The sequence below is a fragment of the Sminthopsis crassicaudata genome, chromosome 1, assembly GCF_048593235.1.
Source record: "Sminthopsis crassicaudata isolate SCR6 chromosome 1, ASM4859323v1, whole genome shotgun sequence".
NCBI lineage: Eukaryota > Metazoa > Chordata > Mammalia > Dasyuromorphia > Dasyuridae > Sminthopsis > Sminthopsis crassicaudata.
Window position 1 is genome coordinate 40,744,990 of NC_133617.1, and position 144,179 is coordinate 40,889,168.

The 144,179-nt window shown below is 38.9% G+C and overlaps 1 protein-coding gene and 1 long non-coding RNA gene across 2 annotated transcripts; one reads left to right on the forward strand and one right to left on the reverse strand.

The window, feature by feature from the left end:
* The first annotated feature begins 15,584 nt into the window (after positions 1-15,584).
* Positions 15,585-19,375, forward strand: FZD10 (frizzled class receptor 10). The gene has a single exon (XM_074299489.1). The coding sequence runs from the start codon at positions 16,412-16,414 to the stop codon at positions 18,155-18,157; it is 1,746 nt and encodes a 581-aa protein (XP_074155590.1). The 5' UTR covers positions 15,585-16,411; the 3' UTR covers positions 18,158-19,375.
* Positions 19,376-21,909: 2,534 nt separating this feature from the next.
* On the reverse strand, positions 21,910-118,585 carry LOC141560786 (uncharacterized). Its single transcript, XR_012487814.1, has 3 exons — positions 118,396-118,585; positions 26,727-26,866; positions 21,910-22,259 (listed from the first exon to the last, which is right to left on the reverse strand). It is a non-coding gene; the product is annotated as an uncharacterized LOC141560786 (long non-coding RNA).
* Between the last annotated feature and the right edge of the window lie 25,594 nt (positions 118,586-144,179).

Sequence of the window (144,179 nt, forward strand, 5' to 3'; positions counted from 1 at the left end):
CAATGCAGTCCTAGCCCTGACAGAACTTACAATCTGATAATGATTGAGGAAGAATATTGCATGGACATAGGAAATGGGGTAGAGATAAAGAGAAAATGTGGATAATAGTTCCAAAGGAATGATGATGAAATGTTCCTCTCTTCTTGATAGAGAAGTAAAAGACTCAGAATGATGAATGATGATTACATGTATATATTTATATACATATATATAATATATAGGAACATGTATAATTATATATTATATTCTTTTAGACTTGGTTGATGTGGAAATTTCTTTTGCTCGTCTATACATGTTTATAAGAAGATTTTTCTTTTTTATTTTCCTTTGGGGAAGGTGGGAGGGAAATAAAGTAGATTTTTGCTGATTGATTGAAAAATATATATAATTTATTTTTTAAAAGATGGATAATAAGATCATAGGACCCTTGATTCAGATCTAAAAGAATTTTCAGAGGCTGTCTAGTCCAACCCCCTTATTCAAAAGTCTAGAGAGATGAGATGATTTTTTCAATGTCACACCATTAGTAAAACTGCAGTTAGGAAGGAAGGCAGTGTTATAGAAAATCTGAAGTGAGATATAACACTTTAACTGGAAAGAGAAAGGAGAAGAACTAGGAAAGGCTTAATGAAAAAGGAAGGGCCTGGATCTGGGTCTGGAAGAGAAACATTTCAACCGGTAGAAGTAGGAGGCAGTACATTTCAGACCTAATAAGTGGAAGGTAGATTGTGTGAATGCACCCAGATGGGAGATAATATGGTTGTAGATGAGCTAGAAGGAAAATATAGATAGACCGAAGGTTGTTGTTTGTCCTTCATTCTGGAAGAGGACGATGACATCAGAAAAGTGATTTCATGACTTGCAAGTGAATTGGATTTAAGTGACGTAGGGCTGGGCAAAGTCACCAGATTCACTTTCTCCTCTGGAACCATCTGGGTCCAGTGGCCCAATATAAATCAGGACTACTGGAGATGGCCTTAAAGGCAATGGAAAATCTTGGTCTTTTTAAGCAAACAAAGGATAAATAAAAGGAAATGACATGACAGAGGACTGGAAATATAGGAGACAGCCACACAGCACAGAGGCTTAAATGCCACGCTAAGAAGTTTATATTTAATCCTAAAGGTAATAGGAAACCATAACAGGTTTGGGCAGAGGCTTAATGTGGTCAAGTTGTGCTTAAGGAAAATCATTCTGGGAGCTGTTAAAGAATAGATTGGAGGCCAATTAAAAGGTGTTAAGGGTGGTATTCAGAGAAAGGAATATATTTAAGAAATGATGTAAAGGTTAAATCAACATAACTCCAAAGCTGAATGAATACGTGAAAAAGAGAAAAAAAGTCAAGGAAGACTGAGGCATCATAGCATAAGGCAGAGATTCTCAGGGCCCAAAGGTTCTTTCAGGAGATCCATGGAATCATAACCATTTTCATAAAAATAAAGACATGCTAAGTTCTAATATAGGAAATAATAATATGTATAACCCATAAAAATAAAAGCTCTCATGGGGTCCTCAATAATTTGGGGAAATATACAGTTAAGAGAAAATTAGATGGCACAATGGATGGAGCACTGGCCTTGGAGTCAAGATGACCTAAGTTCAAATCTAGCCTCAGATACTTACAAGAAGGAAGAGGAAAAAAGAAGAAAGAAAAAAAAAGATAAATCATAAGTCAAGTTTAAAAAAGAAAAGGAATGACTGCTATCCCAAAACATAGATGACTCATTCTGTGTGTTCCCAACAGAAATGGAGAACATTTGGAAGGCATCAGTAATCAGTGGGGGAGGTAATGAATTGATGAATTCTGTTTATGGAGTTTGAGATATTGGTAGAGTATTCAGATGGAAATGTGAGAAGGTAGAAATGTGAGATATGCAAATTTAGAGGCATCTCCCTCCTAAATATTCATATAGACTGTACTCATCTGTCTGAGTTCCTATTGCTCTGATTATCCATAATTGGACATGCTGTACCTTGACCCCAACATAGTGATGTAATTTTGGTTCTCTTTGAGCATAAAAAACAACAAACTTTTTTATTTAATAGTATTTTGTTTTTTCTAATTACATGTAAAGAAAAATTTTGATATTTGTTTTTGAAAGATTTGGAGTTTCTAATTTTTCTTCCTTCCTTCCCTCTCTTTCCCTCTACAAGATAGCACACAATGTGATATAGATTATCCATGTGCAATCATATAAAACTTATTTTCAAATATGTTCCATCACATTGTGAAAGAAGAAGCAGGACAAAAGAAAAAACACAGCAAAAAAGTGAAAATTATATGCTTCAATCTTCATTCAGACTTCATAGTTTTTTCTCTGGATACATTTAACATTTGCCATCATGAGACTTTTAGAACTGTCTTGGATCATTTTATTGCTGAAAAGAGCTAAATATATCATAATTGATCATCACTTAGTATTTCTGTTACTCTGTACAATATTATCCTGATTCTGCTTACTTCACTTAGACCCATTCACGTCTTTTCAGGTTTTTCTGAGATCTGTCTGCTCATCATTTCTTATAATGCAATAGTATCCCATTTATATTCATATATCACAACCTGTTGCCATTCTCCAATTAATAGACAGTTCCTCAATTTCCAATTCTTTGCTACCACAAAAAGACCTGCTAGAAATATTTTTGTACATATGGGTCCTGTTCCCTTTTTTATGACCTCTTTGGGATACAGAACTAATAATTGTATTGCTAGATCAAAGGGTATGCACAGTTTTATAGTCCTTTGGGCATAGTTCCAAGTTGCTCTCCAAAATGCCAACCAACCAACTTGCAGAAATATAAGCAAGATGTTTTAGGAAGTACAAAAATTCTTTAGTCAATAAGACAATCTGTGAGCCAGTAATTATGAGGGAAATAAGAGTTGAGGAATTTGGTTAGAAAACTTCCTGATAAGAAATTGTGGGTGCTTTATTCAAGTGATATCCATCTGGGAGAAAAGTAGGAGTTAATGTGAGAGGTACTGTGAAAAAGCCATCAGGTAGACTTGATTGAGTGGAAGGAGAAGAGTACCAAAGATAAGATTACCAGTAGCAGTGACTGAGAGACTGCAAAATGTCATTGTTAGAAATAGGGGAATTTGAAATAGAAATTTGAAGCAGTGATTTATGGGAGTTAGGGAATGGGAAATGAGTTTTAGAATGAAAAGTTTGAGGCATTTAATCCTAAAATCATAGATTTAAAAGCATAAGGAACCTTAGAGGATTCTGAATCTAAACCCATCATTTTACAAATGAGGAAACTAAAGTCCAGGAGATTGACCATGGCCAAGGTCATACTGGTTATATGTCTGAGGGAGGATTTGAACTCAGGTCTGGGGTTCAAATCCAGTACTCTTCTCCTATACCACAATGACTATTTTGTGCTCCCTGATCCCAATCCTTTATCTCTCAAAATCTTCCTAGGTTCTCAGCCATTCTCTCTTCCATTGTTTCAGTCTCAGAGTGTAAGGGGCAGGGCATTGTTCCTTACTGCTCCATCACCTCTTTGGGGACCTCAATCCATCAATGTAAGCATTTCTTCTAGCTTTGATTTTGTGTCCTTGTTCCCATACCCTACTCCTGGAGTCTGCCCTACTCATTATTTTCTTTCTTTTATCTTCATTCTTTCCTTTTCTACTGTGTTCTCCCATGGGCTTCCCTCCATCCTTAAAAAAAACAAAAACAAAAATCCTCCCATTGACTGATATATTTCATTTCCTTCCTCCAGATCTTTATGTAGTTCTGTTTTCCATATCTGGAACACACTTCCTTTTCCCTTCTCCTTGCAAAATCCCTAGCTTCCTTCAAAGCACAACCTGGGTGCTCCTGTCCAAGGAATTTCTTTTCTCATTGCCTAATTGTTAGTATGCTCTCCTTCCTGAATTCCTTTTAATTTACCCTGTATATATTTTGTCAGACAAATATGGTGATAAAATGACTAGCAAGCTAGCCCCAGAATCAGAAAGACCAGGATTCAAGTCTAGCCTCTGTATTAGCCTTGTAACTTTAGGTAAACCATGGAACCATTTCATCACTCCAGGGAATACTGTAAGAACCTAAGTTTCCAGGTGAATACCTGGAATTCTTCCAGATAGAGGGAATTCTTCAATGGAATCTCTCTCTCTTTCTCTCTCTCTCTCTCTCTCTCTCTCTCTCTCTCTCTCTTTACATATATATATATATATATATATATATATATATATATGTGTGTGTGTGTGTGTGTGTGTGTGTGTGTGTATGTATATACATATTTATACATATATATATTTATACACACACATACATATATATATGTATGTATGTATGTATGGAGAGAGAGAAAGATCTGCCACTGGACCTGGAGTCAGGAAGATGGAAATTCAAATGTGACCTCAGACATTTTGCTTGTTGTGTGTGACTTAGGGCAAGTTGTTTCATCTCTGTCTGCTCTAGTTTCCTCAATTGTAAAATGGGGATAATAATAGCCCTCACTTCCCAGAATTATTGTGAGGATCAAACGAGATACTTGCAAAGCTCTTAGTCTAGTGTCTAGGACATAATAAGCACTATGTAAATGTAGATATCAGCTAAAACCAACACTTGTGAAGTTAATTTTTGAACCCATGTACAAAATTTTACATTTATCTTTATTATTTCTTTATCTCTAGAAAGTCAACATAATCCAGTGGATAGAGAGTAGATCTTTGAGTCAGGAATATGTAGATTAAAATGCATCACAAAAACCTCCCAGACATACTAAATGTGTGACATTAGACAAGCAACTCAATATACTTATAAATTATAGAACCCACCTGCACTTGGGGAGGTCAAGTTTCCTCACAGAGAATTCCTTAACCAATGAAGTCACAGGATCAGTTTAAAAAACCAGAAAGTTCTTATTAGATTTAGCTCTATATTATTTCTGGCCTGCCAGTGAATTCTGACTCTGATGTCCAATATATTAGCTCCCATCCCAGCTAATACATATCATATCTATATATCATTAATGCCTTTTTTCCCCATCCTAAGTACTTCATTATTGGCCTTACCTCCCTTGTAACAAAAATAATAATAATAATAATTAAGCAAGATCAGTGATGCAGAGATTCTATCTGACAAATACACACTCATTGGGCTTCCCCCCAAAAAAAATGTATATTTGATCGATTATTCTCTGGGATTCAGAGTTAGCCTGCCCTTTAGTATTGTTTTTGTTTATATTATGTCATCATCATGTATATTGTTTTCACCTATGAAGCTTTGTGTCATTTGCACATTTGATGAACTCACTATGTAAGTCTTTATTTAAGTCATCAATAAAAATCAATGACTCATCTGATGAGGTTACGAGTCACCAGAAGTATCAGACTAAGTGACCCTACTGACACTCTGTTGTACATGAGTCTCAGCTTGTCTGTGGGCTGAGTAGGTGGTGATTTTGACAGGTATTAACATTTCCAGTTTCAGAAACACCCACTTAAGCACCCTGCCCACCAAACTGACATGTGCATATTACCCCTGGTCCATTCCCAAAGACAATGGAGCCAGTGTTATCTATGAGAGACCACACTGCCTCCACTTGCCTGCTAAGTGACAGCCCTACATATGTCCTGGTGGAAGCTTTCAAGAACCATCTAGCTTTAATTGATTGTTTAAAAGCTTCATCATCATAAAAATGAGATTCCTACATATAAGACAGATTTAGAGGAGCCAAGACCTTAGAAGTGAACAGAAACTAACTGGGTAACACAATATGAGTGTAATAAGACATCCTTTTCAATTTTTCTTTTTATAAATGCACATTTTTTTTAAATTCAGAAAAATTCTGCTCTCCATGGTACTTAGATATTCATATCATAATATGAAGTCCCTATGTTAACAGTGAAGGCTTAGAGCTTCTGATGATAGAGTGGAAGGATATGGAGAAAGAGGTGTTCTATTTCTTTCAGCTTTGATAGTGTGATGCAGGAAGAGGATGCTAGATTTAGAATCAGAAGTCCTTAGCTTGAGAGCTTTGCAAAAATAAGTGAAGGCAGGCTGCCATGGGCCATAGTTGGCAAAGTCCTGATCTAGAGGAATTTAGGTCCATCTATATAATTCTTCTATGACCAATTAGCCCCACTTTCTTTCTACTCCCACCATAAAGAGTAAACAATGAATGACCTTTCACTCTCTGCCTGAGCCAAGAATTCTAAAAAGTATCCAAATCAGGACAGCTCCCAGCAGGTGATGAAATATGCAGCCAGCCAGATAGGGGATGCCTATTTGGTCATCTGTTTGGGAGTTGTAGAATTCTGCTTGGAGCAGTCCTGGGACTTTCAAATAGCGCATACCAACTAGTTATTTGTTGAATTGAAATGAACTACCAAAAAATGGTAAGAAATTCTGCATTCTGCAACTTTATTATTATTCTGAACCACTTATCAGACATTGTTTGAGCACAAATATTTGGCCTTCAGAATGAAATTCTTTGCTTTTCTACAGTCATTGAGGGTAAAGAATGTCACTCTCAAGACCAAATATTTTAACTCAAGCAATGTCTGATAATAAATTATAAAGATGGCCTAGTGAAAAGAGTAGTGAAGTAGGAGTCAGACAAGGGTGTGTGTTGGTAAATATTTAACAACCAGCTCTTTGAGAAAAAAGAAAAGGGGTGAGGGGAGGGAAGAAATGTAGATGACGCTTTTAAACTTAATGTATATTATTACCATTTTCTTCATCACTTTTTTATGTCTAGATATTTGACAAAATAATAATAATAATAATAATAATAATAATAAACAAGCCCCAATTTGTAGTCTGCCAAATTTTGTGACGTAAAACCTCACAGTGAAATTTTAACAATGGGCTCTCCCAAGCAGGTTTGAACTGGTTTTGGTACACATGAGAAGACTCTGATTCTACTTCCACATCAGTAACTGACTCTCAGAATGACCTTGGGCATATTTTTAGACTTTGAGAGTCAGAGATCAAGAAAGAAATTTCATTCCTTTGATTTCAACTATATATGTAATAATTTTTTCAACTAATACAGATGTTCCAGGAAGAATTCACTAAAGAGAAAAAAGGTTCACAGAGTCAAAAAGAGAAGCAGCTGACAATGATGAAGAGAGTTAAATTGGACTAAAGGGTCTCTAAGGTCCAATCTGCCACTAAAATTATGGTGATTTCTCCTAATGCTCTCTTCCAAAACAGGAAGCTCTGTTGTAGCCAAAAATGCAAAATGCCTTTGCCAGAGAGAGAGGACTGCTGTTATCCCTAATGGAAAGAACAACATTTATACCAGTCCTATAGCCTATTTCACCACACTAGAGGAAGATCAGAGGAGTAGCCCTTATTCATTTCCCATCCATTTAAGAACCTTGTAGTGGACTAACACATCCTCTTTAAATAAGGAGCCCAGCAACAGAAAATTATCTAAATGAGATGTTCAATTAGTGAAATAAAATATGAGGCTGAAACCTGAACTCTTCATGAAAGACACCAGAAGCCTGTAACTGAGTTACAGACAATTTATCCCTTGGGGTATGGGGGCACATCCCATCTCCCCATCCCAACTACTTTTTAAGAAAAATCTCTTGTAGGATTCAATCGAGACATCATGTGTTTTCCTTACTTCAGCAACAGAAGCTATATAGGGGCAAAGAAGGACTAGTGAAAATAGGGAAGCTAATGAGACAAATAGAAATGGGGGTGAAGAGGGAACTCCTTTAGACCCAAACCTTAATTTTACAAAAGAGGAAGTCATATTTAAACCAATCATCATCATAGTTGTTTGTTGTCTAGTTGTGCCCAACGTTTCATGAGCTCATTTTGGGTTTTCTTGGCAAAGACACTAGAATGGTTTGTCATTTCTTTCTCCAGTTCATTTTATAGATGAGGAAACTGAGCTTAATAGGGCTAAATGACTTGCTCAGGGTCATACAACTAGTCTAAGACTGGATTCGAACTCAGGAAGAAAAGTCTTTTTGAAGGCATTCTATGATGTCTCCTAGATGCCGTCATTATTCCTATCCAGGCTACACTCCAGACCTGCTCCAGCCACTGCCCTGTTTTTGTTTCCTTTTTATGTGTCTTATCCCATTACAATGTAGCCTTCTTGAGGTCAAGGACTTTCTTTCTTTCTACTTATATTTGTATTCCCAGAACTTAGCACAATACATGGCACATCGCTATCAGCTAATAAATGCCAGTTAATGGCAGAGAGAGTGATGTAGTAGATATAGAGTGATACAGTGATTTTTGAGCCAGGAAGATCTGAGTTTGAATTCTATCCCCAGAGGTACTATAAGATCTTAGACAAGTTATTTCTTCCATCCATCAATCAATAATTTATTAAACACCAACTATGTAGCAGATACTATGTTAAGTGCTGGAGATACAAAAACAGTACCTGTCCTCAAGGAGATTGCAACTTAATGGGGGAGACAATATGCAAACAAATACAAACAAAGCAAGCTACATACAGAATAAATAGGAAATGATAATAGGAAATAAATATGAAATAATGTGATGGAAAGTCCTGGAAGTAAGGGCTGGGGAAGGTTTCCTTTAGAAAGTGGAATTCTAATTGGGATTTAAAGAAAGCCAAAAGTCCATGGTTGGAGTGGAGGAGGAAGAGAATTTAGGCCTGGGACACCAGAGAGACCTCGAAGAGCACAGAGATGGAGCTTTTTGTTCTTTAAACAGCCAGATTGGATAACTCTCAGTTTCCCCATCAGCAAAATGGAATGAGCATTAGTACTTCCTTGAGTGAAGAAAGATTGCTGTGTAAACCTTAAATCATCACAGAAAAGTCAACAATCATTATTCACGTTTGAAAAGCTCTTTTGGTCTTTCCTCCTCTGGACCTCATAAAATCACTAATTTCCTTTAAAATAAAAAAAAAATTAAAAAAAGCTCTGGTGCCCCTTCCCACAATTAGTTCTTTCTTGATTCTTCCCAACTACCCCTCCCCTTTTAATGACTATTCCCTTCATTTTACTTAGTATATGGTTGGCTTTTATTTCCATATGAACAAGTTATATTCCTCCCCCCCACACACCTTCATATATCTATATCTATAGATATAGATATAGATATAGATATAGATATAGATATAGATATAGATATAGATATAGATATAGATATAGATATAGATATAGATATAGATATAGATATAGATATAAAGTCTGTGGATTCCCCGATGTTGGTTTTACATAGCGGTTGCTTAGTAAATGTTTGTTAAATTTAATTGAATCTTCTTGCTGCAGAACAAATTTCAGCCAGAAATCACACAAGGAACCTTAGCGATCACATGATCCTATCTTTAAGGCTTGAAAGAGACTTCAGAGTTTAGCTAGGCCAACTTCTCGCTCATTTTTCAAATCGGGAAACCGAGGCCCGTAAAAGGTAAAATGATTAGTCTATGGCCACTCAGCATCCAAAGGAGAATTCGAATCCGAATCACCAGATTCCTCGTCAATTCTTAATCCAACATCAAGCTGACTTAAAGGAGGGGGATCTTAGAGGACAGACTCCTTTTCCAGAGATCTTGCTTCATAATCCTATAGGGGAGCCCAACTGGAATTTGAATCCAGACCTTTTGATTGCTAATCCAGCGCAATGTTTATTACAAACGGATATAGGGCCCGCGGGAGGGGCGAGGGAGGGCGGAAGGGTCGGTTCCCCCCAGTCCCTCACTGAAGCTGAGGTTTCCCGAAGTCCCTTGAGTCTCTGTCACCTGCGGAGGCGATCGGAGAGATAACAAGGGCGGGAGCCCAGCATCCCATATGGTGTCTTCTCTTCCTCTCAGGAATGAAAGAGTTGAGGGAGGGGGGACTCTTGGTGGGGGGGAGGGGAGGAAGAGAGGAAAAGAGAAAGAAAACAGATGGGAAGGTGAGTAATTAAATCAATATATACAAACATTCCTCCCTCCCACCCCCCCAACCTCACCTCCCACCCCCCAAAAAGCGTCGAGAGGAAGAAAGGAAGCCGGTGGAAGATTGGAGTTTGAACTCATCTTCTGTGTGATTCCAAATCAGATAAACGCCAGCTAGGTCTTTGTCCCGGAGACGTTGTTTGAAATGGAAATGCTAACAATGGTGGGGCTTTTGTTTCATTATCTAGAATGTCTTTGACTGTTTCAAAACGAGGCTCCCCAACCAGCCCCAGCCCCAGCTCCAGCCGGCGGCGGAGGCTTTATGTATATTTTATTGGGACTAGTTCTGTCGCCGCGCTAAGATTCATTTGCGTGTGTGTGTGTGCTTGGGACGGGCATGTGCTAAGGGCTGCCTATATTTTACACAGATAATGTCCTTGTAATTTGAAAGTACTTACGTATAAGGCTGGCATTGTCCCGCTTTTATCATGCTTTTGTGGAAAGAAAAAGCAATACTGTATCTTTAAATTGGGAGGCGCTGAATCATGAATCTCGGGCAGTGAAAAGGCTAATGTGCTGTGGAAAGGAAGGAGTTTAATCTAATTTAGTTGGAGGGTGTCTGTCTGTGGTGTTGTTTTTTGGGAGTGTGGGAATAGTGGAGAGGAGCTGCCCCCTTGAATGGCTCCCCCTGCGCCAGAAGCAGTGGGGAGTCCCTCAGACGCCACTGATCCAAAGCCAGGCCTTGAAAGGGGGATTAAAGAAATGTTCTGATTTGCAATTCACACTAATGCACCCTGTGGAACCTTTGGTCATATTTCAAACCCCACTGTTAGGGAAAGAGCCGGAAAAAGCCGCTGAGATGGGGCTGAAGCAGCGGCGCTGGCTCGGCAGCTCGCTGGCCACTTCCATTTTTCAGAAGAGGGCTGAGGAGGCCGACAAGGTGTTCACACACACACACACACACACACACACACACACACACACACACACGCAGAGTTTTGACGTGATACCCATTTCAGGAAGGGTCAAGATTAGAAGCGCTTCTGGATCAGGAGGAAATGATAGAGGGAAGGGACTTCGTTGTCCGGGACCCTACTCGGGAGTGGGAGGAACGGGAGATTTCCCCACCACCACCACCACTCCGCATCCCTGGAAGGACACCCAGGGAGCCACAGTGAGTGTGAAAATCAACAGTTAGAAAAGAAATCACTTTTCCATGCAGAGTAAGGGAGTTTAAAGAACTCCCCTTTGCAGTACCCCTCCCCCCAATTCCGATCCTGCTCCTCAACTCCAACATGCTGGGAAGAAACGAAGAAGAGACTCTGGATTGCAAAGCAAAGAACTCAATCAGGCGGCACCGGTGCTTTGTAACTGGGATACGGTGCTGGAAAGCCCCAAGAGGCCGGCACGCCGGGCCAGAGGGAGGATGCAATCCCTTCTCCCAGCTGGTTTTCCGCTAGTGTTGCACCAGCCCAGGGCTTTCTCTCCGCCTCTGCTTCCGAGGGCCTAGTGAGAGGGAGCATCACGGCGCCCCCTCCGCTGAGCCAGCGACTGGGTCAAGCCAGACCGAAAGAGAGGGATGAAATCGAGAAGCTTAAAGTGTGTGTCACTGCATTTTATCTCCTAGGAGAACCTTTGCTTTAATCCCATCGCACAAAGGCAGGCCTGGCTAGGCCAGTAATTGCCCAAGACTGTAACCGAAACGGGGGCAGAGCTACAACGCGGACTGAGAGTATTAACCACATCTGGGTTATTTCCTACCACTCTCTGGCGGGATACAGCTCTTTCTGGCTGAGGACTGCTCCTCTTTCTCCCGAAACATTCCCTCTTCCTAATCTTTCACTTTCTCCCGAGAACACTGGCCAGCCTGAAAGGCAGATGGATGTGTTAATGGGAAGGGGAGGGGGAGGGAAAGAGGGGGAAGGGAAGCACTGGAACCGAGAGAGGGAGGTAGCAAACTCGCGTTTTTTTCCTGGAGCTGGCACATTATTGGAAATCATGTTCCATTATAAAGTTTCCTCTTTAAAAAAAAAAAAAATACTAAAAACGACAACCTGTGCTCAACATTTTGGAGGCTTAATCAGATTTCTATTAATTTAAACATATAGCTATTCCCACGACAAGCCCTAGTGCTTTCTTTCCCCCCTTTCATCTGTGGTTAAATATGTAAATAAAATGTCTAAAGTCATTCTTCAAAGAAGACAAAAGAAAAAAGAGCTGAGGGAAAAGACAGCCATAAAATTCCTCCCAATTCTCCATAACATTTGCCAGAGGGGGGCCGGGCTGGCCTGGGCCAAGCAGCAGGGGTGCCCGGCGGCTCCATACAATCCCCCATCTCCAATCCCACACACAGGAAAAAAATAAAATCCAATATCTTTTCAGCTGGAGCCATCAAAAGGCCCTTTTCATTGGTAGGTATCTTCCAGTTGCTGATTTCTCAGAGGCCTCTCTGCTGGCTGACTGGTTGTCTATAAGACCCATTTGCTGGATCCTAGCTCTTCTGGGTTGAACAGGAAACAGGCAGGCAAGAAAGTCCTTATGCATCTCGTTTTCTACAAATTCTAATTGGAAGTGCTTATCTAAATTCAAATTGAATGTTAAAAAGTCAGAGGTATGTTTCTAAATTGTTCCTACATAGCTCTGAGCAAGAAGGATGTTCGGTTTTATATGTGTGTGTAGGTATATGTGTGTGTGTATATATGTGTATATACACATACTTTTTTTTTTTTCTTTAAGAGAAGGTAAGGTGAAGAAGAAGAAATAAAATTTTGTCTTGAATGGTCTTACATGGAAAGAAAAAGTCAGAAAGCAAGCATATCCACTACCTTGTACATTTTTGCATCAGGGTTTAGCAAAAATACACATTTCTTGGTTCTTGAAAAATGTGCCCATCTATGAAAAATGATAGAGATCAGGTGATTTGCAGTTTTGCATTATTGTCACAGAAGTAGTTTGGCATAAACTATGCCAAACCTGTGAAACAAAGCCCTGAATTTAAATAATTAACTAAATAACTCGCACAGAGTCTCAAAGCACCTATGTGTCAGAAATGAGATTTGAACCCAAGTCTTCTTAAGAAAATTTGCTCTCTAACTACAGATTTCTATTAAACATATAGCTATTCTCAGGAGATGTAAGATGCTTAGAATTGATACTACAAGTTTAGGTTGGTGTCTTGTCTGAATTATTTCCTTATCTCCCACTTCACTATCTGGTATAAGTGAATGCAGCCTGCCCAGCAAATCCATACCAATTATTATTTCCCAAAGACACTGAAATGCCCATTCTGTAATCAGCTTCCTAGAGAAGCAAATCAATAAGCCATTCAGAGAGGATTGATCCAGGATCTGAGTTTGAATACTGGTTGGTTCTGTTTGCCACTGGCTGCTTAACTTTAGGCAAATCACCTCCATCTCTGGACCTTAGTTATTTTCATCTACCCAAAGGGGTTATAATGATTTGCTCCTTGGGCTATAAGTATCAAAGAAGATAATAAGTGAAAATTTCTAGGTAGATAGATAGATATAGATATATACCTAGGTAGAGCAGATAAATATAAACATAAACATATATATTACATAATATTTTCATAAATAATTACTATCTGGGTGTGAACATGAAGTAAATGAGAGATGTTTATATAAAAGGGGCAGATGAGTTAACATCAAACCAGGAATCCTTGTGTGGATGTCCTATATGGAACACCAAAAAGAGAGTGCAAAGTCATTTTCCTCATTTGTTTTTTTTTTTTTTTTTAAAGGGGGGGTTTGATAACTTTTACAGTTCCTTACAACATGAAAGTTCTGTGATTTTGAAGTCAGCCAGTGGTCTTGGAGTTGGCCAATGTGAGTCTTTCTGACCAAAAACAAAAATAATAATAATAATTTAATTAAAAAAATAAAAACTTTGGGAGGTGCTCTGACAGCTCTTTCTTAGATACCCTACTCCTGAAACTTCCCGGAAAAAACTGGGAATGTACCTCTTCCCAATCAGTTCCTTCTCTCTAAATCTTCTAGAATGAGAAGTATAGAAGGTGATGAACCATGTTTTCACTGAGCAAAGTATTTTCTTTGCATATATATAGCGTGAGCATTCCTTAAGGGTTGCAGAAGGCCTGAATTACTACCTTCTTCCTATAGTCACTTTACTTCTTTAACAGCAGGCAGGAGAAAGCCCCAAGGGTCATGGAGGGGTGGGGGCCGCTAGGGGAGAGTGACTACTGGGATATTAACTTTGCCTTTGTGGGATTTTTGTAGCTTTCGGAGAGAATTCCGACCCTTTCCCTTGTTAGGAGGGATCCTAAAACGTGAGAGACCTTGGCCACTTCTCTAAGATGCCCCGAGGGCTTTATCTGGCCTGTTGACTTTAGCCCCTAGGAGTTCAGAAATTGTCTAGTTGAGGCTAGCTTTCTCCCTGGAGTGAGTGGGGGGGGGGGGGGAGAATGGGAAGGGGAGTGCAGAGAAAGGAGGCGGGGGGGGGGGGGGGAGCTGTCCTGCGATTGTCTATGGCCACCGAACAAAAGTGGCAGTGACCCAGGATAGGACGAGAGCCAGGTGTGAATGGGGCAGGGAAACTCGATCCTTGCCTTTGAACAAAATGAACTTAATTCGGGTCAATGTATGGCCACCGAGCTCACTTAGGGAGTTGGTGGTCCGCAGGCCTCCTTCCAGCCGCATCTTGCAGCAACAGAAACCGAGAAAGAAGCGGTATGGAAGCATTCCTCCTAGGGAAACACTATAAACAATGATGATTTAGACTTAAAAGAGTAAGCCTAGCAAAAATTCATTTCTGAGATAAGAGCGGACCAGTGGGTGTGGTCCGGTGGTCACCACTCCCCATTCCAGTCCCGTTTTCCTCAGTTTGTTTGTTTGTTTTTAAGAACAATTTCCCTTTATAACCCTGCCATTTCCTCACCACCACTCCCCAACCCCTCTTTGGAGAAGGAGGTGTCGTCTCTGAAATTTCGCCTGTTCGGGCCCCCAAATCCCAATACTTTGAACCCCACCCCCATCCTTTTAGTTCTACTCTTTGAAATATCAAAGGAAACCCATCCCCCCAGGCCCGAGCCCGGGACTGGTAAGGACCCAGCCTGGAGAGGAACTCACAGGGGTTTATGGCCGGGGCTATAAAAAGCAAATCCCACGTCCCCTTGAAAGCGCCCTCCGCCCCCCAACCCACCATAAAAGCGAAGGAGGGGGGAGGGCCGTGGAAGAGAGATGCAACACCTTCTAACTCCACTCCACTCCCCCTTCGGAGCCCTGACCCTTGGGGGCAGTGTCGGCCATCCCAGGGGGGTCCGGGGAAGTGGGGGGGGAAGGGGACAGAGAAAGGGAGAGGGATGGGGGATGGGCGTTCAGAGGCAGTTCTCGGGACTGAGGCAGAGACACTGAGACAGAAGGAGGGAGGGCTAAAGAGCCCGAGACAGATGGACAGAGGCACATGCAGGAGATGCGCGGAGAGGCCGGGCCATTCAAAGAGCGGCCCGAGACTCCGGGCCAGACAGAGCGCCGCGGCCCGCCGGCCTGCGCCCAGCAGGGGGCTCGGCATCCCCGCGGCGCGGAGCCGAGAGGCTGGGAGCGGCGAGGAGCCCGGCGGCCCGCGGGAGTCCCGGGCGGCTCAGCGCCCTAATCCCCGTAGCAGCGCAGGCTTTCTCATGCAAAGCAGCGGCGGGGGCGGGGCGGGGCGGGCGGCCGGGGGGCGGGCTCTGCCACCACTTGGCCCTTTCCCCCCCCCTTTCCCTGTTTGAGCTTCTCCTTATTCCGGGACGCAACCCCCTAAACAGCTGCTCCCAGCCCTGGCCAGAGGAGGAGGCGGAGAAGCAGCCGCAGTAGCAGCCCGAGCCGCAGCGGAGCGCGGACGGAGGAGGCGAGCGCGGGGCGCAGGCGGCGCACAGCCGGACCACGAAGGACAGCGAGGTCACCCGCGCCTGGGGCGGCTCTCCGGTCCTCAGCCCCGGACCGGCTAGGGACGCTACTAGGCCGCCACCCTCGCCTCACCTGGGCGCGCGCGCAGCCCGGAGACCCGGAGGGAGCGATTGCCAGACGGCGGGCCGGGAAAGTTTGCTGCTGCGCCTGTAAGTTGGGAGCGGCGCCGCCGGATCCAGCCCGGCTTTTCCCTCCGCACCGCATTGTTTGCAAACTTTGTTTTCGCCTGCCGGTTGGCCTGCGGGTTCCCCCTTCCCTTTCCACTCTCCCCCCTCCCCCCTCCCTCTCCGGCCAACTCGGAGGACCCTCCGGGCGGACACAGCGGAGGCAGCTCGGGGCTCAGCTCCGCGCTCGGGGCTCGGCGCGGCGGGCGCGGCGCGCGGGCGAACAGCTCGCTTGCCCTGGCCCGGGCGGGCATGGGCTGCGGCCGGGGCTGGGGCAGGAGCCGAGGGGTGCAGCGGGCATCTGCTGCAGCCCGGCTCCGGGAGTTCGGGCTCTGATGCGGCGCGGCAGGCGGAGTGTCTGAGCCGGCCCGGACGGGGCTCCGCGCACCGCAGTGCCGACTTCTTGGACCGGCGGGTGCCGCCGCCGCCGCCGCCGCTTCGGCCGCTGTTACCCTCCCTGCCCCCCGCCCGGGACCCGACGCCGCCATGAGCCTCCTGGGTTCCCGCCTCTGGGTTGTGCTGCAGGTGGTGGGGGCGTGCACGGCCATCAGCTCCATGGACATCGACCGGCCGGGAGAGGGCAAGTGCCAGCCCATCGAGATCCCCATGTGCAAAGACATCGGCTACAACATGACCCGCATGCCCAACCTCATGGGCCACGAGAACCAGCGGGAGGCGGCCATCCAGCTCCACGAGTTCGCCCCGCTGGTGGAGTACGGCTGCCACGGCCACCTCCGCTTCTTCCTGTGCTCCCTCTATGCGCCCATGTGCACCGAGCAAGTCTCCACCCCCATCCCCGCCTGCCGGGTCATGTGCGAGCAGGCCCGGCTCAAGTGCTCCCCCATTATGGAGCAGTTCAACTTCAAGTGGCCCGACTCGTTGGACTGCAGCAAGCTACCCAATAAGAACGATCCCAATTATCTGTGCATGGAGGCCCCCAACAACGGCTCCGACGAGCCGGCCCGGGGCTCCAGCATGTTCCCGCCGCTCTTTCGGCCCCAGCGGCCCCCCAGCCCCCCGGAGCAGCAGCACCCAAAGGACGGCCTGGGCCGCTCGGGCTGCAGCAATCCCGGCAAGTTTCACCACGTGGAGAAGAGCTCGTCCTGCGCGCCCCTCTGCACGCCCGGAGTGGACGTGTACTGGAGCCGGGCGGACAAGCAGTTCGCCGTGGTGTGGCTGGCCATCTGGGCGGTGCTCTGCTTTTTCTCCAGCGCCTTCACGGTGCTCACCTTCTTCATCGACCCTCCCCGCTTCAGGTACCCCGAGCGCCCCATCATCTTCCTCTCCATGTGCTACTGCGTCTACTCCGTGGGCTACCTCATCCGCCTCTTCGCCGGGGCGGAGAGCATCGCCTGCGACAGGGACAGCGGCCAGCTCTACGTCATCCAGGAAGGGCTGGAGAGTACCGGCTGCACCATCGTCTTCTTGGTCCTCTACTACTTTGGCATGGCTAGCTCCCTGTGGTGGGTCATCCTCACTCTTACCTGGTTCCTGGCCGCGGGGAAGAAGTGGGGCCACGAGGCCATCGAGGCGAACAGCAGCTACTTCCACCTCGCGGCCTGGGCTATCCCTGCGGTCAAGACCATCATGATCCTGGTGATGAGGAGGGTGGCCGGGGACGAGCTGACGGGCGTGTGCTACGTGGGCAGCATGGACGTGAACGCCCTCACCGGCTTTGTCCTGGTCCCCTTGGCCTGTTACCTCATCATCGGCACCTCCTTCATCCTCTCGGGCTTCGTGGCCCTCTTCCACATCCGGAGGGTGATGAAGACGGGGGGCGAGAACACGGACAAACTGGAGAAACTCATGGTCCGCATCGGGGTCTTCTCCGTGCTGTACACGGTCCCGGCCACCTGCGTGATCGCCTGCTATTTCTACGAGCGCCTCAACATGGATTACTGGAAGGTGCTGGCCGCCCAGCACAAATGCAGGGTCAACAATCAGACTAAAGCCCCGGACTGCTTGATGAGCAGCTCCATCCCTGCCGTGGAGATCTTCATGGTCAAAATGTTCATGCTGCTGGTGGTGGGGATCACCAGCGGCGTGTGGATCTGGACTTCCAAGACGCTGCAGTCTTGGCAAAACGTGTGCAGCCGGAGCCTGAAGAAAAGGAGCCGGAGGAAACCCACCACCGTCATCACAGCCGGTGGAATCTACAAAAAAGCCCAGCACCCCCAGAAAGGTCATCACGGGAAGTACGAAGCAGCCACACAATCGCCCACCTGCGTGTGAAGTGTGCGTGTGGGGAGGGGTCGGGACTGCGGGGACTCAGCAGCTACACAAGGCTGTTTCCCACTGAAAGACTTGTACAGGACTCCAAGGAAAGGGCAAGGGAACTGAGCCCCGGTGCTTTTCTCAGACAGTATGGGGGGAGGGGAGGGGAGGATTTTTTTAAGTTGAAAAAAAAAAATTACTACCCTGAAATTCAGGATCTTCCCAGACGCTTCGAGTTAAATGTACTTAAGAGTTTAACACGAAACAAATATTGTCAGTTAAATGGCCTCTTCGGTTAATTTGAAGGAGCTTGTGGGGAGGAATATATATGTTATATATGCATATTATATAGGTGTATCCATATATGCATGTGTATATAAATATATTGTATACATATAATATATATGGATAATACACATCTGGATCAAATCTGAGTGTTTTCCCTATAGGAAAGGAAGAGGAAACTTCTGTGGATAGCAAAGAAGTCCCTCCCTCTGCTTCCCCAGCTCCCCAAATTGCTTTTCTCCGAAAGCCAAAAGTCACTCTTCCCGAAGCCCTCCTTCAGGTCATGGCCCTCACCACGTGAGAAAGCAACTTCTGTAGTCACCTAAGCAAAGAAATCTCCTTTTAACAACACATCACAGACAAGGTGGGGGAGGGGGGAAGAGCATTAAAACTAAAAATGATAAGAGTCCACAGCCTCCGCAAAACTTTGTAGCTAAAACCGAAACTTCCTGCGCCTCCCCAAACCCCAAAACAAAACGGCCAACTTCTGGGCAGCCTACACACGCAAACTATGTGCAATACATTTTTTTTTTCTCCCACCATGAAATAAGAAAAAAGAAACAAGTATTTTGCTGTACATAAAGACCACAAAAGAAACCTCTTAACAAAAGAACTGAGAGGTCTGGCCCTCCGAAACCTTTTAGCGTTACATTTTGTGGCTTTTTAATGGAAATCAAGCCAATGTTATACAAGTTTGGACTGATTTGTGGAAAAAAAGAGAGAGGAGAGAGAGGGATCATTCAAAGGTACCAAGGGCTTATTGACTCTTTCCATTGTTAAACAAATTCTTGCCATGAATAGATACAGGAGCACTTGTGGTGCAAAGGGGAAAATTTTGTATATTGCGATGCTCTTCCCAGTGCTGGAAAAGCCCAGTTTCTTAGTTGTATATAATTGTAACATATGATTATTTTTCATGCTCCACTATTTTATTAAAAAAATTAAATAAAACATGTTCTTTAGTTTGCTGATACTCCCTTGTGATGGCCACTTTCCCTTTCCCAAGCCGGAGTGTGGAGGGGCTGAAAGGCAACTTTGTTCTTGGCCATTGACTCTGCAGGCACAAGGGAGACTGCTCCCCTGTTTGTAGACATGGGCTGATCGCCCTTTCCAGCTACGACAGATGTGGATTACAAGGGTGGTGGAATAATGGGACTTACAGGTTACAGAAGAATGACACGGAGAGTTAGGGGATTGTTCCTGGGGAATCTTGGCAACTGAACATGAGAGGTCTGTTGTAGGGACAATTCGTGCAGAGGGAGCCTTGTTTACTGAGTACACACTGGGGCAGTAATCTTTGTTTAGCATCCTTTCTCTTCTCTTCAGAGATGGAGGAATGGGGGAGATGGGAATTCTAGGACAGTTTCTTATAATATACTTCCCTGGTATCTTTTGGAGCCCCTCTACATCAGCTGGGCTAATGGGATAGAAGGGTCAGTGGTTGTCTGGACAAAGGATACAGCTATACACTTGGGGGAGGGGGGAACTTTTGGCCAGACCAGACCATTGGCTCATCCAAGAGAGAACCAGGAGAGAGATGGAGGGAGAGGTCTTATTCTTGGCTGCTCAGAAGCAATGAAGCAGCCATCCAAGCTCGCAAATCCAGATGCCTTTGGTTGACAGAGTCAAAGGCACCATTCAATTTTCTTCTTTTTTTTTTCTTTTTTCCATCAATTAGGAGTACTTAGATATGAAACCAGAGATTTCTTCAGGCTGGATACCTCAGAAAAATCAGCCTCTGATTGCCCTTGAGAACTTGCTAGGCGATCAAACATTTGCTTCCCAGCAAGTGTGAAAGCTTAGGCATGGGCCAAAGGGGACTTGGAGAATGAAACCAGTCTGATACAACAGGAATCCACTTATTCTTGGATAACCTGTTTGTTCAGTAAACAGGAGCTTTTGTTTTGTAAGCATTTGTAAGCATCTTGTCTGAAGTCTGCTCAAAACAGACTTTCCTGGCTCAAAGAGGCAGTGGTTTGGGCTCCATTTCTGCTTGTGGAAAGTTAGTGGTTAATTAAATGATTGGCTAAGAAGGTTGAAAATGAATTAAGGAGTAAATGTAACTATGGGGTAGGGGAGGAGAAGTTTTGGGTGTATTTTTAGAATTAAAGCCTGAACATCTACTTTTCTTTAAAAAGTGGGTTTCCTAAGCAACCAATTTTTGGAGTCTAGAATTATAGGATTGTAAATGAGACCAATAGGAAGGCAATGGGGAGAGGCAGAAAGAGCATTTGAGTAGCTCTGAAGTCCAAGGACCTGGGTTCAAATCCTATCTCTGGTACTTTGTGACATTAGGAAAGTTGATTTGACCTCACAAGGCTTGATTTTTTTGAGATCTTGGTAAAAGGCCCCAAGATTACCCAGCTCTTTAGTATCTGTGTTAGGATTTGAATCTGGGACTTCTGACCTTAAGACCATTATAACAAGAATGTGAATAAATAAAAAATGAGCTCTATTTTTTAGATGAATGTGTAGTTGTAGGGATCACAGCATTTTCTCAGGGAACTTCCAAACGGAATCTTTCCAAGATTCTAAATTGGTGAAGAGTTGCTCATCTTCATTGGCAGAGGGAGTTTGTATTCATAGGAATCTCTCCACATCAATAAAATAATAGGTCCAATTAAATTAGGCAATTGAAATTATTTTAAGAGATTAAAAATATATGGGCAGATATAGCTAATAATGACTGACCTTTCTATACCACTCTCTATATGCCAGGCATTTATAAATATTATCTCAATTAATCCTTCCCTACAAACTTAGGGGATAGGATAGTGGCTGTTACAATCTCCATTTTACAGATGAGGAAACTTCAGTTAAGTGACTTGCCTAGGGTCCTACAGCTATTAAGTATCTGGGATGAATTTAAACTCAAGTTTAAGGCTCCAACCATTGTGTCACCTAGCTGTTTAGTCTCATGTAGCTGATCATGTATGAGCTAGTCACAAATTTAATGCAATCTGCTAAAGGAACATGCAAGTTATTTAAAATTCACCATAAATAACACCTTGTTTTACAGTTTGCATAGTTGTTTCCCATATTTGCTAAATATCCTTCGGTTTCTGGGTACCAATGCTCCCTAGGAATCCTCATCTTTTCAGCATCTGTTCCTCCATCAGTAGGTCAGTACGATTCAGATTCACTTGAATTTTCTAAAAGTCCTCTTTGGAGAATATTCAATCAACAGCATTTGCCTGGAGAACCAAGAGCTAGGTAACCAGCAGCCAAAGATCATCATCCAGTTTACTCTTGGTATAAATAAAAGAAATGAAGGGAAAAATTTTTATTAAGTGCTTACTGTATGCAAAGGGGATCTAAATAGGAAGGCAAAGCAGATCTCTAGTTCAAGAATTCATATTTACATTTTAATAAAGAGAGACAGCTACTCTTGGGAGGAAAGATCCCTTGACTCTCAGGGCCCAGGGGCAAAGCAGAGTTGATAAGCTATCTTTTAATGGCATTTTCATGAATAAAAAGCACATACATTTCTGATAGTGAATCTTTTTACTATGTCAAAGATTTTGATGTTGAGAAGTTTTGTTTGTTTGTTTGTTTTGTTTTTCCTGGGTGGTCAATAGTGACCGAGTTTCAGAGACAGCTTCCCCAAAGATATTGATCCTCTAGGTAAGCGCTGGCTGGTTTGTCTGTTGAAGAGGGCCAATGGCATCCTGAGAGTGATGTCTTGAGAGCAAATTAAATGTGATCGAGACAGAGCTGTGCAAAGTCTCCACCTCATTCTCTCTTCCAGAGTCTTCAGAGGACAAAAGTCCATGCGGTGAGTTGGAAGCAGGCAGGGCACCTGGGACAGTATTGTGCCAAAGCCTCTTGGGCTTACCTGTCAACAACCAAGAAAATCATTTCACTCCCTCACTCTTACTTCCTTAGTCATAAGAAAGGGATTAGACTAGTCAACCTTTGAGATATCACCTTTAAAATCGATGATTTCATGGAAATTACCTCAGTGTACCCAAAGTTTGAGGTAGGATTTCCCAAGGAATAGCTAATCACCTTGTTGCCTGACCAGAACTGTTTCTAACCCTCATGGATTAGAACAGGGAAAGTAGGAAGAATCTGGGGTTTTGGGTTTTAGTGACAGACCTGGTTCTGTCTGACACAATGACCATGTGTCCCTGTCACCTTGGGCAAATAACTTCCTTTGGGGGACCAACAAAATCACTAAGCTCTACCTTATGATCAAAAAGAACTCTGATCTTTGAAGTTAAAAGAACTGGGTCTGAGTTAGCAATTCAATCTTTTGGAATCCCATTTTCCCAGTCTTTAAAATGGGAATAACATTTCCACTCTCTAATCTCTCAGAACTGTGAGTAAAGATCTTAAAGATCTATATGGGTATGTATATGTATGTATGTGTATATGTATATTCACATATACCTTTATGCACATATATTTCTTTATATGTCTATATAGACATAGGTTTATATACCTTTGTATATCCATATCTTTATATATGTATGTTTATACCTTTTTATGCATATACTTGTGTGTATGTATATACTTATATATCTTTATGTGTGTACATAATATATGTAATTATATATCTTGTAAATATACACAATATGTGTGTATGTATATACACACATACATATTGTGTATATATACAAATATATAATATATATACATACATGTGTGTACAAATAATTATATTTAATATATGTATACATATGTATATAAAGACAGTTAGATGGCTCAGTGGATAGAAGGCTGGGCCGGGAGTCAGGAAGACCTGAGTTTAAATATTCACTACCAGTGTAAACCTGGGTTACTTAACCTATGTTTTCCTCAATATGCTAGAGAAGGAAATTACAAACCATTCCAGTATCTTTGCCTAAAAAATCCATGCAGGGTCACTGAGAATCAGGTACCACTGAATTACAATAAACACACACACAAAAAATATATATATATACATATATATGTATATATATATGTATATGTATATATATATATATACATACATCTTTATGTGTATATATTTAATTACCTATATATCTTTGTATATGTGAATGTATAACACACATATATTCCTATGAATGTTATTATTTTTACTATTAATAGTACCATTTCTAAGATCAATGACAGGACTTAGGAGAAAAGAGAAAAAAAGTAACCCTTTAATTCTATGGAAGAGGAAAGGTGGATTGTAAAAAGGCTCACTCAGTCCCTCCTTTCATCTATATTAGTGGCAAAACTTATGCTATTTCTTTAATTTAACCCCTTGTCTGCTCTAGCAGACTAATCCCAATAATTGCTGTTTTTAAAATTATTGTGGTAACCTGTGGTTTCTCCTTCAAGGCAGAGGGGGAAATAAGTAGAGGAGAAGGTATTTGGAGAGAAATTTTCATTTTCATTTTTTTTTTTAACGAGAAGGGATCAGCAAGAAATCCACAAAGGGGGTATAGAAAAGGAATGAGTAATAAATTCAAGGAGTCCCTAAAGTCTCAGTGGATTAAAATTTAAAATTGCATCAAGATTTTGGGGACACTTTTAAGTTTACGTGATATATTCTATTTAGAGATCTGTAATATCCAATGATTTGAGCATTTGAGGAGAGGCAAAAGTCTTAAGCTTTTTAAGTTTTAACTTAGGCATTCCTACCCATGATTTGGAGAGTATCTTTATTCCTTCTCACTCTTCTCTTCACCTGCCTCCTGAAGAAAATTGTATTCATTTGGTAATAAGTGAAGGGCCCTCATAAGTAGTTGAGAAAGGAGAGGATTTTTTCCCTCCACTGTGGCACTTTTTGAAGTGTCTTAATGTTCAATAAAATAATCCACTAATTCTAAAAGATATGAGAAGAAGGAAAAATAAATTCACATTTCTTTTTGTGAGAAAAAAATTTTTTTTCATTCTTAATGGCATACACAATAACATGACATTACTCCATTCACAGGACAGCTGATATTGAATTTAGAAAAACTCATCTTAAGAGTTGTCATATTTAGTATGAAATATCCATGGAAAAAGCCAAGAAATAATGATTTTTAAAAATCAGACCTGTGATTGCTGTGGTTTAGGAAACACTTCTACCTAAGTCTGTGAGCAATTTTTCTTAGAAAATTATTGTTACATCATGTCTGACTCTTTGTGAGTCCATTTGGGGATCACAGAGATTCTGTAGTGGTTTGCTGTTTCCTTCCAAAGCTCATTTTACAGAGGCGGAAACTGAGGCAAACAGGGTTAAGTGACTTGTCCATGGTCACACATCTGGGACGTGATTTGAACTCATGAACTGACATTTCCTGACTCCAGACTTATGGCATTATCCACTGAGCCACCTACCTGCCTGAGACATTAAGGGTCACATAGCTAGTAGGTCTAGCCATAAAGCCAAGGATTTTCTTTGTGATTTAGCTCCTTCCTTCTATTATGATAAAAGTTTTAGGGAGGATTATTGAACCAATTGAACGGGTTTTATGATAAGATCATAGATTTAATTCTGGAAGAGACACCTGAGACCATTTAATCCAAAACTTTCATTTTATAGATGGAGAAAATTAAGGTCCAGAGTGATGAAGTTGGCTTAGGCTCCACAGATAACAGCTCTGGGATTCAAAGCCAGGTTGCAGGATCATAGGTTGAGATGTGGAATGGAGGCTTAGGGTTCCCTATTCCATTCCTCCTGGTGACACTGGTCTTCTTGCTGTTAGTTTCTACCATGATGCTTCATTTTCCCACTCTGTCTTTTTTTTTTTTAAACTGGCTCTCCCCTAGGCTTGGAATACTCCTCTTCCTGACCTTCACCACTTCCTTCAAGACTCAGCTGAAATCCCTACTTCTGCAGCAGACCAGTTGCTAGGGCCTTCCCCATTTTCACTTTTTGTCTTCTTTGAGAACGTAGGAACAACAACAGATATTTTGTACGTCCACAGTTGCTGTGCACTGTTACCTCCATTAGAATGTGGGCTCATTGAGATCATTAGACCATGTTTTTGTCTTTCTTTCCTGGGCACTTATGGGATCTGACATAGAAACGGTGATTAATAAAGGCTAGTTGAATGATTGACACTGAGAGGTTAACTACCTTACCCAAGGTCACACATGTATCGACAAAGGCTCTTTCTACTCCTGCTTAAATTAAAGGGTAGCCTATAGGCAGGTGAGGGAGCTATTGAGGAAAATGGCCTTAGTAGAGATATGTAAGGAACAAGTCTCTATTGCAGCTGTTGAGGTGATCTGTCACAATTTGGAAGTGAAACACCCAAACCATCGGAAAGAAGCATCTGTTAAGGTGAATACCACGTCCAGAGCCCAGTGGGATGGTTTCCATCAGGACTGTTATTGGAAACCACTATCTATTTTACAGCCGTCATTCTGGGGGGCTTCCTGTCCCTAGCCCAGCAATATCAGCTTTGAAATCCACCCGCCCATCCTATCTGAATGTTTGAGATCTCCAGCTTTGAAGGAGATGGATCCATAATGAGGGGATGGGATGTACTCAGGTGGTCTTTGATGACAGGTGGTCTCTTCCAACAGGTGGCCTCAAAGGGGAAATTTGGTAGCATTTCCCTGAACAGTTGCACTTAAAAAAAAAAAAATCTGAAAACTTCTCCTGGCAAGGCTTAACTATTTTAGGCAGAACTACAAAGTTATTAACACTGACGGATGACAAAATTGCATCTGCACTAAGAGGTGGGTGATGGTGATTAGGAGGTCTCCCGGCTGGCTTTGATCAGAAGTGACAAGCTCCTCAGGTTTGGGGCTCTCCACCTCTTCTCTCCTTTCCTCCCACCCTTCCCCGGGGGGCACATCAGCACCTGTTTATAACTTTCAGCCTCTTTTACCTCCTCCTGCCTCTAGGCACTTAGCTTCTCTCCCAGAACACACAACTGGAACTGACTAGTTATAAGCCACCTGATTATTCATTTTCAAAATACTTTTCTTCTTGGAAGATCTCTGAAACAGGGATCCTTTCAGCACTGGTTTGTATCAATGCATTGGATTTAGGAAAACTTTTTTTTTTCCCCTCAATTAACTCAGGATTTAGAGTGAAGGGCAAAATTAAGCACATTCAAAAAATATCAGAGAATTTGAAGAAATAGCAGGCAACTAGATAGTACAGTGGATTGAACACAGGACCTGGATTCAGGAAGATTATTGTTCATGAATTCAAATCTGGCTTCAAATCTGGGCAAGTCCCTTAACCTCTATTTGCCTCATCTGTAAAATAGACTCACTCTGGAGAAGGAAATGACAAACTACTGTAATGTCTTTGCCAAAATACCACAGATAGGTCCATCAGGTTGGATATGATTGAATAACAATATATAAGTCAGTAGTTTACCCATATGATCTCATTTGTCCTTCATAACATAGATAGTTGAGCAGAATTGAATCTGGGAATCACAGAACATGAGCTCCATTCCTGATTCTGCCATTTGCTGTGTGAGAGAATCACTTCTTTCCTCTGGTTCTTAATTTCTTCTGTAAAATAAGAAATGGGATCTGATGCTTTTTAAGGTCTTTTACAACTCCAGAGAAGGAGCCTTCATTACACCTGGGAAAATAGCATATGAAATATATTCAAGATAAATACACAGTAATTTTTAAGGGATGGAATGTTAACAGCTGGGAGGAGGGGAGATTTAGGAAAAGTTTCATGTAGGAATGACTTTTTAGAAATGTTCCAAAGGAAGCTCTGTTTTCAAAGAGTCTCAGGTAAGGGCATACATTCCAGGTGCAGAGGACAGTCTTTGCAAAAGCCCAAGGGTGGGAGATAGAATCTATGCTATAAAGGTAGTTTGAGCAGAACTCCAAAATATATAATATTTATAATATTATATATTATACTTTATTATATATTATATTATTGTGTATACATACAATAATATATTAATATATCTTATGATATTTAATAGATTATTTAATAATAGAGTTGGATTATATTACCTGTATTGGATTTGCAGGTTCAAAATTTTATAATAAAATCCATATTCTTCATAGATTTTTACTTTGACTGTCTTAATCTCCTTTCTGAAGTGGTACATCACAAAAAATTAAATGGGTTATATTCTAAAGGAAATGAATGGTTCTTTAGATTGTGAGCTTATTGAAGGAACTAATTTTTTTTTCTCTTTATTTTTCCACAACTTAGTAAAGTGCCTAGCACATGGTAGGTCATTATTAAATCTTTATCGATATATACATATATAAAACACTGAACATGAATCTTCCTGCCTCCCAATCTGGAGAGGGAGACCAATTTTCTAAATGCTATGCTAGGCTGTACATATCTCGAGGGGACATCTTGTGGGTTTTAAAGACATTCTTCATCAAAGGGGAGTGTATGTAACTCATATCTTCTTTCAGATTACAAAGTCTGAATCCTTGGGAAAACTACCTCCCAAAAAAGTAAATGGGAGAAAGAAGTTTACTTCACTTATATAATAACTCAACCTGAGACTAAGTAGGTTCCTTTGATTAGCTGATATGGACAAAAGCAGAGATTGGCAGCCTAAGACAAAACCATCAGTAGCTCAAAAAAAAAAAATGTTTGGGCCAGGTGGGGCCAAGCACAAGAGGAGGGGTCACTTTTAGTTTGGCCTCCAGTGTCCACCCTCTGGCTATTAAACCAATGAGCTGAGCAATACCCTGCTGAGAAAGACTTCGAGGACCTCTAGGAATGTCTCACTGGAGCAGCCTGTCCCATCCGGTCTCCTCCCTTCCAAGCCTCTGGGGAAGCTGCTGGAGATCTTGTCTCTCTCCTTTCTCAAAGGTCATGACTTGAATCGGTTGAGGAATGACTTTAACAGAGGCTGAGACCTAAGAGCAACCTTTCATCTCCGAGGATTCTCAAAGTCAGTAGCTACCACTGATCATGAAACCTTGGAGCTAGAGCTAAAAGGGGCTTGTGGGTAGCATTTGGCCTAATGTTTCTCCTTTTGATAGATGAGGAAACTGAGGCCCAGGGATGGGAAGTTAAGTAATAAGGATGAGAGCAAGATTCAAACTCAGGGCCTCTGACTCCAATGCTATGGTTCTCTTCCACGTGCATTGAGAACTGGCAAGGAGATCCTGGAGAGAAATAAAAGGGTCTTTTCCCTTTAGGGAGGCAAAAATAAAAGCAAAATATAAAACATACCCAAGTTATCACATTCTCCATATTCCAGCCAATCTGGCCACTCGCTGTTCCCCAAAAATGACATTTCATCTCCATCTTCTGCTGCTCAGCCCCAATTTCTTCATTTATAAAAAGGATTCTCTCTTCACTTCTTGAGAGCCCTAATTCCCTTAAAATTTCAGTTCATATATCACCTTCTGTGTAAGATTCTCACACCATCCTAAAGTAGCAAGTTCCTTCTTCATCCCAGGTTTACATATTATTTTCTTTGTATTGAATTATCTGTGGATAGGTTATCCAACCCAGCCCCACTCCCAAGTGGAATATAAGTTCTTGAGGGCAAGGATAATTTTGTCTTTGTCTTTGTCTTTGTAGAATTTTGCACAGTGAGCAACACATAGTAGGTACTTAATGAAAGTTTACTGAGTTTCTTTCAAGAGAAGTGTGTTTTAACAAAACAAGAACAAAAACAAAAACTAATGACTTGGGACAGCTAAATGGCACCAACCCAGAAATCAAGAGGACCTGAATTCAAATGTGACCTCAGACATTTAACTTAGCTATATGACCCTGGACAAGTCACAGAATTTTAACTGACTTCTTAAAAATTAACAAACAAAAAACCAATGGCTTGCAACTGTTCTCTTAGAATTTGTATCTGGTGCCACAGCCTGGGTGAAATGGTGGAATGAAGAGACATTCTATGAAATGACTCAATAACCACTAAGGGTTCTAGTTTTAAATCTCTGATATAATGACCTTAAGAAAGCCCAAAATAGCTTGGTCAGGGAGATAGGCTTTACTTCTGAATTTATGGGATAAAAGGGGGTTGAGGGACCAGTGCTGGTTCATTCTAGACTAGCAACAATTTTCATAAGACCCTTAGCTAGAGGAAGGGAACAAGAGACATGACCCCATTCCAGCCCAAATTGACCAAAAGACAGCAGTGGAAGCTGTCAAAGGGTCTGTGTTCTACTTCTTAGTTGTGTGATCTTGGGCAAGTCAAGGTTTGTCTCTTCTTGGGCTAGGTTCAACTTACTCATCCTGTGAAATGAAAGACTCAGAGGGATTACTGCCTGTATAACCCTGAGGAATTTACTTAACTTATTCAAACCTAGGTTTTCTCATCAATACAATGAGGGGGGTGGATTTAATGGCTTCACTGGTCTTTTCCAGCTCTAACTAAGGCTGTGATTCTAGAATGTTATTTAGACTTGAATTTGTATTAAATATAAAAGGTTGTGTTTGACATTCAAAGCCCTTCATAACCTGGACCCTTTTCTACCTTTCTAGTCTTCTTATACATTCTTCTTCAACATATACTCTTCCACCAAGGGACACTGGGCTCCTGGCTAGTTTGCAAACAAGATCATTTCTCAACTCAGTGTCTATTCCCCACACCTGGAACACACTCCCTTTTCCATTCTGACTACCGACTTTCCTGTCTTCCTTTTTATACTAACAGGGCAGATAGGTGGTACAGTGAATAGAGTGCCAGGCCTGGAGTCAAGAAGACTCATCTTCCTGAGTTCAGATAGCTGGATGACCCTGTTCAAGTCACTTAATCCTGATTGCCTCAGTTTCCTCATCTATAAAGTGAGCTAAAAAATAAAGAAATGCAAAGCACTACAGCATCTTTGCCAAGAAAACCCCAAATATGGTCACAAAGAGACAGATATGACTGAAAACAACAAAAAAATCCCAACTGCAACAGGATACCTTCCCCAGGCAGTCATAGTTCCAGTGGGAAGGCATTGGAATTAATGATTTCTTCTCCATCCTGTAGATAGCTTGCTTTGTATACATTTGTATGTTATCTCCTCCTTTAGATTGTAAGCTCTCCCAGGGCAGGAACTGTCTTTTATGTCTATTTGCAAGCCCATATCTAGCATAGTGCTTGGCTAGCTGTAAGTGCTTAATAAATGCTTTGTTGATGGATTAAATTCTGAATTTGGAATTGGAACACCTGAATTTAGATTCCAGGTCTTTTACTTACTATAGATATAAACCCTTGGGGCTCAATTTTCCCCTTTGTAAAATGAGGGGGGAGTAGAGAGAATAATGAATTTAAAGTTAGAAGATCTAAAGGCAAATCCATCATTTGTCACTTGTCACCTCTGTTAGAGAAGCTCTCAGAGCCTCAGTTTCTCACCTCTAAACTGAAAATGTTTGAATTGCTGAAGTGTTAAAGTCTACCCCAGCGCTGCAACTAGTTTTCTACGATTCTTCCAGCTCTGAAACCCAGGTCACTGACTACTTCTCAAGGCTTTGCCATTTAACATTTGTCCATGCTTAGGTCAGGCCACTAACTGGTGGGCTGCTAACTGGCGTAGACTGTTTCCAGACATTTGAAAGCATACCCTTGATGTCAATAAGTTGGTGAAAGGCCTAGAGTCCGATATGATAATGGGCTTCTGCCCCACATTCCCAGGTTCTCTTTCAGCACTGAAGATTAAAAGAGAAGTTGTCATTTGTTCCTTCTGTCAGAATTATGGCTTTGCCAGTTATCTTTTCAGAAGACCTGACTCTTATCCTGAGGGGCCTGTTCCTCATTATAAGCTGAACTGGGCCAACTCCACCTGGGGAGTCAGCCCAAGAGGATGTGTGTTGACAAGTTCAGAGAGCTCGAACCCTACAGATTTGTCCTCCAGGTCTGAGAAGAGAAACTTCTGGGGGTCTGACTTTGTTTTTATTCTGGAAAAACCTGGTTTCCTGTTTCTTGGGGGATTGGGGGTGTTTGTGAAGGGAAGGGTTGGGGGGGAGGTTTAAAAGACCTCATAAAAAAGGCTCAAAGGGTACTAAACATCAAATGACTCTTACAGAACAAGACTGGATGAGTTAAGTGTAAAGGAATCAGAAACAGACGGATTAAATTTCCTTTAAGATACACATAGGTTATAAATTAAGGGAGAAGAGTCAAGTCAAAACATGCTTTGGGATTTTGCCAAAACCGAGAAACATTTGAAAAATAAGTTCTGAGATGGCAGATGTGCCCTTGTCCTGGCTACTGTCCTTCCCTACAGCCCCACGCCCCCATAACTATGTCCTAAGATCCCCACATTGTGGTTCTGGCCAGGGCCCTCTTTAACTAAGGCAGCCCAAAGGCCTGCTCTCTATTCAAATAATCAATTTGATTTTATTCCGTCAATGGACCCTCATGCATGCAATCACTAAACATCTTCTATTTATTTCTGAGTTCCATTTGGGACAGACACCCAATGTCTCCAATCGGAAAGGAAGGACGGGAGCTTTTATGAGTCTTGGTGTGTTTCTCATTTAAATTCAAAGGACAGGAAAGGAAACACAAATCTCACTGAATTCAGTGCATTATCAGGGGATAGCTGCCTGGCCTTTTCTCCACCTGCTTTGGGGATTTCTAATTCCAGCGCCTGCTGACATGCCTTGGAGTCCAGCAGGCAATATCATTTAGCACATGCACAGATAAGCAAAGCAACCCCCACTTAGAAGAAGTGGGACTTTTAAAGGATGAAAAAATGCAATGAATTTTTACTCAGTGATTGTTACTGAGGAAATTCCTTTGCCTTCCACCCCTATGGAGATTTTCCTCTCCTCTAATTACTGGTAAGAAACATACCCTGGTTTCCCCACAAAGTTGTCCCTAAGTAAAGTTGAACAAAATATAGCAATGAAAAGTTTCTCCCCCTATTCCCATCTCCTCCGTGCTAATGAGATTCAGTAATTTGGTGGAAATGGCAAAGAATCCTCGAATAGAAACCCCAGGCTTTTAATTCACTGTGTGACCTTAGAAAGGGACTTCACTCTAATCGATCAATAAACATTTCTCAAGCTCTTTACAATGGGCCGGACATTGAATTAGGTACTGGAGATACAAGAACAAAAATGAAGCAATCTCTACCCCCAAGGAGCTGTCTACTGGAAGAGACAACATGTATGTGTAAGTATGAGTGTGTGTAGGTATATGTACATATGTGTATAGATGTGTGCACATAAACAAAAAAGATATGAGGGGAAGAGATCACTAGCAGCTACAGGTATCAGGAGAAACTTAGTTTCCAGTTAAGACAGAGGAAATCAGACATTCTAAGGGTTAGTAATGAAGTGGGTTAAACGAGACAACCTCTGATTTATATTCCAGCTCTTTGATCTTGGTTTTATAGCTGGAAGGGACATTCAAATCTAAGCCCCTCTTTTTTATACAGGCAACTATGTGGCCAACCCTAGAGACTGCTGAACTCGAAGTCAAAGAGATCTGAATTCAAATTTTGCCTTAAATTCTCACTAGCTTTGAGATTTTGGACAAGTCAGTTACTTTCTCAGCTTTGATTTCTTCATATATAAAATAAAAATATCTAATATTTTTATGAAGCAGCTAGATGGCTCAATGGATAAAGTATTAAGCCTAGAACTAAGAATACCTGAGCTCTCGGACATTCACTAGCTGTGTGATCCTGGGCAAGTCAATCAGCCCATTTGCTGTAATCTACTTGAGAAGGTCCTGGCAAATCACTCCAGTATCTTCTCCAAGAAAACCCCATGTAGGTCACAAAGATGGGAGTTGACTGAACAAGAATATCAAAGTATTTTTTCAAATATCTTATTTGAGCTTCACAACAACCTTTGGATGTGGGGCAATATTATCCCCATTTTACAATAGAGGAAACTAAGGGAAGTGCCTTGCTCAACATCACACAGCTAGTAAATATCCAGTATTTATCCACTGTACCACCTGTCTTATAACATAGAGGTAATAAGAGCACTTAGCCATAGAGTTATTGTAGGAATCAAACAAGGCATTGTATGTAAAATGGTTTAAAATTTTTAAAGCAATATATCAGTGCCAGCTGTCATTATTATTGTTGTTGCTATTATTTTTGTTATCATTCAGGCACTGGGTCCCAGAGAAATAAAGTGCCTTTTTCAATCTCAGATAGCTAGAAAGTACCTGAAATCAAGTGTGAACTAGGAACCTCTTGATTTTAAATCACATGAATCTATGCTAAGTTGCCCACTTCTCAGTAGAATCCTCAGAGGCTCTCTAATCCAATATCCTCATTTCATAAATGGGGAAACTAAGATTCAGGAATATTGAGTTATCTGTGACACAATAACAAAAGGGAACTCACAGTTTACTTTCTCATGTTTTATTTAGATCATTTCTTCCGAGCTTCCTAAAAGAATGGTAAACTCTTAGCAAGCATATTTATTGATAAAGCCAGAGTAACCCTGGGTCATTATTATAACTATTTTTTTTCTATCTTAAAAAAAATAGAGTATAAGAATGTTTCTCCAAACAACTCCACCTACTGATTATCCCACACTCCCTACCTGGCCTCAGAACAGACAGGAAAGTCTGGTCACAAGGGCATGAAAAACAGCAAAAACCTGTCATTCTAATCCACCTTGATCTTGAGAAGTGTATTAATTGGACTTTGGCTAAGCTACCAAGTTCCTAAATACGTCACCCTCCTCCTCATTTAAAGTGATGCTGATGAGAAAGGTGGGAGTCTTGGTGACAGATTCCTAACCACTTGGGGAGTTTGCTGTATACATTTAAATTAATTCAATAGACATTTATTAAGCACCTAGAACATGTAAGGTGTTGTGCTAGCCACTGTGTATACAAGGACAAAAATGACATGATTCCTGCCCTCAGAGAGCCTTCATTCTGTAGGAGTGGGGCTGGAAAAGAGAGCCAATTTGTGCAGAAAGTGGATACAAAGGTAGTCCAGGACAAGGAGTCACTGAGGATAGGAAGACAAAAATTATATCCTTTCTTCCTGCCCTTAGGAAATTCTCATTCTCCTTTTCATAAGGGGAAAGAAGGAAGGAAGAAGAGACAATATGTAAACACAGAAGATAATCCAAAATTATGCCAGGCCATATATATATATATATATATATATATATATATATATATATATATATATATATATATATATATATATTCTCTCTCTCTCTCTCTCTCTCTCTCTCTCTCTCTCTCTCTCTCTTTCTCTCTCTCTTTCTGTCTCTCTCTGTGTCTCTTTTTCTCTCTCTGTGTCTCTCTGTCTCTTTCTCTCTCTGATTCTTTCTCTCTGTCTCTTTCTCTCTATCTCTTTCTGTCTTTCTCTTTTCTCTCTCACCCTCTATATCTATCATCTATCTATCTATCTATCTATCTATCTATCTATCTATCTATCTACCTATCTATCTACACACACACACACACATATATATTCTAGGATATAATTTAAAACTGGTCAAATCAGGAAAAGTTCCTGCAAGAGGAATCAACTAAAGTGAACCTTGAAGGAAACTAAGGAATGGAGGATTCATTCATTCAATAACTAGCATTTCCTTGGTGTCCAATACAAGGCACAACCCAGTTATGGGGACCACAAGAACAGAGACTGTAAAAAAAATGGTAGCATTTAAAATCCACTTACAAAATATTACACAATATTATAAAACATTATATATATATATATATAATATTATACAATCAGGAGCTTGTAAAGACTTCTTATTGTTTAACCTGCTCACATTTTATAGATGAGGATTGAAATTCAGAAAGGTACTGTAGTGTCAAATGTGAAAGGGGAAAAAGAAAGGGGAAAAAGAAAGGGGAAAAAGGAACATTTGGAAAAGAAGAAGAAAGTAATCCAGATTCAAATCCTGGCTATCCCTTATTATTTGTAAAATAAGGTACATAGGACCTTGGTTTCCTCATCCATTAGATAACAAACTTGGATTAAATGAATTTTATAGTCCCTTCCAATTCTAAATTATTCTCCTATAAGAGAAAATGATCATATAGGTCACATAGATTTTTTAAAAAATCAGAGGCTAGCATAGAAACTCACTTTCTCGGTTTATAAAGGCCACACCCCATCCATTTTGCCATGTTGCCTCCTTGCCTACTGCAATTGTTCTGGGTGGTTAGGGTAAGCAGCGCACAATCTAAACACTGAAATCCAGCCAGACTAAGCTGCTTGAGAATTCAGACCCAGGACTTCACTTTTTATATAATAATCTCTAGTTAAATATTTGTTGATTTGCTTATCCAGCAGCAAGAACAAAGACCTAGCGACAAATATTAGAAAAGTGACCAGCAGGTGGACAAATAAGAATTTGTTTCTAGTAACAAATGAACAGCTTGTTGAGGATGGAAAGGTTGACCTTGGGGTCAGGAAGCCCTGAATTCAAATTATACCTCTGATTGATATGTATTTGGAATGTGGGCAAAGTTAAAAAAGAACACATTTTTAGAGATGAAAGGGGATAGCTTTTGGGATTTTCTAATCCAACTTCCTCGTTTGACAGATGAAGTAAAACTGAAGCCTGGGGAACTTATGTGATTTGCCCATAGACAACCAATAATTATAGTATAGTTGATTTAGAGTTGGAAGGTGATCTCTGGATGAATCTAGTTCAGTTCTCTCATTTCACAGATGAGCAAACTGAGACCCAGAATGGAAAGTGACTGAGGATGATAGATTTAGACATGGAAAGGGCCTTTGAGTCCATCAAATTAAACCTTTTGGTTTTTCAGCAGGAAAAACAGGCCCTTAGGAAATAAATGATTTGTCCAAGGTCATATAGGTTATAAATAAGAGAGGCAGTATTTGAACCCATATCTTTGACTCTAAAGTTATCATGCTTTCTGTACTACGCTAAATTGTGTTGACTCAAATTAGTGGAGTGAATTCCCACATCAGGAGTTCCCCATATTGATGAAATCATAGGTAAAAGACAAAAATAATTTTAAAATATCAAACCAATAAATAATAAAAAATTCTAGGGTTCATGCAGATCTATTCTCTATTAGTCTACAAAGCCATACCGTAGGAAAGTGCCAACATGAACATCAAGAACAAAAGGGGGCCAGGTCCTTGGGAGAATGAGATTGAGCATTCCATATTCTCCCATCTGGAGATCCTTCCCTGTTGTTACCAAAACACCCATTCCCCAGGAAATCAAACAGAGATCCTGGAGTTTGTCATTGTGGAGCTCTTCTGGAGGAAGTAAATAGGTCCGACTGAGCCCAGGGAACTCCTTGGAGAGAAATCATAGGGAAAACAAAGCAATAGAAAGAGCCATTGCTATGAAATCTGAAGCTCCAGGTTCAAATCTTGAATGTGCTATTTACTTTTAAATTTATTATTTACAGGGGATGTGGACTAGAGTCAGGAAGGTCTAAGTTCAAACCTGGCTTTAGACACATACTAACTGGGTGATCCTGAACAAGTCACTTCATTTCTGTTTGTTTCAGTTTTACTCAACCATAAAATGGGGTTAATAATAGCACCTATTCCCAAGGATTGTTGTGAAACTCAAATGAGATTATTTGTTAAAAAAATACTTGGTCCAGTACCTGATACATAGTAGGTGACTTATGAATGTTTATTCCATCTCTATTCACCTACCTGATGTGACTTCAGTTTTCATATCACCTGTCTGAGATTCAGGTTCCCAAGTTACCTAGAAACTAAGAGTTGGACTAAGTGAGCTCACTAAAAAAGTGAGCTTTTTTCTGGCTCTGATTTTTGTGATACTTCGTGGACCTGAATTTATCTCCCAAAGAACAGTGTAAAGGAAAAGAAATATTCATTCAGAGCACTGAAGTCATACATGTCCCCTCACTTAACATCATTTATTTTTTATTTTTTTTGTTTTGGAAAAATTATGATCTTTAAACTGAATTTATCCCCCTCCTTTTGCCCTTCATTGCAGGGAATAGAGAAGGGAATCCTGTTTAAATGACCTACATTCCTTCTTTTTTTTTTCCTGTCAGGAATCTGTGCTGGCTGTGAGAAGTGCTGAGAAAAGAGGTGCCAACAAGGTCTCTCTTTGCTGGGTCATGAACAACTTTTTGTCATTCTTAAATCATTTCCTTGCCACTAAAGTCAAAGTCATGTTAACCATGTCAGTACCCATTGCTATGGTTTATTAATGCAATGACATGCCCTGATTACAAACTTTTCTCATTGAATCCTTAATTTGCTTTCCTTTGGGTAAATGTTTTAAACAAGTTGGATAATTGTTTTGTTGGATTGTGGGGAATATTGAAAATAAAATAGAAAGAAAAGAGAAGAATGAAAAGGAGAGAAGGAAGAGATCTAGGGAGAGAGAAAAAGAAGAAAGAACAGATAATTTTAAAAACACAGTTCTATATGAATGATTCCCACATCTGTATATCCAGCCCTCAACTTTCTCCTAAGGCTGCTAGGTGATACAGCAGATAGAGTGCTGAGTCTGAAGTTAGAAGACCATGTTCAAATCTGACCTCAGACACTTACTAATTATATGAGCCTCAACAAGTCACTTAACTCTGTTTGCCTCAATTCTTCACCTGTAAAATGAGCCAGAAAAGGAAATGGAAAACCATTTTATTGGCTAACAAAACTCCAGATAGAGTCACAAAGTCAGACATGCTGAAAACTCTCCTAAATTGCAATCCTACATCACCATCTGTGTACTGGACATCTCTACCTGGAAAGCCTATCTTAAATTCATTATTTCTAAAAGATAACTCATTATATTTATTTTTTCCAAGTCTTATCTTTATTAGGTTTTCTCCAGAACAAAGGCTTACAAATCTTTTATTCCTTTACATAAGACTGATAGAAATAATTTGAAAAACATAAATTTACAAAAGATATGCAAGTCTAAAAAGGGCTACCCATTCAGACTTAAGTCAACTCTAAATAAAAATAATTAAAATAAAACTTAATTGTTTGAAAAATAGATCTAAAAGTACCTTTTTTTCTTGTTCATAGAAATTCATGCCATACAAATTCATGAAGAGAAACCATTATAAATTTATCCAGATGTAACTCATAATATTTCTCCCAAAAGAATCATTCCTTCTCCAAACTTCCTTATTTATTTTCCCCCATGTTTAATTTGACTTATAGCACTATCCTCTCCAGTAGGATACTGGTAAATGTTTTCAAATAGCTCTCAAAAAGAAAAATTTAACCAGGGCACACCTTTAAGCTTATCAACATTTCCTCCACACTTTTACAAACTCCAGGCCATCAACAAAATAATGAATCAAGCCTGAATTTGTAGTTAATCAATTGTCACAATAATATATTCAAGTATAAATGCCTATGCTGAAATTTATCAATCAATCAATGGCTTAGAACAAGCTCTAACACACTCTTGTTCCTTTCTACCCCAAATGTTGGGTCTAACCAGTTTCTGAGTTTTGCTAAACCCGCTTCTGTATATGTATAACCTATATTGTATTTAACTTGTACTTTAACATATTTAACATGGATTGGTCAACCTGCCATCTGGGGGAGGGGGTGGGGGGAAGGAGGGGAAAATTTTGGAACAAAAGGTTTTGCAATTGTCAATGTTGAAAAATTACCCATGAATATATCTTGTAAATAAAAAGCTATAATAAAAAAAGAAAAAAAATAAACAATTTTTCTTTTAACAATAAAGGTGAAATAAATCCTAAAAAAAAGAAGCTAAGGTTGAAACAGCTTTTTAACTTTGTCTCCCCATTTATATTTCTCCTTAAGAGAGCAGAAAGTATTTGGTATTCAGATTGAGAGAACCTGATTTTGCATTCTGCTTCTGCTATTTGTTAGCTATGTGTCACTTACCTAATCTGGGCTTCTGTTTCCTTATTTGTAAAATGAGAAGGTCAGCCTGGATTCTAAAGTTCCTTTCCACTCTAGATGTTATTCTTCTGTGACCCTACTCCCATTTCTTCTCTACTTGGCTGCCAAACTGATAGTATTGAAACACAAATCCGACCGTCTAAATCCACTCTCCTATGTAAGTTTTCTCAGTGGCTTCCAGTTTCTTCTAGGATGGGACACATTAGAATAGGGAACTCTCAGTGATGAAAACTCATTTGACCAACAAAGTTTGGTATCTGCTTTAGGCTTAAATAGTTGCTTGAGTTAAATGAGTAGTCCAAGGTCACACAATCAATATGTGACATAAGCAACATTTGAACTCAGATCTGTTAGGTTCACTATACCATCCTATTTCTTAGCTCTGGGATAAAATGGAAGATCTTGAGGCTGGTATTTTAGCTCTTGTCTACTTTTCCAATCTTCATGTTATTCTTATTTCCTCACTCAACTTGATATGTCCTTTTTCCCCCCATATACAATGTTCCAGGTTTCCATTGCTGAAACTCCCCGCCATACTTGAAATATTTTCTGTCCTTATCTTTTTCTGGAAAAGTTCCTAGTTGCCTTCAAAATACAGCTAAGATGCCATCTCCTACCTTTCCTGGACCCTCCAGCTATTAGCAATCTCTCTAACTGCCTGATTTTGTTACTTACTTGGATACAAATCATATACTTCTAACAGAATAGAAGCTCCTTGAGAACAGGGACTACTTTGTTTCTGTTTTTGTATCCTAGGGTCCAGTACAGTTCCAGACACACAGTTAAGTATTAATAAATATTCGTTGAATTCAACTGGGCTTGAATTTATATTTTTGTTGGGTTAAATACAACTTGTTTTATATTCCACTCCTGTCCTATATTCTATTGCTCTTTCACTTGGTTTTTAGCATCACTTCTAAGCTGTTGACATGATTTTGAGATTTGCAAGGGAAAGAATGAAGGCAGCAAGAAAAGACAACATGTGTCAGCTTATTCAAAACATCCCTTTGACCACAATCTCCCCTGGAACCTCAGTAGAGAAGTCCCAGTACTCAAGAAATCCAGGCATAATAGCACTGCCCTTTCTAAAAGCTACTGGAGGCTGGATGATGAAATTGATTTTCCAGTGATAATCTCAGGGAGAAACACACCAATAGGGGCTCAAAATGAATACATTGAGGAATCATCCCTTGACTCTTCAGGGCTACCCAGAATTATACAGGTCATATGGCAAAAATCAATTGTCAAAATTTCAGTGTATTTACAACTAAGAAATTGGGAAGTGATACAAATCAGGGCTTGATATATTATTTTGCTGATTATCTAGACTTTAAAAAGGGATGGAGAAACTGCTAATAATGCAGATTAAATGAAGAGTGTGCCCTTTGCACTCTCCTGTAAGCATCCCCAGTGCCATTAGATTATAAGCTCTTTGAGGGCAGGGATTGTCTTTTGCCTCCTAGTCTCATTTTCGAGTTTCATCCCCCTTTGGTGTTTTTTTTTTTTTTTTTTTTTTTTGAGGCTAGGGTTAAGTGACTTGCCCAGGGTCACACAGCTAGGAAGTGTTAAGTGTCTGAGATCATATTTGAACTCACATACTCCTGAATTCAAGGCTGGTGCTCTATCCACTGCGCCACCTAGCTGCCCCCTGGTGTTTTCTTTACAGAAGAAAACACCAGCTCATTTTACAAGTGAGGAAACTAAGAGCAATTTATATACACACACACACATATATATATATATATATATATGTATATAAATTGCTCTTAGTTTCTATATATATGGGAAGGGGGGAGAAAGAGAAAGAGAGAGAGAGAGAGAGAGAGAGAGAGAGAGAGAGAGAGAGAGAGAGAGAGAGAGAGAGAGAAAGAAGAAGAAGAAGAAGAAGAAGAAGAAGAAGAAGAAGAAGAAGAAGAAGAAGAAGAAGAAGAAGAAGAAGAAGAAAAGAGAAAGAGAAGAGAAGAGAAGAGAAGAGAAGAGAAGAGAAGAGAAAAGAAGAGAAGAGAAGAGAAGAGAAGAGAAGAGAAGAGAAGAGAAGAGAAGAGAAGAGAAAGAGAAGGAAGAAGGGAAGGAGGGAGAGAGGGAGGGAGTGAGAGAGAGTGTCAATAATAGCTTGCCCAGGATCACATAGTTTGTAAGTGTCTGAGACTGAATTTGAATTCAAAAAGATAAGTCTTCCAGACTTCAGGTTGGGTGCTCCATTCAATGCACCACCTAGCTGCCCCAACATGATGCAAAGTAATTAACTTAATAAATATTTATTGATTGATTAAGAATCAAATATTAAACATTTAGCAGCCTACCACTGGAGCTACCCCTAAAATTCTGAAGGGGAAATATTCAAGCTCCAGGCTTCCAATCTATTAAGGGAAATGGAAATTAAAATAAATATGTCAGAGCTTACACAGGCTATCTTTGTTACTGTGTGAAGAAGGGAGTTAGTGATATTAATCTGTTACTTCAATGGAAGAAAAAAAAATAAAGTTGGTTTGGTATTGCCCCTTGTTTAAGAGGACTAAAAATGACAAATGACATCATTTTAGGACCAAGGTGGAGTGTGTCCCACTGTGGCTGACCAGAACATGAGTTTGGAAGGCTCTATCACAGATCAGGCACAAATAATCCATAACATTTGGAGAGGAAATGTCTCTAAATTTACACATCTTATGTTTCTTTTGTGCTATTGAAATTCTGTTTTGCTCATAGAACACCGCACCATCTTTGATGCAGAAATGCATGCTAGATGGTCCTGTGCAAGTGTTCCCCATATCAGAAAAAAAGAAAATAAGATAAGATCCTATCCTGGAATATTGTTATAGATATATGTTATATCTATTCTTTGAAATTGTCAAAAGACAGCGACTATTGAGCATGGAGACTATTTCTGCTTTGTTTTTATAACCCCAGTGGCAAGCACAGTAGTGCCTGGAACAGTGGGTACTGAAGAATTCTTGTTGATTGATTAAAGAGTAAATCTTTATTTTAAAATAGTCACTTTAGCAGTTGGAGAAGAGGTTTATTTTTTTTTGTTGTATTGTTGAACAGACTGAAGTCCCTATTAAGTTGGTAAGCTTCCCCTCTGGGGCTTACAGGCAGTGGCCAAAAAAGTGGGAAGGGTCTGTGCCAAAACATGCAAAGCCCTGTGAGAGCAGGTGCAGCCCTGATTGTCCTGGGCACCGAGCCATTGTTAGCTTAATTCACCTCTGGTCTTTACATGTCATCCCTTTCAAGCCAATATTGTGTTTCTCAGTTTTTCTTTCTTAAGAGTATAAAGTCAATCCATCAATAACTCAGTTTTGGAAGCAAAACTAAGTGTTATTTGTTGATTTCTCTGGTTCTTTGCCACTTGTTTCTCAGATGAACCAATGGGTTATTACTGGGTTTAGTCAGATGATAGTTGCCAAAAGTGCTTTGAACTCATCAAGGGGAGAGGAAGGACAAAGGTGTGACAGTAAGCCCAGGCTAGGGGCACATTCTGAGGCTGCCAAATATGCTCAGACTCTGGCTGCAAAAACCAAGTCAAATCTCTTGTCTGTTCTTTCTTGCAAATTCCTCTATTGTGAGAAGAAAAACAATCCGCTGGGATTGTTATTGGGAGAGTGTGCCATAGAGGCAGCTCAGGAGAGTGCAGAATGGGAATATAGGGTCCTCTTCAAACTCTGTTTCAGATTTAATGTGGGTCTGGGATAAGGCCCCAGAATCCATTTGCTCTAGGTTCCTGGGAATCCCATTGCCCCTCCCACAAAAGAATAATAATAGCATCCCAGATTTCTATTAATCTTTAAAGTTTACAAAGTCTTTTTCATCCAAGTGACAAGGTAGTTTGTATGAGAATCCCCATTTTACTGATGGAGAAACAGGCACAGAGAGATGAATGCATATTGCCCATAAAGCTTGATGAAATGAATCAGATGGTTGTAGGGGCATCTAGATGGCACAGTGGATAGAGTGCCAGGTCTAGAGTAGGAAGACTCATCTTCCTGTGTTTAAATCCTGCCTCAGAGGATACTTCCTAGTGGGGTGATCCTGGCCAAGTCAATCAATCCTTTTTGCCTCAGTTTTCTAATCTATAAAATTATGTGGAGAAGAAAATGGCAAATCACCCCATCTGCCAAGCAAACCTCACATGGGTCATTTCAGTTGTGTGCAACTGAAAAAAAGACTAAACAATAACAACCATAAAAGTTGTTTGTCCTTCATTCTCCAAGACGACACCGATATTGGGGAAATGATATCATGACATGCAAATGAATTGGATTTAAGTGCGGGATGGCTGTACAAGGTCACCTGCCTCACTTTCCCTCCAGAGCCCCCTGGGGCCAGTGGCCAGATATAGATCAAGATGACTGGAGATGGTCCTGGATGAAATGGGAGACTTTGGTGTTTTTAAGCTAACATCTTCAACAGGTCTCAGTTTGACTAAGACTGTACCCATTCAGTGATTATGGAGAGGTTGCAATTGAAGCAAAGAATCTTCTCTTTCACCAAGTCCAAAAAACCCTAAATAAATAAATAAATCTGGGAGGGAAATACCCTCAAGATTTCTGGCCAAAGCAGAAATGACAGCTATCTATCATTCAGTCTGAGTCAATCAGGACCCAAACAATGACCAAATAGGGCCTGGTCTTGGACATATTGGTGGCCAATGAGAATCAGATTGGTTTTGGTTTAAGGCTTGCTCCTGAAGAAAGAAAGCTAGCCAGATAACTGCCCAAAGATATCTTGGGAGGGTTCAGAGATGCAAAAGAGAAAAAAATGCTTTTAAGAGCATCTTGTAGAGAATATACGATGATCAATTCTGATGGACTTGGTTCTCTTCAACAATGAGGTGATTCAAACCAGTTCCACTTGTTCAGTGATAAAGAGAGGCCTGTGGAAACTGAGTGTGGACCACAATATAGCATTTTCATGCTTTCTGTTGATATTTGCTTGCATTTTATTTTCCTTCTCAGGTTTTTTTTTCTTTCTAGAATCGATTTTTCTTGTGCAGCAAGATAACTGTATAAATATGTATACATATATGGGATTAACATAGATTTTAACATATTTAACATGTATTGGACTGCCTGCCATATAGGAGAGGGGGGAGGAGAAAGAGGGAAAAATTTGGAACAGAAAGTTTTGCAAGGGTCAATGTTGAAAAATTACCATGCATATATTTTGTAAATAAAAAGCCATATGTATAAAAAGGTACAAATACACATACATAAAGATATATGGATATACAAAGGTATATAAACTTATGTCTATTTAGACATGTAAAGATATGTATGCATATAAAGTTATATGTGAATATATGTTTACACAGCAGCATTAAGGCTAGTAGGTCTAAGGCCAATAGGATGGCACAAAATCTTATGGTGAGCCAATAGGAGCAAGGCAGGGAGGGAGGGAGGGCATCAAGCTATTATATAAGGATGGATAAAGAGACCCACATTTGAAACAGATCAATTCAAAGCTTCTGAGCTGATCCTTGGTAAGTGGCCTTTACTCTTTCATCTTAAAAAGATAACCTACTTATTATAAGGAATTTATAAAGCACTTTGCAAACTTCAAAGTACCATATAAATTATTGGCATTATTATTGGTGTAGGGAATTCCCCAAAGAGGAAATTCTCTCTCTCTCAAAACAGTTCAACCCCTTCTCTGCAATTTATCATCTTAGAGAGTTCCCTTGGGGGCACTGAGAGGTTTAATAATCTGCCCAGGTTTAATAATCTGACACCCAGAATGTGTCAGACAGAGGCAGAACTTTAATGGAGGTTATTCTGGCTTCAAGGAAGGCTCTCTGTCCACTATGCTATCCAGCCTTTATAGAAGTGAAGCAGAGAAATCACAGGACCATCAGGTAGTCCAGCTTTTACTGATGAGGAAACTGAGGTTCAGAAAGAAGTTGACCAAGGTCAGCATCAACATATAACACTGCCTTCCATAAAGAAGGTAATAGAAAAATTGGTGGACTGGGAATGTATCAGTCTCAGGTCCCTGACATATTCTTCAGTGGAAGTACTCTCCCTCTTTGGGCTGTTCTGTATATATACACATATATACACACATCATTTATACATAGACATATATAACATTTAGGTGGAGCAGCAAATGAGTGTAGGTCTGGAGTCAGATAGCTCTATCAGTGCTTGGCACATAATAGGTGATCAAGAAATATGCTGATAGAGCAGCAGCCCTGAAGTCAGGAGGACCTGAGTTCAAATCTGGTCTCAGACACGTAACACTTTCTGGCTGTGTGACCCTGGGCAAGTCACTTAATCCCAATTGCCTCAGCAAAAAGAAAAAAAAAATATATCTGTTATCCTCCCTCTCTCCTTCAGCAAATATATGTTATATGGGTTTCTATTATAATCCAAATCTTTTCATACTTTTTAGCACACTCTCATTATTTTCATGAGCAGTAGCATGAAAAGAAATTGGGAAAGGCTTTTTGCATAAGATAGGACTTCAGACAAAACTTGAAGGAAACTAGGAGATGGCAGTGAGGAAGGAGATCTCCAGGAATAGGAGGCAGCCAGTGAAAATGTTGTGAATTGGAAGATGGGGTGTCTTGTTGGAAGAACAGTGAGAAGATTGGAGTACATGGAGCAGGAGGTATAAGGAAATGGATATGAGGGAGCAGACTAGAAAGGGCTTTGAGAGCCAAATTGAGGAGTTTCTATTAGATACTAGAGATAACTGATTGAATGGGGGTAGGGAGAGGTAGGTGGAGGATGAATTAGAGTGAGCGAGATTTGGGGTAGGAGAACAACCACCAGATTCCTGTAATAGACCAGGTGTGGGATGACATGAGCCTTACCACATTGGCAGCAGGGTCAGATGAGAGAACTGGGCTTCTATAAAATAAGCTACAAAAGGAAAAAAGGGCAGGAATTGACAAGTGATTGGCTATGTTGTGGGGGAGAATGCTACAGAGAAGGAAGAATGGAGGCTGACTTGATTGTGAGCCTGAGTGTCCAAGAAGATAATGGCATCATCTACAATAATAGGGAAGTTGAGGAGAGGGGAGGGATTGGGAAGGAGATACAATCAGCTCAGTTTTGCAAATATTGAGTTTAAGATGTCTACATCTTAAGACATGAGATGTCCAATAGATATTTGGACATGTGGGACTGGAGGTCAGGGAAGAGATTAGGGTTGGAAAATATTTACAATTCTATTCCTTCCCAACTCCCTTTATTTCTCCTTATTGGTCTTTCCACGGGAACAAAAGATGTTCTCTATTGAAGACTGATATCATTATTAGACAGGCTAGTTTTGAAAGTATTCTGAAAGTTGTAAAGGATGTACTCAACCAAATCACTGCAAAGGACTTTGAACCGCAGAGACACTGATTGGTGGAGGAAATAACAATCATTAATCAGAGGATGGGCCCTTACTCCAGACAATTATTAAATGAAGGAATCATTATCCAACATGTAGTATTTATAGCAGCAAAACTTTAGAGCTGGGGGAAAGTATTTAGTCTCATACATTTATTTTTCCTAATGAAAAAACTGAAGTTTCTAGTGATAAAGTTTCTCTGACAGTCACATAGCCAGTAAATGAGTTCGTATTTAACCTCAACTCCTTGAGATTCCAGGTCTGGTACTCTTTTTTGTTTTTTTTCCCCCAAAGGATGTTTGACTTTGGGGCCTTTTTGCTTCCCAGATCTCTTCCAGGAGAAAGAAAAAAAGGAGAAATTTGAAAAAAGACCTCACAGTTTACCTAGTGCTTCTATCTCATTCTTGCAGAGAGAAAAGCAGAAACCCAGAGAACAAGGGATTTATCTTAACAATAGAATTGGGTCTAGATCTCAGTCCTGAACTTTCCAGCCCCTGATTCTTTCTGTGTTGGTACAGAGATCAGCTCTACCTCAGGACTAGAGTTGAAATTGGATGTTTAGGGCCAAGGCTCTATTCAAGGAAAGTCCCATGGGATTTGGAATCAGAGTGCTACCCAACATCCCTAGCTAAGGGAGCACTATTGCTCATGGGTTAAATTAATAGCTAGTGTTTATATAGTACCTAAGCTGTGCAAAGAAATTTACATACACTATTTGATTCTCACACCAGCCCTGTGATGATGCTGATAATAATAATAGCTAAATTTTACATGGCATTTCAAGTTTTACAAAGAGCTTTACAGATATCTCATTTGATCTTCACAACAATCCGTGGAGATAGATGCTATTATTATCCCCATTTTATAGAAGAGGAAACTGAGTGTCAGAGAGATTAAATCACTTGCTAAGGGTCATACAACTAGTATTAGTAGAATTTAAACTCATAATTCTCAACTTCAAATCCAGCATTTCATTATTACATTCACTAACTCCTTGTTTATTTTATTTTATTTTTAATAGTATTTTATTTTTTTCAATTACATGTAATTAATTTTTTTTGGCAAGGTAATGGAGGTTAAGTGACACGTGTAATAAATGTTAAGTATCTAAGTCTAGATTTGAACACCTGTGCAACCTAGCTGTATTCTTCCTCTCTTTTTTCATAAAGACAATTTTAAACATTCATTTAAAAATTTTTTGAGTCCCCAATTTTTCCTTCCCTTCTTTCTCTCCCCCTCCCTAAAATGGTAAGCAATTTGCTATATGTACAATTGGGTAAAACATTTCCATATTAGTCATGTTGTCTAACACCTTATTTAAAGTAAAAAGGGACAAATGTGGAAATATGTATAGGAGAATTACACATGTTTAACATATATTGGATTCCTAATCTCTGCCTGTCTCAGTTTCTTAAATAATAACAGCTCCTAACTCAGAGGGTTGTTAAAAGGATCAAGTGAGGTGATAATTGTAAAATGTTTAGCACAATGACTGGCACATAGTAGGTATTACATAAAAATGCTTATTCCCGTCTCTCCCATAAGTATCAGTTGTGATTTGTATAAGATCACATAAGTTAACAGCAAGATAGGATCCAGATCTGGAAGGGATCTCAGAGAACTTCATTTTACCGAGGCAGAGAAGTTAGTGACATATGGAAGGTAGGAGTATAGCTCACAAGATCTCATTGTTAAATTTTTAGGGTGATCATTTACACCTTGAAAATGTGCAAACACTACAAATCAGAGCTTGATTTATGGTTTTGTTGATTGTCTAGAATTAAGAAAGCAATGGTGAAATTGTTAGTAATGAAGATTAAATTTATAAGAACATTATTTTTTTTTCTGGAAAGCTGATTGTTAAATGTTTACTTCTATCCCAATCTCGGCCAGGAAGATAGTAAATGCCACAGCCTCCATTTGAATGATCAAAGTATTATACCATTCTTCTAGAACACAGGTCTCCCATCTCTAATCCAAGCTCTCTGTGGACTAGGTCCTTGTTATGGAAGTCAATATAGTACAGAGGACATGGGTTCAAATTCTGTCTCTGCCACATCTCTTTGGGGCTCATCGTCTTCTACTATAAAATGGCCTTGGATTGTGGGAAACTTCTAAGATCCCTCGATATTCTGATCCTATGAATCCCATTCCTTTTGAAAAGCCCAGTCTGGAAGTAGCAGGGACTCTGTAGGGTGCTCTTGGTTCCCCTCTCCCCTCTCCCCTCTGAGGCCTCAGCCTGCAAAGAGCTTAAACAAACTCAGAGCTGAGTGGGCTTTCAATTACACCAAGTTCAGTGGAGCAAAGATAGGTAACCAGAGGTCAGGGAGACGGCTTAACAAAAACACCAGCTTCCATCCATCCGAGTGTAACAATTAGCATGAGAAATAGAAAAGGCTCCCCTGTTTAAGGAGTATTTTCTCAGGATGGACTCATGAGCTGTGTGATAGTTGTGTTATAAGAAGCAGCAGGGAGACCAGAGCCCCTCTTCCACCTCCCACTCATCACTTACCCTCCTTGGAGAGGGAGGATAGCATCGACAAGATAGGAGCATTGCTTGAGACTCGAGGAGATTCTTCCAAGAATATTCCCTCTTAGCCCCAGGGATGGCCCCAGTGTTCAAGGTCTCCACTCAAGCCTGGGGCACTCAACTCTGTCAGAGAACATGGCCAAAATCCAGAACCCAGGAGACCTCAAGCAATGTGGAGAGAAGCCAAAGGCAAAATTCCACCATAGCCAGACTATTGAAATTCGTACTCATGCCTGAGTTCCCCCATTTTGCAGATGAGTAAACTGAGACCAGAAGGGCATATTAAGTTGCCCAAAGCCATATAAGTAGATAATAAGATACAGATAGAGTTAGGATTTGAATCCAAGTCAGTATCTTCTACTAGTTGTATAAGACACCACTCTACCCCAGACCAACCTGTCCCAGTAGACAAGCTCACTGGATCACGGTGAGCCAGCCTTTCAAGAATGCGCTCTCCCAGCTTGGGGCGGGGGCGGTTACGGGGCCAGGGTGCGGAGGATGCAATCCTCCATGCCAGCTTGGATCTAAACAGAGCAGAACATTCATCTGAGTACTTTGACCTCAGTGCATTCTTTCTTAGCCCAGGAGGCTGAACACCAGAAATCTGATTCCATCTCTCTGCCAGACAAACAATCGTTTCCACTTGGCAGGCTCTCACAACTAGGGCCACGCAAGCCCCATCAGCTGTTCCAGCTCCTATAGAGCCTTGCTCCTGGTCTTTGTCAGTTCTGTCGTTGCCCATGTCGGGCCTGCCCAGCAGTACAGAACAGACCAATGTTCCAATGTCCCAATACTTGCTCCTATGTTTATAGCCAAGGTGGCCCGCCAAGTCCTTATCACCTACATTGGCTCTCTTGCCAGAGTGCCCAAGACAAGTCAAAAAGCATTTTTAAAGCATCTACTATGCGCTAGACATTACATTAAGGCAAAACAGTCTATGCTTTCAAGAGCTCATAATCCCAAAACATTTCTCATAAAACATTTAATTTTTACCTTAATTTTCTCAATTATATGCAAACAAAAATTTTTAACATTCATTAAAACAATCTTTTTGAGTTCTCTATTCTTTACATCCCTCCCTTTCTCCTCCTCACCTTGAGAAGGCAAGCAATTTGATATAGATTATACATGTGCAATCATGCAAAACATTTCCACATTGTTGTTATTGTTCAATTGTTTTCAACAATATCTGATTTTTCCTGACCCTATTTGGGGTTTTCTTGGCAAAGAAACTGGAGTGATTTGCCATTTCCTTGTCTAGCTCATTTTATAAGTGAGGAAATTGAGGCAAGCAGAGTTAAATGACTTGACCAGGGTCACACAGCTAGTCCTATCTGAGTCTGGATTGGAACTCAAGAAGATGAACCTTCCTGACTCAAGGGCACCTTAGCCACCTAGCTGCCCAAATTTCCATGTTAACCTTGTTGCAAAAGAAAATGCAAGCAAAAAAAAAATCCAAAGAATAATAAAATTTTTAAAAATGCTTTGATTTGTATTCAGACTCTTTAAGGTAAACAGCATTTTATTTTATCATGAGTCCTTTGGAATTGTCTTATATCACTAGATTGCTGAAAATAACTAATTCATTCACATGTAATCATTGTACAATATTGTTGTTGCTATGTCCAACATTTCCCAGGTTCTGCTCATTTCACTTTGCATCAGTTCATCTAAGTCTTTCCAGGTTTTTTCTGAAACCATTTCACATATCATTTAAATATACATATTCATTCATTCACTCATTTGTTTATTTATTTATTTTTTTGCTAAGGCAATTGGGGTTAAGTGACTTGCCCAAGATCCACAGCTAGGAAGTGGTGTCTGAGATCAGATTTGAATTCAGGTCACCAGGGCTGGTGCTCTATCCACTGCACCATCTAGCTGCTTCCATTTTTTATTTTTTATTATACTTTTTTTAATTTTTCCAAATACATGCAATGATAGTTTCCAACATTCACTTTTGCAAACCTTACAAATTTTTCTCCCTCTCCCCCACAATCAATAAGCAATCTATAGTGGATCCATTATAGATTAAACATACTGCATATCATTTTTAATATTCGAATAGTATTCCATCACAATCATATACCACAGCTTGTTCAGGTCTTTCTGATGGGCATCCCCTCAATTTTCCATTCTTTACCACCCTAAGAAGACTCACATTCTTTTTAAAAAATCAAGACAAGCATATTTAAAATGCCTACTATGTGCCAAGCACTGTGTTGGGGATAAAAAGAAAGGAAAAAAAAAAAAGAAGAAGATTCTTGCCCTCAAGGAGTTTACTTTCTAAATAGAGTTAGAGCTGGAATCACTGGTAGGGACTATCTGATCCCAAACCTCCAATTTTCTTTCCTATAGATGAGAAAATGAGACTAAAAAGCTAAGTGACCTTCCAAGATCATAAAGGTAACAAGTGGCAGAATTCATCTGAAAGCTGGATCTCTGATTCCAAGTCCAAAATTATCATTTAATCAAGTAAGAAATATTTACTAAGTACACACTATGTGTCAGACTTTATACTAAGCATTAGTGACACAAAGAAAAACAAAAACAGTCCTTGCCTGAGGGAACTTACATTTTTAACAGTAGAATTTTATTTCATTTTCAGATCTGCATTCTCTTCCTCTTGCTTCACCATTAAGAAAGCCTAGGAAAAGAAAACCTGTAACAAAAACAAAGTACTTTCATTTTCCATGTCCAAAAATGAGAAAACGTGCCTCAGTCTCCACTCTGAGTCTTCCATCTCTTCACTAGGAAGTGTATAGCATGCTTCATTATTAGATCTTGGAAACCGGGGCTGATTCTTGTTTTAATTAAGTCCCTAAGTCTCCTCAAGTTGCTTGGCTTTAGGTTATTGTTGTCATTTTAAAAATCGGTTCTCTGTTCACTTCAGTTTGCATCAGTTCATATAAGTCTCCCCAGGTTTCTCTGAAATTGTTCTTCTCTTCATTATTACATTGTGAAAAGTTTCCATCACATTCATACACTATATGATTATTCTTCTTTCATTCTCCATTTGATGGGTCCCCTTCAGCTTCCAATTATTTGACACCACAAGAAAAACTATTATACATCCTTTTGTACATCAGGGATGCAGAAATCTTTTCCAGGATTCCACCTTCATATCTTTTTCTATACTGCCAAATGATGCAAGATAATTGGACATTTGATTAAAATGAGGATAGTTATTTCTTCTCTGGGCATTTTGTGTCCACTTCATAGTAGGGCCAATGAGTTCATGAAGAACTGCAAAATCTGAATATCCCTGCACCCAGAAATGTCCCAGAAAGGGACCTCACAGGTTAATCTAGTCATAGACTGAAAAAATCATCAAGCCACAGCTGAAAGAAACCTTGCTAACCTTCTGAGTCTAACTTCTTCATTTTACAGATGAAGGAACTGAGGTCCACACACTTTGGGTAATTTGCCAAAAGTCTCACAGGTAAAATCAAGGGAAGGAAGAGATTTGGAGAAGGTAAGGAAGTTGTCCAAGATCATACAGATAGTAAGCATCTGAGGAAGGTCTGAAATTCCAGGCTTTCTGATGTAGCAGAGTCAAATTTGAACTCAGGTCCTCCTCAGTCCAATGCTTTATATTACAAAAGAAGAAACCAAGGCACAAAGCAGCAAAGTAATTCGCTCTAAGATACACAGGCAGAATATGACAGAGCTAGGGAATGAAATCCAAATCTTCCTTCTCTGAATTCAGTGTTCAGGACTATAGAATAATAATTATCATTATTATTATAATAACTATAGCCAACATTTATAGAAGCTTTAAGATTTGGAAAGTATTTAAAATCTCATTTGATCATCACAATGCTTTAAAATTTGAAAAGTATTTAAAATGTCATTTGATCCTCACAATGCTTTAAGATTTAGAAAGTATTTAAAATGTCATTTGATCCTCACAATGCTTTAAGATTTGGAAAGTATTTAAAATGTCATTTGATCCTCACAATAACCTTACGAGGTAGCTGCTATTATCAACCCCATTTTACAGATAGACTGAAGTAGAGAGACGATGTGAGTGGCTCAGGCTGGCTTTGAAGTTATTTTTCCCGATTCCAGGTCACTACACATTTAGCTGCCTACATAATTCATAAAGAAAAATATTAGCCCTTTATTTATTTTTTTAATTCATTCAACTCTCTGATATGAATTCAGAAGCCCATTTCTTCCTGCCTCATTAAAAAAAAAAAAAAAAAAAAAAAAAAAAGGAAATAAATCAAGCCAGAGGCTGAACTGCAGAGCCCTCTCACTGAAGCTCGGTTGGCTGATCTGTCCTTGGTAGTTAGTTTTATTGACAAAAAAGGAAAAGGTTTTCTAAACTCTCATCATAGTGCATTCATGAAGCCTTTAACACTTGTAGGGATGTTTCTAGGGACACTGTGAGGATTTGAAAGAGTGCAGGGCTAGGACCAGAGAGACCTTCCACTGGTTTGCTCTGTAACCCCCTGGAAGAGTAATTCTACTCTCCTATGACATCAGTTTTCTCTTGGCAAAATAAGACAGATGAGATTGGAGCTGAGGAAACTGAGTCTCAGATTTCATAACTTGTCCAAGATCACACAGCATGAAATCAGAATTTGAACCCAGGACTCAGATTAAAATTTTCTTTTAACTATAGTATGGCTGTCTCTATACTCTGATCTATCATGCACAACTTTTCCTAATAAATATGATTGTGTTACCCTGCTTAATGAACTGTAATGGCTTTCTCCTATCTCAAGGACCAAGTAGAAATTCCCTTTGATATTTAATGATCTTCCAACTGTGCCCCTTCCTGTATTTCCAGTCTTCCTACCCTTTCTTCCCCTCCTTGTCTTAAGCATTCTAGAATAGAGATCTATTTACTGTCACCCATAACATTTCATTTTCCGTCTCCCTGATGATAGTAAACATTTATAGAGTGTTTATTATGTGCTAGGTACTGCATTAAGTACTTTGCAATTATCTCATTTGATCCTCACAATCCTGGCAGGTAGTTGGTATATGTCTGAAGTTAGATTTGAACTCAGGTCTTCCTGACTCCAGAACGACACTCTATTCCCTGAATTACTTTTGCACTGACTATCCCCTATATCTGAAATGCATTCCTTCCTCACTTCCATATCTTGGAAACTCTGGTTTCCTTCAAGACATACTTCAAAACTTACATTCTTCATGAAACTTTTCCTGATCCCTCATGAGTTAATGCCTTCTCTCCCCAAACTACTTTACATTCATTTTTGTAAGTAATATATAATACATGTAATATACATAATAATTTATGCTGAAAAAAGTACCTTTGGAAATGTAATAAAACAGATGTTTTTTCTTTAAAAATAAATATATAAATAAATGGCTTAGATATCGTGGATAGAGCACCATTCTTCAAATTAGGAGGACCTGAGTTCAAATTCAATCTCAAATACTTACTACCTATGTGACCTTGGATAAGTCAATTAGCCCCACTGCCTTTTTCCCCCCCAAAAAAGTAAACCACCAACAGCAACAAATAACATATTAAGCCTGGGGCAACATAATGTTTCCCATCTGTTTCCCTCTTCTGTTGATTAAGGGAGTTCATATTAAATGACAATTGTTCAGGACTCCAGTTTGAAAAGTTCCCAATATTCAGACAAGAGTTTGGCTCTCTGTCTTATTATATTTATATTTATTATTAAGTCACCCTTGGTCTCTTTGTGGTTGAGGTAAAATTTAGGTTACCAAAACTGAGTAAAGACATGAGTAGAATATTTATAGCTGTCTAGGAATAGACAACAGCCTGGAAATTGGAGAAAAAGCAGATGTCTTCTTGAAACTTGCTTCAGTCCTTGAGAAGGTGGATACAGTTTGTGGCTTAAGCCTGAATTTTCTGTTCCTTGATGCCCATAGAACCAATGACCGTCCTTGATCTCTCTCTTCTCTGCCACAGTTCAATCGGATTTTTTCTTTCTCCTTTTGCTACTTCCCTCAATGCTTCCAATTTTTTCTAGCTCAGCACTGGAAATCCCCAATCCTTCCCCTTAGGCCTATAATAACCTAGACCTATAATAAGACCCTATAATCCCTAGTTCCAAACTGGAGCCATATTTTATTGTCCACCCTCAGGTCATGACCTAGTTTTCGCAACCTATCTGGAAATATTTCCTGCTTAATGTCACTGATTCATCACATCAGCTTTCAAAGATCTAAACTAATCCAAGACTTTTTCTTCACTTAGTATAAAGCCTATCATGGATACATCAATAGAGAAGACTTCCCATTTTGTTAAGGTATCAGTGAGGCTTACTTACTTTAAGTGGGGAGGGATACTTGATCAATCCACTCAATAATCCTTTATGTGTACATAAACATATATGCATATGTAGAATATAAGCTCTTTGGGGATATTTCATCACCACAATGAAAGAATAACTGATTTCCAAGTGATAATGTTGATGATATTAGCTAGCATTTACATAGCACTTTAAGAACTTAAAAGAACTTTACAAATATTGTCTCATTCTATCTTCATGACAACAATTCATGGTGCTATCTAGATGCCTCTAATTATGTGCCTTCCGTGACAAAAAGTCACTTATCTTACTCTTCCAATTTCAGCAAGGTTATAAGCTGTGTTCCCCGTAAGCCTTTTAAATTCCTAGTCATAACTCATTTTTGTAATTAATATTGGAAGAGCCTGAGAAAATTGAATCAGAGGTGAATGGCAATAATGTTTTCCTCTTTCTCTTTTATATTTCCCTATGTTAAATGGAGTCAAACAAGAGAGATGGGAATAAGAAAAAAAAAAAAAAAAGGCAGAGAGAAAAATAGCTTTCTGATATATGGGGGTTTTTTTTATCTTTTAGAGTTAGAAAAAGAAAAAGTACATTTTGGTGTTCTGATTGATTCACATTTTGATTGATTATTTGAAATAACTTCTGTTAAGTTTCCAAGAGATGCCTCATACTTGTATAACTTTCCTTCTGGGATTATTTACATCAATTCCGACTAGTGTTAAGAGTTTGGGTCCCCAGAAGGCAGCTGCCAACTCTTCAGTCAGAATTCTAGGGTTAACTCTGAAGTGTTGAAATTTTCATATATTTCAAGTGCCATTCATATAGATTATCAGTCAGACTTGATTAGCTTTTTAGAAAAGGTATTTGCTAAGAAGGTATATAGTAAGCATGGTTTTTGTTTGTTTTTAGAAATCACATTTTTTATAGAAACGAACACACACACACACACACACACACACACACACACACACACACACACACAAAGCCTACACTCTTCCCACACAAGGTCACTCAGGAGAACTCAGAGAATTCATATGGCCAAAAGATAAGCTCACAGCTGCAGATTCCTGGGAAATACTTTTCTCTGTGGCACCCTCATGAAATTACCCCCAGGTCCAGCTCCATGTAGGGTTCTGAGGTTGGTGCTTTGGAGAATCCCAAAGTTGCCTTTCCTCACTGGGTCTAGCTGGTCCTCAATGTCTCAGCTCTCAAAGCAGAAACTGTGCCCAGAAATTGTTGCTTTGGGACGTTGCTATTGAAGCCCACCCATAGCAAGTAGAGCCTCAATGTTGACTTTTCTGGATCTCTGGAACTTACACAATTGCCTGTAGGGTAGAAAAAGAATCTCTCTGTCTGTCTCTTTCCTCTCTCTGTCTCTTTCCCTGTCTGTCTGTATGCCTCTCTCTCTCCTTCTTATCTCTGTCTTTCCTTCCTCTCTCTGTTTCTCTGTCTTTGCCTCATTTTTTTTTATCTGTATGTGTCTTTTCTCTCTGTTTCTGTTTGTCTCTGTGTATCTGTCCATTTTCTTTCTGTCTGTCTATCTATCTCTCTGTATGTGTGTGTGTCCCTTCCTCTTCTCTCTCTGTCTCTGTCTCTGTCTCTGTCTCTGTCTCTGTCTCTGTCTCTCTCTCTCTGTCTCTCTGTCTCTCTCTCTCTCTCTCTCTCTCTCTCTCTCTCTCTCTCTCTCTCTCTCTCTGTCTCTCTCTCTCTCTCTCTCTCTCTCTCTCTCTCTCTCTCTCTCTCTCTCTCGTTCTTTCTCTGTCTCTCCTTCTCTCTCCGTTTCTTTCTGTCTCTGTCTCTCCCTCCCACTTTTCCCCACTTCTCTGTGTCTCTCTACCTCTGTTCTGTCTGTTTTTCTGTTTCTCTCTGTCTGTCTCTATCTATCTGCCTGTGTGTGTAATGTTTGTGTGTGTTTCTCTCTGTGTCTCTCTCTGTCTCTGTGCATGTCTCTGTCTCTGTCTGTCTGTCTCTCTCTTTCCCTTTCCATCTGTCCTGTCTGTCCCAACAATTCACTTTTTGGGGTCTTAGTTTGAGCTGTTTCCACTGTTAGATTGCTGCTGGAAAGTATGATTTGGACTTGGCACACTGTGTTATACATAGATTCACAGGTGTGTCTGGTCCTTTGATCCAATCCCAAGATATTTCCCCACATGGCATCATTTCCTCCAATCCATTGATTTTAAAAATACTTCTCTCAAATTAATTAAAACCTTGTTAGCACCTTTGATTGATTAATTAATTCAAATGAGAAAGTCTGGGCTTTCTTTGTTTACTGGTAGTAGGAATTTCTCAACTGGAGTCAGGGTTCCCATTTCTAATCCTTGCACTAGAAACAGAACTCCTCCCCACCCACCCTACCCCCACCACAAGAATGAAGTATCTGATCTGGAGCAAGGGAAATTAGTTCCCTGGGGCCCTGAGCCACAAGGAATGGCAGGAGAAATGACAGGTTCTTTACTCTGTATCATTTCCCTGTTTCCCACATGAACTCAAGCTCAGAATAGAACTTTGCTTGGAGGTTCCTTTTGTTTCTCAGCTTCCTAGCTCACCCCACAGAGCTTTCCCTGAATCTAGTTTCTGTCTGATTTATATTGAAGACAACCACTGATTTATTGGACAAACTTCCTGAAGGCAAGAGACAAGATGCTCTTTGATAAATTATGGCCATTTGCTTCTTGAAAGTTCAAGTTACGTAGTTTCCTTCCCTAACTATACTTTTTCATCCAGCCAGCATCTATGGCCACTTATAGCACAAGCTTTTGAAGGCTTTGGATCATTTTACCTGATCACATACTCCTTGACTCTGCTTACTGCTCCTCGGTGTAACTTTAAACTTGTCCACTCTGGTAAATTGCTCTGTTTTATGCAGTAACAAAAATTTTTTTACAATAAATTATGACCAAGTAACAACATCAGAAGGAGAGAGGCACAGACCCCAACACAGGAAAGAGAATATTAATAAATTGGCTGGTGAGAAGAACAGACCTTGAGCAGTCACAGGTTGGAACAGTATAGTTCCCAGGAACCAAAGTTATGTGTATACATATGTGCATGCATAATATAAAAACACATGTATCTATGAGTATATACATATGTATGTGGGGAAAGAGAGAGAGAGGAAAGAGAAAGAGAGAGAGAGGGAGAGAGGAGAGAGAAAGAGAGAGAAAGAGAGAGAGAGAGAGAAAGAGAGAGACAGAGACAGAGACAGAGACAGAGAGACAGAGAGACAGAGAGACAGAGAGAGAGAGAGAGAGAGACAGAGAGAGAGAGAGAGAGAGAGAGAGAGAGAGAGAGAGAGAGAGAGAGAGAGAGAGAGAGAGAGAGAGAGAGAGAGAGGAGAGAGAGAGAGAGGAAAGAGAGAGAGAGAGGAAAGAGAGAAGAGAGAGAGAGGAAGAGAAGAGAGAGAGAGACAGAGAGAGAGAGACAGAGAGAGAGACAGAGAGAGAGACAGAGAGAGAGAGAGAGAGAGAGAGAGAGAGAGAGAGAGAGAGAGAGAGAGAGAGAGAGAGAGAGAGAGAAGAGAGACAGAGAAGGGGGGAGAGAGAGACAGAGAAGGAAGGAGGGAGAGAGAGAATCTATATATCTTGGAAACAAAATCCTTTTCAGAATTTGAATGAAAGATTTTCCCCCATTGGGTCACTGACCTTTTTTTGACCTAGGTGCATTGATTTTGTCTGCCTAAAAGCTTCTCAAGCTCATGTAATCAAAGTTATCTTTTTTTATTTTTTATAATTGTCATTATCCTTTGTTTGGTTAAAAATATATCATCTTCCCATAGCCATACAAAATATATGATCTACTTCTTGATATCTTTAAGATTAAGACCATATATTCATTTTTACTGTATTGTATAGTATAATTGCTTTTTGGTTTTCCCAGTGGTTTTTTTTTTATAAAATAGAAAGTTCTTTACTAAATAACTTATGCTTTCTAGCATATTATTGAGTTTCATTGTCTCAAATTTTCAATTCTCCCATTGAGCTACATGTTTTCTTTTAATATACCATTACCAGATGGCCATCTTCCTACTGCTTTATGATACAATTTGAAATCTGAAAGTGCTATTTTTCCTTTGTTTTTACATCTTTTCTTGATTTTCATTGATATGCTAAATCTTTTTTTAAATGATTTTTTATTAAGATGTGTAAATTACCCTTTTGATTATTTTATTGGGATAACTTTAAATGTGCGCATGAACTTGAGTGACATTGCAATATTTGTTATATTGGCACAGCCTAGCCATGAACACTGAACATTTCTCCAGCTATTTAAGTTGTTGTTTATTTTAATTGAATGTATGCAAGGATTTGGGGTACCTTAGTAGATTGATCTTTGCATCTTTTGTTTTTCTTCTCAGGTTATTTTTACCTTCTAAATCCAATTCTCCTGTGCAACAAGAGAACTGTTTGACTCTGCACACATATATTGTATCTAGGATATACTATAACATAATTAACATGTATAAGATTGCCTGACATCTAGGGGAGGGGGTAGAGGGGAAAAGTCAGAACAGAAGTGAGTGCAAGGGATAATGTTGTAAAAAATTATCCAGGCATATGTTCTGCCAATAAAAAGTTATAATTAAAAAAAAAGAAAAGAGAAAAAAAGAAAAAAATAATAAATGACAGCATGATATTTAAAATAAAATAAAAATAGGACACTAAACCATAATAAGGATTCATGCAGGCAGCACATTGATTTAAATTAAAAATGTTATTTTATATAAGTTGCATTGTATTTTTATCTTATTAAATATTTCCTAATTATTTAAAAAAAGCTAGTATTTACATTTTGTATTTTGGAATGGCATTTCCCTATGATTGTCATTTACATTTTTTATTATTATATATGCTGCTTTTTTATTTTATTTATTTTGTATCCTGCAACTTTGATGAAGGTATTAATTGTCTCAGTTAATTACTTTGCTGATTCCCTAAGATTTTCAAAAGAAACTATCATATCATCAGTAAATAGGGTTAGTTTTATCTACTCTTTACTATCTTTATTCCTTTAATTTCTTGAAGATTGTATTTCAATATAATTGCTTTCCTTTGTAATTCTGTTTCTTTGATTTTATGCACTTAAAAACATTATTCTTGAGATAGGTTTCACCTATGCTCAAAAGGTCCAGAACACACACACACACACACACACACACACACACACACACACACAATTTCTCCTGATCTAGACACAGAATAACAAAAGGAATCTCAGAAGTTCAACCATTTTGTTATCTTATTTCTTAATTTCATAGTATTTATTTTTCAACATAAAACCATTGCATTTTAAAAATACTGAGAGGTTACTTCTATAACTTGTGTATGTGATATTTCCCAGCTTCTCCAAGTCCTTACAGTCAAGAAATTCTTTCAAAAGTCTGAGCCAATTCTTTCTTCTGAAAATGAAGCCTTCATCCTATGTTAACTAGAAAAAGAAAATAACTTCTCCCCACCAAGCATACATTAAATTGAAATGTCCTACTAGGTCTTCCACCACTATCTCATCCTATTCTTTTTCAGGGAATGTGCAAAAGACCCTAATCCAACGGATATAAGCTTGAGAAGGGCTATAGAAATGGAAGCCATCACTATCCCCCATTCACTGTTTCTTGCTTCCATAATAAATAGCATCAACAAACACCATGAAAATTGGTGAGTGTGCTAGTAATACTTTGGATAAAATATTATTTTTAGTAACTGTTGAAAGTTTATTTTTAATGCATGTTATAAATGGAAGTTTGAGAAGTAAACAGCGAAACATGAAAATAGTCAATATTGGCATGCAGTTAGGAAAGACAGGCATACTACTAGTACATTGTTGATGGAGCTATGAATTTATTCAAGCAATTTAAAATTATGCTTTTAAAATGACTACAATGGGGGCAGCTGGGTGGCACAGTGAATAGAGCACCAGCTCTCAAGAGTCAGGAGGACCTGAGTTCAAATCTGACTTCAGACACTTAACACTTCCTGGCTGTGGGACCCTGGGGAAGTCACTTAATCCCAATTGCCTTAGCAAAAAAAAAAATACTACAATGTCTATTTTCTTTGATCCAGAGATAACTATATGAGGCATTTAGTCATTTATAGTAAAGACATAAAAGTCTCATATACATCAAAATATTTATAGAAAAAAACTGGAAATAAATTATATAGATACCCATTGATTGAGGAATGGCTAACCAGATGATGGCATGAAAATATAAGGATTATAAGTCTGCATCTTACTGAATGATGAATGTGAAGAGTTCAGAGAGGGATGGGAAAAATATTTGGGTCAAAAAAAAAGTAAAGTGAGCAGAACCAAGAAAAAATTCACATAGTAATTATAACAATGTAAATAGAATCAACAAAAAAAGGAAACTTAATGCAGAATAATTATAATGACCAAGATCTAGACCTTAGAGAATGGTTAAGAAAATGTATCTTTTCCTTCATTATAGGGGTAGGGGACTATGGCTGTGTAATATATATATATATATATATATATATATATATATATATATGAAATCAGACATGACTGCTACACTCTTTAGTTTTGTTGAATTGATTTTCTTTCTTTTTCTTTTTAAATCCCTGCATAGATGAGAAAGGGAGGATATATTTGGAAATAAATGTAGGGCCCAAAAAAAAGTCACCAATTAAAATTAGATTGGTATTTTTGGTTTTTTGTTTGTTTTCATAGTTGTTTTTTGTTTTGTTTTGTTTTGTTTGCAAAACACACTAATACAATATCTAAATTTCAAGATTAAAATATGGGAAGTAGAGAGTCAAGGCTAAGGATAGAGTATAAGGTGGATTGATGGATAGAGTACTAGACCAAGAATCAAGAAGATCTAAGTTCAAATCCAACCTCAGACATTTAGTAACTATAAGTAAATAAGGCCCTAGATAAGTCACTTAACTACTGACTAAATGTTCTCATCCATAAAATGGGTGCAATAATAGTATCTATCTCCCAAGGTTGCTATGAGGATCAAGTAAGATATTATTTATAAAGTATCTTTTTAAAAAAAAACTAAAGAAATATTATTTATAAAGTGTTTTAAAGCAAACTTTAAAGCACTCTAGGAATGCTAACTTATTATTTGCTGGAACTATCTAATCAAAAGTTATTTAAAATGAAAAATAAAGAAGAAAATTGAATGTAAAAATGTAAATAAATCTACCAAGCTATAGACCACAGAAAATAGCTACAATGTAGAAAGAGTAATAGCAATAGAGATGCCAGGATTTGACTCACTGGAGACAATCCCAAGAGCAGCTAGTTGGTATTATGGATGGAGTACCAGGTCTGGCATCAGGAGGACCCAAGTCTGAATCCAGCTCAGGCAGTTACTACCCTGGGCAAGTTACTTCATCCTGTTTGCTTCAGTTTTCTCACTTGCAAAATGAGCTAAAGAAGAAAATGGCAAGCTACTCCAGTTTGTTTGCCAAGAAAATTCCAAATGAGGTCATGAAGAGTTGAGCACAATTAAACAAAAGCAAAGATAAACCTTAAAAAAGGGCAAATAATCAAACCTGTGGACTCAGATAATTGCACAAATGCACAAAATATGAACCACAAACATTGAGATTCTAGTGCTAAATCAAATGCAATTTCATAAAACATTGAGACTTTATGGGATGAGATCCAGACTGGAGAAAGATGGGTTAAATGACATTCATTATTTTTCCTCAGAAGGTTATTGGCAATTTATTTAACTTCTGTAAGCTTCAGTGTTCTCATCTGTAAAATGGAAATAATAATATCCACCTCACAGTATCGTTGTGAGAATCAAAGACGACAATATTTGTAAAACAATTCATAAACTTTAAAGTAATATGTAAATGTTGTGATTATCATCAACAACAATAATTAAAAGAAGTAGTTTAGATAAAAGGAAGATTGGTTAGAGGTGGAATTACATTGTATATTTAAGAAAATGTACTCCTGTGAGAGAATCCAGGAGCCAAATCTGGAAAGTTTGGCAGAGAACTTTTGAGTGAAAAGAAACAGAAACATAAACAGAAGTTATATTGCTATTGGAATATGTAACAGACCACCTGGATAGGAAAAGGAAATAGATGAGAAGTGTGGGAAACAGATAACAAGCAGAGCAGAGGAAAATGATACAGGGAACTTAATTTCTGGATATCTCTGGGCCAAAAGCAGAGCAGCTAATGATTTTTTGACTTGCCTTAATGACCATTTTATCTTAATAATAATAATTATAGTTTAGAAAGAACTTAAAGTTTGCAAAGCTCTTTACATATATTAACCGATTTGATTCTCATGACTATTATGATCCCCATTTTAAAGAGGGGGAAACTGAGATAATCAGATGTTAAGTGACTTGCTTAAGATCCCATATAGCTCGAAAGAGTCTTAGGCAGAATTGAACTTAGGTCTTCCTGATTCCACATCCAGCACTCTATTCACTGACTCCCACCTGCAAAGAAGGACTGGTTGCTGATCTGGAAATGATAGAAATATGGCAAGGTTAGAACAGGAGTTTGGGTAGGAGAGGAGTGCTCATTTCATTTTAGAAATGATCATAAGTTCAGAGCTGAGAGAGACTTTAGAAGCCATCTAGACTAAACATAGAGATATGATAAAGTAAAGGAAATTTAAGAATAACCTGATCTGTGCCCTAACTTTGGGGAGAAAGATTTCAGAGGATACAACAAACTGAAATTTATAGGAGAAGTCAATTAAAAAGGAATGGGGAACTTACAATAATGATATTCTGAAGACACAAAAGGGAATTCCAATGAAGAAGAAAAGGGTAACTAAGCAAATAGACCAATATGGAATTCATTAGTCACTTAGATCCTTTCTTTCTTTCTTTCTTTCCTTCTCTCTCTTTTTCTTCTTTCTTTTTCTTTCTTTCTTTCTTTCTTTCTTTCTTTCTTTCTTTCTTTCTTTCTTTCTTTCTTTCTTTCTTTCTTCCTTCCTTCCTTCCTTCCTTCCTTCCTTCCTTCCTTCCTTCCTTTCTTTTTCTTTCTTTCTTTCTTTCTTTCTTTCTTTCTTTCTTTCTTTCTTTCTTTCTTTCTTTCTTTCTTTCTTTCTTTCTTTCTTTCTTTCTTTCTTTCTTTCTCTCTTTCTTTCTCTCTTTCTTTCTCTCTTTCTTTCTCTCTTTCTCCCTCTTCCTTCCTTCCTGTTGTTATCTTTTTTCTGCCTATCTATCTGCATCTATACCTATCCATTTTTGAAACTGGCTCTCCCTGACTCACCTACAATGGAAATAAAGCGGTTATCATTTAATTAGCACTTATTAACCTCATGTCAAGTTTGAGCAGCACAAAATCTTTGATCCTTTCTACTTCTGACCTCAACTGTTTCAACCCTCTTTAGACAGGCTGGTGACCCCCTGTTCCCAAGGGTGTGCCATATTGCACTAGACTTAGTGCCAGCTCCTGACCAAGTTTAAGCTACTGCAACTCAAGCAGCCCACCAGCCTGAGCTTCCCCTGTAGCAGAGATTATAGGCTTGTGGCACTATACCCATCCAATTTTTATAGACATTTATTGCGAGATAGAGCAAGGACAAAATATAAGGAAAGATGAACCCAGAAGGATGACATATCTCCAATTTATCTTGTGTGTAGCTTATTTGTATATAGCTATTTTGTATGTTGGCTCCTCTGTTAGAGTTTTGAGAGAAGGAATTGTCTTCTACTTTTGAGAGAAGGAATTAGCTTTTTGAGAGAAGGAATTGTCTTCTACTTTTCCCCACTGCTTATCATAGTGCTAGGTTGCTTAAGGAAAACTCCCTGTCTCCCTTACTCTAGATTCTGTCATCCTTATCTACCTGTCAATAGCTTTATGCTTCCTCCAGGCCAATCCAGCTTACCTCCCTCCACCCATTACATGGGAGGCTGCCTTCTATCGTTATCCTACTGCCTCTCCCCATCCCCACCCCATAGGGAATGCTTAGAGTCTCCCTCTCCCTATTCCATGGAGTGTGCTCCGAATCACCAGGTTTAATTTCAGAACCCTGGTGACAACATGGGGAGGGGGCTGTTTCTGACCCTGTGTTACTCATTGCTGGGAAGATCTTGCTTTTCATTAGGAGGTGGTAAACTCCAAGTGGTCCCTTGGTTGTGTCCTACTCTGTGACAATAAGAGAAGGGTAGGCTATGCAGCATCCATTAAAGGAAGAAACTGCTTCCATTTCAGTCATTTGTCTGTGATTCTTCTGTGAAACAGGGAATTCTATTTTTAATTTGACTTTCACCTTTGGCAGAGTGGAAGGATGGGAAATGCTACCATCTCATATGACCTACATTAGGTGATCCTACCGATTTTTCCCTAGTTGGAAATCAAACATGGTTTCAAGGTATATATATCCAGGCTGGAAGGTGGCCTTGTGAGTTCAAAAAAATCTTAAGTTTTTGGGTCCAATGAGCAGAGTAATTGGTTCTATCAATGACAGGCGGGATTGGAAGGAGGCAAATTTTGATATCATCAACAAGATCATTGACCCAAGCTTGTAGAAGACATGAATTAGTAGTCTTCTGGAGAGTATCACTATTATAAAGTGACTAATGAACCACCCTGAAAACTTTTTTATATTCTGATAAGGTTTAATTATCAGCCATTTAGCAGACTGTAATTGAGATCATAAATTGTTACTCAATTTTAAGTTTGTCTTTTTTAAATGGGTGCTGGTAAATGTCCTATATTTAGTATTTTTCTTATATTTAGGAATAAATCACCTGTTCCATATTTGATTCCTATTATATATAGAATACCTTTTTCTATTCCCCATTTTGGGGAAGTGCTAGTCATAAGCCAAAATATAAAACAGATTTGTTGATAAGGTGGAGGCTAATGAACCAAAGGCTTATCTGATCTTTCTGATTTCTAGCCCAACCCTTCAGATGCTGCCCTATATTTATTTTGTGTGTATATACTTTACATTGACCTATGTCTATATGGCTTCCTTCCAATAGAATATAAGTGTATTAAGTGTAGGGACAATTTCATTTTTGTCTCTATAGCCCCAGTTCACGCTGTATGAACTAACAAGCAAAAAAAGAGCATTTATTTAGCATTCTGAGGGGGACCTCACTTTAAATGGAACAGGCTATGTAAATGGGAGAAGTCCCCTGCATGGCTGGTATAAAAGACTGGAAATATGACTGATGGCTAAGGCAGGGATCCTTAGGGTGAACTGGCAGGTCAGATAGCCATACCTGGAGGACTGGAGGAAGTGGTGGTGGTAGGACAGATGGTAAGATCTGAAAGACCTTAGAACACATCAACTGAGCAGATAGCAAGGCACATTGTCCACCATCTAATTGAGAAGGATCATGTTTGGTGACTCAAAGAAAGAGTCACATCTCTCTTCAGGGGAGGGAAAGGGAGTCATAGGAGCAATGGAGGAAAGGGCACTTAATGAATACTTATTGAATAGTTGAAAACACTAATGAGACCTTGGAAGGTCTGTAGTGGTGCATGATCCTATGGGATTTAACATTTTTGACAATGACTTAGAAAAAAAAAGCATAGAAAATATATTTATCCAATTTGTGGATGATTTAGATCTGGAAAGAATACCTAACATATTAAAAGGGATGGGGCGGAGGGCCAAAGGAAGGAGAAAAGCATTTATTAAGTGGCTGCTGTATACCAGGTACTGTATTAAGTGCTTTAGAATTCTCATTTAATCCTCACAGCCACCTTGAAAGGTTTTTTGTTTTTTTGTTTTTTTACAGTTAAGGAAACTGATGCAGACAGAAAACAAATCCAAGATCTGATAAAATATTAATAGACTGGAGAATTTGTCCAAAATTAAGATATTTAATACTAAAGTCTGCCAAATTCAAAATATAAAATAGTTCAAAAGCAGAATGAGGGAGCCACATCATTATAAAGCTGATTTTTAAAAAATTCTGAGGATTTCAATGGACAGCAAGGTCAACAGATGTTTACATGTGATTAAATAACATGAGGAAAATTGAGTGACATTAACAGAATCCCCAAAGTGAAAAGATTTCTCTTTACTATCAAATGCTTACACAACATTTATCAGACAAATAATTCCAAGAGTTTGTATAACATACTCTTGTGTAATTAGAAGATATCAGTGAGATGCCTTTAAGGAATGATGGATGTTCATATACCCACATGGCATAATGGTGAAGTTTGTGGACCCCTTCAAAGAATAAGTCTTTTAGATGCATAAAAATATATTTTTAAAAATTATAGCTTTTTATTTACCAGATATATGCATGAGTAATTGTACAGCACTGACAATTGCCAAACCTTTTGTTCCAATTTTTCTCCTCCTTCCCCCACCCAGATGGCAGGTTGACCAATACATGTTAAATGTTAAAGTATAAATTAAATACAATATGTGTATACATGTCCAAACAGTTATTTTGCTGTACAAAAAGAATCGGACTTTGAAATAGTGTACAATTAGCCCGTGAAGGAAATCCAAAATGCAGGCAGATAAAAATAGAGGGATTGGGAATTCTATGTAGTGGTTCATGGTCATCTCCCAGAGTTCTTTCGCTGGGTGTAGCTGGTTCAGTTCATTACTGCTCTATTGGAACTGATTTGGTTCATCTCATTGTTGAAGAGGGCCACCTCCATCAGAATTGATCATCATATAGTATTGTTGTTGAAGTATATAATGATCTCCTGGTTCTGCTCATTTCACTCAGCATCAGTTCCTATAAGTCTCTCCAGACCTTTCTGAAATCATCCTGTTGGTCATTTCTTACAGAACAATAATATTCCATCACATTCATATACCACAATTTATTCAGACATTCTCCAATTGATGGGCATCTACTCAGTTTCCAGTTTCTGGCCACTATGAAAAGGGCTGCCACAAACATTCTTGCACATACAGGTCCCTTTCCCTTCTTTAAGATCTCTTTGGGATATAAGCCCAGTAGTGACACTGCTGGTATTCACAGTTTGAAAAAATTTAAACCAAGTTCATGGGTGCCAGGCAATTTTGCATCTATTGGTGGTGAGAAAATTACAACAGGACTGCTGTGGTTCAAACATGACTTCCAATTCTAAGGTAGCAGTGATGAGGCTGATGAAATCATATCCTGTTTGTGTGTATTTTGCAATTCCCATTTCCTTCAACTTCACAGATCAAGGTGGCCAATGACATGTGCTGCCCAGAAAACATTCTTTCCTTTTCTCAAATTCCCACCATTGGCTTTCCCAAGGATAGTCAACTTTCTTCTTCTATTCTTGAAGGATAATGTCTAGCAAATTCATCTCTTACTTAAGCCAATTAAAAAAAGATTGCCATATAAGGCAAAGAATAATAACAGTAACTAACATTTATATAGCAATTTAAGGTGGTTCATAAATTGAATGCTGGGTCTGGAGTCAGTTTGCCTCAGTTTTTCCATCTATAAAAAGAGCAAACCACTCCAACATCCTTGCCAAAACAAACAAAGGAACAAAAAACCTGCAAATGGGGTCATAGAGAGTTGGACATAACTGAACAACAAACCTTAAGGTATGGAAAATACATTATGAATATTTTTTTCATTTCATCTTCACAATATACCTAGGAGATTTTATTATCACTATTTTATTTTACAGATGGAGAAACTGAGGTAGGCAGTGGTGAAGTGAGTTCTCCAGGATCATAGCTAATAAGTGCTGAAGGCTAAATTTCAATTCAAGTCTTGCTAACTTCACCTAACTACCTGAAAGAATTGGAAGACAAAACTTGTTTGCATTCTCTCCAGGGGATTCCCTTGCTGTCGATTTTGCACAAGACTCAAATTCCCAGGTAACTACAGCCATGTTACTGGCTTCTGTTGAGTGGGAGTCATTTCTCACTGCACATTTCGAACCCCTTTGCCTCAGGGTGTGAGAAGAGCAGGTGACTGGTAATTTCTCCCAATCATCTCTCCTTCTATGCTGAGCAATCAGTTTGGAGAGCCATGAATATCATTAGCTTACTCATCAGCCTAAAGGATCTTCCCTTGGCTCTGGGATGCTCCAAAAGAAATGATGCATGAGCAAAACTGAACTAGAATTAGTCTTACATCACTGAGGCCATCTAAAGATCAAAGAGTTCAGGGAGGACACTGGGTGGACTAGAGAAAAAGTGATTGAGAAACATCTTCTGTTGCAAGCTGACATGGGAGTTTCAGGAATGTCTTAAAATCAATCAGTCAAAAGTCATTTTATTAAGTGACTCTTAAGTGCTCATCAAAGAAAAAGTTAAAACAAATATTAAAATGGCCTCACTTTCAAAGAGTTTATATTCTGCTGATAGGAACAATATAGATACACAGGGATAGGGTCATTCATCACATTGGCATAGGGATCTCCCAGGTGAGACAACTCCATCTACCAAAGCAGGTTAACATTTACCCTGCAGCTTCAAATTCTAAAGGGCTGCCTAGACCACGGAGAGTTTAAGTGACTTTCCCAGAGAAACCATTCCAGTGTAGAGGTGAGATTTGAACTTAAGTCTTTGTGGTCTCATCTACTCAGCCATTTTACCTTTCATCCTGCAAAACATATACAGGATAAATCCAAGTTTATTTCAGGTGGTTGGCTCAGGGGTGGTGGGGCTTATGGGGCAGCTGAAAAAGAGAGGAAGAAGACACCAGGAGACAATCTGGAAGGCAACCTGCAGGATGGGGCACTTGGGCTGAGCTTTGTAAGAAGCTAAGGATTCTAAGAGATGTGGGTGAGCCTGTGCAGATGCAGAGATGGGAGAGACAGTCGTGAAGATGGTTAGGGAATAAGTAGAGTTTTATTTAGCAGCCTCCCCTCTTACTTCTTTTTTATTCTTTCTGAGTTAAAACACTTGCACAGAGCAAGAGCTTTACAAATTACTTGGGTTATTCTAATGGAAAAAGAATAGGGTTTTCATCCTTCTACAAACTATAAGGGGAAACCATTATCTCCAGGATGCCATAGTAAATGCAATGCCTCATTTGCCAGCTTCTTAATGATACATATGATAAAGAGACGTAGTATGTCCAGAACGGGAAGCCCTAGTGTCTTTTTACTGGTTCACATTTAAATTAGGCTCCAGAAAAATGCAGATACTGGCCATGTTGGGCTCTGGGTAAGTGAGCTGGTTGAAACCCACAAGGACATCAAAAATCTGGATTCAGAGCATGGGAGCACTGGAGTGATGCTTTCTTTAGTCATGCTCAGAGCTGGCTGGAACATCTATCCCAACTGCTCCAGCAGGTTGGGGAGGGTCCTTCCAGCTTCTTCTCTAAGTTAAGCTTCCATTGGAGCGATGAGTCACCTATGTGGTTCCCTAAGTTTGCGAGAAATCTGTCCCCAGACTCAGTAGGTAGAAAGTTTGTCATCCCATACAGAACGGCCACGATATTCTCCATCTTTGGAGGAACCTGTGTTTTGCCCAAGCTGGAAGCATTTAAATGAGCTTATTCTTGCCTTTCTTGCCAAGCCACTGAATTCTGTCTCTCCTGGGTTGCTGTCCACACTGTCCTTGCCACCCTCAACTTGGTCCTGTTAGGTTGTTAGCTCTAGGTGCTGACATGAGGAACATCTGACAGAGCAGCTAGGTCAGCAGATATGCTAGTGGGCAAGGGAGGGGAGGAGGAAGGAAAACTAAGGGTTTCATCTTGCTTCTGCAGATTACCAGTCTAAACAACCTTGAAATAGAGAGCAGATCAGAGGCACTGTACAAATATCAATGGGAGTGTTGAGGTACAATGAGTCAAGAAGACCCTTCCCCTGACAATTATTAGCCATGTGACTTTGGACAAGTCCATCCATCTCTTTGAGCCTCAATCACCTCCCCTATAAAATAAAGGAGCGGGGGAAGATCCCTCCCATCTCTTTTAGGTCTAAAAAGCTATTATCAAATGATTTTAAAAGCTTCTCCCTCACTCAATCCAAACTTCAGCAGCTTTTCCCCATCTTCATCCCTTTTTTCAGCCATTCTGTTTCCAATTGTTTTAGTGTGAAAAGGATTAGGATTTCAGAACCTCAGTGTACACTGTGCAAAGTACCCGGAACAATGTAGCTTGGGAGCGACGCCAGAGGAGCGGATGAATACGTGAATCTGCTAAATTATGTCATGTCAGCACTATACAAAAATGCTTCATGGAGAATGAAGGGGCTTTAAGGAACTCAGTCAGGTGGTTCTGCCTTTTTTTTTCATTGCAGCCTAAGAAGATTTGGGGGGAGGAGTCACTTTGGAAAGGTGGGGAAGCCTTCGCCCTAAGGTTGCCTCAGTAAGAGGCTCCTGCTGTGAAACTTGAAAGCCCAATAGACATGTCTGAATTTATAATACACTCTTGAAGTATTCATTCATAATCCTGGAAGGCTTTTCAAAGCCACAAAGAGGATGTATTACTTTTGACTGGCTAAGGGGGAGAAAGTATTCCTTTCATTGTGATAAACAAACAGCCCATTGGGGTGCAATGAATGGGAGCTTAGAGCTCTCTGAACTCTTGGGGGGGCTAGGGGAATCCCCCCAGCCAAAACTTGTCATTTCATCTGCTACATTCTCATCCTGTACCCCAGTTCTCTCTAAAGGCAGCTCTGGTAACTGCTGGGACAGTCAGATCTACAAAGGATGCCAGACTCGAGTGAACTCTACCAGAAAGAAAGAGAAGATGTCTGGTACAGTAATAGTTCTTTCAATGCATGTACTTCATGGGCTCTATGAATAATGCCATGGGCCAATGACCTTTGGCTAGAGCCAGTTGGGGACTGGGAGATCTGTGGGTGTCTATGTCCTCCATGCCATGAAATATTGCTCTATGCTCTATGCAAAGCAAGTTAAAATTGAACCATATGTACTTCACTACCCATTTGCCACCTGTGGGTGCCTACGTTCATACCACAATCCATCGTTCTGCACAAAGCAAATTAAAATGGAACCATACCTACCTCTCTGCCCATTTGCTCATTCAATTGAAGTGATTTTTGCAATCATTTGGGGGCAAACAGGCTGACCAAAACTATACTTAGAAATATATTCATTAAATTGGCATTTATGAATGTGTGATTACTGTGTGCCAAGAAGCGTGAGATGACTGGCATTAAAAAGACCTGGGTACAAATCCTGTGTCTGACCATATTTTCTGTGTGACTCTGGGCAAGTCATTTAACTTCTCAGTGATCTCAGTCAGATCTCTAAGACCATTAATTGCAGAGCAGATGCTAATTGATATTGAAAGAGAATTTCCTTATTGTATCAATGAAATCACAGGTTTGCTTCCACAAATTATACACTAGAGACATAAAGACAAAAATGAAATGCTTCTTGCCCTCAATGAGTTTCTATTCTTTTGGGGAGGGATAAGAAGGGAAACAACACTTAGATAAAGTAATGTAAATTATACACTATGCAAAGTATTCTGGGAATGAGGAAGAAATTAGCAATTTTGAGAAGTCAGGATTGGCTTCTTGGAGGAAAAGAGTGCTAAGAGATGGAGATGAAAAAGAATGGCCCATAGACCACCAAAAAGTCAAGCAAAGAAGAGCTAAAAGGAGGTAAAATTGTTAAATCTCATTATTGCTACCTTGCAATTCTCACCAATGTTAAGATATGATCCAGATTAAAAAGTAAATTCTCCCGAGTTGATCAATCACCAGGTGATTGGGGAAAGGAAGGAACTCACCATTTGCCATGGATGACATCATAATACATTGGAAAATAAATGGATTTGGAGGGAGAATATTTGAGCTTAAATCACACCTGTCATGATTATTCCCTATGTGACTTTGAGCAAGTAGCATAATTTTTTGTGCCTCAGTTTCTTTACCTTTAAAATGAAGAGGTTGACCTAAAAGGGTTCTAAAAATTTTCTACTTATTACCCCTTTTCATCCAAGAAATTTTTATGTGACCCTGGACGTATAGGAATATAAGATATACAAATCAAACATTTACTGATATTAAATCATAAATTTGCAAAATCCTCTACACATTCCATGATCTCATATGGGGTCATGACCCACAATTTAAGAAGTTTGGACTAGATGGCTTTTGAAGTCTATTCTGGTAGAGAATTTCTAGCCTTGGGATGGGTCCAAGAAATGAAAAGATATGAGCATTGTATTAGCCTTTCATTCATTTGAGCCAGGTGCTATTGTTCATTTAATTTTTTTCCAATTTGGAAAGGAGTAAAGACAGAAGGGAAAATACTGTGAAAATACGATATAATTAAGATAGTAGGCAGAATTTAAATCCAAACTCATATTTACCCCCTGCTAGCTGTATGTTCCTGGACAAGTCATTTAATCCTATTTACCTGATTCCTCATCTGTAAAATGAGTTGGAGAAGTAATAGCAAACCACTCCAGTATTCTTGCCAAGAACATCCCCAAGTAGCATCACAAGGAGTTGTATATGACAGAAATGACTCAACAGCAACATGTATAAGATTGTGTGTTTGTGTGTCTGTTTTAGCCAGATCTGTGATTACTTGATGAGATAATTCCTGGTTAAGAACTTATTCTACCAATACAGATAATATATTCTCTACAAGTTATATAGAGAGATTGAATGAACCTCTAGGGATAACCTCCCCACCTTACAATCCTGCCCCTGGGTTAAGGGGTAGAAAGCAAAGCTCCCCCGGCAACCTCCAGGAGCTCCAAGGACATAATGAGTCTTTGACCAGACTTTTTGGGGTTGAAGAACTTTCTGATTGTTTCCAGTGCCCCAGAACAGAAATGACTTGGTTTTTTAGAATGATGTGGAAACTCCTAAATGATATCTTGATTTTCTCCCGGCCTCATGACACTGGGAAGTAGGGAAAGGGCTACATTTGTTAATACAAGAAATTACTTCCTCTCAGCCTTCCTGGAAGCTGCTTCCTTTAGAGAGAATATGAAATTCTTGATGATATCTTTTAGATTGCTCATTTCACAAAAGGTACAATTGTCAATATTTTCATTCCAATTGCATTCACCATCACAGCTCTTAAATTGGAGTCTGTGAACTTTGGATTTAAAAAGATGATAGCTATATTACAATATACAACTAGGTGATAGATGGATAAAGAGCCAGACCTAGAGTCAGGAATACTCACCTTCCTGAATTCAAATCTTGCCTCAGATGCTTTCTACTTCTGTGACCTGGACAGATCATTTTACTCTGTTTTCCTCAGTTTTCTCATCTGTAAAAATGACTTAGGGAAGGAAACAACAAACCAGTCTGGTATCTTTTCCAAGAAAACCCCAAATGGGGATCACAGAGTTGGCACGACTGAAACAACTGCACAACAAATTAGAATATAACTGATTTTCTTGGTTGTTCCGTGCATTTCATTTTGTGCATTTAAAAATATGATTCTGAAGAATCCATAGACTGCTTCCAAAGGGATTCATCACACACACACACACACACACATACACACACACACACACACACACACACACACACACGTTAATAGGCCCTAATTCTAGAGGCAGCTGTGTAGCTTGATGGATATAGAGTGTAAGGTTTCAAATCAGGAAGACCTGAGTTTAAACCCTGTTTCAGATGCTTATTAGTTAGATGACTCAAAATAAGTCATTGTAACTATAAGCTTCAGTTTTCTTATCTGTGAAATGAGGATGTTAATAGCACCTGTCTATCTCACAGGATTATTGTGAGGATCAAAAAAAATTTAAATAAATAAATACACATACACACACTCTAATATATATATATGTATATATATATACATATATTTAAACAATGTACATATCTATATATACCCACATGTTTATAGACACACATGTATATATATACATATATACATGTACATAGATATATATACATACACTTATATGTACACACATATATATATGTATGTACACATATATATGTATCTATATATACCTACCTGCACAAATACACACACATAAACAGGGTAACTAGGTGGCTCAGTGGTTAGAGAGCTAAGTCTCAGTGTCAGGAAGACCTGAGTTCAAATTTGACTTCAAATAGTTACTTAATCCTGATTGCCTCAGTTTCCTCTTCAGTAAAATGAGCTGCAGAAGAAAATGATAAACTTCTTCAATATCTTTGCCAAGAAAACCCCAATGGGGTCACAAATAATTGGTCAAGACTGAACAACTATATATATATATATATATATATATACATATACACATATACATATAAATATACACACACACATATATAGATACTCTTTGCTAAGCTGAAGGAACATTTTAAATTTATTATGATGATTATGCTTATATCTCCAATGCCCTTTAAGTTATCCATAATTTTGGTATTTTGTTGATCTTGGAATTCTATATATTGAGAGATTTTTTTTTTTAAATTTCCTGAAGCTAGGGTTAAGTGACTTGCCCAGGGTCATACAGCTAGGACGTGTCTGATTTGAGCTTGGGTCCTCCTGAATTCAGGGCTGGTGCTCTATCCACTGCGCCCCCTAGCTGCCCCCTGGAATTCTATATATTGAAATTAAATCGTAGCACCTGGAAAATATTGGGGTCAAGAAGACAAGTTTCTGTGTCAGAGAACAACTTAGAATCAAAGAAAGTGTTGGCACATTTCCAAATACGATCCCATCCACTGTTTTCCTCTTGCTTCATTCTGGGCTCAACTCAAGCGCCTGTCCAAGGTATGAGTAATGACTAATTATCTCAGTGACCTGCCCACCAAATTTCATACTATAATCTCAATAATTTGCATCCTTCATGCAGCAATGATCTTAACATGAACATGGGAAACACCTTGTTGAGGGAGCTTCTTAAAAAGTGGTGTTTCTGTTCTGCTGAGTCAGATGCTTTAAAAATTAGAGAGAGAATCCCCAAACTACAAACAGTGGGACCTTGTACTCTCTGTACTTTTTAGGCAGTTGTAGATATTGGTAAAGATGTAGAAAGATCTTTCAGAAAGATGGTAGGATAAAGACTCCTAGCCTAATTGAGACCTTCAACTCTATCTCAAAAAATAATTATGTAAAAATATGGCCAAGTTAAAAAAAAGAGAGAGAGCAAAAATTCAGCAAAAATTCCAAAAGTTATCATAGGCTCATAGATTTAGAATTGTAAGGGAGTTCAAAGGCAATCCAGTCCTCTTATTCCTCATTTTATAAATGCAACCCAAGTGTTGAAGCATGTTATAGTGAATAGTAATGGAATTGGAGTCAAGAAGACCTGATTCAAATCCTGTCTTAGGACCTTAGTAATAATGTAACCTTAGGTAACTTTCTTCACCTTACTCTGTCTGAGATTCCTCATATATACACACTGAGGAGGCAAGTGCTACTATTATTTCCATTTTATAAATGAAGATACTAAGGCAAATAAAGATTGTGAGGTTTTTGTTGTTGTTGTTGTTGTTAATTCTATGCCTGATTAATTATCCACCCCATCACCTATATAATTAATGATTGTGTTTCCTCCTTAAGCAGCCCAGAGTTTATCTCAGTAAGTGGCTTCCTGATTTCTACTCCTATCCTAGATACTGAGCCAAGCATCCCAAAGATACTTTGCTTGGAATGATGGGTGTGGAAACTACTGAATGGAAAGTTTGGAAATTGCTCCAACTGATCTGCGCAATTACTAAATTCTTTCATCTAACCCTCAAATTAACAATAGCTAGGATTTATTTAGCTATTGTTATTAACAAAAAGATTATTGACTTAATTAGTTAATTTTATTTTTAAAAAATAATATGACCAAGTTATTTAAATTATAAAATGAGAGGTGAGAATTTAAAATGAATAGAGGAAATAAAATTATCAGAAAATTATATCCATATGTTAAAAAACTGAAATCCATTTTTTTAAAAATACAAAATACACAAACAAAAGGAATAAGGAATACAGAATCTAAACAACTCAGACTCAGAAAAAGACATTAATAAACTGGGAAATATTTAGGGGACAGCAATTAGAATGGTGAAGGGACTCAAGTCTATGCCATATGAGGATTGGATGAAAGAATTGAGGATATTTAAACTGGAGAAGATTCACGCAGGGCAGGATAATAGACTTCAAGCTGACACAAAAGCTATCTTGTGGGGGGGGGGAAGATTAGATTGTCTTTGTTTGGCCCCAGAAGAACAATGGATGGCTTTGTAGAGAAGAGAATTTAGGCTCAATACCAGGAAAACTTAACAATTAGTTCTCTCCATATTGATGTAAATTTAAGTAAATTACCCTCCCAGTTCCTTAGTCTCCTACTTTCTATGACTCATTTCTTTACCCTGCCTCAACTACATTGGAAATGTTCTTGATCTTGCCGTACCCACACGTTCCACTTCCATGCTCAAGAACTCTGAAATTTCTTTACCTAATCACACTCTCCTATCATTCCATCTTGTCCTTTGCTTTACTCCTTCTCAATCTCTTCATCTTCACCATGACTAAAATGTATCTCAGTACTTTTCCACACTATCATTCCTATCTGCATATTTTCTCTCCGTTTCAACACCTTAGTCAATCAATTTAACTCTGTACTATCATCTATTCTTCAATCCCTACCTCCCTCATCTTCTCATGTGATTCCTTTGACAAATTTGACAAATTTGACGCTTTGACAAATCCCAACCCTAGATGTCTTTCACCATTCACGTGAGAAGAAAATGAACAGGCAAAAATCTTGTCATGAGACTCAACTAATTGATATCATCTCAAGGGTAACTACAGATGCTCTTGGGAAGACAATATGGTGCAGTATAAAGAATGCTAGATCCGTTCAAGATTGCTTGGACCTGGTCTCAAATCCTGGCTATGCTATTTGTCTGTGACTGTGAACAAATCAATCAATCAATATTTATTAAGCACCTACTGTGTGCCAGAATTTGTGCAAATGATACAAAGAAAAGCAATGCTCTCAAAATTCACAAGCTGATGGAAGAAACAACAATGTACAAATCTACAGGATAAATTGAATATAATCAAAAGAGAAAAGATATTATTAAGTCTTATTATTAAGAGATGTGTGGTATTAAAAATATTAAGAGAAATGTGGACAAAGCTTCTTGTAGAAGATGGGATTTTAGTTGGGACTTGAAGGAAGCTAAAAAGCAGAAATAAAGATGGAAAGCAACCTAGGCACTGGAGATAGCTTTTAAATTTCTAGTGTTGGGAAATGGAGCATCATGTTCAAGCAACAGCAGCGAGGTCATTGTTGCTAAATCACAGAATACCAGGAGAGTCGGAGAATGAAGTTTAAGAAGAATTGAAAGGAGGAAGAGATTTAGTTGTGAAGGACTTGAAAAAGCCAAAGAAATTTTATATTTGATTATAGGGAGACACTGGAACTTATTAAATAGAGAGGACATGGTACTGCACTTTAGAAAGATCACTTTGAAAGTTGAGCAGAGGATGGGAGTGGGGAGAGACGAGGCAGAGAGACTGAACAGAAAGATTTAAAAATTAACCAGGGATGAGGTGACATGTGTCTGCATCAGGCTGGTGGTAGTGTCAGAAGAAAGGAGAGATGTTATGAAAGTAGAATGACAGCTGATTGGATATTGGGAGAAGAGAGCTGAGAGGAATCAAAGAGATTAAGAAATTGAAGATGATACCTTGATTATGAGCCTGGGTGATTGTTTTATAATGGTGGTACTTTTAAAAGTAATAGGGAAGTTAGGAAGAGGGGACTGACTGCTTAGGGGAGAAAAATAATGGGTTCGGTTTGGGATCTGTTGAGTTTAAGTAATCTATGCAAGTTGAGGTGTTCAATAGTTCTTGGTGTGAGACTGCAGTAGAGAGATTTGGGTTGGATAAATAGATCAGAGAATCAGCATAAAGAAATTGAAACCATAGGAGCTAATAAGATCATCAAAAGAAATAGTATAAAGGAGAAGAAAAGAGGAGATAGGATGGAGCCTTGGGGGATACAGAAGATTAGCAGACAACCTGGACGAAGATCCAGTAGAAAAACTGAAAAAGAGCAGCCAGACAAGAGTCACTTAACCACTGTTTTCAGTTCTCTCATCGTAAAATGAGGGAGTTGGATTTGACAGCCTCTGAGCTCTCTTCCAGCTCTAAATCTATGCTTTCTGTGCTTCTATGAAATTATAAGGAACACGGGGTAGCACAGAGCATCAGACCTAGAGTCGGAACATGATGAGTCCAAATCTGACCTCAGACCCTCAATAGCTATGTAACTCTGGACAAGTCACTTAATCCTATTTGTCTTGATTTCTTCATCTGTTAAATGATCTGGAGGGGAAAAAAAGGTAAAACACTACAGTATTTCTGCCAAGAAAACCCCAAATGGGGTCATAAAGAGTCGGACACAACTGAAAAATGATTGAACAGCAACACTAAAGAGTTTGTAACATAGAAACAAAGTAAAGGATTTGTATTTTATTCTAGAGGCAATGGGAAATTACCAGAATTGATTGAGCAGAAGACTCAAGGATCAGATCTGTCTTTAAGGAAAATCATTTTGGCATGGATATTGTTAGATGGACTGGAGTGAGGTTGGACTTGAAACTTCCTCATGATGTTTTGCCCTCTAGAAAAAAAAATTCTTTCTTGATTGTCAGGATGTTTAGGACTTTGGAAGCTTCTTTCTGTAGCAACTATTTTCAATGACTTACTTTTATCCACTTCCTATTTCTAAGAATCAATAGATTGTTTATAGGGATAGGATTATAATTGCATACTTCCTTCTTTCTTTAATTTAAATACAAAATAGAAAAAAGATAAAAACAGAAAAAGAAAAAGAAACCATAATGCTTTCTTCTATCATGATGTTAGTGTTTACCTAGACTACTGTCTAGCTCATAAGATACGGCTATTAAGTTGGTAAATAACACTTTCCTATGGGGATAAGATATAGGAAATTTCTTATTTTGTGATGTTTTCATGATCGCACAGTGATTAATATGTACAGTACCTTCAAACTTTCTTCAAGTCCAACTGCAAACATTTACAAGCTGTGTGATGCTGGACAAGTCACTTACCCATTGTTTGCCTCACTTTCCTCATATGTAAAATAAGGATAATAATAGTACCTACCTTCCAGAATTTTTGTAAGAATCAAGTAAGATAATAATTGTAAAATTCTTAGCACAGTGCCTGGTACATAGTGTTATAGAAATGTTAGTTAGTATTATTATTTATTATTATTATTATTAAAAGAATATACCTAATAGTCATGAGGCTACAAATATTTGACCTCTTTCATTTCTTAGTCCTAAACAATATTTTCCAAAACATTTTTCACTGTTTCTGATCAAGATAGACTGATCATAGACCTATAGCTAGAAGGGGTCTATGAGGTCATTTAGTCTAACCTCCCTATTTTATAGATATAGGAACTGAGATCCAGGAAGGAGAAAGTATCTTGCCTAAAGTCATACAGATAATATGAGTCAGAGGTGGGATTAGAATCCAGGACATCTGGTTCCAGAGCCTGCATCCCTATCCTCTCTATCACCCTTTTGGGATACTTATTTTAGTATGAGGATAAGGTGAAGACTCAAAACACACAATACACAATAATTCTACTAAAAAGGTACAAAAATACTGTATGAGGGATGAAGATTTTATCAATAAAATGTGCCTATGTGTGTGCAGATATGGGCATTTGTGAGGTGGAAGAGGGGACAGAATCAATCAATCGGTAGATTGATAAATAAAAATCATTTATTTAGTGCCCACAATTTGCCACTTCTGAGGATACAAAAATAGACAAAAGACAAACCTTCCCCTCAAAGAGCTTACAGTCTAGTGTACAAATATCAAGTACATAAATGTATACAAACAAGCTATATAAAGATTATATAGGAAATAATTAACAAAGGGAAGATAATGGAATTAGGAGAAGTTTGGAAAGACTTCCTGTGAAAGAAAGAATTTTCTTTGGGACTTAAAGGAAGCCAGGGAGATCAGTAGGCAGAGATCTGATAAGGCTTGTTGGAAGAGACAGAATTTAAGTTGGACTTTAAAATTCAATTGGAATTCAATAGGTAAAGGGAGAAGAGCAGATATCCTATGTTTTAGGAATTATATGGGAAAGCCTAGCATTGGAGATAGAGCTAAGACAAGGAATATATGTTAGCATCCATCTTCCAACAGAATAACCTGAAGCAGAAAGTAGCAATTTTACTAGGATGACGATAAAAAAATAGGAAATATAGAGCATGTACACAAAACTGAATTATCCCCAGTATTTAAGGAAGCAACTCAATGCAATTTTTAGTAGGTGTATTTCATTTATATATTTGTGAGGCAATTGGAGTTAAATGACTTGCTCAATAAAAATTAGATGTCTGAGACCAGATTTGCACTCAGATTCTCTTGACTTAGGGACCAGTTCTCTCTCTCTCTCTCTCTCTCTCTCTCTCTCTCTCTCTCTCTCTCTCTCTCTCTCTCTGTCTCTTTTTGTCTCTCTCTCTGTCTCTCTCTTTCTCTGTCTCTCTGTCTCTGTCTCTCTCTCTTTCTCTGTCTCTCTGTCTCTCTCTCTTTCTCTCTCTCTGTCTCTCTCTCTTTCTCTGTCTCTCTCTGTCTCTCTCTCTCTTTCTCTCTCTCTGTCTCTGTCTCTCTCTCTTTCTCTGTCTCTCTCTCTTTCTCTGTCTCTCTGTCTTTCTCTGTCTCTCTCTCTCTTCCTCTCTCTCTTCCTCTCTCTATTTCTCTCTCTCTTTCTCTCTCTCTTTCTCTCTCTCTTTCTCTCTCTCTGTCTCTCTCTCTCTTTCTCTCTCTCTCTGTCTCTCTGTCTCTCTCAGTCTCTCTGTCTCTCTCAGTCTCTCTCTCTCTCTCTCTCTCTCTCTCTCTCTCTCTCTCTCTCTCTCTCTCTCTCTCTCTCTCTCTCTCTCTCTCTCTCTCTCTCTCTCTTTCCCCTAAGGCAATTGGGGTTAAGTGACTTGCCCAGGGTCACACAGCTAGGAAGTGCTAAGTGTCTGAGGTCAAATTTGAATTCAAATCCTTCTGACTTCAGGGCTGATGTTCTATCCACTGGGCCACCTAGCTACCTCTGGGACCAGATCTCTATCCATTGCACCATTTAACTGCCCTTAAGAGGTATTTTTTAAAAGAGCTTTCTAAAATTTCTGTGACAAGACTCTAATGTTCCTTCCAACAATAGAAAGGTAGAACTATAAAGACCTGTGTCATGGATGTGGTTTTTGGTGGATTTTGGTATTAACTCAGCTCCTTCCTGTGCAAAGATACATAGATGATAACAAAAATGTGCATTTGCGCAAAAGCCATAACTTCTACATGAACATGTGTGATAATAAGGATCAATGAGAGCTGTGGAACCAAGATAGACAAAGTGTATGATGGGACAGGCTCAAGATATGGAAGGAAAGAATCTGTACGTCCACAGTTGGAAAGGACTATTATCAGCAGACATCACATTCCATAAAACTCCTGAGAACCAATGTGGTGTAAGTCCTAGCACTGGTGATTTGGCCTGGTTGCTCATTTTTATATACTCAGGGAGGGTTATTATTCAATGAATCATGAACCCCTCAGATGAGATAATATTAAATTACTACAATTTATACAGGAAATCTGGAAAAGATTTAAAAGAATCCTCTAGTATAAATCATAGGATTTTAGAGCTCCAGCTCATTTTACAAATGAGGAAACTGAGACAAACAGGGTTAAATGACTTAGTCAGGGTCACAGCTAGTAAATTTCTAAGGCCAGATTTGACTTCATGATAATCAGTCTTTTTGATTCCTATTCCAGTATTCCATCCATTGCTCTACCTAATTGCTCTAGATTATACATGTGCAGTCATGCAAAACGTATTTCCATATTAGTCATTTTGTGAAAGAAAAGGCAGACAAAAATCATTAAAAAACTAAAAATCATACACTTTGATCTACATTCAGACTCCATTAGTTCTTTCTCTTACTGTAAAAAACATTTTTTATCATTAAGTCCTTCAGAATTGTCTTGTATCTTTGCATAGCGGAGAAAAGCTGAATTATTCACAGCTGATCATCATATTATATTGTTATGTGCATAATATTCCTCTGGTTCTACTCACTTCACTTTGCATCAGTTCATTGTAAGTCTTTCTAAGTTTTTCTTATAGCATAATAGAACTTAATCACAACCATCTAACACCAACTTGCTCGACTATTCCTTAATTGATTAATTCCTCAGTTATTCTCAATTTCCAATTCTTTGCTACCATAAAAGAGCTTATAAATATATTTTGTAAATATAATTTTCTTATATCTATATCTATATATGAGGGAGAGAAAAAAAGAGAGGGGAGAGAGAGAGGCAAAGAGAGACAGAGAAAGGGAGAGAGAGAGAAACAGACAGACAGACAGACATATTTTTGGAATACAGACCCAGTAAAGACATTGCTGGATCAAAGGCTATTTTTTTTGTAGCTCTTTGGTCATTGTTCCAAACTGCTCTCCAGAATGGATGGATTAATTCATAACTCCACTCACCATTAAATCATATCTCTCTTAAGGTAGCCCAAACTTTTTTTTGGTCTGCCACACCACAGTGCACAATATATCCCTCCCCAATCTTCATTTAGAAAAAAATAGTTAATATTTCTATAGCACTTGCTACATGCTAGACATTGTGCTAAACACTTTACAATTATTATCTCACTTGATCCTCACAACCATCCTGGAAGATAGGACTTATTGTTATCTGTAACGTGCTCTCCTGGCAGTTACAATTACTAGTCTGTCCTAGACCCACCAGAGTACCTTTGACCACTGTCCTTTGCAGTGTGAGCTCTACCTGGCTCGCCTCCTCTGAGGCCTTCTAAGGTCTCTGGCCACAATCTCTTGAATCCATAGCTTAATAACCGGTAGCGCACTCAAGAACAGCCACGTGTAATCTTAAAAGCCTTTATTATACCTACTCACATAATGCCCTAACTGATGCCCTGACTTGTTGGTTCCCGAGTGAACACCTGGTCAGAAGACCCATGTGTTCACTACCAAAATCCTTACCTCTTTCGGCTACCCATCTTGGCTTGGCCACCCAGGCTAGGAGCCAGGGTGAACAGCACGAGGTTAAAGAGGGCGGTTGCTGCCTGCAGTGGGCTTACATAGGGCCTGTGAGGTCACACACACAGCCAATCAGCGAGAGAGTCACCCATTACGAAACTATCTCAATATGGCCAGGATCCCGCCCAAGGGCAGTCCTAATATCCACAGAAATTACTTCTGGGCCTCAATCTCCCGATGCACTGTGTCCGCCCATTTAAAGGGCCCTTACAATTCCCTTTCTCTTGTTTTGCGGGAACCGCACATCTCACCAAGCTAAACTTTTAGCACCAGCTATAGTTCACTTGATCCATGAGATGACAGAGTGTTATGCCCAAGAAGGTACAAAGCAGCAGATCAGTAAACAGAAGTATGACAATGAGAACCAGGCTCAACAGTGGCCCAAGTGTTCAACCCATTCATCAAAGTCATACTCGAGATAATAAGCCAAAGAGGTTGGATGCCAATGAGGTAGGATGTCAACACTGAGGTGGGAAGTCAACAAGGTAAAACATCACAATTCTAGTTAACAAATATCAGTAGGTAGGTTGTCACAATTCTAGTTACATTTATCACAGTTCTAGACCAATTCTAGTTTCTTACAATTTTCTGTTGCACTTTTCACACTCCTAGAACAATTCTAGCTTATCACAATTCTCAATTGCACTTGTCACAATCCTAGAACAATTCTAGTTTATCACAATTCTCTATTGCACTTTTCACAATTCTAGAACAATTCTAGTTTATCACAATTCTCTATTGCACTTTTCACAATTCTAGAACAATTCTAGTTTCACAGGTGCACATAAGCAGTCATGTCCAGTAACATTGTCTCAATAACAACGGCAGGTGGGTGCGTTGGTTTTTCACCCACTAATTTAAAAGCATAGTCCTTCAATAGAAAGCATAGGGCAAAGCCTCTTCCCAGGCCACCATATGGCAAGTGGCCACGGGAGAAGCAAGCAGGCCCATTGTCCATTTATAGTCTTTATATTGCATATCACCCGAAATAGTCCATTTCAGCTGCAACACTGGAACCGTGTCTGCTGTCTCTGGTCACGGTCAGGAGGGGCATCGCTGCCATCAGCGTCTGAAGGGCTGCGGACATCTGGCTGGTCTCTCTGGACTGTTGTCTGGTCCTTCTCTTGGATCCCCAGGTTACAAATGTCTCTGGTGGGGATGAACTCTGCTGCTGGATCTGCACCTAGGAAAGAATGTCCCCAGGGCCCAACTTGGGCCTTTCCAAATGCCATCCAGGCCTTTCCACATCACAGTGGAAACAAAGTTGTTGTCAAAAAGATTAACAAGTCAGACAAAAGTCAGTCTGTCACTTAGCTGCACTTTCTGTGTATGCCCGAAGTGCATTGCTAAGGTAAAAGGCAAAGAATTTAAAAATGTAAAACCAAAATAATTTAAAAGTGTAAAACCAAAATAGATTAAAAATATAAAACCAAAATAACTTTAAAATGTAAAATCAAAATACTTTGAAGATGTAAAATCAAAATTTAAAAATTGTAAGCAATCACATATCCCAAAATTCCCTTCTCTTGTTTAGAAGAGAAGATCTTGGGGATAGTCTGTGCAGTAATGACTTTATGAAAAAAGAACACTCGGCTATATCCCTGAATTCTTTTGCCTAAAAATCAAAGTTTGAGTTTCTGATACCGAATTGTACTTCAGGAGTGTGAATCAATAAATCTGATATTTTCCTCCTGGGTCAAAGATCACACACTGTCTATTTATTCTAGTGATTAAAACAGCAATTTTCCAACCCATTCTAAACGTAAACACTGTTTTATAAGTACCCGTAGGGGATTGGGAAATCAAGCTCACCTGTGGAAGTGGAAAATCCACGAGGTAAGAAAAGAGGAGTTCCAACTCTCCAAAGACGATCCTAGCAGTTTTACAAGTATAAAACTCCACTCTAACTGCAAGATCTTGTCCCTGTAAGGTTTCTTAGAAATTAACTGAATTGTATTTTCAAAACTTTTCTGATTATACTCAATACCCCACAATTCCTTTTTGCCTTGGGGCATAAAGCCTACTCCAGTCCTTTGAAATGAAGACACAGGAGTTTTGAATGGATTAATGGGCAGTGCTGATGATATTATCGCCCTTCCTTTTCCTCCTCCCCCTTCTCCCTTGGCCCAAGAAGGTGAGGCAGAGGGAAGAAGAATTGGAAAATTCCCCAAAGGCTGATTTAAAATCAAACCTGAGCTTTGCACATAAAAAGAACTAAACTTCTTCTCAATGGAAGAGTAATCAATAAATTCCTTAAAACAACAATGCAGGAGGTAAACCAACAAAACGCTAAGAAGAATTTCTACAACTGAAGTCCATGTGATTCGTTTATTTCCTTCCTTAGTTTCTGCCACTGGTTTGAACTCTTCCTGTTCTATCTGTAGTAACCTAGCTTTTTCTTCTTTCTCTATCTCCATCTGTAGTTTAACCTGCAATTCCAGCAACTCTTGCTGTGGCATTTTATACTCTATGCTGTCATACATACGCATTAGCTCTAGGTTGCTCCCTCTCCGAGATATATCAAATAGGTGTGGGGATAGCCTTTGTGGAGCTTGATTACAAGCTTCCTGCTGTTCTTCAGTGGTGATCTTTGTTAAAAGATCTTCCATCTGGCTCTTTAACCTCTTGATATAAGCATTATGTTCAGCTGTGTCCTTGAGCCTGATCCCAGAGTTACCTGGGTCCATATTGCTTCTCTGTCTTCCCTCTTAAGTGGCGTTTCTACCGGATCTTTCAGAATCTTAATTCTGAATATTAAATATTTTCAAAACCTGATAATTCCTGATGCGTCCACCACGTTGGGCGCCATTTGTAACGTGCTCTCCTGGCAGTTACAATTACTAGTCTGTCCTAGACCCACCTGAGTACCTTTGACCACTGTCCTTTGCAGTGTGAACTCTACCCGGCTCGCCTCCTTTGAGGCCTTCTAAGATCTCTGGCCACAATCTCTTGAATCCATAGCTTAATAACCGGTAGCGCACTCAAGAACAATCACGTGTAATCTTAAAAGCCTTTATTATACCTACTCACATAATGCCCTAACTGATGCCCTGACTTGTTGGTTCCCGAGTGAACACCTGGTCAGAAGACCCACGTGTTCACTACCAAAATCCTTACCTCTTTCGGCTACCCATCTTGGCTTGGCCACCCAGGCTAGGAGCCAGGGTGAACAGCACGAGGTTAAAGAGCGTGGTTGCTGCCTGCAGTGGGCTTACATAGGGCCTGTGAGGTCACACACACAGCCAATCAGCGAGAGAGTCACCCATTACAAAACTATCTCAATATGGCCAGGATCCCGCCCAAGGGCAGTCCTAATATCCACAGAAATTACTTCTGGGCCTCAATCTCCCGATGCACTGTGTCCGCCCATTTAAAGGGCCCTTACAGTTATCCCCATTTTATAGGTGAGGAAATTAAGGCAAACATGCTAAATGACAAGCAGAGTCATATAACCAGTAAGTGTCTGAGATTCTATTTGAACTCAAGTCTTTCTGACTCCAGTCCCAGAACTCCTATCAACTGCACCACCAAAGTACCCCCCACCCCACTAACATTACTGCTTAATCATGCATTTTGCATGTTGTAGCTAGGAGACTGACTTTTTCAACCTAGGTATAAGACTTTACATTTATTTCCATTGAAGGTAATAGTGTTTTAGTCATGATTTTGCATCCTGACTTAGTCATCAGTGGTAATTGTGGTTAGTCATGATTTTGGATCCTGACTTTGTCATTAATGGTAATTACTATACTATTCAGCTTTATTTAACTGGAAATTTTTGAAGTTTCCAGCCACACCTTGATTGATCTAAAGCATACGTATAAACACTTTTAACGATACCGAGCCAAGCATAGATCCCTAGGATACTCCACTGAGGATTTCTTCCAAGATGACAATTGAAATAACAGCTACTTTTTTAACCCAGCCATGTGACCAGCTCTGAAACCATGTGACTGCACAATTGTCTCATTCACATCTCTCCATCCTCTGCACAAGAAGACTGAATGATCAGCAAAATGATTGCTAAAATCTAGACAATTATTTCAGTGGGCTTCCTATCATCTTTTTTTGTTCAATAAAGTAAAAAAAAAAATCTCCTATGGGTTTTTCTTAAGTGCTTTCCCATCACCAAGTGGAATGGATCTCTTCTCCCATTTTATCTCATGGCATTTTATACTCCTTTAACCCAAGGTGATCTTGAAATTATATTTACTTTTATCTCTATACATTTCCTATCCTTTATTAGGATGTAAGCTCAATGGGGGGCCAAGACTCTTACTAATTTTGTTTCACTTTTTCCTTCTTCTCCTGGGTTCATTCCTAGATACTTGCTGCAGTGATTATTTTTTAAATAGTATTTTATTTTTCCAAATACATGTAAAGATACTTTACAATATTCATTTGTGTAATTTCCCCCTCCCAACCTTACCTTTCTCCTCCTCAAGACATCAAGCAGATATAGGTTAACTATGTGCAATTCTTTTAAACCTATTTCCATATTTGTCATATGGTACAAGAATAAGATCAAAAGAGAAAAAAAACACAAGAAATAAAAAAATAAACAAACAAAAATAACAAAAGGTGAAAATGGCATGTTTCAATCCACATTCAGTCTCCATAGTTCTCTACCTGGACGTGGATGGCATTTTCCATCTCAAGTCTGTTGGAATTGCCTTGAATCATTGGGTGATTATTGGAAGGAAGAATAATAACTAACATTTATATAGCACTTTAAGATTTGCAAAACACTTTACATATGTCATCATAATTAGTTATTTGTCATGTTTAATTAAGTTTGTACTAAGTATGTGTTTAATTCATCGCATTTAATTAAATATAAATGAAAGTATTATAAACAAATAACAATAGTATTTATATAAAGGTCTTTGAGATTTGCAAAATTTCAAAAAATCTTTGCCTTATTTGTTATTTTGATTGACCATCACATTTATTTAATGTATATCAAAAGCATGATTTAATTAGTTATTATGTTTAATAATATGCTAATATAATTATTATAAAAATAGTAATGAGCACTTACAAAGCACAATGTTCACAATGTGTTTTATAAATATTCCATTTTATACTCACAACCACCCCAGGAGACAGGTAAAAATTATTATCCAAATTTTTTAGATAAGGAAACTGAGGTAAGCAGTAGTTATGATTTGCCCAGTGACCCACAGCTAGTAAGTGACTGAGGTAAGATTTGAATTCAGGACTTCCTGACTCCAAGTCCAGTGCTTTATGCTCCTGCCAGTTGTGATGATAATGGTGGCTATTCCTTTCCTAGAGATGTGTGATATCTAAGGATCAACAAACCATTCAGTCAATGAGTAACTCAAGAGTTGGTCTTGGAACCAGGAAGCCCTAAATTCAAATCTTACCTCTGATGTGTATTATACAACATGGGGCAAGTCACTTCTCTCTTAAGGCAGCTTTCTAAATGTTAACCCTAGAAGGAATTTCCTCATCTGGGTACACCTTACAGAGAAATAGCACGTACAATTACAGTTTGAACAGTTAGGTGGTGGAGTGGATAGAGTGCGGAGTCAGGAAAACTCATCTTGGTGACTTCAGATCTATCCTCAGACACTTCCTAGCTATTTGACCCTGGGCAAGTCACTTAACTTGATTTTCCTCAGTTTCCCCATCCGCAAAATGAGTTAAGGAAAGAAATACCAAACCACTCCAGTATCTTTGCTAAGAAAACTACAAATGGGTCACAAACAATAGAATGCAACTGAAAAAAAATGACTGACCAGCAAAAACAATATTGCTTACAATGATGAAAAAAAGTGTTTAAATACACTTTATACCTTTATATCAAATGTATGATCCTGTGGGAGCTGAGTAGTAATTCTCAGATCAGTCTTTGGGATGTGAGGATGTAGGAGGTGGGGGGAGGATGGGGAAGGCAGACCTATTAACTATTAAGGAATACTTTTCCGTGATAGTCAGCAGCTCCAACACAGATGTTCCTGGCTGCAGGTGGATTGGGATGGAGAGAGGAAGAATCCATCGCAAAGCTATCTCTTGCTGAGTGGGAGCATTTTGTAGTTGGTAAATCGTCAGAAAGCCCAGGATGGAAGCTGCTCTGTAGCCAAGATAATGATTCCTTTTGGCCGATAGTTCTAGTTGCTGCCTGCTGGCTGGCACACCTGAGAACATGCTAGACATCCTTTTCTTTGGAAACAGCAGGCATTAGACCACCCTTTCCAGACTGCAGGTACCAGGGGCCTGATTGCAGATAGTGCTGGGAGCTGGCAAATTCTGCTAGCTGCAGGGGGCACCCAAGGAGGAAGGCTTTTAAATATGATTTCAGGTAAACACACAAATTTTTAAGTACAAGAAAAGTTCACTCTGAGACTTATGGAGCAGCAGCTTATGAAAAGTTAATATATGTGAGATACAATGGAGCCTCCGAGCCTTAGGTGGGTAGTATGGAAAATTTTATTTGCCTATTTTGCTCCAGCAAGAACTGTGATTTCAATGGCATATGTAACTTCAAAGAAGGAAATTCTCTCTACCTGTGCAACTAGGTAATACAGCAAATCAAGTGTTGGGCCTGGACTCCAAAAGTTCAAATCCACCCTCCAACATTTATTAGCTGTGTGACCCAGAGGAAGTTAATTAACTTCTGTCTGTTATCAGTTTTTTCCACTGCAAATGGGAATAATAAATACCACCTACTTCCCTGAGCTGTTTTGAGGTTCAAAAGAGGTAACATTTGTAAACGTCTTAACACACAGTTCTTTGTCTTTTGTTTTCAAACAGAACCCATGACATTATGGGATGTTATCTTAATTTTTTCGTGAGTTGGATTTAAGTAAGGCAGAGCTACACGAGGTCATCAGCCTCAATCTTTCTTCCAGAGTCATCAAAGTTTCTAGAACTAGAGGATAAAATAGAAATTGAAAGAATCCACTGATCACCTCATGAAAGGGATTCCAAAATGAAAACTCCTGGGAATATTAGAGCCAAATTCCAGAGGCAAGACAACAGTGAGGATGACAGGTGATGGGCCAGGCTGCAGTAGATGGCCATATCTGACCAAGTTCTAAATGCTCACCAGCTTCAACCACCTTCATGACTGCTGGAACAATTTTCAACCCATTCCACTGAGAGAAGTCTTCATATGCTTGGGGTAGACACCTCCCTGACACATAATAGGTGCTTAATAAATGCTTGCTCCCTTCCCTCCTCACAACACTCCACTCTACCTTCACAGATCAGCATCTATTTCTTAGGGAGTGCCTCAGGCATTGAGAAGTTAAGTGACTTAGCTAGGGTCACACAGCCAGGGTGCGGAAAAGACTGGGCTTAACCCTTTGTCTCTTGACTGATTCTCAATAAGTTCAATTTTCAAACTTTGCCTCCGGTCCAGGCTCAATCTCTGACCTGTTGGTTGGTTGGGAGAATTTCAGATATGAGGAAAGGATCATATGATTTCAAATACAGTATGGCACAAATAAAAATGGGTGGTACAATGGAAAAACTCCTGGATTTGGAATCAATTGGTCACCATATATTTATTAAGCACTTATTAATTACCAGGCACTGTGCTAAGTACTAGGGATACAAAGAAAGGTAAGAGCACAGCCCTATCCTCAAACTATATAATAAAATAGTCATAGGTATTATTCATGTCCAACTGTGGCAGAGCATCATATTGGTCTGATCAGCCACAGCCAGACATACCATAACTTGACTCTAACATGGTGATGTCATTTTGGTCCTCTTTGAGAACAAAGGACAACCATCAAATCAAAATATTCTAATGAGAGAGACGTTAATAATCAGATACAGGATTCAGAATGGAGGCTTATCACTATTTCATTCAACATGCCCCCAATAGAACTCATCTTTCCCTTCTAAACTCATTCCTCTTCCCAACTTCCCCATCCTCCCAGTTGCCTTGGCTCCCAAGATGCATGGCTTCTTTTTTTCCGATCTGTTGCTAGATCTTCTCATTTCTATCTTTATGACCACTCTCAAATTTCTCCTTTTTTTCCAGTCACGCAAGCACAATTCAATGTAGGATACTATTAGCTTTTATCTGGACTGTTGCAATAGCTTCCTAACCAGTCTCTCTGCCTCAATCTCTTCCCATTCCAATTCATCCTCAACACAGCTACTGAAGGGATTTTCCTAAGTTACACTCTCCCCCTAAATCAATAAATTCCCATAGATCTCTATTACTTCAAGGGTCAATTATAAAGTCTTTATTTGGCATTTAATGCTCTTCACATCCTTGTTTATTCTTCCCTTTCCAATCTTTACTGCTTTTTATGTTAGCCAACATACTGGCTTATTGGCTCCCCTCCATTCTCTGGACCTTTGTACTGACACTTCCTCTTCCATGGAATACTCTCCATCCTCACCCTAATCTCTTAGCCTTAGACCTCAAGACTCAAAGGCCATCTTGCTTAATAAGTCGTTCCAAGTCCCCAGAGCTGTTAGTTAGCATTTCCAAGAGAGGTTTTGTCATTCTCTTGGTTCAACCATGTCCTACTCTTTGGTGACTTCATTTGGGATTTTTTTGGCGAAGACATTGGAGTGGTTGGCTATTTCCTTCTCCAGATCATTTTACAGATGAGGAAACTGAGGCAAATGGAGTTAAGTGACTTGGCCAGGATCACATACCTAATCTGAATCTGAATCTGAAGCCAGATTCCATATTTTCTTGGCCAAGATACTGGAGTGGTCTACCATTTCTTGCTCTAACTCATTTTATACATGAGGAAACTGAAGCAAATGGGGTTAAGTGACTTGGCCAAGATCACACACCTAATAAATAGTTGAGGCCAGATTCAGTATTTTCTTGGCCAAGATACTGGAGCGGTTTGCCATTTCTTCCTCCAGCTCATTTTACACCTGAGGAAACGGAGGCAATTAGGATGAGGTGACTTGCCTAGGGTCATACAGCCAGTAAATTTCTGAGGCCAGATTACTATCTCCTTTATCCTCTGAGACCTCTAGAGCCTTCCTTTTCTCAAAATGAGGGGGTTGGGATTGATAGCCTCTGATGCCCTTTCTACTTCTACATCTAAGAAGATCCTATAAAAACACATAAAGAAAAGAGCCACAGACACAAAGCAGAAGCTCTGATCTTATGTTCTTATGATCAACACATACTCCCTATTTATCTGTTCTGTATATGACGCAAAAACCTACACATGGGGTGGTGGGTGAGGAGAGCTGATTGTTTAAATATTTGCCTTCTGCTTTAGCCCCCTTTCCTACTTAGCTCCTTTCAACCTTCTCTCGGAACTGCAGGTTGTCAATGCTCAGCTCTAATCCTCTTCCTAGCTGTTCCACGTTAACACTGCTTTATTTCCGAAATTGGCTTTTTAGATTTATATTCCACTAATTGGCTTTTTCACCCTCTGAACTTTTTTTTTTTTTTGCTGCCTCCTGCTGGCAGCCCAAACCCTTTACTGCCTAATCCTCACTTTACCACATTCCTATCCCTCCAATCTCTCATTTTCTTTCATTTGCCTTGATATGGTTTTTCCTCCTTTGCTCCCCAAACAGCCTTGTTCTGCCTTGCTAGAGCCCAGGAGGCATCACATTGAAAAACAGTTTTTGCCAGCTCCTTTTCATCTTTATCACTTCTTTTTGAACTTTTTTTTTTTTAAAGGTACCCTCCTTTTTTCTTTTTTTTTTTCCTATCAGCAAGCTAACTGCATCCCAGCCAGCCTTAACATGCTCTGTCCAGTTCAAACAGCAAAGTCAAGAAGAGCACAGGCGGAATCCTGGAGTTTATGATTATTATCCCCCAAAAGGATATTTTGGGAACATCTGGCCCCTTACAAGTCCTTACTGGATAAGGCATTCCTTCCCTTCATTTAAGCCCTCCCCCACCTCAGCTTCAACTCCATTCAAGGCCCATAAAAAAAAAAAAAAAAAAAAAAATCAAACAAGAAAGTAAAATCTCCCTCTGTTTTTCAAAAGCAAAACTTTAACGAATGGTCTTTGATCCACAAATGTAATTAGCATTAGAATTGGAGATGGAACGGATATTTGTCTAAAAGCATTAATTCAAATCCTGGCCCAGTTTCTTTCTTATCAGTGCCTGTGGCAGAATCCAAAATGGAACAGAGGAACAAGGGCAAGCAGAACTTCCATAGAGAGGTTTTAAAATCTCACTAATTTTGGTTTGGGGTTTTATTTTTTGTAGTTTCTTTTTTCTTTTTCTTTTTTTTTTTTTTTTTGATGGTTGTTATTGTGTATATTTTTTCCCCTAAATTAAGAAAGACTAGGCCATTCCTAATCCTCCCCATCCAATTCTCTTGTCAGGCTGTGGAATGCCAATCTTTTTTCCCCTCTGACCCCAATCTATATCCATTTTAGCTTGGTTCTCTCCTTTTTTATTTTATTTTATTTATTTTATTTTAGCAGAAGGGGCCTCAGAAATAGGGCAAGCCTGATAAAGCTAGTGAGTTCTAAGTAGGTTGGTTTGGATCACATTTTAGCTCCAAGTTCCTTTCCAGATAGTTGGTGTTAAAAAGAGCATTTCATTAATAGGAAGCTTGGCAGAGTATCTATGATGTTGGCCACAGAATCAGGAAGGTCTGGTTTCATTCCCTCCACCCCCTTCCACCTCTAAAAGCCCTGTGACTCTAGATAAATCAGCTACTATCTGAATTCTATAGGCTCCCTGGGAAGTGAAAAATCCACTAGGGAGTGTCTTTGTCAAATGGGACCCTTTATGGATGGACAGTGGTCAAAAGGTTCATTGAGCTTAAATTCACATTCTTCCTGCACTTCTCCAGAACCAGGGTATACACAAAACCGGTAGGAGTTCCTCATTCAGCCATCAGGTGAATTTTAGGTCCTTTCAAAAAGGAAGAGAAATCATTTAATAAGTGCTATTTTAGAGATGCAGCATGGTGGAATGGAGAGAGAATTGGTCTCTGGGTCACTCCAAGGTTCAAGAGTCTTTGGTTCAAGGTCTTTGACATGTACCATTTAAGGGACCCTAGCCAAGGCACAAATCCCAATCTAAGTTACAGTGAAGTAGACAATCTGAACAGGTAGAAGGAGTTTATTTGTTTGGGGGTTTCTTATACTGATGAAATCCCAGATCAAGTTCCAATCCTTATGTCTCTCTGTAGAGACTGTAGATAGAAAGCCAACTAAATAAACAAGAAGACTGGGTTCAAGTTTTGTCTTTAGATAATGGCTATGGGACTTTGGTCAAATCACTTAACCTCTCTAAGTCTATATAGAGCAGGGGATGTCCTGCATTGGGAGAGGAGATTGATTTCAGAGAGTGAAATACCTATACCAGTGAAATAACAGATAGAGACCCAAAAAAGTGTGTTGAGTCTTTAAAGTTTATATCTTCTTGTGGCACTGGAGCCTCACAGAAACCTATGGGCACTGTGATTATTATCAAGTATTCTCACCCCCATTTTTTTGGGGTATATGATTTAAATTAGTTTGTGAGCTTCTTTACATATATATATATATATATATATATATATATATGAATATGTGTATATATATATATATATGTATATATATATATACATATATATATATATATATATATATATATATATATATATATATATATATATATATACACACATATATAGTTTTTATTTACCAGATATATGCATGGGTAATTTTACAGCATTGACAATTGCCAAACCTTTTGTTCCAACTTTTCCCCTCCTTCCCCCCACCCCTTCCCCTAGATGGCAGGTTGACCAATACATGTTAAATGTATTAAAGTATAAGTTAAACACAATATATGTATGCATTCCCAAACAGTTGTTTTGCTGTACAAAAAGAATCGGACTTTGAAATAGTATCACCCCCATTTTAAAGATGAGAAAATTGAGTTCCAGAGAGACATGACTACTCAAGATTCCAAGTCTAGCACACTTTTCCTTACACTAAAAATGCTGGTCCCCTAGATTTGTAGGCTTATTCTTATTCCATATATCAGTTGCTAAGCATTTATTGAGTGCCTTCTGTTTCTTAAGTCCTATTTAAGAGTTAAGGATTCAGAGACAAAAATGGATCCAATCTCTGTTTTGATTTTATGGTCATTCACAACATGGCTTCAATCTATATTTTCTGCCTCATTATATATTACTTCCTTTCCTTTACTCATGAACCACCTAAACTGACCTCTCTGTCCCTCGCACAATGCTCTATCATCCTTCCCAGTGCCTCTGTGCATTTGCCCTGGATCCTTCATGCTGTGAATACACTCTCCCCTCACTTCTGCCTCAGAGACACTCTCTCCCCCTTCAAGGAGTAGCTGAAGCTTGCCACATTAAACCTTTCCTAATCTCCCAAAGCCAGTGCTTTGCCTTAAGAACTCCCTTCTTTTTGTTGACATTGTCTGAATTTAGAACTGAATTTATTCTTTTTGTATTTACTCTGTATCTGTTTATATATGTATGTGTTATTTTTCATATAGAATGTAAGCTCTTTATCAGTAAATATTGTTTCATTCTGTGTATTTGTTTGCTTAATGACTAGAGCTGTGCTTGATACATAGTAGTAGTAGTAATAATAATAGCTATTAATATATTGCTTTAAGATTTACAAAATATTTTTCAATATCCTCTTAATAATCATAGGAGATAGGTATCATTATTATTCCCATTTTATGCATGAAGAAATTAAGATTTACAAAGCATTTTTCAATATCCTCTTAATAGTCCTGGGAGATAGGTATCATTATTACTCTCATTCATAGATGAAAAAATTAAGGCAGACATAGATTAATTTGCTTGGGATCACATAACTAATTAGTATCTAAGGCTGGATTTGAATTCAGATCTTCCAGATTCTGGGTCCTGCATTTTATCCCCTGCTCCTTAATTAATAAATGGTTATTAATCAATAAATTAACTGAGTAAAGTTTCTCCAATCTAAGCTAGATATCACAGTGGGGGAAAAAGTAAATATTGTTTCATTCTTTGTATTTGTTTGCTTAATGACTTGCTTGGCACATAATAATAATAATAATAATAATAATAATAATAGCACTAATATAGTAAGATTTACAAAGCATTTTTCAATATCCTCTTAATAGTCCTGGGATATAGGTATCATTATTACTGTCATTAATAGATGAAAAAATTAAGGCAGACATAGGTTAATTTGCTTAGGATCACATAACTAATAAGTATCTAAGGCTGGATTTGCATTCAGGTCTTCCTGACTCTGGGTCCTGAATTTTATCCCCTGCCCTACCTACCTGCTTAATAAATGCTTATTGATTGATCAGTTAATTGATTAAAGTTCCTCCAAACCAAGCTAGATATCACAGTGGAGGAAAAAATAACAACAGTGGCCAACCTTCTATTTTGTTTATTAATTGGGTGATCCAGCATAAGTAATTTAACCTCTGTCTGACTTAACTGTAAAATGGGAATAATAGAAGCTCTAACTTCCCAGGTTTATTGTAAGGCTCCAGGCCGCACATTACCAGTACGTCAGTTTTCTGACCTGTGTCTTTTGGACATAATTTTCTGGGGTCTCATCCTAAATCTTTGACATTATGGAAGGAGAACCTTGCTTTCCTTTCTCACCTTAGCACCTGGGTCCTTTAGCTGGAAGATAATGGTTTTTAAGTAACTTGTTGGTGTTTCCCTCTTTCCTAGAAGGGTAATGTTTTTCCCCACCTTTTTTTCATTATCTAGGGAGGAAAATAACGTGAGCAGGAACAAAGCCAGTGTGACTGAGCCAAAGGCAGGCCTCAGAACCTTATTTATCAAAGCCCCAGCAGAGTGGGAATAATTACTGGCACTCTGTTGGGGGTGTCAGTAACACCATCTGAGCACAAGGATCACTCAGGCTTTTCAAGGAGAAAAATTAAAAAGGAAAAGCAAGAGAGAGTCGGGAAGGAGGGGGGCGGGGTGGGCAGAGATGCTGCTCCTTCCTCCTTGGACTGTCACTGATAGTCCTGGGTCCCTTGCATGGAGTGGCAAGGAGCTGCCTAAGAGGGGTTTTTGTCTTTTTGAAAAAGGGAGGGGGGAACAGGACCTTTTCTCAGCTTCTATTCTTAAAGCAAAATGGGCTCTGTTGCCTTGGGATTAGGTTGGTTAATAAGGAAATCATGGTGGGTGAGCGGGTGGACTTTCTTTTATTTAATAATTGATTAGTTCGCTCTTCAGAAAAGTCAGCACAGCTTCATTTTTTTTAAAACATAAACTCTTAGAAGATGACAGCTGGAAAGAATCTCTAGAGGTCATTTAGTCCAGCCTCCAGCCTCTAAGCTGAACCATATTGAATGGGTTCCTCATGCTGCTCTTAAGTACATCTGATGAGCAGAGGTTAGTGGCGACTCTTCAGACATGAAATTGTCAATTGTCTTTTAAATCGCAGTCCAGCTTTTCCCAGCTAAGCAACCAGATCATAGGATTTAGGACTGGAAGGGGTCTTTGAGATCTAATTGACTAATCAATAATTATTTATTAAGCATCTGCTACATGCCAGACAGCATGTCTGGAGCTGGGGATGGAAAGTGAAAAATAAAAGGATCCCTGCCCTCAAGAAACTTAGAGTCTATTGAAGAGAAACAAATACACAGAAATAAAAACAAGATACCTACAAAACCAATACAAACAGCTGACTGAGGTATTAGTATAATATTAATGTCCTTTCTTCCATTTGTATCCCATTTTGAGACATAATAACTTTTTAGATCAGGTGGAAATTAATTTAATTCTGTATCCTATTCCCCCCCTATATTTTATTCTTCCTTCTGGCTTTGTATTAATTTTGATCTTTAATCTAATAAAGTGGTGTCTGATCTGTGCAAAGGACACAAACACAATGCAAGAATAATCCCTACAACAATAATAAGTTACTTCTCATCTATTAAAATGTATTCCTATTTTGCTGTTTTGTAATTCTTTGCCCTTTAGATTTTTATTTTGAAAAAAAAAAAACATTGTTCAAAATCAAACTCAGCTTTTTCCAAAATTCACTTCCAGTATTCTCTATTGCTATTGAGGGCATGACAATCTTCCCATTAGCTTAGATTTTTTTCGTGCTACCTCATTTGGTCAAATGAAAGCTCTGTAAAGCACTTAACACAGTGTTTGGCACATAGTAGGTGCTTAATAAATGCTCATTCTGTTCCCTTTACACATTCCTATTCAATTAATATTTAAATGTCATTGATCTGACATAACATCTTCCCCATCCATCCTTCTCTCTCTCTCTCTCTCTCTCTCTCTCTCTCTCTCTCTCTCTCTCTCTCTCTCTCTCTCTCTCTGTCTGTCTCTCTGTCTCTGTCTCTGTCTCTGTCTCTCTCTCTCCCTCTCTCTTTCTCTCAGAATCCTCTTTTTTTATTTTACCCAGTTGCCATAAAAGTTCAGGCCCTCATGACTTGTTACCTAGACCATTGCAATAGTCTCCTGATTGACTTCCCAGCATCCAGCTTCCCCCCTCTCCAGTCTATCCTCCACTCAACTGAAAATTGATATTCCTAAAGCATAGATCTGTCCATGTCATTCCTTTGCCTTGGGAAGCTTGTGTAGCCCCCAGTTACCTCTAGGATAAAAGACAAACTCCTTTGACTTTAAAGCCTTTATAATCTGCCTCTAACCTACCTTCCCAGACTGATCTCATCCTCCTTCCTACCCCTTGTTCATTCCTTGTTCTAGCCAATCTGGAGTACTTGAGAAAAAAACAGATTAGAGAGAACTTAACACAAGACTCAACTGGACATAGTCATCCTGGGGGCAGTTTGGGATGAAACATGGAAGAGAACAAAAAAATAGAAGAAAGAAGAAAATAATCAACAGATTTTGACATTTTTTTTTTTCTCTCAAGAGTACCATTAAGCACAGCACTGTATATGTGAACTCAACTATCAGAATTCAATTGAAGTTTGTAATTATTCCTCTGAATGGGGATGGGATGTTTCAAATCTTCCTCCAGATATCAGCCGGGGTCAAGAGAGTGTGGTGAAAAGAGCAAAGGCTTGCAAAAGAAGGCCTGGATTTGCATTTTGGCTCTGCCACTTTCTACTTGTGTGATCCAAGAGAAGTTACTTCCCTCTCTGGTCCTCAGTTTTCTCATCTGTAAAATGAAAGGGCTGGACTGCATAATCCTTTGAGCTCTGAATTTATTATTCTGTGAAATCCAGATATTTACGGACAAAAGTGAAAAGGAGTAGAAGTTGGACTAATCAACTAGTAATTGAAAAGTATTGAGGGATGGATTCTCAAAGTATATGAAGGAAGGGAACATATCAAAGGATGAGAATCTCAACCATAATATGACGCCAAAAGTGCCCAAGAAAAAACAATAACTACTAACCTGTATGTACATTTTCTCATCTGTATAGCATTTTATGAGAATTATCTACACATGCCCCAATGGTATCCTTGATGGTTGTATTAGAAGGGAACAGGCAAGTTTTATACAGGTGCAAAAACTGGATCACATCTTTGCCATCACACCATTGACTAAAGGGTGTTTGGTGACTATTAAAATAGCAACAACAACTACTATTTGATTTAGTAGAGCAGAAAAAGGTTCTTCTTCAATAAATGGCTTCCCATGCTTATATCAAGCCTAGAAGCTAGCAAGGTTTGGGTGGAGTCTCACATGCTGGCCGTGTGTGACCTGGCCAGAATGATACAAGAGTTCTTCAAATATATGCCAGAGATCAGCTCGTTCATGACAGCTCTGATTTTTGATATCAGGGAGAGTTATTCTCACCTAGAACATTCACCGCTGTCATGGAGGAGACTCAGCACAAAGCCAGAGTGAAGAAGGATTCCCAATATAGCAGATTCCCAAAGGTTCAGCAGATGTGGTACCAATCACAGTAAGCAGTGCCTTCTAAGCAAGATTCAGAAGCACTCTGAAGATTTCTGTCTAACTATCTACACCAGAAAAACTAGATGGATGAAGAATGAGAATTGTCCAGTCTATTTCCTAACAATCCTTTAACAGTCTTAACATTAACATCTGGAAAGATAATAGCATTTATGGGGCACAATGACTAGAGAGCTAAATCTAGAGCCAGATAAAACCTAATCTCAATCTGGCTTTACATACTTATTAACCCTGTGTCCCTGGCCAAGTAACCTCTCTCTGCCTCAGTTTCCCCATCTGTAAAATGGGGATACTAATAAAACTTGCTTCCCAGTGTTGTTATAAGGATCGAATGAGAAAATAAATGTAAAGTTCTTGGTAAACTTTAAAGTGCTATATAATATTTGTAACTGAAATTATAACAAGACTACTGTGAAGAAAATCCTTTGTAGCCTTTACAGAGATTGGGATTGGATTAAGGATTCACTGGTGAAGGAATGAGGAAGGTAATAAGAGAGAAAACAGCCTCGGAATGCAAATGAGCACTTCCTCTTCAATTTAAAATGATTTGCATAGAGTTACAGGGCCAGTAAAGTGGGACTCTAACTCAAGACTTGCAGGTTCCAGGCTGGGCTGCTCTCCTCAACACTATTGCCTCTCTGGTCTTTACAATGATATAGAAATGGGAGCTATTATTCTTTGGCCAAAATTGGCCTGTCAGTAACTTTCACACTTGGTCCTAATTCCCATTCTCTATAGCCAAGCAGAATGGTCCTATATCTAAATGGAATTGCTCCAACAATCTCTAATTGTTTATGAAGAAATAAGACAGCAAACTAGGTATGCTTAGGAGGAGTAGCTCCTGTTTCCTGGATAATAAAGCACATGATGAGAGGGATGAGAATAGGTCAGAGGGTTAATTAAGAAGGCAATCCAAGACAAAGGCAAAAGAGATTTAGTTCTATTTAGGAGCTAATAGTCTTTCCTTGAGAGAACCTCTGTAAGACTGAGGACCGATTAGTCAGAGGCATAATAGAATTATAACTATTTTTAAAATTGTGTAATATCTCACTAATATGGTCTTTTGTGAAGAGAATCTAGTTAAACAGAAAAGGGATGTTTATACAATGGTATTTAAAAAGTTCCTCCCCCACTTCTCTCTCTCTCTTTCCTCTCCTCTTCTCTCGTCTCCTCTCTTCTCTCCTTTCTCTACCTCCCTTCTTTTCTCTTCCGTCTTCTCATTTCATCTCCTCTCCTTCCCTCTCTTCTCCTTCCCTTCCTTTTCCCTGTCTCTTGTCTTCTCCCTGCCCTTCTCTTCTCTCCTATCCTCTCCCCTCTTCTCTTTTCATCTCTTCTCCTTCCTTCCCTTCTGCTCTCCTCTCCTTTTCTCTTTCTTCTTCTTTCATCTCCTTTCCTTCCCTCCCTTCTCTTCTTTATACAATGGTATTTCAAAAGTTCCTCCACCACTTCTCTCTCTCTTTCCTCTCCTCTTCTCTCGTCTCCTCTCTTCTCTCCTTTCTCTACCTCTCTTCTTTTCTCTTCCGTCTTCTCATTTCATCTCCTCTCCTTCCCTCTCTTCTCCTTCCCTTCCTTTTCCCTGTCTCTTGTCTTCTCCCTGCCCTTCTCTTCTCTCCTATCCTCTCCCCTCTTCTCTTTTCATCTCTTCTCCTTCCTTCCCTTCTGCTCTCCTCTCCTTTTCTCTTTCTTCTTCTTTCATCTCCTTTCCTTCCCTCCCTTCTCTTCTTTCCTCTCCTTTCTTACAGTTTTGATCCTCAATAAATCTAGATCTCTCTTCCGCACGAAAGCGCTTCACATCCTTGTATACCTGATCAAATCACCCCTAAGTCTTTTCCAGACTCAACATTCCCATTTTCTTAACTGAATTCTTGTCTGGCACGTTCTTCAGTCTTCTAGCAATCTTGGGCTCCCTTTCCTAGAAATACTCCACCTGGTCTACATTTTTTCCCCTTAAAATGTGGTTCTCAGGTCTCTATTATAGATGCAACTTCATGAAAATAGAATCCTAAGGAATTATCAACTCTTTCATTCTGCACATCTACTTTCTAAATGCAGACTAGGATAGTACTATCTTTCGTTGGTTACCATAACCCACTCTAGATTCATGTCGAGTACACCACACTTCTTGGTTCTTCTTCATGACAACTATTATCTATCTATGATTCTCTCTTTCTGTACTTGAGAAACTGATTTTTTTAACCCAAATTGTGGAAATTTTTATTACTCCATTATATTTCATCTAATTCAATTCAGTCGGTTGCCCCAGCCCCGTGGTTTCCAAAATTTTGTGTTCTGCAAACCCCTTTCAACAACAATAGCCAAAATATATTGTAGATCCTCCAAAGTAATTGAATATACTATTCAAAATATTCTTTTAGATTTATGCATTGAGTGCTTATAATACAACGATAGCTTTTGTACCCCAAAAGCTCCAAATTAAAATTTACTTGATATAGTTATAAAATATAAAATTATATTCTAAACTATAATCATATAATCTCTTTATAAAATCATAAAACATTCTAAAATAATTATGAATATTTTGTGTAGGAAGGGAATGAGTCTTTATAAAGTATCTATTATATAGGCATATAGTTGTATATGCTATATAGGTACATATCTACTATATAAGTGCCACTATATAAATACTGTGTGTCACTATATAAATATATACAATGTGCCAAGCACTGTGCTAAATACTTTTAAACAAAAATGTTATCTCCTTTGACTTCCATAACAATCTTGTGAAGTAAGTACTGTAATTAGCTCCATTCTCCAATTATGAAAACTGAGTGCAGAGATTAAATGACTTACCCAATGTCACATAGCCAATAAATGTCTGACGCTGGATTCAAACTTGATTATTCATGACTCCTGGCCTAGCGTTCTATTCACTGAGTATAAGGATTTTTACAATGTTTTATTCATTTAAGGAGAAATAAGACAGTGCACTAGGAATATTTAGAATATATATATATATATAAATCCAGTTTCCTGGAGATTAAGACATACAATGAGAGGGATGACATAAGCACTATGAGAACAGGACTAATTAAGAAGGTCACCCAAAACAGAGCAAAAGAGATTTAGCTTTTTTAGGAGGTGTCCTTTTCATATAGCTTCTTTTATTTAAGAATAAAATTTAAGAATTAAAACAAATAAGCTGGCAAGGTTTCATATATTTATTATTATCTGCAAGATTTCATGCTAAATAACTTTTAAAAATAAATTTCTTGAATATAATAGCATATTTAAAGAAATGATTTACAACTTGGAGGATGTTTAACAATGCATTTTGTATATAAGTTTGATTTTAATGCTCTATTTTTTAATTGAATAGAAGTTTTAAGTATTTGGCTCAACATCAAATAAACATTATCTTAAACTTGGTTCTTCATCAAGTTTATTTAAGGATGATGATGATAACTGTAGAATTATATAGTTCTTTAAAATTTACAAAGTGCTTTACAAATATTGTCATTTGATCCTCACAACACCTCTGAGAGGTAAATGTTATTGTTATTCCCATTTTACAGATAAGAAAATTGAGTCAGACAGGTTAAATGATCTGCTGAGGATGACATAGCTAATAAGTTATAGAGGATAGATCTGAATTGAGGTCTTCTTGACTCCAGCTTGAGGATTTTATTCACTATGCCACCTAGCTGCTTCTACATATTTTGAATTAAAAAAGGAAAAAAGTGAAAATAATCATTCATGCAAATGTGTGGCAGAATTTAACAAACTGTCTTGCTGAAAGATAGAAATTCATTTTTATTTTTAGTCATCTCATCAATTGATGAAAATGAATAGCTGGTTATAATAATAAATTATGTACTTTTCTACTTGCTAATGACAAGGCTATATTGAATGATAAATGTGCTTAAAGTTCAATTGCATATTTCATGCAATTTTTCATTTTTTACAATAAAGAACGATCCCATATTTGACTTTCTTCTCTTCTACAATGGGCATATTAGCTCTATTCTCATAAGAGTATATATTAAATATAGTAATATTTAAATAAATATAGTAATTTACTATAGTAAATATAGTAAAGATTAGATATATAGATTTTGCATATTCTTTGTAAACATTCTCATTCTCCTCAATGAATGAACAGCATTGCCAAATAGCTCACTTAAAAATTCATCTAATTAACAGAATAGTAACATGAACAGAGAATTAGTTTAAATCAGAAAACAGGCTTGATTTTGCATTGAGAAACAATATGAGGTTTGTTTTCACAGGAAGTTTATAATGGTCTGTTGTCATTTCAAGATAGCTCATTGGACACAGGCTCAGTGATCATGACTTTCAAACAGCTAGATATTGGTAATGCAAGAATACAGACATTAATAATATTCTGATTACATAATTATTCAGCTGACAAGGCATATGAAACAAAGGGGATGTTTGATGAGGGGAGATAACAGAAATTAAATGAAGATATGTCCATGACAGGTGTCTGTCCATTGGGAATCAGCATGCGTTTAAATGCTAAATCTTTGCACACTCAAATGTCAAACTGTAGCAACTTGGAAACAATTTGAGCACAGGTTGAAAAACTGAACCCATCAGAGCCTAAGCAGTTTGATGTAATTGCTTCATGATCACCAAAATCATTGCGACATGATCATGACAGTTTCAATCACTGAAGAAACAAATCTGCATTGCTTCAAACAGGCATATGCTTGTTGTTACTAAGAAAAAATAGGTATTAATAACTTAATTGGACAATGATTTACTGCTTAAAGCACCACTGAGAATTTTTTTTCTAGCATGAACCCTTGGAGATTTACAAACCACTAAATAGGAATTACTTTTTTAACCCACTGATATATATTTTTGGATCTGGTCTTTGTCATCCAATGTACTAGCACTCCTTCCAAGCTTCATTTCATTTGTGAATTTTATAAGTGCTTCATCTATGCCTTCAATAATCAATCCAATCATTCATTAAGTACTTGGAGGAAAAAAATCTAAGATTATTTAGTTCTGTCAGGCACTGTGTTAAGATTTGAAAAATGTACATGTCCTAGTTGTGTGATCCTGGGGAAGTCACTTAACCTCAATTGCCTCAACAACAAAAATAAATAAATAAATAAAAAGAATTGAAAATGCAATATACTTGTTGTCCTCAAGGAGCTTGCATTCTAAGCTTCTTCTAAATCAAAGGATCTTGTCCTAAGATCCATGAATTTGTTTTGTTTTGTTGTACATATATTGATAATGATATGTTGATTTAATTAATGTGCTTTGTAATCCTAAGGATTTTGTTTGATGCATTTAAAGAAACATTACTTTGAGATAGGGTCCTTAGGCTTTGTCAGACCACCAAAGGGATATATGAAACCAAAAAAAAGTTAATATGTCCCAAATTTAAGTAACACAGAAACAAAGGCACTCTCAATTTTCTCCCCATGAAACGAAGACAGATATTGGATATTATGGATAAGGAAGAGGAAAGGAAAAAACCAAGCATTTGTTGCCTTCAGTGTACCAGGCACTGAATCAAGGACTTTCCAGATAGTATTTCAATGGGGAGGAAGGGTGGGAGGGAGGAAAGGAGGAAGAAAGGAAAGAAGGGAAAGAGGGAAAGAAGGGAGGGAAAAAGGAGGAATCTGTCCCTCTCTCCCTCCTTCCTTCCTTCTTTCCTTCCTTTCTCTCTCCCTCCCTCCATCCCTCCATCCCTTCCTTCCTTCCTTCCTTCCTTCCTTCCTTCCTTCCTTCCTTCCTTCCTTCCTTCCTTCCTTCTTTCTTTCCTTCCTTCCTTCCTTCCTTTTTTCCTTCTTTCCTTCCTTCCTTCCTTCCTTCCTTCTTTCCTTCCTTCTTTCCTTCCTTCCTTCCTTTCTTCTTTCCTTCCTTCTTTCCTTCTTTCCTTCCTTCCTTCCTTCCTTCCTTTCTCTCTCCCTCCCTCCATCCCTTCCTTCTTTCCTTCCTTCCTTCCTTCCTTCCTTCCTTCCTTCCTTCCTTCCTTCCTTCCTTCCTTCCTTCTTTCCTTCCTTCTTTTCTTCCTTCCTTCCTTCCTTCCTTCCTTCCTTCCTTCCTTCCTTCCTTCTTTTCTTCCTTCCTTCCTTCCTTCCTTGCTTCTTTCCTTATTTGTTCAGTGCCTATTATGTGCTAGGTTCTGTATTAGGGATGGGATGATTACAGTTATAGTCCTTTTCCTGCCAAAGCATCTTACATAACAGACGAACTTCCTTAAGCAATACTTGCTGAGTCTGTAGGCTGACTTCAGATATTATTTCAGACCTATGACAGGTTAGAAAACAGAGGTTTGGGAACTATTCTCCTGGTGTCCATTGGAGAAATCCAATGCTTTATAAAAATAAATAAATAAAATGGCCTCCACTCACCCGCAGACCCAACTGCCAACTCTGCTTCTAGTCAGGTTAGTTTAATGCAAGGGAAGCAGTCAACTCTAAGCCCAGTGTTTCTCCTAGAGGGTTGGCAGAACTGTTTTAAAAATGAGTTAAAGTACCAAGGGGAAAAGCGTTCTCCATTGTCAAGAAGATATGGTTGGTGCTGCTTTGATTTTTCTCTTAAAAAAAAAAAAAAAAAAAGCATCAGCAGCTGCTACTTTCAAAGTCAGAGAGAAGACTTTTTTTTTTAATCTCAAGGAAAGAAATAGCAGCAGGGTGTTACCTTACTCAGTCTGTGCCCTTTAAAATCCAGCACAGGATATACTATTAATTTTCCTCTCTCTTTTCTGACATGGGTTTAAAAAAAAATATATATATATATATATATATATATATATATATATATATCCATCATACTGCACATCTCGAGATGAATTATTTTCAGATCTGTTGCCATTATGAATATAGTCTGAATAGGAAGCTCTACTCTGCAGCCCCCCCCCCACTACACATCCCCTTGCCAATAGCAACTGGTGACCACATGGCCAAAGTCCTGTTGATCCCTCCACCAAAGCAAAGTAAAGCTGATCAGGTCTGTCTCCCTCTGCTGCCACACAATGCAGAGATGTGCAGCTGCCCTGACCCCTGGGCCACCGAGATTGTTCGCAGGTCAAAGCCCTGAATATCAATAGACTAATTCCTTAGCCCTCCAACCCCTCAGTCCTCTGCTTGGAATGGAAACTTCTATGCACAGTTTTCACCTTTGGCCCTTGCCATCTTCATGGCTTCACACTTCAAAGAATACTGCTCATGTAGAAAATGCCTTATTGAAAAAAAATGGTCATAGAGACACAATTATTTTAGAAACTTCACATTGTATTTTAGCTGGGGACAGGAGCACAGGCTAAAGTCTTCCAGCTTTCAGGATTCAGATCTAAATGCCGAGGTTTCAAAATATGAAAGTCGGAACTACAATAGACTGAGCATACAAAGCCGATCTTGGTTCCTTGAAATACATGAAATTAAAGAGTGATTCTCAGTTGGACAACTCACCTTCCCATTTTCAAATACAAGCAACAAAGGACCTGGCTAATGAAGCCAGCGTTTGATAGTTGAATTATACTGATGCTTTTCTCTCTGGTTCCCTAAGCCTTTAAACAACAGCTATCTGTGAACGGCTCTCAACAGTCATGCAAGAAGCCTCTGACCTTCGAATACTCTGATTTCTCTTCTGAATTCCACATCAGAGCCCTTTCTGTGGCTAGTCACAATATGGAGGCCCTACGGGTCAGGTTGGAGATATGGTACCCAAAGAGGGGAGTCGAGAGCTTCAGCAGAGATGCAGGGCCCAAGTGAAGTAAGCTGCTCAGGAGGAATGGGATGGAAGAGATGGCCAAAGTCCTTCCTTGATCTGCTTCAGCTCAACTGATTGAGCAAGGGGGATCTATATTAATGAAATAGGAGGCAATGTAGTCAGGAAATATGGCGACACACGATGACAATGGAGGTTAACTCACTTGATCCTAGTCTGATATCTGAGGTGACCCTTTGCTCTGGAAGACTATGACAGCAAAGTGGAAACTACAGTTTAAAGGTTACAGGTTAAAAATCTTTGGGCACAAGAGACTCTTAGTCTGTTGTCCCAAAACCAGTCTAGATAAAGGTCAAGAGACTGAACACAAGGTGATCAAGGTTGGAGTTGTGGTTGTTTGGGAGGGAGGGGTTGGATTGTTTTAGTTTTATTTTGATGTTTTTGTTTTTGCCATGTCTCTGAAATGGAAAAAAAAAAACACACACAAAAACATTGTTTTTTGCCTTCCTTCAACTTTTGCTCTTATGATTATGGCTAATGATTATGATAATGAAGTGATTAAGAGGAGGGGAAGAGAAGAGGTATTAAGAATCCTTTTTTAAAATAAAAATGAATTAAATAATATTGTGAGTATCTCTCCCATTGCCCCACCTCATTGTATAATTAAAACAAATGAAAAACAACCCTTCATAATAGATCCTCATATAATACAGGAATACATGGTTTCTGCCCCAAAATCTAAGTCTCATTCTGCCATATTTCTAACAGAAAGTGGGTTATGTGTCTGATCTTGAGTCGTCTGGACACAAATTATTTATAATTGTATTGATCATAATTCTAAAGTATGTCAAAGCTGTTTTCCTCCTAAATACTACTGTCATTGTGTAATACCCCTCCCTCAGTGTCTACCCTTTAGTTACTACCTCCTACATGCAGAAGCAAAGCTCTCCCACCTCCAAGCTCTCATCACACTGGATTATGCTGTTCTTGGATATTCACCAGACGCTATCACAATTATTTGTGTGGGGAAGGTAGTTAGTTGCCATGGAAAGAGAGCTAGTTTGGAACCTGATTTCAAAACTCTTTTCTGATGATTACAAACTATTTAACTATGAATGAGTTAATTAATCTCATTGAGCCTCAGCTTACCCATCTATTAAATGGGGATGATAATATCTCTAGTGCTCGGCTCTCCAGATTATTTTGAAGCACATATAATATGGTATAAGGGAAAGGACTGTAGCTCAGGGTGGAGTCAACAAATGATGGCAAAGAACAATGGAATATCCCAACTCCCCAACTTAACGTTTTTCCTGTTTTCTCTTCCAAGTATCATACAAATACAATACTAACCCTAATACTAATGCTAATATTAATACTAATATTTATATGTTGTGTCCCTCCCACCCCCTTTAGAGTTGAGAGTCTTTTCTATTTGCACTCTTCCCCTCCCCCCCAGCATTTAGCACTTTAGGGTTTTGAACATGAGAAGTGCTTTCTTCGTTCATTTATTTATATAACTTTGAGATTTGCAAAGTGCTTTGCATCTATGATCTTATTTGAGCCTTACAACAACTCTATGAAGAACAATCTTTGGATTAACAATAATAAGTCAATATTTATAAAGCAGTTTAAGATTTGCAAAGTCTTTTCCAAATATGGTCTCATTTGAACAAAATTCCATAATACCCAAAGTTAAAGACAATTCTTGCAACTCTGGATGTAGAGGAAACCCCACTTTCAGTGGGGGGGAGGGAGGGAAGGAAGCAGTCACTTCCAAGTTTGGCTGGTAAATGAATAACTGTAAATCTTTTAAGTCTTCAAGACTTCAGTCCTTCCAGTCAATGGAACTATGGCAAAACATTACAACAGGTTAACAAACAAACAAATAAACTTTGAAAAAAAAAAAAAAAAGCAAATATGGTTTCATTTGATTCTATTTAAGAATGGTACCCAAAGAATTCTCTGCATCAATTCTCACCCAGGACCATGGCTATATTATTGGGCTTTATTACCCATAGAAATTCATCATTCTTCAATAATTTTTTAAAAATCAAGTTGGGAAGACATCTTTTCAGCCCTCCTTGCCCTGAAGCCTTGGTCTCTCTCTCTGACAGGAGATGGACACCCGGGAGCTCCTCCCTGATGCTCCTTCATTTATGGATGACATTTTAAGATTTTGCCTCATCCTTTTTCACTCAGCTACATTCTTGGACGATATCATTTCCAAAAATGCATATTCTGCAAGATGAAATCACCTCAGAAATGCACACTTGTTCAGATCATTTTCCTACCCAGGGTGCATAACTTCTCCTGCCCTATTCCTAGGCATCAGATGGCCCCATCCTTTTTATATGTTGTCTCCTCCATTAGATTGTGAGTTCCTCAGAGTAAAAGACTGATTTATCCCTAGCCCCTAGTACAGAGCCTGGCACTTAGTAGGCACTTAAGAAATGTTTATTTAATTTAAATGTTTGTTTACTACTGACATTCTCACAACTCAGGGAGGTAGATGCCATTTTGCAATTGAGGGAAAAGGCAGACATCTCAATGACAGCAAGTTTAGTACAAGTCTTTGTTTCATACTAGACAGAACGATATGCAAGGAGAGAATAATACCCATCTAACTGCCCTCAGTGAATTTCCAGTGACCATAGCTGAGACAAAGCAAACCTCAAAGCACTGAAAGACCCATTGATGTGTGAGTTGAGCCACTGTTGACAATCTTTGAAATAATAATAATAGTAATAAGACTATTGTTTCTATAGCAATCAAAATATGGAAAATGCTTTACAAGTATTATCTCATTTTATCCTCACAATAACCCTTCAAGTTAGGAGCTATTATTATCATTCTCTGTGAAGCAGTGGATAGAATGCTGAACCTCAAGTCAGGGAGATCTGAGTTCAAATTCAGCCTCAGACACTTACTAGCTGTGTGACCCTAGGCAAGTCACTTAATCTTGTTTGCCTCAGTTTCCTCAAATGTAAAATGAACTGGAGAAGGAAATGGTAAACCACTCTAGTATCTTTGCTATGGAAATATCACATGGGGTCTCAAGGAATCAGACATGATTGAATGACAAAAATGGTCATACCCATTTTAAAGGTGAGGAAACTGAGGGAGGTAGTGACTAAAGTGACTTGTCCAGAGTCACACAGCTACTAAGAGATCATGGTGCGTAGAGGAGGTGCTAAGGAAGCAAGAGAATGGTAAATGAGATTCCAATTTTAAAAACCAAGTAACAGAGTGGGGTCTGCAAAGCACAGAGGAACAAGCTTGCCTTCAATTCTTGGCAAAATTCTAGGATGTACTATTAAAGAGTAGGTTGGCAAGCATCTAGAAAAGAAAGAAATCATTCCAAAACCAATGTGATTGCATCAAATTCAAAGCTTGTCAAGCTATGTTCAATTCCTTTTTGTTTTGTTTTGGTTTTGGCAGAACTATTGGATCGGTAGATCAGACTACATGATTTACTTAAATTTCAGCCAAGTATTTAATGTGAGACTCTTGAGGGAAAGAAGAAGAGATGTAACTTAGATAATAGTACAGCTAGGTGGATTTGTAACTATTCAGATAGCTGAGTATAAAGAATTGTCTTTAATGGTTCAGGTCTAAGAGAAGGGCAGGAATGAGGGTTCAGGCATTTGTATTTGGTCCTAAGCTGTTTTTTAAATTATTATTTATAAAATTGAATTTTATTTTTTTCAGTTATCAAAAAACAATATTCTTACCTCTCCTCCTCCATTGAAAAAGAAAGAAAACAAAACTCTTCTAACAAACATATAGAGTCAGGGAAAACAAATTCTTATATTGGCTATGTCAAAAACAAAAACGTATCTCAATCTGCACTCTGGATTTATTACTTCTGAACCAGGAGATGTTTAACATTTTCATCAGAAGCCCTCTGGAACTGTGGTTGGTCACTGCATCGATCAGAGTTCCTAAATCTTTTGGTTGTTTTTTACAATATTGTTGTAATTTTATCAGTCATGATCCTGGTTCTGTTTCCTTCCTTCAGCATCAGTTCATATAAGTCTTCCCAACCTTTTCTGAAGTCATTCCCTTCACAATTTCTTACATACAATTCTATTTCATCACATTTTATCTCATTTATCATTTGTTCATCCATTCCCCAGTTTATGGAATCCCCCTCACAAAGAGCTGCCATAAATACTTTCATACATTCTTAGGTAGACTTTGTTTTGCCTAGAACTGATTCCTCTATTAATCTGCCATCCTTTATTATTATTCCCTTTATCTTCTGTCTCTTTGTTGTGAACTATATTTCTGTATCCAACTATGTATGTTTATGTGTGTATTGTTATCTCCTTTGACCAGTTCATATGAACTTCTTCATAGATGTGTCAGCTACTCCCTCACTTTCCCCCCTATTTATATAGACTTCTATTTGCCCAGCCCAATTAAGTGAGATAATTTCCTCCATCTTTCCTCCCCCTACCCACTCCCAAAATATTATTCTTCCCTTCCCTTTGATTCTATGCCATTAAATATTTTCATTAATGACATCAGCTAAAGGATAAATGGCAGATCACACAAAGTTTGGAGAGACATCCAACTCTCGATGAAAGATTTAGGTTCCAGAAGATCTCTACATGGTAGAATTCTGGTCAAATATCATAAGATGATGTGTAATAAGAAAAAATGTCACGTCTAATATTGGATTAAAAATCCTCAACTTCCTAAGTACAAGATGATAGAGAGTATATACCTTTTTATGGGAAAAGAAGGTGGGGGAAGATTTAGTAGACTTCACTCTCTATTTTCAATCTATAGTTCTTTTTGGTTTGAACTACATGAAACAAGATGATCTTGACTGGTACCCAATGGTATGCTTCTCTCTCAACAACTTTTCAGTTTCCTTTGTATGTTTTCTTCCCTATTAGATTATAAGCTCCTTAAGGACAGGAACTATCTTTCTTTTTCTTAGTTGTATCTCCAGCATTTAGCACATGTCCATTGAATTAAATTGAACTTTCATTTTAGTAAGTTAACAGCATTATATGTCAATCAATCCAGTTAATCAAATTGCTCTCAGAGAAGCATAGTGTCCGGGACTAGGAAGGAAATAATTCCTCTGTACTTTCTCTTGTTCTGACCTCACATACTATATACCATAGTCTGGGTACCACATTTTAGGAAAGACAGAGATAAGTGGGAGAATAAGCAGAAAAGAATAACAGAGGATAGGCTATAGAAACTTGGAATGTTTAGCCAAAAGAAGAACGAGGGGAGGGGAAAATGGTAGTTTTCTTTAAGTGTTTCAAGGGCTATCAAGTGACAAGAGGATTAATGTTTGGCCCTAGTGGGGAGCAATAGAAGTAAAAAAAAGTAGAAGTTACAGGGAGGCAGATCAAGACAATTTGGGGGAAAAACTTGGTAACTTCTTATTGTTCTTCAGTTGGCAAAAGCACTGGAGTGGTTTGCCACTTCCTCAAATGGCTAATTGAGATTGTGACTTGCCCAAAGTCACATAGCTAGTAAGTTTTTGACACTAGATTTGAACTCAGATTTTTCTGATTCCAAACTCAATGCTCTATCAACTGCACTATCCAGCGGTACCCACTAATAATTAGAGATATCCCAAAGTACAATAGTCAGTCTCAAAAGGTAATGAGTTCCCCTTCTTCAGAGGACTTTAGGCAGTTTGTATAACCACTCATTGGAGATGTTGCAGATGGAATTCTTTATGGTATGGGTGGAACTAAATAAATGTTCATCTGTGGTTCTATAAATAACAACTCTCATTTATACAGCACCTACTGTTGTTTTGTCCTTTGTTCTTGAAACCATGACTTCGGAGAGGTAAGGCAAGTGAATTGGATTTGAGGGAGGGAGGGCTATGCAAAGACCAGCCTCATTTTCTTCCCCAAAGCCATCCCAGTCCAGTGGCCAGATATATATCAGAATGATTGGAGATGGCTGTGAATACTGAGTGTCAGACACTGTGCTAAGTGCTTTATAAATATTATCTCACTTGATATATACAAAAGTGCTTAGCTTAAAATGCACTATGCACACAGCCAATTATTATTACATTTATTATTTCTACTGCTGGACTAACTGGTATATAGATGCTTGGGGCTAAGTCATAAAACTGAATTTAGAATAGCAATGGGATGACCAGAGGCAGACTGCTAGCACTTCCCAGACAGGGCTCATCTCTTACTCATGCCAAGATTTCCTGAAGCCCTTTGCTTGTTAATCAACTGAGTGACCAAAAAACATATAGTCTGTATGGTCGATCAGAGTCTTTTTTTTTTTTTTTTGCTAGGGTTTCTTTCCCAAGCCTTGGAAAAGCAATTTCAAACATTATTAGCATTTAAAGATAATTTTACATAATTTTAAGTGATCTCAGGGTTATCAGATGAGATAATATTTTGTAAAACATTTTGCAGACCTTCAATCACTGTATAAATGCTGGCTATTATTATTTTTAAAAATGCAATCAGATCCTACGTTAACATCAAAAGACAGGCAAAGCACATGCAGATTGAAGAGCTTCTAAAACCATGTCTACTCATTTTAGATTCACTGTTTCCCTTGGAGGTATATATTCTAAGGAGAACTATATGGAGAGCCACACAAACCATCAAGGATATATCCAAAAATTGGCTGTTCTTCTGAATTAGGTCTCGTTCCATGAAGGGACATTGCTCCAAGGCACAACTTTGACAACGAGATTTCGAGTACAGTGCTGTGGACTTAATAAGTTTCCCATAAACAAAGAATGGGAACTGAATGGTGTCATAAAGTGAATTGTCATATAGTGTATCTTTTTCTTTTTCTCAAAGGATCTATGTGAAAATTGGTTTGTTGTATTCCAGACCAAGGAATTAGCATCATGTAAATTGTAGATATGACCAAGAGCACATAATAAGAGCAAAATCACAAACATAAACCTCTATAATTATGTACATGAGTAAAATTATGCTCCAAGTCCTATAAAATGGGCATAAAAGTACTGTATAAATTGATTAGATCCCAAGCTCCAGTGGAATATAGAACGTACATAAAGTCCTTAACATATTGTACTATACCATCTGAAATTTGGCCTAAAGCTAATATGCTGACACAACATACATTAAATATCCTTTTATAATTTAGAAAAGCCTTGGGGGATGATTTAGATAGGGAGGATTTCTTAAAGGTGCTTTCTAGAACAGTAACAACAACATCAAAGACAGAAATTGAAAACTGTGTAATTACACTGACCAAGATTGGCCTGGAGAAGAGATAGGAGGAAGCACCTCCTTCCTTTCTTTGCAGAGATGGGAGAATATAAAAAAAGGATAGAGCCTGTATTGTCAGACTTTATTTGTGCGTTGGTTAGCTGTGCTGAATTGCTCCCTGCTGCAACTTCTTTTCCCTATTTTTCTTGTTACAAAGAATGATTTTCTGGGTGGGGAGATGGATATATTGGAAAATAAAAGTATTATAAAAACAAAATATATTAATACATTTTTAAGAGAATGAAAGCTCCTTGATGACAGTTCATTTTTTTTAAAGACCATAGAATCCATCTACACAGACTTGGAAAGTACCCCAGTCTTACCCTCTCACTTTGCAGAGGAGGAAATCAGATGAGATCTGTAGAAAGATTGACTAAATTGATTCCAGAGATATTGCTCTTTTTTAAAAAAATTAAATTAAACCTTTAAAAATTAATTTTGTTAATTAATAACTTTTTCTTTTTTTCTCTCTCTTAACCTTTTCCATCTCCATCAAAAATAAAAGAAAAATAAAACTCTTGCAATAAAAATGGTCAAGCTAAAATAAATTACCATATTAGACACGTCCAAAAATTCATGACTCATTCTGCATTATCATCATTACTATATGTTCATAACATTTTTAAGATTTACAAAACACTCTACATATTAAATCCATTACTTCTCCATCAAAAAAAGAGTATCCTTCTTCATATCCGTTCTCCAGAATCATAACCCATCATTATATTAATTGGAGAACTTAAGTCTTTCTGAATTGTTGCATTTTATGATGATACTACACTATAAATTGTTCTCTTGGTTCTTCTCACTTTGTTCTGTATGAGTTCATACAAGTCCTCACAGGTTTCTCTGAAATTGTCCCTTTCATTATGATTAATAACACAAGTATTTCATTATCTTTCTATACTATTCAGCCATTTCCACTTGCTTTTCCATGCTTTGCCTCACAGACACAAAAAACGTTTCTATAAATCTATAATATTATATATAATATAATAATTATATATATGTAAATTATATAAATACATTTTCCTCTTATAAATTTAATTAATTTATTAATTTAATTTTATATTAAAATTAGTTTAATTTAATTCAAACACCACAAGAATAGAGTATTGTAATAATATTCTTGGGTCAAAACTCTGCACATTTTAGTGACTTTTGAAATATAATTCTAAAAAGCTTTCCACAGTGGCTGGACCGATGCATAATTCCATCAACAATAATAATCAATATACCTCTTTTCCTATTTCCCCTTCAGTGTTTCTCATTTTCACTTTTTGCCATTTTTTCCAGTCTTATTTAATTTTCATTTGCACATTTTTAGTGATTTGGAGCAATTTTGCAAATGGCCATAGATACATAGGATTCCTTCTCTTGAAAACTATCTGTTCATATTCTTTGACTATTTATTCATTGGGAGGGGTGAAGAAAAGCTACTATTCTTTCTATTCCCATGCTATCTTCTTCTCTTTGTATGTCTAATGTCTACCAGCGTGTCTGTCATATAAGAGGATCTTAATAAATTGTTTTGACTGATTAAAATAAATCTTAAATTTTTTCAGTAATGGAAGAAATGTGGAATATCTGGGAAATATAAATGAGGAGTATCACCATTCATGTCCTATTCTGACATCTCATCATGACATGAAATTACCCCTAGGTTCTAGACATCTGATACCAAAAATGTCACTGCTGGCTGCTTGTCTCTAGGGAAATTCTGGGAGTCTTTGCTGCTATTCTTCTTGTTATAATTTATCTTTATGGCATCTAATTTCATTAACAATTGGTTTCTTCCTACCCCATCCTCACATGTACCACTGCCTTTTCAGTTTAGAACCCATTTTTTATTAGATTCACAAGACTAAAACTAAATGCAATTTTTTACAAGTCCTTATCAGGTTTATTTCATCCCTAGTCAAGAACCCATAATTACTATACTTTGTCTTAGCTCAATAATCTAAATTCTATCTTTATGTACCATCTTCTTGACTACTGTGCTATAGAAAAGAACAAATAGAATGAATACAAGAAATATGGAAATATTTAATTGAACTAAAGCTGAGCAAACAGAATTAGAACAGTAAACATGCCAATGGCAACTATATATTTTTTAAAAATGACAAAATTTTGCCTGATCCAGAGTGAAAAGAACATTGCCAGAGAATGGCAATTGGGGTGGGCACAGAAGGGGGTTGAGGGAAGAGGAAGAGAAAAGATTATTTGTTATCGCTGACATTTTTAAGTTTGCATTCTTTCCTTTAAACCATGTTATTCCTATGGTTTTACACAAAGTTATAGTTCTTTTTGCCTAGATTTGTTATTAAGTTCATAATAAAAATATTTGCTAAACTAAAGGATAAGAAGTGGCAATCACATAATGAAACTGTTTCCCCTGCCAAGGAAAATAAACTTGAGGCTGGCAAGAACAGAGCAAAAATGACAAGAAGAGAATTGATAACCAAGATAAGGAGGGAGATATTACAAGCCGTGAGCTCCCCTAATGAGTTCCACTTACCAGGCACACAGATGAATTCTATCTTTAGATGCAACGGGAAGAATTGGCAGAAGTGATCACTGAGCCACTGCATTGATCTCAGAAAGACTGTTGAAAACAAGAGAGCTATAGCAGGACTGGGAGAGGACAAATGGGCCTCTATTTTCAGAAGGGGAAAGAGAAAGGAAGCTGCAAACTATGATCAGTGAACTTGGTGTCAATTACTGGCAAAAATTCCAGAATATATCATTAAAAGGATGGTCAGTGAACACCTAGAAAAGGAAGTGGCAATGACAGCGAGGCTACATGGCTTCATCAAGATCAGATCGTTGCAGGCTAACCTCATTTCCTTGTTTTGAAAGGGCTGTTTGATTTGCAGGTGGTGGTGAGGGTGATGGGAGTTGTAATTGTTCCTCCTTTTGTTTTTGAAGAGGACTTGCCTGTGAATTCGATTTAAGTGAGACAAGAGTTGCACAAAGTGGCAGCCTCTCTCTTTCTTCCTGAATCATCAAAGTCCAGCAGCAAGATGAAAGTCAAGATGACGTCCGATGGTCCAGGATACAGTGACAGGGAAGGCACTGGCATTAAGGGGAATTGGGGAAGGATTTGTGTAGAAGGTGGGATCTTTGTTGGGAAGAAAGGGAAGTCAAAGAGATCAGTAGTTGGAGTGGAGGAGTAAGAGCATTTCAGGCATGGGGGAATGGCCAGAGAAAATGTCCAGAACCAAGAGATGGAGTGGCTTATTCATGGGAGAGCCAGAAGGGTGGGAAAATATATGATAGGGGCAGCTGGATGGTACAGTGGATAGAGCACCAGCCCTAAAGTCAAGAGGACCTGAGTTCAAATCTGGACTCAGACACTTAAGGCTTCCTAGTGACCCTGGGCAAGTCACTTAACTCTAATTGCCTCAGCAAGAAAAATAAATATACATGTATGTATGTATGTATGTATATGTGTATATGTATAAATATAGAGATATAGATATAGATAGATAGATAAATAGATAGATGTGTGTATATATATATGTATATATACATATGTACATATATATATAATAGGGGGTGGGGAGGAGTCAGATGTAAGAAGAATGGAAAAAATAGGAAAAGAAGTCTGGAATTCATATACACTAGGCAAAATTTTACCTTTTAATGAAATGGTAGCATATATATAAATAAGCATATGGAAATATAGACAAGATAATCCTGGGAAGGCACCAGATAGCTATTGAAAAATATCACTGTCTAGTGGCTAGAAGGTTTGGTATCAAAGACATGAAGATGTGATTTCAAGTCTCATTTCTGACATTCATTGGCTATAAAACCCTGACTGAGTCCATTTACTTCTCTACAATTCTCTTAAAGAAGTTACTAGCCTGCATTTGTAGTGGGGCTTTCTCTGCCTGGAAGTTCTCTACCCAAATAAAATCAAAGGTCCGGTCTCTTGACCCTAACTCTTCTCTCCTAAAATATATATTAGATCCATCTTCTCCCTTATCTTTGCTTCTTGAATAATTTTATTTTGAGTTTTGAATGCTGTGGCTAAGTTCAGTTACCTTGGCGGGATATGGGATGTCCACATAGATGATGAGGTTGATGCAAACATTGCCAGTGCTAGCTCAGCATTTGGGAACCTGTGGAGGAAAGTGGGCGGAAGAAGAGGTATTATAGACTGCCAACCAGCCTGAAGATCTATGAACCCACAGTGCTGACCTCATGGTTGTATGCTTGGGAAACCTGGACAGAGTACGAGCACCATGCCAGAAAAGTGAATCTTTTCTACTTGAATTGTTAGGAAAATTCTGAAGATCACCAGAGAGGATGAAACCCTTTCTTAAGCTAAAATGTCAAACTCTACTACAGAGAGTGCAGTTCTGAAGGGCTGGCCACGTTGTTCTAATGCTGAAAATGTTTGCCTGAAAGACTATTTTATGGAAAATTCACAGGAGGCAAGAGCTCAAATGGAGGTCAGAAGAAATGGTCCAAGGACACTCTCCAAGATCTCTCTGAAGAACTTGGGAATCAATTGTGAGACATGAGAGAAATGGGCATGGGACTGCCAGAAAGTGCTGTCCTCCACGAGTAAAGCAGAATTGCAGTAGCTCAAAAGAAATGTGAGATGTACAAATTTAGAGACATTTCCATCTCCAGTGTTCATATGGACTATTTGTGCTTGACCTGTGGAAGAGTCTTCTGAACTCATATTGGTCTGATCAGCTACGGTCAGATACGCTGTATCTAGACTCTGACATCAGGATGTCATTTTGGTCCTCTCTGAACACAAAAGTCAACAGTGATTGGATCCTTGCCTGACTCAGGGTATATAGTAGGCGATTAATAAAGATTTCTGATTAGACTTGACTTGAAAATGGTTCTATCTAGATTGCTTTTTAGAAGTTTCTGGGGAACTCCATGGCCTGGGAATTTGGGAGGTCTTTCCTAGTTTCTGGTTCAGCGCTAATTTTTTTTAGGTACTGAAAGTTCATTGGCAGAAATATACAGTGTGAATATGAGCTGGTGTTATGAGGGTCCCTTGCCCTGGAGGGAATAAGTTCTTTATAAACTGAACAGAAAATTCCACTTCTGAAAAAATGCCAACACACTGAAGCCAGAGAAAGCAAAGAGCTCTTATAGACAGAGCTGATCATTAGATGCTTTAATTTGGAAAATATTTTCGAGCAGGGGTTTCCTTTTGAGTCCTACAACATACTGATCTGAAACATCTTCCCCTACATTCTGGAACAGGACTGTAATGCTTTAATCATTAATTGGATTGTGGTTGAGTTAACAAAGAATGTACTGCAGCATTTTCTCTTTCCTTCTTTTTTTCTTTCTTTCTTTTTCTTTCTTTCTTTCTTTCTCTTTCTTTTTCTTTCTTTCTTCCTTATTTTCTCTTTCTTTCCTTCTTTCTTTCTCTCTCTTTCTTTCTTTCTTTCCTTCTCTCTCTCTTTCTTTCTCTCTTTTTCTCTTTCTTTTAGAAAGAGCATATGGCCTGCCTTTATTATTCATTAAACATTATGCTTCATCCATTAGCTTTGCTCATAAAACAGTCTTAGGTCTCTAAAATGAGAGAGCCACACGAACTTTTCTGTAATTCCCCCTTCTACCCCCCAACCCCCTCCTCTAACTCAGGGAGGCCTAAGCTTCCTTTCAGTTAAGCCCTGTTTGGCAACACCCTTGTTTCTCCTAATGCCAACCATTCCACAAGCCACAGGGCCTAAGGACAGACAAAGTGTTTCAACATGGATCTAATCTACAGCCTGTAGATTTCAGAGATGGATTGCTTCTGGGGGACTCTGGAAGAGACTTAGGAGTAACAGTGAATGAATGGCAGCTGGGAAGGAAAGCTGTGATGAAGAGAAAGAGGAAAGGAGACAAAGTCATGGAGCAAGGTAGGAGAGTGAAAATGAAGAGGATGAGGAAAATAATAATCAAGGATGGGTCAGAGGGAAACGCATTGGTTTGGTACTCAGAATGGTAGTAACCAAATAATGGGGTTGGACAGAGTACTGAGCATGGAATCATGGAAACCTGAATTCATATCCAGCCTCAGTTCCCTCAAGTGTAAAATGGGGATAATACAATACTTGGAGGATTATGAGATAATGTTTGTAAAATGCTTAGCACAGTCCCTAGCACATGGTAGATATTATAGAAATGCTTTCCTGAGGATCACCAGGGAGGGTGAGACAGCAGACACTGAAATCCTTTCTTAAGCTAAAATGTCAAATTCTATTGCAGAGAGTGCAATTCTGATGGGTTGGCCATGTTGTTCAAATTTCAAAAATGTTTGCCTGAAAGACTATTTTACAGAAAATTCACAGGAGGCAAGAGCTCAAATGGAGGTCAGAAGAACACTCTCAAGCTCCAAGAACACTCTCAAGATCTCTCTGGAAAATGTTGGAATGGCAGGAGTCTCTGAAGCCCCTTTCAATTATAGATCTGTGACCCTATGATGACATGATGATAGAGGCAATGTGACATAAACTACTGAGAGACTTGGGATTCAATCCTGACTTCTATGCTAATTAGTCAGCATTATACAGATTATGTACAGATATCCAGTGGGGAACCATTGGGCAAGTAAGTTTTACATTCTAGAGCCTCAGTTTCCTCACCTGCTAACTAGAGAAAATAAAACTTGTGCCAAGACACAGCCTGAGTAGGGAGGATAAAGACCAGTCTTGGAGTAAGAGAAGACCTTTCAAATCCTGCCTTTTACCTATTCTATCTGTATGACCTAGGCAATTAATTCAGACACTCAGCACTCCGGAGCAACTCTGTAAAAAGCTATATTACAGATGAATTGTACATTAGATAAAAAGTGCATTACAGATGAATTGCAGTTGTGCAAATTTAGCAGGTATCACACTCCTCATACCTTTTATACTGATGTTTCTCATGCATAGATTTCCATTTCCCACCTCCATGCCTTTGTACAGGCAGTCTCCTTTGCCTGGAATGCACTCTCTCCTCTGCTACACCTTTTAGAATCTCTGGCTTCCAAGATCAGATCAAGTCCCATCTTCTCTATGAGGAGGAGGCAGGGAAGGGCTGATTTCTAGCCAGTAGACCCTTTACATGTTGTCTTCTCGATCCATTAGATTGTAAGCTCCTTGAAGGCAGAGGTTTTGCTTTTATATCTTTTTTCCTTAGCATAGGCACATAATATGTAACAATATGACTATAAACATATATATTATGATCACATAATATGTGATTAATAATCATTCACTCATAGTTGATGTGTATCAAACATAGTTGATCTTTAATAAATGCACACTGATTCATTGGCAAAGGGAGTTTCCACACCAGGAGTTCTTTTACATGGAAGATATCACAGAACTGGACATTGCAAGTGTATAATGATGGAAGTTAAGAAGCGTTTTTTAAGCACCTACCATGTACCAGATCTTGTGTTAAGCCTTTACAATTTGATCCTTATAACAGCTCTTAGAAATAGGTGCTATTAATAATGCCATTTTACAGTAGAGGAAACTGGGGTAGACAATAATCAAGTGACATGCCCACAGTCTCCCAGGTAGTAAGTATCTGAGGCTGGATTTGAACTCAGACCTTCCTGACTCAGAGTCCAGCACTCTAACCACTGTCTCACCTAACTGCTTTAATGCTTCTAGGTGCAACAGGCTCAGGGAGGTTTGACTTTGACTTTGTTAACAGTCACACAGCTAGTGAATGAAATAGCTGAGACGGAATTTCACAAAAGATGAAGGGTATTTCTGAGTTTCCAGGGATGGAAGTCTAGAACCCATTTGGCTTTGAATGTTTGCCAAATCAGAGTCTCTGTTTCTCCCTCTCTCCATCCCTTGGGAAGTGGAGTCTATTGCATGAAAAGCAGGCAAATGTCCCACAGCATTCTGGGATGGTCTATCCTATGAGTGACCACATAGTGTGGGTGAAAGACCCAGATTTTAGGAGTCAAAGGATGGATATTCAAACACCAGTTCTGCCAGCTACGGTACAATTTGTTTTTGAATCAAGTCATTTCCCCTAGCCTCAGTTTCCACATCTGTCAAATGAGAGGATTCACTAGATGACCTCTGAGATCTCCTGCCATCTCTAGATCTCTCATCTCCTGAGGGGGCCTGGGTGGTTACAGGAAGGGGCAGGACGGGCCTCTTGGACTCAAGGTGTTTTATACAGTGCCGCCCCCCACTCTCGCATCCCGGAGGTCCTTAATAATTATTCCTGGAATGAAAGGATTCTATTAAGTGAAATCAGCAGCCCTGGGAGGGATCCCTTGGACCACCCTCATTTTCACAAGGCACATTTGTACTGAGACAGAGGGACAGCTGCTTGCAATCTAGTGGAGGGAGTGCTTATAAACTCTGCACCCTCCAGTCTGCCTGTTGTGTGACTACTTTCTGTTCCCCACCTGTACTCAATAAGCCTTCCTTCCCCATACCTAGTGCCTCCCAGGAAGAGACACTTTGGGGAAGGAGTAACTGGAGAAAAAATGGGGAAAATACAGTAATCCAAAATAACAGAAACTTTAAAAAAATACAGAAGCTACCAAAAAAAAAAGTCTTCAACAATGGAACTCATTTTCCATACTTTAAATAGAAGGGAAAAAAGGAAAGAAATCGTCCCTGCAAATTAAATCTGCTGCCAGGGGGTTAGTCGCTGTAATCTGATCTTCCATCAATACCTGGAATGTTCATGCCCAGGATGATCAGACAATTCCTTAAGAGCCCATTGCAAACTGGGAAAATTGACTCTGGCTTTTCACTTTTGGTTTAAGTGGGGCTTGAGGCAGTGGAGGGAGAAATGTGGTCATCTCAGCTTAATCCCCCAGTGAGCCTGCTCAGTCCCACAAAGCCAATCCAGCCATACACAATTGCCTAGGAAGGCGGATGTCTTCCCATATGGCCTTCCTTTCCTTCCCTTTCCTCTTTTCTCCACCCCCAGGAGGTAGAGGGAGGGACAGTTCCATCCCATGGATCTGGGCCAGTGGACACAGCTGTAACTGTGGCCCTAAAAAGCAGAGGTTCTTTCTTTGTCCAGGACTAAAGAGAAAGAGAAGGTGGGCCTCTTCTCCAGGAAACATCAACTTCGGCTCTCCCATGGACAGTATGCTCTCACTTACCCCTAGCAACAGGGATCCCATTCATCCCGGAAATCCCTCAGATAATCCAAAGCCTCACTTTAAGCCCTCCACCCACCAAACCTTTCCCAGAATGGCAGAGTACACTTCAGATCCACATCCAACTTACATTCTTCATAGGAATATCTCAGTAGCGTGGGCTGATTGACTGATAGAAGCCCTTCCCACACAAAGTAAGTAAGAAGATACCTAATTAATCAATCTCATGGACCTTGGACAAATGAGGAAAAGTTCTTTACAGTATGTTAAAAAAATTCTCACTTCTGGTGACATCCTATAAATTATTAATTAGAATCCATTCATTAGAAGTGGAAGTTCCATGTAATTCCAGCATAGTCCTAAGGAAAAGATATGGGAGAGAAGAGAGATATGAAGAAAAGTCATCAGTTCTATTGGCATCTCAAAGCAAAACAGAGAAGTTCCAAGAAAAAGTTAGTTGTTTCCCCATTTTTTCCTCTCGATACCTATTTCTAGCCACAGACACTATAGTATAATTCATGATTTTGTGGCTAAAACATTTCTAGTAAACTGAATTTTGACAGAATAACATGGAGGTCAGGAGTCAACTATAGATGTAAATGTAAAGTAAGTAGCAAGTTAGCTTCTGCCTAAATATTTGGAATTTTATTAATTAGGAGCTCAGGGTAACTGTGATTGAACTAATCAATTTTTCATCTAAAATAAGCTTCCTAAAGTGAAGAGAAGGGAAATATATGGACCATTGGGACAATTATATTGACTCTTAGCCTAAAAAATGCGCTTATTATTATAATGTCTTAAAATTAGTTATCTTATATTTAGCAGGGGAAGAAACAGATCTTCAGGGATAGATCATTCTGCAAGATGTCTCATGAAAAAATTTGAGAATGTGCAAAGAGTTTTGGCCTTAGAAATCAGAATTAATCAATAACCAGTGGAAAGAAAGAAGGAAGGAAGAAGGAAAAAGGAAGGAAGGAAGGAAGGAAGGAAGGAAGGAAGGAAGGAAGGAAGGAAGGAAGGAAGGAAGGAAGGAAGGAAGGAAGGAAGGAAGGAAGGAAGGAAGGAAGGAAGGAAGGGAGGAAGGGAGGAAGGGAGGAAGGGAGGAAGGGAGGAAGGGAGGAAGGGAGGAAGGGAGGAAGGGAGGAAGAGGTAGAGGAGGAAGGAAAGAAAAAAAGAAGGAAGGAGAAAATAATGCCAGATGGAACAAAATACAGGGTCCAAGAAGATGATTAAAAATGCTAAAACTATAATTTTAAAAATCCACATGTGAAGGCAGCCCAAGAGGGTTTTTCAGTGAAACACAAGGAAACAAGAGACATGATTTATTCATATCTTTTACAGCTTAGCACCATGGTATGCTAAAATTAAAAAAACACACAAATATGACATTCTCTTAGTTCTGTTCATACATTCTTTCTTCTTTTAATGAATAATCAAAAATAATGTTATTTGGAGAAGTTGGAAAATTCACTTTGATTCTGATTCATTCACTGATTTTTCAAGAATAATTTAAAATGGAATTTAGGCTTTGTTTGATGTTCCTGATTAGAAAGCAAAACCTCTCCCTCACCTGCTAAAAGCTTAAGTTTTAAACACCAAAATCTTCCCTTGATTCAGGTAGGTGACTCTGGTGGATAGCAGTGCAATCTTTCTAAGACTAAGTTTGATTTCTTTACAGAGTACATGGGCATTTGGAGAATTTAGAAGCCATGCTGCTTGGTTAAAATGCCCAGATGTTCACACTTAGCTGGACTCAAGTACTTCTTTAGGGCCTAGGAAGAAAGATCAATCACACTTTCTTTAGCTCCTATGTCCGTGTCATGGATTGGTTCCTTTGGTCAAGCTTATGTAGGATCCGAGGAACACAGATTTAGGGGTGGAATGCATTTTAGGAAACATATGGATCAATGCCCTCCCACCTTTCCTTCCTCCCTCCCTTTTTTCCTTTCTTCCTTCTCTCCTTTCCTCCCTCTTCTCTCTCTTCTTTTTCTCTTTCTTATCTCCTTCCTTTCTTTCTTCTTCCTTTTTTCTTCCTTCTTCCCTTTCCCCTTCCTTTTACCTTTCTCTCTCCTTTCATCTTTCCTTCTCATTTCCTTCCCTCTTCCTTCTATTCTTTCTCTCCTCCTTCACTACTTTGCTTGTATCTCCAAGGCCACCATCTCTAGACCAGAGAGGTTCCTTGGTGGGTGCTATGTGGGTAAATTGGTTTCCTTCTCTGTGAGCCTGTCCTCTACATGCACCCCTGGCTCAAATCCTCTCTCCAGAGGTACCCCTCTCCTATCTGCTTCCATTAACCCATATCTCTTTTCAATCTCTCCAATTCCTGATAGGCTGTATGGAATGCAATCTGGGGACTCCTGGAGGTGCCCAAGACCTTTTCAATGGGTCCACAAAGTCAATAATAATAATACTAAGATTTTTCATTTCTGGTGTGATAAAATACATATAGCTATAAGTCTCACAAACAAAATTTTAAGAGAATAAGGGGTCCTAAAATAAAAAAAAATCGAAAACAGCTGATATAGTATAAAAAATATTCTCTCTGGAGTCAGATGATTTAGGTTCAAATTCTGCCTTCATTCCTTCACCTATAAAGAGACAGAGTAGAACTAAGAGGAATCTATGTCTGTTTCCATTCTAAATGGATGCTTCTATGATTGATATATACCCCCATCTCCATCTTTATTTTCTGGAGCAGTTGCCTCAGTCAAACTGAGACCTGGGAAAGACCTTAGCTTAAAAACATCAAAATTTCCCAGAGCATCCAGGGACCATCTCAAGGCATCTTGATCTGTAGCTTGCTATTGGACCCAGATGGTTCTGGCGGGGAAAATGAGACTAGTGCACAGCCTCTCTCACTCAAATCTAATTCACTCGCTTGTCACAGTTGTATTCAAGAAGGAAAGAAAATAATAACAACAGCTCTTAAAAGGCAGCAAGTATTGGGGAATGAATGTGGAATCAAGAAATATAAAGAAGGGAGAAAGAAAACTATTTATTAAGTTATTATAATCCAGGCACTATGCTAAACCCTTTAAAATATCATCTTATTTTATCTTCACAACAGTCCAAAGAGTTAGGTGCTATTATAATCTGATTTTACAGTTGAGGAAACTGAGGCTGGAGGAAACTGATTAATCTAGTAATCATCTAAGACTAGATTTGAATTCATGTCTTCCTGATTCTGAATCTATCTACTGGGATGTCTAACTACCTCTAGATTCAGATCCTGCTTCTAATATTACACAACCCTGAGTTACTTTATCAGCAAGTATTTATTATGTTTCAGGCACCAAGAGAAGCAGTTAATTTGTGCAAAAAATAGGAATGATAATGCTGATCGCACTTACTTCAGGGTTGTCTTAAGGACCAAATGAAATAATGAAAAATAATTTAAAAATGAATAAGTGTTTAAGATACTAACCAAATGCCAATTTTGCAAGGTTTTATTATCTGTATCTGCTCCCTTGTTAAGCCCAAACCCATTCACACTCCCATCAAACAGAAATCTTCAAAGTCCCAAGCATGATGTTAAAGAGATGTTTACACTTTGGATGATAAGCTATCTCCAAGAAAGGTCTCATACGTTTCTATCTTGACCCAGCCACTTTGTGGAGAGGTCACATTCTTTCCACTGAGAAAGTGGACTGGTGACATAGTAGATAGAGAACTGGGCCTGGAATCAAGAAGTTTACATCTAGCCCCAGATATTTACTGGATGCACAGTCTTGGGCAAGTCACTTAATCTCTCTTCATACTTTGGTTGGAAATCAACTTCAGAATAAACTCATCTGGAAGGATGTTCGGACACTATAAGTGAGCCTGGGGACTTCCTCCTACCTCTGGAATAACTGTCCCAATGGCCAGTCCCCAAATTCCATAAATAAGAGTCACTTCCACTGCTCCCCTTTATCTTTGCAGAAGTCTCTATCAGTAGTCACAGATGTTTGTTCTGAGGAGCTGGGAACAATGTGGTCTGGGCGGTCTCTGCCTCCCAGCAGTATCTGTGTTCTTCCTCAAAAGCATCCTGTTCTCATACTCTTCAATCTCTTTGCTTCCAGCTCTGCTTGTCAGCTTCCTGATCTCCCAAATTCAAGAGGCCCCCCAGAATGAGCTTCTATTTTAAGGCTCTTAATCATTGATCAAGAAGCAAAGTTAGGATATTGATTGAAAGCAGACCGTGGTCCTCTGGTCCGTCCTATGGCATCTGAAACAATAGATCATATTAGGGTTATCTGAACAGTGAATCAGATTAAGGACAGCAATGGGACTGGCTTTTGAAAATCAGCACTTGATAAAACATTAATAACTCCAATGATTATCATTAGCCTTTCTGTCTCATTCTTAGAAAAACTAGCAAAGATAATTTTTACTTTTGTGAAATATGTGTGTGGTGAAAGGTGGTTAGGAGATATGCAAGATATGATCAACATATTTCATAGCTCAAATACTTTTATAAATTGCTAACTCTCCAGAAGTGGGCCATCAGAATGATGAAGACCTCAAATCCATGAATACTGCCTGGAGGAATTGGGAATGTTTAATCTGAAAAAGATAAATTTGGGGAGATGGAAGAGGTTTCTATCCTCAAGGATTTAAAGGTATATAATATAAAAAGGGACTGTACTCGTGTTTGCCCTCAAAAGGCAGAAATTAGAGTGATGGGTAGAGACTGCAAAAAAGACAAATTTAGGAATGATATCAGGTAACATTTTTTAAACAATTAGAAGTATCTAAAAGTGAAGCAGGTTACCTAAGGAGGCAGCAGGCTCCAAGATCATATAAGTCTGTGAACAAAAGCTGGATGACAGCTTGTTGGTTGGATTGTTGTAAGGATTCTTTTGTGGATGTGGATGGGACTATGAGGTTGTTGAGATCCCTTCCAACTCCAAAATTATGTGATTCCATGATTCTTAGGACCACTAATTAACCGACAAGTCAGTCAACAAACATTTATTAAGTATTTATTATAGACCAGGCACCGAGCTAAGTCCTATGGTTATAAAAATGGGTGAAAATACAGTCTCTCTCCTCAGAGAGTTCCCAGATTAATGGGGGAGACAACAAGTAAACAACTATGTGACATACAAGATGGTTACAGAAGGTAATCCCAGAAGAAGGGCATTAGCAGCAGAATCCCCTATACTGAACTGCTTCCTTCCAACAAATTTCCAATTTTAGAGACAAGAAATTATATTTCTGGCAGATCGTTGGAACTGAACACCCAAAAAGAGGGGAAAGCCTTTCAGGAAAGTTCCAGTGGGTGAACATAGGAGTTAATAGAACTATGGGAAATCCATCTTAATCCAGACACCTGGCTGAGAAACCCACGTCCCCCACAATGCCATTTCCCCAGTTTTAATTCATAGGGGCAAATTCCTGAGAGGAAGTCAATGTTGGAAGAATGGAGAAATCGTTGCTTTCCAAAAATAGACCATCCATGGCCCCTCAATAAATGCAACAAGGAGAAACCAGAGCAGTTCTGTGGACTATTTTTCTGGGCTTTGTCCTGAGCCAAGTGAGCACCCTGCTGGTGGAAGGGAGGAAAAATCAGACCTCATCTCCAAAACATAGGCAACAATGGACTAATATCAGATACAGCTGTGATGGAAATCTGCAAGTATAAAGTGAGATGCTGCTTAGTTTTTTAGACTGAAAACCCTGCGCCCCCCACCCTCCAAAAAAAGAAAATAAAGTTAAATCTGGTATGATCTGTTCTTGCTCATGTCATGCTGACCCTTTAAATCACTGCTTCTTCTTCTAAATGCCCACTAACCACCCTTTTGATAATACATTTTGGAATTTTGTCAAGAATCAAGATTGAACTCACTGATATAAAATGTACTGATTCTACTCTCCTCCCTGTTTTAAAAATTGGAAAACCATCTGCCTTCCTCCAATCTCATTCCTTGTGTTTTTTCTTTTTCCCCTCTGAAATTCCAAAGATCATTGAAATTGGCTCGGCCATCACAGACGCCAGTTATTTCAGTATCTTAGGATGTGGTTTTTCTGAATCGGGTCACTTAACCTGATCAAAGGCACCTCAGGCTCTTACTATTTCCCTGTTATGAACTTCTTTCCCATTTCCCTCATTCAGAGGGAATTCTCACTATCAGAAAAAAAAAAAAAAGGAAAGAAAAAAAAAACAAGGAAAAAGGTAGAAAGCAAGTCAGTCTAAAATTAAAGAACTGGGTTCAAGATCTACCTTTTGATACAAGTTGCATGTGCGACACTGGGCCAATGATTTTACCCTTTAATGCTCCAAGCAACTTTCTGAGACTATGAATTGCAAAGCAAGTATGAAATTGCATTGATAAAACAAAGTCCCTTCACCCAGGAATTCCCTGTACCACAGGTGGGAAACACAAAGCCCTTGGGCATCATTGTACTCCAAATGGGGCAAAATCAGATTAAAATGCAACTAGGGTATCATTGCACTCCCAATCAGATTAAAAACTTATCAGGAATCAGGAAAGAATTTATCAAAATAAATAAAAATATAATAGAACACAGAAAATGCTTTTCTAGTTTAATATCTGACTCACTGGGATATTTATGTACAGATCAGGAGCCCTCCGTTTTATTTGAGTTTGACCCCATTGGCCTAGGCCAATAAAATAACAGACCCCCTCCCCTTAAAAGAGGAAGTAGAGTGGGGCTGCCTTAACTTTTCTACTGTGTATTATCATTAAGTCTTCCACCAGTTGCAGGAAGTTCTTTCAACTCCTTTTTCCTTATATAGCTTTTTAAAAACCCAATCTTTTCTTGTTGTCCTTAGTTTTCTTCACCAGCCTCAGCTCATTCTAAGCTTTAACAGCTTGAGGTTTATCCTTCTAAGCCCATATTTTTATATTCATCCTTTGTCACCTGTCCCTGTTTTCATCTTGACTTTTCTTTTTCAAATTGAAGTTGGTTGATGAATTACTTGTATGTTCACATTTGTCTCTTTAGAAAATTCCTCTTTTGCTCCCTCATTAGATGAGTTTCTCTTTTTTTGTCTTCAGAATTGCATTCTTGGGCACTTCCTTTTCCTCTGGGGCTTACTTTCCCTGTAGAATTTTAGTCTATCTTTTGTCTGAATACTTTGAAATCTGCTCCCTAGTAATCTAGGGCACATGTCAGTCTATGCCCATCCTCACTCTATCATCAATTCCTAAATGTCCCAGACAATGAGCTGGGGGCAAAAGCCACAGGGCTGGACATCCAACTGTGAAAAGAGAGACAGCATTGCAAATCTAAACGCTCTATACTGGATGATGGGCAGAAATGCATTCCAGGGCAGGGCTTTTGGATGGATACACAAGGAAACCAAATATCCTTTCTTTTCCCAAAATCAGAGATTTGGAGCTGAGAGACTATCTAGTCCAACCCCCTCATTTTAGAGAGGAGGAAACTAATGTTCTGAAAATCATCCAGCTAGTTAAATATTGGAGGCAACCTTTGAACCCTGACTTCCAGGCTGATCCTCCGTGATTTCTGTACTAGGTCTGAACTCTGTCCCAGGTGCTAGTCTCTTCTTATAAGGTGTCAACGAGTGAGTTGAAGACTAGCCAGGATCTCTAGAGACAACATTACTCCAGGACTGAGTCCTTTTAATCCAGAAAAAGAAAAAGAGAGACTCAGAGACTTTGTACATTAGCCTATTAAAAATGCATTCTATTAAAACCATGGGGTGTTAAAGGGGGCTGCTTTGGGATTTTTAAAAAAATGATTTATCATTGCTGAAGGTAGAATACAGCAACAATGTTTTAAGGATCCAAAAGGTTCACAGGTATCTCCTTTCCTTACCTGGGGAGTAATAGAACTTGTGGGGAGGAGAGAAGAAAGCAGGACAGGTGTAACTCTTAGAGTTAGCTTATAAAGTTAGCTTATTATTTTTTTTTTAAAATGACTTGTTAATGCAGCAAACATTCACTTGTCCTATCCCAATGGGAAAAAAGCCAATAGTTTTTCCCTGCAGGCAATATCTACAGGTGCTCATTTGAAAGGAAATCTTTGTATCTCATTCCCAGAATACCTTCGGGTTGAAGACTAAGCCTCTGCTAGGTTCACTTTTGGTGATCTATTATTTTCCAGGTACTCCCTTCCCATACAAGTTATCTTTAATCTAGCATTTGTAGGGTAGACAGGAGAATCCTTCCCCCCAGTATAGTGATCTGTATTACCAGGGGAGAAGGCCATGATCTTTGTGCTTTATATGAACTCTGTCCCAGGTGCTAGTCTCTGCTGGAAGATGCCAGTGGGTGGGTTGAAGACTAGCCAGGAGTAACTCACCTGGCTGCTCTAAAGCCTCCCCAGGTGTTTTTGCGGAGTGTCAAATGAAGGCCAAAAACATCTCTAATGCTACATGTCAGAAAATATTGGAGACCGTGAGGCTTGTGGGACGGGCCTGCCATTGTCTCTTCAGTTGGCAGGACTGACAAGCCCTGTTGGGCCAGAGCCCTGTTTCATCTGGAAACCGTGGCAGTGTCCACAGAGTCCCAGGGAATTCATTCCATAGCAGTGCAAACATTGATCTAAATGAAGAATGCTCCCTTACTTTTTCCTTGCCCCAGGAGAGGTGAATGAGAAAGATTACTTGTGGATTATAATTGCTTAAAATAGGTTGTGATGTAAAAATCTAATCCCTTCTCCTCTTCAAGAGCAAAGTTCTACAGACAGAGAAATTATGCTTAATGCCAGGATACTGAAGGGAAAAAGGAGGCTCAGTTTTCCCTTTGGGGGAAGTATAAGGACGTCTTTTTAGAGCTGTCGGAATTCACAAGCAGTAATAAATTATTCCTTTTCATTACTGATTTATTAAGTAGGCTTCTTGCTGTAATGGCAGAAAATTTCTGTTTAATTTTGATAGTCGTAGACCACTGTGTTCCTAAGATGAAATCAGCTAGGGAAGGGGAGGGATCATTCTATTTAGTGTTCCTGGGCCTGTCTTCCCCAAACTCTGCCTTATACAGAGCTTAATCCAGCTGATTATTTCGCTGTTCAGGGACTGTTTTACCAGAGGTCTATGGCCTGAAATAAATAGTCTTTGAGCTGAGTCATAGAGCACAAAGTCATGGGATGACCATAGGAAGTAACTTTAGAGATCTTGGGGTTCAATCCTCTCATTTTATACATGAGTCAGTCAGTAGAGGATTTATCAGTCATCTACCATGTTCTAGAGTTCACAGTGCTAAGCATTAATACATAAAAAATATTATACATAAAAAATTGGTACATAAAAAATTGTTACATAAAAAACTAATACATAAAAAAAGCAAAATACAGATTCTTCCTTCAAAGAACTGATAATCTAACAATGGAGACAATAAATAAACAACTGTACAATAATAAATTGAATTTATTAACCAAGAGAAGGCAGTAGCATTAAAATGGGTTGAGAAAGACTTCCCATAGAGAGTGGGATTTTAGATAACACTTGAAAGAAGCCAGGGATGGAATCAGAGATAAGGAAGTAGCATGTTCTAGGCAAGGAGGACTGCTGGAGAGAATGTCCAGAACCAAGAGATAAAAGGGTCTTGATCATTAAACAGCCAGGAGAACGGTATCATGGATTAAAGAGGACATGGGGAAAGCAAGGAATAAGAAGACTGGCAAGTTAAAAGGATAGGTTTTAAAGGGTTTTGAATGCCATACAGAGTGTTGTGTGTTTACTTCCAGAGGTTTCACAGGAGTTTCTTTTAGGAGGAGCGGGTGAGACTTTCATGATATAGTCAGACTTGCATTCTAGGAAAATCACTTTGATAGCTGAATGGAGAATGCTTTGAAGTAGGGAGAGACTTGTGGCAGGCAGACCTGCCAGCAGCTATTGGAGTCCTCCAGGTATGATGTGATGAGGTCCTGTAGCAAGGTGATGGCAGAATCAGAGAGGAAAGGGATATTAATTTAAGAAATGCTGCAAAGGTAAAATAGACACACCTTCCATCACATTGGATATGGAGGGGATAAGAAACAATGAGCTATCTAGGATGATACTTTGGGCTGAATAGGCAGATTTGAGAATTAGCTAGGAGATTAATAATTAAATTCACAGGAGCTGATGGGATCATCAAGTCAAGTTGTATAGAGGGAGAAGAAAAGAAGATCAAGAAGGACACTATTGGTTAGAGGGAATGATCTGGATGAGGATCCAGCAAAGAAGACGGAGAAGAAATGATCACAAAGGTAAGAAAAGAACCAGAAGACGGGTCCCAAAAACCTAGAGAGAAGGAGGAAGGAATGATCAGGATTATTAAAGGCTCCATCTAGGTCCGGGGGAATAAAGATTGGGAGGAGGCCATTGGATTTGGTAACTAGGATATCTCTGGAAACTTTGGAGAGAGCGGCTTTAGATGGAGCCCTGATCGGAGGGGGTCAAGAAAAGAATGAGAGGAAAGGAAGTGGACACACTTTGGTGAATAGCCTTTTTGAGGAAGTTAGCCACAAAGGACAGAAGAGATACAGGAAGAAGAAACTGAGAGCTCCAAGGAAATAAGATAAATATCATAATGGATAGAATTCTGAATTTAAAGTCAGCAAGACCTGAATTTAAATCCTGCCTAAGACTCTTAGTAGCTATTTGAACCTTTGTGGATTATTGAACCTCTTTCAGACTCAGTAAAATAATGATAAAAATAGACCTACCTCATAGGATTATTGGAGGATAAAATGAAATAATACCTATAAAGTTTTTATAAACCTTAAAGTGCTATAAAACACATATTTCTATTGCTAGTATTTCTATCATGATTATTATTATGTAAGTTGCCGAAGGTTACACAGTGGTGAGATTTTAAACCAAGTCTTCCTAACTCTAACTCTGACAATTACTTGGGAGATCTCCTAAATAACAACAGCCCTGGACCTGGAGTCAGATAGAACTGAATTCCGCTTCAGAGACTTCTTAGCTGGATAATCCTAGGCAGGTCACTTCACCTCTGTTTTCCTCAGTTTCCTTATTTGCAAAATGAAGATAATAAGCACCCATTCTGAGGAGCAGTTGTGAGGATCAAATGAGAAATTTTCTGTAAAGAGCTTATGCCTGGCATGTAGTAAGTTCTAAATGAATGTTAGCTATCATCACTATTATCTACTGGGCATAGAACACCATGATAGGCCCTTGAGGGAATATAAAATTTAGAACAGAAACAATTCCTGTTTTAATAAAGCTTAGAATAGGCTTCAAGGCTCCACTTAACCGTGCTTCACCAAAACTCCATGAAACAGGTATTTCTGCTGTCTCCCCTTTACAGAGGAGAAAACCGAAGATAATGAAGGTCAAAGGGCTTAGCCAAAATAAAACAACTAGGAAACAGATCCATCTGTTTCTACCTGGTAATAGACTGAATTCTCCACTACATCATGCTGCCTTTCTGATCAGACATCCATACAGAACACTTATATCTCAAACGAATGAATAAGTCCATTAAAGAATTACAAAACAAAACTCCATGTGAGGTCCAAAAGGGAAAGCTGTTAGTGAAGAGAGGGAGCAGGAAAGACTTTCTAGAGGAGAAAGTTTTTAGTTGGGCTATGAAGGATAGTCTGCAATTCAACAGGAGAAAAAGAGGAAGTGAACAATCCAAGCATTGGAGATAGAGTTATCAATGGAACCAAGGATGGAACAAAGTTCATGTTGGAACTGAGAGTGATAGAATTGTAACGGTGGATGGGAGACCATCTAACTTAGCTAAATAGTAGAATGTTTGGAAGAAGGCAATGAGACATAAGGTGGGAAAGACAGAAAGAGACAATATTATGGAAGGCTTTGAACAAGAAAAATTCTGAATGTTACTCAGCAGGTAATAGGGAGCCACTAAAGATGCAAGAATAGGAGCGTGATCTCTTACCGAATAGATTTGAAGATGTCTTTGGAAGAGCCCCTAAGATTTCTATTGAAGTCTTTGTGAGTCATGGGATTTTCTATTCTATATCCTTTGGAATTAGAGCAGGAAGGAATTTACTTTTAATTTTAGTAAGAAAGATTTCTGAACAACTAGGTGGAGCCATAGTGGATAGAGTGCTAAACCTTGAATTAAGAAGATTAATCTTCCCGAGTTCAAATCTAGGGAGACAGTAATTAGTCCTTATACCCTGTTTGCCTCAGTTTCTTCATCTGTCATATGAGCTGCAGAAGAAAGTGGCAAGCCCCTTCAGTATCTTTGTCAAAGTATAGAATCCCAAATGACTGAAATACCTGAATAACAAGAAGGATTTCATCAAGATATTAGAACAAAATGTGGACTAGAAAATTTTAGGTCATCAGCAAAAAACTAAGAGGACTTAATTAAAAAATAAATAGTTCTTTTTAATTATAAAACAAACAGATCTTCATTCTCCCATGTGAGATAGTTCCTATGAGGATCAGTGCCCATGGAGAGACAAAAGGAAGGAAACAGCAGGAGCTATTTGTTGTGTTTCCTAATTCAGATTCTAAATTGAGTTGTATTGCTGGGCTCCCTCCCCTTCCTCATCCAATGTGCAAGATGATTTAATTCATATGAAAAATGAACAGCAACAGCAAAATGGTGAATATTGTTCTTGGCTGGTCTTCATTATTTCTCTTCTGGGGACATACATACATATGAGTTTTCACACATTTATATATTTATGGAAATATATGTGTGTGTCTATATATATATATATATATACATATATATATGTGTGTGTGTGTGTGTGTGTGTGTATGTGTGTATGCAATCCACACCCATATACAAACATAAATGTTGTTCGTGGAAAGAAGCCTAACCAAGAACAACATTTCTGTTTGCATATGCATGTACATATGTATGTGCATATATGTGTGTGTGTGTGTATATATGTGCATATATTTTTGTCTTTTTGATATATTTTGTTATTTATGCCAAATAAGGTTAGCATGGGTGGTCCCTTTTGTGCCAAATAAAAATAGATTTCTTTATCCAAAATCCAAGATCCTCCTTCTTCCACTTGTCTCATTTGAATCTTATATTAATGCTAGGATGTCAATGCTGTTATTATTCCCATTTTGGCAAATAAGAAAACTGAGACAAACAGAGGTTAAGGGACTTACCGAAGCTCATATAACTATTCAGTATCTGAAGCTGAATTTGAACTCAAATCTTCCTGTCTTCTGCTCCAGATTCACTGTCCCATCTAGCTGTCTAATCGAGATTTCTACCTTCAAGGGGGAATGTGATGGTGGAAGGTAGGGCTAGTTTGTTCTCTCAAATACTAGGGGAAAGGGAGATTAGGGACTTGAGTCAATAAAGTTGGGTTCCCAGGGTCTTAACTGAACTCCCATTCAGCATCAGTTCCTTAGTCTCCTCCCCAAATGGTGAAGATGATGAATGAATGAATGAATTTGAAAAAATGCTTTGTTGATATATGGAGCATAGCCTTGGCTCTTGGTCAGTACTTAATCACTGAATGGTCTTTTGAGGTTCCAGAAACGTGGCATTTAAAGTCACTTGGAGGTGGAGCCTTTCCAAGGCGTGCCCCAAATAAAGTAAGCTCATCTTGGTCCTTGCCAATGATTCCCTGATAACACATTCTCTTCATTCAAGTTCCTTCCACGAGGTGATACAAGAACACATTCTGAGTCACTTTGTGGACAACTACCAAAGAAACCCAGAGAAGTGGGCAAGTTTCACCAATCCCGATGCCAAGAGAGGGAAGTTGTCTACATGAAACTGACTCAAGCTTCCAATTCAAAAGCAAATGGACCGATGCTCTTCTCCTGGCCAGTCCTTGGACCATTGCCCCTGCCTGCCCAGAATGCACCTGGAAAGTTTGGGCTTCCAGGAGGGCGTTCAGTTTGCAGATGGTGGGGCAGAGGCAGGCCCAGGTATTCAAGACGCCCAGTGATCCAGAAAATCATTACAGGCAGGATTTCAGTTTCGACAAGGAAGGGGGGGTGATTTTTAAAATGGAAGAGAAACAAAAAATAACAGGGCCATTAATCTTTCATTAAGTGAAAGGGATGAAAAGGAATCGCTTAAAGTATCATTCTTTCCCCCACACCACAAGCATGTATGCCCCCTGCTAACTTCAAAGGCACTACAAAGAAGTTGGTTAATATTGTTGGCATCAGACCAGGGTGTGGTTTACTTTTCTTTAAGTATGATTCTCTCTCCCCCCCTCCACCTTCCCTTAAACAAAGAAAGTGTAAGAGTAGGAACACTCATTGATGGGAGCAATCCAACGTAAAGGGTGGTTTTGTGCTGCAAGATTTTGGCATCCCCCCCTGCATTCATGTTCCTAGACTGTTTTCCAACATGCATGGAACCCAACACAATAAAAATGTCTCTCAAGGGAGAAGAGGGTCATTGTCCCTACTCCATCCTTACTCCCAGACAGGGCTCACTCAGGCACTCATCACTTTCTTGTGTCCCTCGAAATGAGTCTAGATTCAGTTTGGGGTGGGGAACTGTAGCTGGAGGGGGTGATAACCATCTGAACAACTGCTCCCCAAAATCTCAATTGAAAGTGAATGAAGCCATGAGGTCCCCTCACCTGTTTCAGGAGGTCCCCAAGGCTGCATCTGAGAAAGAGGGTGTTTTTTTTTTAGGTTTGCACTGTTTATTTTAAAAACAAAGCTAATTGGTGATGAATGACAGGAGTCTGCAGATCTATGTGTTTTCTCTTTGTACCAGAAGTTGCTAAGTGGTTGACTGAGGCAGCCCCCATCTGGCAAATAGCAGACGACAAAAGGCAGAGAAAAAGGAAAAAGAGATGTGTTGGTGATGGTTTGATGATGTGCTGAAAGGTTGATAGATCCAGGAAGGCTGGGAGCTGGGGTTACATTTAGAGCTGGGTTTTCCTCCTCTTTCCCTCAACTACTTTGTTTTTTAGTTTGTTTGCTTGTTTTTTCATAGGTTGGAGTGTTTAGGCTTAAACATGTTTCGAAAATATAAAGTCAGCTTCCTGAAAAGGATCAGGTGTCCAGAGAAGTTGATCTGTTGATTCAACTCACATCTAACCCAGATTAAGGATTATATGCAAGATACTCTTAGTTACTGGGGATACTGTGAGCCTGTGTCCCAAATCCTCTGCCTGATGTGTGATGTTGGACAAATCCCTTCTTGGGATTTCAGCCTCAGTTTCCTCATCTCTAAAAGAAAAGTTTGGATTTCATGTGTCTGAGTTCTTTTCCAGTTCTAGACCCAAAATCCTGAGAACATAACACAAAAATGAAAGCAACATAATTAAAGAACTTCTCTTCTACTGGGGTTATTTCCACTTACATCCAGTACTGATCGATCAATAAGCATTTGTAAAGTACCTAATGTGTGCTGGGCATAATGTACTATAAATATAGAATGGGAAGCTGGTCCAGGTATAGATTCCCCTCAGCTTTGTTGGCTGATGAAGTCTTTCCATGTAGAGAGCTTGTTAAAAATGAGAAAGAGAAATGCCTTGGAGGGGCTGTGGGTTGTGGGTAAACATGTCCTAGCTGGTTCTGATCAGCTAGCCGGGTGGTGAAGGAGAAGCTCTTTGATTGACTTTGGGGGCTTTCAGAAAGGCCTGTCACCATCCATCCCCTCCTACCTCCCATCCCTTCATCTGGTGACTCCTTGCTCTTTGAAGCATCAATACTAAATTAGTTAGGCCTGGCACCTCCTGACATTTTAAACCAGTCCTCCCGACTCTAACCTATCTACTATGCTACTGAACTGCTATCTAGATGGTCTCTCACTGAATAAATCCATTTTGGGGGATCAAAAGAGAGATTACATTTGTAAAATGCTTAGCACAGTGCCTGGAACCCAGGAAGTGCTTAATAAATGCTTGTTCCCTTCCCTGGGGACAAACTCTCTATTGTCATCCACCTGGTACAGATTGCATCAACCAATCCATCTTATAGAACTTGGGTACATACCAGAACTCCATTAAATAATTATGTACAGAACATATTCAAAATCAGTACAAAGGTGGGGGAGGCACTGAGAGCTGGGATATAGGGATTAGGAAAGTTCTCATGTAGGAAGCAGAGCCTGAGCTGAGCTCTGAAGAAGCTAGGGATTTTAAGAGAGGGTACAATTCAAGCATATATAAATGTGTGGAAGTGAGAAATAGAATGTTGCGTGAGGAACAGCAAACAAATCAATATTCAGTAATTTAGGAAAAGACTGCTATGAATTGTAAGGGTCAGGGAAAGATTCCCTTAATGTACCTGAACTCTTTTGGACCCAAGGATACCGAATGGTCCAGAACCAATGCAGCATCCAGAGTTTTCTGGCTGTGCTACATGTAAGGAAGAACCCTAGCATCTGCCTTAAGAAACAGCCTTAGCTTTTAGGAAATAGGCGTGAGCTGGGACAGATGGGAAAATCAGATAAAAATTGGAGGACTGCACGCTGAAAAGAGCCCTGGGTGCAAATCCCACTTTGGAAATTTACTGCCAATGAACACCTGAGTACTTTTGTACTGACCATCCTGCCCTCCTAGAATTCACTCTACCTCTTAGTATTGCCTTTTACCTGATTTCCACTCTCCCACAGTCGCCCTCTATAACCTAAACCTCTATAGACTACAGCCCTAACCCTTCCAGAATAAAGTTTTTAAGTGTTAAAATACATAGGATTGCAAAGAAAAACAAGCATAATATTTACAATAATCAAAATGTTTCAAAAAGACATCTGCAGCGTCTGTGTTAGGATTCCCTGTTTGTCTGCCTGGCTAGAATGTAAACCTCTTGAGGGCAGGTATACTTTCCTTTTTGTCTTTGTGTACCTAATACCTATCACAAGATCTGGCAAACAGAAGGTGTTTAATAAATGCTTGCCGACTAATTGAGTAGATGTCATCAAAGGTTCCTAGGTCTCTGATCCTATGAATATTGTCTCCCCACTCTAGAACCCTAAAATCCAGAAAGTTTCTCCAACCCACTTCAGAGAGGATGCCTCTAGATGTTTATCCCTGGGGAGAGAACTTGTTCACCAAACATCCAGATTTTTGCCTTTTCCTTTGTTGGTACTAACCGTTTCTAAGCAATCCCATTCAGCTTTGCAGCCAGCAGGCATCCCTGCCCTAACAGGGGCTCAGCTCCAGGCTGTCCTGGAGGAGGTAACTATTTGGGACGTTGAGCAGAGACCTTCATTTTAAAAAGCAGCAAAAAGGGGAAACCATTTGGCAAGGGCTGAGGGCTTTTTTTTCCCTCTGATGATGCCCTGGGGGAGAATTTAACCGACTAGCCAATATTTATAATTTGACTCCTCAAGTCAAAATTGGGAACCAGAGTTGAGCACAGACTCCCCCTATTTCAGGTAAGTCTGACCCTTGGTTAACCCTGCCACACATGGGCTGAGACTAGTTTATTTGCTCAGGCATCCCATTAGTTGCAGGAAACACTTGAGCCTTAATCTGGACCATTTGTCTGGACGTGAAAGGAAACAACCAATTCAGAATGGTAGGGAGGGGGTGGGGAAAGCTGAGATTTGAAACAGAATTTGACAGATTTTTTTCCAAAGTTGATTTCTTACTGTAAATTCAGGAGATCTGAAAAGATGCTGGCTTCCTATGTTAGATGGAAACTAATTAACATATATTTGGCATAAAAAAATTCTACCAAGTTTTCTAGACACTTAATAGATGCAATAATACAATAAATACAATAAAAAGAGCTAGCATTCATGTATTTCATATGTTTAGAAGAATTGCACATGTTTAACCTGTATTACATTGCTTGCTATCTTGGGGAGGGAAGAGGGAAAGAAGGAGGGAAAAAATTGGGGATTACAAGGTTTTTCAAAGGTAAATGATGAAAATTATCTTTGCATGCATTTGGAAAAATAAAATACTATAAAAATATTTCAACTGATCTTCACAACATCCCTGAAAAATAGGTCCCACTCTTATCCCCATTATGCAGACAGAGAAACTGAGGTAGGCAGAAGTGAAGTGACTTGTCCAGAGTCATACAGCTAACAAGGATCCACGATCAAGTTTCAACTCAGGACTTCTTGATATGAGATCTAATGGTCTATCTACTGTATTATCTGTGCCTCTTTAAGACTGTATGTGACTATATTGTATCTAGGAAAAATGAATACAAGGGATAATGTTATAAAAAATTACTCATGCATATATACTGTGAAAAAATTATAAATAAATAAAATTATTTTTAAAAAAAGACTGTATGTGACCATATTTAGGAGGGCTTCTGTGCTGGTAGAGCTTTCTTTAAGAGGTTTCTATGTCAAAAAATCACAAGTCTACTGTCCTTTTTCCCCTTTCCTAAAATGGAAAGAATATTTTGCTGAGAGTCGGGAAGACATGCACACATGCACATACACACAGAATTAGGGTACAAAATGGAATCACTGGAAGTCTTAAGAAAGGTGTGAGTAAAATGATCTGTAATGTGCCTGGCAGGAAAGGGGGAATCATTTATGGTACAGTAGAAAACTATACTCTAAAATCATAGGACCTGAGTTCAAATCTCAAAAGTATTGGGATTTTTATATAAGCAAGTCTCTTAGCCTGATTAAACCTGATTTTCCTCACCTGCAAAATGAAGAGTCAATGATCTCAGAAGTCTCTTTCAGCTCTAATGTTGTCTTCTTTCATTTCTGGTTGTTGCCCGCCATTCTCAAAGGAGATGAAAATGACATTACTATGTTGGGTTATCTTGATCAGAACAATACAAGCTCAGGATGCTCTACCACAGATTGGGCACAAATAGTTCATATGAACATCTGGAGTGGAAATATCTCTAAGTTTAGACATCTGGTGTTTCTTTTGAGCTACTCTGCTTTACTCATGGAGCACAGAATCTTCTTCAACATGGGCATGTCATGCTGGGCGGTTCTGTGCCAGTGTCTCCCCACATATCACAATCGATTCCAAAGTTCTTCAGAGAGTGTCCTTGTATCACTGCTTCTGACCATCATGTGAGTGCTGCCACATGTGAGTTTTCCACAAAATAGTCTTTTAAGCAAACGTGCTTTCGGCATTTGAACAATGTGGCCAGCCCCATCAGGGCTGTATTCTCTGCAATAGAGTTAATGATAAAAAAATTACTCTTGCATATCTTTTAAAAATTAAAAAGCTTTAATAAAAAAAGAAATTATAATGCAAAAAATTTCTCTATTTGCTGTAACTGATGGGTCCACGTATGAGTGGTAGGATGCTGGCTGGTGGGAAACCTCCATTTCAGTTTTCTTACCTGTAAAATGGGGATAGCAATATTATCTACATCAAAGAGTTTCTATAAAGTTCAAATGAGATAATATTTGTAAAAGTAG

Coding starts and splice junctions, on each gene's coding strand:
- FZD10 (XM_074299489.1), top strand. CDS start 16,412: ATGAGCCTCCTGGGTTCCCGCCTCTGGGTTGTGCTGCAGGTGGTGGGG.